At 38.0% G+C, this 144,179-nt stretch overlaps 8 protein-coding genes and 3 pseudogenes across 13 annotated transcripts in view; 10 read left to right on the forward strand and 1 right to left on the reverse strand.

Moving 5' to 3' along the window:
* Nucleotides 1–2,414: 2,414 nt before the first annotated feature.
* LOC113066674 (high mobility group protein 20A-like) lies at nt 2,415–7,286 on the forward strand. Of its 3 annotated transcripts, none has more exons than XM_026238622.1 (9): nt 2,415–2,702; nt 3,457–3,532; nt 3,620–3,829; nt 4,060–4,192; nt 4,446–4,483; nt 5,545–5,620; nt 5,697–5,912; nt 6,451–6,583; nt 6,668–7,286. In XM_026238622.1, the coding sequence occupies exons 2-9, from the start codon at nt 3,467–3,469 to the stop codon at nt 6,669–6,671; spliced, it is 876 nt and encodes a 291-aa protein (XP_026094407.1). In that variant the 5' UTR covers nt 2,415–2,702; nt 3,457–3,466; the 3' UTR covers nt 6,672–7,286. The 3 variants fall into 3 exon arrangements, with proteins under 3 accessions (XP_026094407.1, XP_026094410.1, XP_026094408.1); XM_026238625.1 differs by having other exon boundaries at nt 5,548–5,620; XM_026238623.1 differs by lacking the exon at nt 6,668–7,286 and having other exon boundaries at nt 6,451–6,587.
* A 2,787-nt stretch (nt 7,287–10,073) lies between these two features.
* Nucleotides 10,074–42,707, forward strand: LOC113066675 (inactive tyrosine-protein kinase PEAK1-like). Its single transcript, XM_026238626.1, has 5 exons — nt 10,074–10,236; nt 31,005–34,248; nt 36,296–36,513; nt 37,941–38,674; nt 39,172–42,707. Exons 2-5 carry the CDS (start codon nt 31,115–31,117, stop codon nt 40,333–40,335), a joined length of 5,250 nt encoding a protein of 1,749 aa, XP_026094411.1. The 5' UTR covers nt 10,074–10,236; nt 31,005–31,114; the 3' UTR covers nt 40,336–42,707.
* A 1,108-nt stretch (nt 42,708–43,815) lies between these two features.
* LOC113066381 (ubiquitin-associated protein 1-like) lies at nt 43,816–45,956 on the forward strand (annotated as a pseudogene).
* Nucleotides 45,957–46,932: 976 nt separating this feature from the next.
* On the forward strand, nt 46,933–55,044 carry LOC113066676 (protein regulator of cytokinesis 1-like). 3 transcript variants are annotated; one of them, XM_026238627.1, is made up of 15 exons: nt 46,933–47,040; nt 47,589–47,721; nt 47,801–47,923; nt 48,030–48,263; nt 49,273–49,443; nt 49,938–50,093; nt 50,174–50,321; nt 51,378–51,514; nt 51,806–51,901; nt 51,981–52,127; nt 52,219–52,332; nt 52,712–52,810; nt 52,891–53,049; nt 53,134–53,162; nt 54,578–55,044. In XM_026238627.1, the coding sequence occupies exons 1-15, from the start codon at nt 47,030–47,032 to the stop codon at nt 54,624–54,626; spliced, it is 1,806 nt and encodes a 601-aa protein (XP_026094412.1). In that variant the 5' UTR covers nt 46,933–47,029; the 3' UTR covers nt 54,627–55,044. The 3 variants fall into 3 exon arrangements, with proteins under 3 accessions (XP_026094412.1, XP_026094413.1, XP_026094414.1); XM_026238628.1 differs by lacking the exon at nt 53,134–53,162; XM_026238629.1 differs by lacking the exons at nt 52,891–53,049; nt 53,134–53,162 and having other exon boundaries at nt 46,934–47,040.
* A 967-nt stretch (nt 55,045–56,011) lies between these two features.
* Nucleotides 56,012–61,201, forward strand: LOC113066382 (synaptotagmin-12-like; annotated as a pseudogene).
* A 6,361-nt stretch (nt 61,202–67,562) lies between these two features.
* LOC113066677 (catalase-like) lies at nt 67,563–84,011 on the forward strand. Of its 2 annotated transcripts, XM_026238631.1 has the most exons (14): nt 67,563–67,741; nt 68,945–69,116; nt 69,636–69,746; nt 70,287–70,417; nt 70,505–70,609; nt 70,686–70,811; nt 71,369–71,560; nt 71,667–71,819; nt 72,077–72,215; nt 72,433–72,563; nt 72,644–72,751; nt 72,940–73,023; nt 73,651–73,755; nt 83,994–84,011. In XM_026238631.1, exons 1-13 carry the CDS (start codon nt 67,679–67,681, stop codon nt 73,711–73,713), a joined length of 1,578 nt encoding a protein of 525 aa, XP_026094416.1. In that variant the 5' UTR covers nt 67,563–67,678; the 3' UTR covers nt 73,714–73,755; nt 83,994–84,011. The 2 variants fall into 2 exon arrangements, with proteins under 2 accessions (XP_026094416.1, XP_026094415.1); XM_026238630.1 differs by lacking the exon at nt 83,994–84,011 and having other exon boundaries at nt 73,651–74,251.
* On the forward strand, nt 74,922–76,303 carry LOC113066678 (interferon-induced transmembrane protein 5-like). The gene is made up of 2 exons (XM_026238632.1): nt 74,922–75,468; nt 76,012–76,303. Exons 1-2 carry the CDS (start codon nt 75,262–75,264, stop codon nt 76,231–76,233), a joined length of 429 nt encoding a protein of 142 aa, XP_026094417.1. The 5' UTR covers nt 74,922–75,261; the 3' UTR covers nt 76,234–76,303.
* A 3,077-nt stretch (nt 84,012–87,088) lies between the features above and the next one.
* LOC113066430 (cyclin-dependent kinase inhibitor 1C-like) lies at nt 87,089–88,490 on the reverse strand. Its single transcript, XM_026238324.1, has 2 exons — nt 87,715–88,490; nt 87,089–87,592 (listed from the first exon to the last, which is right to left on the reverse strand). The coding sequence occupies exons 1-2, from the start codon at nt 88,202–88,204 to the stop codon at nt 87,531–87,533; spliced, it is 552 nt and encodes a 183-aa protein (XP_026094109.1). The 5' UTR covers nt 88,205–88,490; the 3' UTR covers nt 87,089–87,530.
* Nucleotides 88,491–90,944: 2,454 nt separating this feature from the next.
* On the forward strand, nt 90,945–102,386 carry LOC113066680 (phosphatidylserine synthase 2-like). Its single transcript, XM_026238633.1, has 12 exons — nt 90,945–91,990; nt 93,505–93,606; nt 95,263–95,345; nt 97,125–97,192; nt 97,274–97,408; nt 97,965–98,015; nt 98,188–98,301; nt 98,393–98,511; nt 98,597–98,711; nt 98,795–98,940; nt 100,218–100,403; nt 101,040–102,386. The coding sequence occupies exons 1-12, from the start codon at nt 91,890–91,892 to the stop codon at nt 101,197–101,199; spliced, it is 1,380 nt and encodes a 459-aa protein (XP_026094418.1). The 5' UTR covers nt 90,945–91,889; the 3' UTR covers nt 101,200–102,386.
* Nucleotides 102,387–103,056: 670 nt separating this feature from the next.
* On the forward strand, nt 103,057–112,733 carry LOC113066681 (L-fucose kinase-like; annotated as a pseudogene).
* Nucleotides 112,734–123,999: 11,266 nt separating this feature from the next.
* LOC113066682 (uncharacterized) overlaps nt 124,000–144,179 on the forward strand; it is a 672,150-nt gene continuing 651,970 nt past the window's right edge. Inside the window, exons 1-2 of the mRNA XM_026238634.1 lie at nt 124,000–124,213; nt 128,621–129,325. Coding sequence (XP_026094419.1) covers nt 124,123–124,213; nt 128,621–129,325 — 796 coding nt within the window. The 5' untranslated portion in view covers nt 124,000–124,122. The remainder of the gene's footprint in view (nt 124,214–128,620; nt 129,326–144,179) is intronic.

Raw genomic sequence — 144,179 nt, forward strand, 5'->3', positions numbered from 1 at the left:
GTATTTAATGCACTTCTTTTATAAGGTGAAATAGTGAACAGACATTAAACAGAGGCAGACAGAGGTTTTTTGGCTCAGCGTGAGCCAACAGACTCAAACTACTGTCAAAGAGCTGTCAGGAAGACGGGTAAAGAGAGATACACACATCACAAAGAGACATGCAGAGAGAGATTCTGCCCCAGATCTGCTTACCTAAACCTCATCTGACTAACAGACAGACACTCACCTGCACAACTAGACTTCTTAAGAGTCTATAGGAATAGTTCACCCTGATAAAGTCACAATGGTTCAGAATGACATGAACTATGAAGCATTGGGGGTGAATCTGTTTTTCTGGAGTTTAACACTGGAGAGGCTGGAGGTTGATTATCAGCAATTTTCACAATCCATCAGGGGTCTATCTGGTGCAGGGTGACTCCAGAGACACCCACAATCTCTGGCATTGATCTGCTGTAACTGGCAAAATAACAATAATCAATTCATATAAAATGTATATTGTGTGAAACTTCTGTAGCAACTTCTTATCGGCAGAGTTCAGATTAATGATATTGCAAGCTGATAGCTCGTGAAATTGCTGTAACTGATCAATAAACTGACTTAATTTTCACATTGTGAAAAAACAAATCACGTGATTATTTGTCAAGCAGCTCACCACTGTCCCCTACAGATCATTAGGGTTCTGCACTAGGGGCTCATGAGACATATATGTGTGTGTGTGTGTGTTTGTGTGTGTGTGTGTGTGTGTGTGTGTGTGTGTATATATATATATATATATATATATATATATATATATATATATATATATATATATATATATATATATATATATATATATATATATATATTATTTCATTTTATTTTATTATTATTATTATTGTATGTATGATTTTGTAATGTAATGTAATGTTATATAGTGTATTCTTAAAAATATGAAATATTAATATGCATCTTTTTAAGTCTTAATGTTTTTTTATTTTATACACAAAATGTTTAATTGATAAACATATTTTATAACATATTTTAATAATATTAATTTAATACGTTTTCATATAAGTTGTTAATATAATTTAATATTTCAATTTGATAAAGTTAATTTGATTGAAAATTCATTTCAGTTAATATTACATTTATTATTTATTACTACATGTATTTTTACATTGTTTTATTATTTTTAATTTCATTTAAATATTGTTGTTGTTATAATTTAACAGTTTAAGTTTTTATTTATTTTATTTTACTTTACTTTTTATTTTTTATTTAAGGATACATTTGAATTTTTTTTTTTTTTTTTTATTCTTTCAGTTTATTTTTATTTTATTTATTTTTTATTATTATTATTATTTACAATTCCGGTGCTCTGTTCCTTTTACAGGATGAAGTAAAATCTTCATCCGGATGCCAAACTACTCCAGAATCTTGGCTGTAAACGCAGCTACCTTATTCTTCCAAGACGATAATAAACAACAAAAACATGCCTCCATGTCAGGCAAAGGGTCACCTCATTAACTTCATGAAATGATGTTCACATTTCCCAAGCCCTCAGGCCTGAGCAGCAGCAGAAAGACTATATGTCACTGTGATATCATTTATATGGACATGAAACTGATCCCTCAGACCACATGGATTAATTACAGCCTTCAGCACATTTTCAGACTGTCTGTAATTCTTTCAGACATAATGGAAAGTGTTTATGGAAACATGAATTGTCTTTACCCTCAGCACATACACAGTCAACTGTAATTCACACCTTCCTTCAACACTTTAGCTTCCTTTAGACCTGCTGTGAAGAGAGAGTCGGAGTGTGAAAGTGATCTGACAGTCTTCAAATAACAGCTTAGATGAACATGTGTGAAAAAAGAAGGGCTGCCTCTAGCAAATAGATATATTTATATCAAATATATTTATTTATACTTAAATAGAACATTAAATTAATAAATAACTAAATATATAAGTACATGAAAATATATATACTTAATCCAATATAAACCCCAAAAAAGTATGATTACAGAACAGGAACCAATTGAAAATAATAATCGATGAACATGATCAACATATGGCCAGTAGATGGCAGTGCGACAAAGAAATTAAATCGGTAGAGCAGCAACAACAAAACAGAAGAGTTACAAAGTGGGCGGGGCGTAATGGTTATAAAATTGTTTTGGATTGGTCAGATGTAGAAAAGTAGAGCTTATCCCTTTTTTGCATTACTAAATAATTTTTTGACAATATTAAAATATTAAATTATTACAATATATATAATGTTGTTGTGTATTAGTACTCATTCCAATTTTTTATAAATAAAAAAAAAGTTGAAAGAAAATTAAGTCGTTGTGTCGGTTGCACTTGCAGCTGGTGGCCATCGGGGGGTAGCAACACTCCATTAATCTATCCAAACCATAGCATGATCCAAATCCGTCTAACCTCCAGAAGCGCTCCATCGCCCGCGATAAAGCTCATTCATTGAGGCGGAGCAGGCGATGATGAAGGTTAGGATGAAGATCGTGATGATGAGGAGAGAGAGATCGGGGAGCTGCGAGTACTGAGAGCGCATGAGGGAGAGCTTCCTGTCGCCGCGTGATGATGACGTCAGCCGGCTCCCTGTATTGTTTTGGCTCGGAATATTTTTCCTCTCTAAAATTCCTGAAATAAACACATTAAAGACGCGATTTTATACCCGATTACAGCCTGAGATCAAACCACAGGTGAGATGATTGATGTCGGGCAGGTTTTGAACGACTGTAATGCTTCGGTAGATAATGAGTTTTTACAATCTTCTTTGCCAAAGAAAGCGACGTGGTTGTGCTATAGTGTAATGATTGTATGGGAATACTACGGTGCCAAAATTATTATTATTATATGAATTTACAATAGTATTTCAAATAATTATTAACGTTAACATATCGATAACCAGTAATAAGAAGGCCATGGTAAGTTACATATCCAAAAATAAGGTATTAATGGTACTGTATTCATAAAACCATGTTAATACCAATTATTAAATGAAAGTACATTACACAACAAAACAAACTTACTGACAGAAGTAAGAATATATATATATATATATATATATATATATATGTGTGTGTGTGTGTGTGTGTGTGCGTTCTATTATATACTTAGTTTGTATTTTATATATGTTTATTTTTTTATGTATTAGTGAATTTTGTTGATTTATATATTTATGTAGAGGTTTTATTTATATTAATACATTTTATTTATGTGTGTGTGTGTGTATTAAAGCATGAAAATATAAGATAAAAAAAGTATTTTATATATATATATATATATATATATATACATGTTCTTAAAGTTAATAAACATAACTGAAATGTAATCAAATATGATAATCAAATACAATCAAATGTTGCACATGTAAATTTGAGCTTTGATTTATTTTTTACATGCTGAATCCAATCATCTTCTATTTTTACATCACTTCTATATGTGAATCTAAAGGTCAGAGGTCATGGAGGAGCAGAGTGGGTCACCGGGGGCCAACACAGACAACAGCAGCCAGCGCAATGGAGATGAGGTGAGTAGATCATGTGATCGTTGAGCCCGCTCTGTGTTTGCACAGGTCGAGCGGTGTTAATGAATCAGTGAATGCTGTTTCTGGCAGAAACCTCGCAGGAGCAGCTGGACCAAAGGCAGGAGGAGGAAGAAGCCACTTAAGGACAGTAACGCTCCCAAAGCCCCCTTGACAGGATACGTGCGCTTCATGAACGAGCGCCGCGAGCAGCTGAGGGCGGAAAGACCAGACGTGCCTTTCCCAGAGATCACCAGGATGCTCGGGAATGAGTGGAGCAAACTGCCTCCGGAAGAGAAACAGGTCCGGAGACACATACACATATACTATTCAAATAGAAAGCAGTTCTTTTAAATTGTAATAATATTCCACAACATTACTATTTTTACATATATATTTTTGCTTTGGTCAGTATAAGAGAGTTCTTTCACAAACATGGAAATATCTTAATAATTCCACACTTTTGGTGTTTAAAAATAAAGTTGAATACCTCTGTAGAGACTGACATCGCTCTCTGTCTCATTCTGTCTCAGCGGTATCTGGATGAAGCGGACAAAGATAAGGAGCGCTACATGAGAGAACTGGAGCAGTATCAGAAGACTGAAGCCTATAAACACTTCAGCAGGAAGGTGCAAGAGAAACAAAAAGGAAAGAGGCACAGAGGAGGTGCGAACACAGACGATCTAAGACACAGTGCAAAATAACTGTTGGCAGGTGAATTTAGACGAAGCTGCAGAAAAGAGGGACAGCTCCAGGCAATCTGAGCACATGTGATTTAGACTATAAAGTAGTGCCGAGCAGGATTTTGGACCAATGAGGTTTCACAGAGGGTGGTGCTACACAGTAACTCAAAATAGAAATGAAGAGCATCACAAATCACTTGTTTAATCTAAAATTCCTCTCTCACTCTCTTTATCAGATGCTGGAAGGCAGGCGCCTGGTGAATCACTTCATGAGGTAAAATATCGACCCTGAGGCCCACACAGAATCTGCACCTTTTTTTTTCTCGGGTCATAGAAAATCTGGAATTAACATAATTTTGTCTGGAAATGTTATGGAAAAAATATGATAAAGTCCTAAACGCTTTAGTCAACATCTGTTTATACTATGTATGTTTTGTATTATTCTAAAATATTTAATTTGGCATTTTTGCAAAGACTGGAAAAGTAATGGAAAATAGAATCTTAAACAGTCGTGGAAAACTCATGACTAACTATATTCATTATCTTGTCAAATTTTGTAGTTTTATATATTTGAATAAATATAATAATGTAAAATAAAATATAATAACGTAATAAAATAAGGCTAAAGTATTTAATTAGCTAAAAATTTTTAAAAAATCAAGTAATCATAAGCTGCTAGAAAATGACTACAAAATCCACAGAAATGAATAAAATCTTAATAAAGCAATTAAAAACAATTGGAATATAACTACTTTTTTATTTTCTGAAATATTTAGTTAGCTATCTTATTAATTATTCCATTTCAAACTACTGGAAAAGTCATGAAAATTAAGTAGTGAAAAACTCAAAAGAAAACATAAATATGTGTGTGTGTGTGTGTGTGTATGTATATATATATATATATATATATATATATATATATATATATATATATATATATATATATATATATATATATATATAATTAAAGTATTTAAATGTCTATATCTGTTAACCACAAACTACTGGAAAGTCATATAAAGTAATAACAAAATTCAGAAATAAAATCTTACACAGTCATGAAAAACTCTTGACTTATTTTATTAATGTTCCTAGATTTTTTAATTTATATTTTAATGTAAATTTTCTTTTTTTTTTAAATATGATCAAATTTGTGTTAAATGATTGTTATTGATAGCTGGAATATGATCAATTTAGCCAGAATATTTAATAAACAGACTTGCAAGCAGCAGAGGACGGCCGTTGTAATTCTGTGGTGCAGAAGAGGTCTATCTGACCATCTATGGCAGTTTGAGCAGTGATTTCAGACTGAACAACCTTCTGTCTGTCTCTCAGAAGGATCTGGAGATAAAGGATCGCTCTGTGTTTGACATTCCCATCTTCACTGAAGAGTTTCTGAATCACAGTAAAGGTGAGAGCAGAGTGCTGCTGAATGTGAGTCTGTCTGGAACGGTGTGATACACGTTCATTGATTGTGTGTGTTCCAGCACGTGAGGCTGAACTGCGGCAGCTGAGGAAGACCAATATGGAGTATGAAGAGCGCAACGCAGCGCTGCAGAAGCATGTGGAGAGCATGCATTCTGCCGTGGAGCGTCTGGAAGGAGACGTGCAGCAGGAACGCACACGAAACGGCCTCCTGCAGCAGCACCTGGACACCCTGCGCTCGGCCCTCACACACAGCTTCTCTGCCGTCCCCCTGCCCGGTAACACACACACACACACTCCCAGAGTTCACTGCAAAAACCTCTAGCCAGCTGGGTTCATTTAAACAGTGCTGCATATTTTTATAGAAACCAAGATGCATTTATTTTTTCAGGATTCTCTGATCAGTGGAAAGTTCAAAAGAACAGCATTTATTTGAAATGGAAATCTTTTGTAACATTAAAGCCTCCTTTCTGAAAAAAAAAAAAAATCTGAGGTATTATAAATAAAATACATTTTCAACATAATCTTTTCAACTAAAAATAAACCTGTCAATGTTTGCTTTGTTCATGGTTCCAACATATACCTTTGTTTTATTTTCAAACACGCTTCTTCATTATATTTGTGTGATTTATACAAGCTTTGTGATCCTAAATTCTAAAAACAACTCACTAGAAAGATGTTTGATCTGTTGTTCAGATGTAATGGTAAAATCCTTAGAAACAGAAATAGGAATTCAAATAGAATAGTGCTATGCAATGACAATAAAAGTGCAAATGTGGTGTACTTTCCCTGACTGTCCTTCCCATGTGCCTTCAGGCAGCGGCGAGACGCCCACACTCGATTCCATCGGCTCCTACATGAAGAAGCTTCACGACATCATTCTGTCCAACCCACAGGAGCACCAGCACCTGATCAGCACCGTCAGGGATGTGGTCAACCGCCTCGACAGGTAAGCTGCACACCACACTTTTCCTGCTTTTTTATGTGAATATTAACCAGAGTGTTACAATGCACTGCTCTGATTCACCCACAGGTAATTGAGAGGCCCCGCCCCTCGTGCAGTAGCCCCTCCTACACTGCTATGACCACTTCTTGTGTCGAGCAGTAATTGTGTCCTATTATTTATTTTTTTACAATGCTGTTTTTATCTGCTTATTTTAATCTTTTATTTAGCAGTTCACGTTTGTCATGCATTCAACAACAAAAAATGCAACATTATTTTAGCAATTTCCTCTGCATGGGTACATGTTATTTTGATTTTAAGCTCAATTTTATACTTGTCGTTTCTTTCATGTTACGTAAGAAAGTGAAAATGTTGTATTTGTGTGAAGAGAGGCAGGTTCATCTGTAGCTTGTGTCTTTGTGCCGGAGTTCTGGATTCCCTGTATGTTCTTGACATTTGAAGAATTCAATAAAGCAGATGTATGAAGACATTGATGAGTGTCTGATTCCCTCTCTGCTTCGGCTCGTTTGCTGGATGGTTGCTATTAATTAATTAGATTTTGTTCCTTCCGGGACAGCGGTGTTCTAGTTCTCAGCACAGACAGTCTGCTGAACTGCACACACTCTGCAAGGCCGGTACTGAACAGCTGTAAGCCAGGTGTGAATTAATTAAGGCTTTTTTACATGAATAAAACGGATGTCTGGGGTGAGATACGGTGACTGTTGTTTTTATTTAATGCAAGATTGCTGTATAAAATAGTCAAGCTACCTTAATGCAATACAGACTGCTTTCGAAGCAGATTCAAAGTAATGAACAGGATAATAATGTTATCAATGATTATGAACTTCAAAAATGAAACCATTTGCAATTCTGCTGTTAAAACAACTGGAAAAAAGGCTGTGTAGTGACATGATTCAGTTTGGAACTGCAACTCTTATTTAACAATTCCAACTTTTTTTTCTTTTTTTTTTCTTGCAGTTGTGAGGGAAAAGGTCATACTTGCTAGATACAAACTCTCAATTGACTTCTTTGCCATTATATATTAATTCTGAGTTTGTATCTCAGAATTTGCAGTTTACATCTGCACTGGCAATTCTGGGACATGTGTAATTTCCTGTGTTGCCATGTCTATTTCCTGTCAGACAGCAGGACTTCCTATCATCTGTCAGGAATAAAGTTTGTGTCATCCACTGCACAGAAAGTTCAGATGACCTAACTTCCTTTTAAACCTTGTGTCCTTCACTGTCTAAAATAAAGCGAAATGAAAGTAATAATACATAAATCAATTAAAAAAAGGAACAAAAGTTACATTTTGTGAACAGCTCATTATTTTGAAATGGATCCTGTCAGTGAGTCAAATAATCACAAAACCAGTTCAAATGATTCACTTGTGAAATAGTTCCTAAAGTACTAAACTTACTGACTTAGTGATTACCACTGAAAAAAATGACATTTTCATCAGTGCTATTGTATGTTTTCAGGACACTTTGAATATAGTTGTATAGACAACTTTTTATAATATTTTTTGCATCTCTTTTTTTAAGATGAATGCTTTTAATTCATTGAGATTGGAAGGGAAAAAACTGAACATGCTTTTAAAAAATAGAAGAACTCATAATCAAATCATAAAATGAGACTCCCTTTTGTCCCTAGAGATGTTTTTCATTTCCTCAAATGAGAGAAACAACATATCAGAGAGGAGAGGAGAAAGGAGGAGAGGAGAGGGGGTCCGTCAGGATTAGGATGTGGCGTGTGTGAGTCATGAGATGTGGAGCTCATTTCCTGTCTCTTATACTGAACATCCACCCTGGACCCGCAGACAATGGAGTCACACAAACCAATAACCCACACACACTGAGCTCAGCAACACTCTCTCTGAATCAGCTTGGTCCTGTCATGGGGGAATAGGATTTTCCTGCGTTTCCGCACTGATGAAGGTCTACTTCTGTCATTGTCATTCTTCAATATTCTGCTATAAATTGTGGTTTCTGGAATAAAATATTTCTCAGATTGCATTGCGATGTATCATGAAGAGCTACGGTCAGATATGTGTTAGATTAATATTGTAGTGATGGTTTATGCATGAGTTTCAGCTGACGCAAAAGAGAAATAGCTATTGGCTTTTCAGGAATAATTTATGCCTTTCTTTCCTTTTGTGCGATACTAAAGAAGAACGTAATGTTCACGCTCCTCTCTTTTATAACGATGAAAAGCATATAGCAGCCAGACGCATGGAATGGTTTGAATATAGAAGCATTCGTTCAACAGATCTCTACCGAAATGCAGCAAGATTACACTGAGGTTTCTAAAATCAAGATATGTTGCATGCTTTCATCAGAAGTTTCCCATTACTGTAAATGTGTTTTCTGATGTTATCTATAGACATTAGGTTGGAAACAACCCATGATGCACCTCTCAGAAAGATCTGTTTTCTAACTGTTTAGAATTTACAAACTCATAATGAGTCTGTAGGGGGATTTGAGCCCTTATGTGGAAGTTTCTGTCATTCACTTCATAATCATGCACATGGTATGTGGTTTTACAGTCATGTTGTACTGTTCTCGGTCTACAAGTATTTACTTATTGCGCTTTACCTTGAGGACTTCAGAGATTATGAATTGTTCCAGGCCAAAACCCAAACAAGTTAGTATTTTAGCATTTCAAGTTCCGTCATCCTAAAGTCACTGAGTTTTATTAACAGGAGTTTGCCAGAAATAAGGTCTGTGTTGAACACAAGCTCAAGATATTCTCATGTTTTATACTACAACGTTTTTAAATCAAGACAGAAAGAGTCGATGTGAGCTTAATGGTGGTGACACTGAAATTAATGTTGTGTAGTTCATTTATAGCCTATGTTTGGCTTTATACTTTTGGCTTCAAAACTCATTACAGTTGTGTTCATTTGTAAAGAATGCACAGTTATGTACAGTTAATATGTCGTCTGTAATGATAAAAACATGCAAGGATCATAAACTTTTTGTTGGTTGCATTGACGATAGAAAATTGTAATGTAAAAAGAATTTAAATTGAAAAAAATTATATATGTAGGCGCCTACTGTACAAATTAAGAGGTTGGTCCTGCATTTTGGCCCCTGAAATGAAAATGTAACTTGTGGGCGGGGTTAAGATCGTGACGTCTCATCGCGACTTTCTCTACGGGGACAACACAAATATGAACCACAGTTTATGCAAAACTGGGTCTGTATTGACACATTAAATGCTTTATTTTTTAATTAGCACGTACTTTGTATTAAATGTTATTTAAAAATATTCTAAATAAAATACTGCAAATCTCTCCTTAATAATAAGATGCATTTCCCATTTCTAAAAATATTGTACGGTTTTGATTTTAATCATGATTATCAATGTTCTTCAAATTTCAACGAGGAAAAACAGCAAATCTGGCTTGGAGCAAAGCGCGTTTCCGACATTCCAACACGAAGTGCGCGTCCACAGCGCCCTGCCCTCTGCGCGCCCCCGTGCAGTTAAGCTCGAGCCTGTTAGTGTTAACGGAGCGGTGTACCGTGGACGTGTGATCACATATTTCTCCCGATCAAACTATCCATCAGAGCCAGCGTTCAGTTTAACGACACTTCAGCGATATCTGGATTACGATGGCGCACACGGGTTAATGAGGAGAGCGTTGTCGTCCGCTGAAGGTAAGAGCAGAAAGTTCGTACGGAGTTTCACAGAAAGATCCACGCGGCGCTCCGCGAGACGCATCAACGCGTGCGTATGGCGTTTATAAACAAGGAGAGACGCGTGACGGTGACGCTCAGCTTTGGTTGTTTAAAACCAGGTTTATTTTCAGTTTAAGGTGTTAAACATTTGTGAAGGGCCATAAAACGTCTGTCCTGTGGTGGTTAAACGGTTAAACTGAATCAGAACGCGTCTCGGAGCGTCAGTAACGTTACGCGGTGTAACGTATTTCTGATTGTGGCGCGTAACAGCTTCAGGAGTGATTACTGCGTGGAAAGGATAAACTGTCATTAACGCCAAATCATTCAGCTAGAAGATAAAGTGTTGTTTTCTCTGGAAAGTCCGTGAAGGAAAACCTGAGAAGACTTGACGTCGGTTCTGGAGAATTCCTCAGTGTTTCTGTCAGGATTCTGTTATGTCTGTGTGTGTGTGTGTGTGTGTGTGAGAGAGAGATCAACTTTCACTTCAGAAACTGTAAAGAAAATATATTTCAGAAATGGGACACCATGTCTTCTCAGTTGTCATCAATATGGATCGGATGATTTGTCATTTTCATATTCACTGCCAAATAGTTTATAGATAAGAATGTCAATTTGAGCTCACACATTATGGCTGTGTAATTTATGTGTTGTTATTAATAACCATACATGCATAATTTCATTTTCCAGTGCTTATGACTTGATGAACATGAATTGCAGTATTGGTATCTGAAGGGCACTGGCAGTGAAAAGGCGGTGAGCCTGGATATGCTTGAATCATAGGGGTGTTATTTTTTAGTTAATGTTATGTGCATATTTTTATTTTTGAGTGAATCTTGAATAAATGTTGTGTAAAATAAATTTATTTTAATCTGATATTTTTTTTTGTATTTAATTACTGTTGTATGTGTGTTCCTCCTTGGTTATCAGATATTTTTGCTTATAGCTAGTTACCGAAGTTTTAAAGGAATTGTTCACCCAAAAATGAAAATTTGCTGAGGTTTTGCTCATCCTCGGGCCATCCAGGATGTAGATGATTTAGTTTTTTCATCTGAACAGATTTGGAGAATTACTTGCTCACCAGTAGATCCTCTGCAGTGAATGGGTGCCATCAGAATGAGAGTCCACCCATTCACTGCAGAGGATCCACTGATGAGCAAGTGATGTAATCCTTTCTCCAAATCTGATGGAGTAACAAACTCCTCTACATCTTGAATGGCCTGAAGCCAGGTGAACACATTTTAAGCAAATTTAAATTTTTTGGTGAACTAGTCTTCTCCTTTAAAAATCTCTTTAGTAGTTTAATGGAAACTGTGGTTACCATGGGGATTTTTTTTTGTGAGGCCGTGGCAGAGGTTATAGAAAAATCTAATTAAGAAGCTTGTTTTCTTTTCGTGAGATTTTCTGGAGTCGATCCACAGGCTTTAAGTGTAGTTTTGTGTTTCAGTGAATAGGTTAGTTGTCAGTGGGTTGTGATTTGGTTAGGGAAGGATTTGAGCTCTAGGAAACAGGTGTGATGGGCACCCTGGGGAGGAGCGTGTGTGTGTGTGTGTATGAGATTATGTTCACAGAGTGAGGACACTGAATCAGATCAGGACCTGACTGAGAACAGGGTGTTGAGCAAAGATCAGATTGGATTAACAAGACACAGTCATCCCTTCATCTCAACTCTGGCTAATTTAACCCAACCCGTTAGTGGCATTCACATTGACAACGAAAAAGCACTGATGTCAAATGGAAGTGGATTTGATGGTCAAGAACAAACTCCTACTAGAAACCAACAGTTTGATGTGTGAGAGTCATTACAGACATGCAAAGCCAACATATCAGTGCTATTATACAATTCAAACACATGCAATTCCTGTACACAAACAAAATGCTTACACCCAAATACCTGTTGCAGTTGCGTGTGAAAATGCCATTAGTGCATTTGTAAAATAACAGGTGGTGTGTGTGACACACTTGATGACAAAAAAGGTGTTTGTTGTGTGATGAGTCTGCAGCTGGCGTGAGTCGGACAGATAGACAGGGAACTGTGGGATCTTTTTGCCTCAGGTGTTTGGTATGAGACACACACAATCTCTAGTTTCAGCCAGACAGGTTTAAATATACACCTCTACTAGCCCTGTGCCCAAACACTCCCAGAGTGGGATGACTCTCTTGCAAGTTCAAGTTTAATGACGCTTTATTGTGCAGAGCAGGATTTCATTTGTATGCATCTCTTTCGCTTTCCAGAAGTCAGTAGCTGTTAGCTGGTGTGATGCTGTTAGTAATAATATTTACTTCCTTGTCATAAATCAGAGGATAATAGGGATGAGCAAGACTTTGTGTTTTCAGAATGAAAAGTTACTGGCATGCCTGAACATCTGGTCAACAAGTCAGTATTAAAAAGGTAGTTCACTCAAAAATGAAAAATCTCTCTTTATTTCTTTATTTGAGTCTTTATTTACAAACCCATAAGACTCCCAGAACACAAATGAAGATAGTCATTGATATTCAAATCTCCCGGCTATCATTAAAAAAAACTCTTAATTTTGTTTTTTGAAAATGGTCTTCCATGTTTGGAGTAGCATGAGGGTGAATAAATGATGAAAGAATTATAATTTTTTCAAGACCAGAGTGATTAGGGGGTTTACCTGACTGTGGCTCAATTTCTTAGAGTGTGTTCTTGCTTTCAAAAACATTTATTTACACACACACCTGGGATGGAAATTCGCACCCGCCACCAGCCAAATGCGGGTGATTTTGTGTTGTGGCGGGTAAACTCGCTTTACCTACCAGCTACCGTTGTGGGTAAATAAAAATAGCATACTGTTTCACCCGGCCGGTGGACAAAAGAGTTAATTTCCATCCCTGGTGTGTGTACAACACGCAATAAAGTGTGAATATCATCCGAAGCAGCTCTGTGGAGAAAGGCAGTGTAAACCGGGCTTGAAACGGCGGTGTTGTTCCCAGTACAGTGTTTGCAGCTGAAGTTAGTGCCGCTGGCGGAGTGATATATTTGTTGGTTATTTACAGTAAGTTTCCGCATACTGTCACGTCTCTGTCAAACCCCTGTAAGTTCATTCTTCTCCAGCATTCTGCAACAATTTAGATTATATGGACAGTTTGTGTTTATCTTATTGTTTTTAACGGCATTTTCATGGCCGATTCCGATAACGATTTTTTTACAAGCAAACTGTCCGATTCCGATTTTTTTTTTTTTTCTTTTGAGCAACAAACAATAAAGAAGGAAAGTGTGCATAAACAAGATATTTGGTAATTACCCATGAAAAATACCCATGACTGTTAAGAAAAGTACATGCATTGGGCTTGTAACAAGTATTTATTTCATCCTGTGGATACAGGACTCCCAATAAAAAAAAAAAATGAAATACTGAAAATACAGAAATACTGCCACTTGGAAGATCATTGCATTTCCTCTGTACCACAATTGGGTGCCATTCAACATATTCATTTGGAAGAGCAAGGTCTAGGGAGGGATTAATTAGGAAAGTACATTTTATTGTTGCCTGCAGCAGGCAGATGTGCCGAGTAAAATCCATTTTTGCAGTTCTAATGGTGTTTTAATAGTCGATTACTCTTCTCATCCATAGTATGTTGAAGCATGTGAATTGGGATTCAGGTGTGTGATCAGTTCCACAGTGGTGATAGGATATATGTCATAGAACTTTGAGATTTAGACTAAATGACATCATGACAATAGCATCAGCAGTTCCCATAGCAACAAGGTGCCAGTTCATTCAAGGATACACTGAATGAAGTGTGCAGCTAATCCTGGCAGGGTCTGTGAAAACCATCTCCAAAAAACCTTTCTGAACTCTGATGATGCCTTTTCATTTGGTGTTGACTTGAAACTCGGTGAGTCAAGCGGGTGTCTTTTATACACTGATACAGGATCTGTTTACGTGTGTGTGTGTGTCTTTGGTGGATAACTTGCACCATCTGCCTGTCATATCACCTCAGGACCTAATTGTGATTTACTGGCGTGTTTTATGATATGTTAATCCACAGTGAGAATATTAGGCTTAATAATAGAGGGTGATATCATACATGATGTCATCACCAAGACATCTTTGCCATCGTGATCACAGTGTGCTTCTCTTTAAATGGTCCCATTGGAAATCCTAATGTCAGAAACATGCTTCCTCCAGACGGGCTGCCCTGATTTGCCCTAATTGTCACGGAGATGGTTCGTTCTTGTTGTCATTGAATAGGAATTTGCTGGAATTGGCTCGATTCTCATGTGGGTTCTTCCCGTGCTGAGTTCTTGGCCACTCTGCCCACATTCTAGGCCCCACCCACTGTGCTTTAGCCCCACCCCCTGCTCCATTCCATATCAGCTCCCAAAATCTTGTCTGCCGTTTCAGGCTGCACTTAGAGACTTTTATAAGTTTCCAGACTCTGGCCACCCTGAACTGCACTTGGCTTGGCATGAGGGTCAGGAAGTGAAGTTGTATGAACTAGATTTCAAACAAACTATCTACTGGAATAAAAAAATATCTTTAGATCTTTGCAAAACCACCTTAGGATAAAAGTAAGATAAGATGTTATCAAACAAACATGAGTGAGTGAGATACAGCCCACGGGCGTTCAGAATAACAGAGGGAATGGGAGACACCAAAGGAAAGAGAGACAGACAATGAGAAAGAGAGTGGAGGTGGTTGGAAGTTGGCATTGAGAGCTGTGTAGGCTGAAATTGTGTTAATGCTGATATTTTAGAACAGTAGTGCTGCCACTCGTTCACTGTAAAGTTTCCCATCAAGGTTTCATAATTGCCTGCCCATTAACACTCACACACTCATACATAACCGACCAAAGGGTTTTCAGGCCAAAACACTCTCAGGGCCGGCTTTTTTCATTTCATTCTAATTTTTCTGTATCTCCATTGTATTTTTATATTTTTCTATTCCCCATTTGACCTAGACTGTTAGTTTAATACAAAGCTGTTATTAAACAGGCAGGGACAACTGATTTACTGTTCAGGTAAGTATTGGTAAATGCTGTTTCCTAATTTGTGAATTTGTTTAGATTAAGTTTACTGACATTGGTTTGAGCATTCAGTGTTTTCATGCCTCTGTCGATGGCTTTTCGTGAGTGTTTTGAAATGTCACTAGCATTTTTGGTACTTTATGTTGGATGTGACATAGTTATTGAAAGTTTAGTGCCATAAATCAAAATAAAGACCCAACGTCAAACGTCAAAAAAAAAAACGTCATAAACCGGAAAACCAGCTTAATTTTGAAAAAAAAAAAGTGATATAAATTTTTGGTCAAACCGCCCAGCACTAGTGAGCATTCACATAAATGTTTGTCTTTTATGGGCAGTTTATTTTTCTATCTGAATAATTTAAAAAGAATCACATTTATAGCATGTTACTGAGGTTTATTACAACTACATTTGCGTAAGGCATGTTTATGTCATAGTTCCCCAAAAAATGCACATTGTTCCAAACCTGTATGAAGAATGTTGGAAACAACAATTGCACGCCTCCAGGAGTTTGACTGTTTTCGGGGGGAAGTGGTACAGTTGTATCTGTCTTATAAATCTGATAAAACTAAAGACTATTCAGTAGTGTTGGGTGATGTGCTCATTTTTCAAATCATCATATCGGCTGCCTGTGAGATCTCTTCCGCGATCGCTGTTCTGACTCCGTTCGCTGCTCATATTACGTGTTCATAAGTCACTCTGTTTTTGTTTTTTTCTTTGTTTTTTTGTCTTGATATTGTAGCTTGCCGAATGAAGTTTGGGAAACACTGGAATTTTCATTTTTGGGTGTACTACACCTTAAAGTATTTACAGAAGGCTTTCGCTTTTGCAATCCGATGGATAAGTTGCATACATGTATTACAATCTAAGTTATTTTTTTTGGCATTTTTTGTTGGGAATAGCAAACTACCATTTTATTGTTTCTTTTTTGCATATGTGTACTATGTATACAAATTTTCTATATGCATAATTTCTGATTATACAATAGAGCACACTACATGAGATACAGTATCCTGAGATATAAGTACAGTACATATGACACTTTCACAGAAAATTAGAAAAACAAGATGATCATTTGAGGCAACATGTTAAATGAAACGTTGAGGTACTATGAAAATAACATGGCATGCCAATGCATTTTAAAAAAGCTCTGCTCTAAGCAGCTAGTATTCTGAAGATTGTTAATTATACAGGCTCATTTAACCCTCTGGGACTTCCTGTCGCTCACCTCAACAGGAAGTGATGTCAAAACCCCCACCATATCTAATTATTAAACCCATAGGAAGTGATTATTCTAATGGGTGTGTGTGTGAGTGCTCATATAAACAGTTGCAGCACAAACACATTCTCTGACCTCCCTGTACTGTAAATATTAGTCTTGCTCTCTTATAAAGCACCAGCGCTGACTCACAGCCCACAGGAAGACACCTTATATAGAATTGTGCACGTGTTGTTTAGGTGTCTAGCAGAGAAACTTCCCTACATGTGAAAATATGGACTTGCTTGTCTTTGTCTTGCTTTTTTTTTTGTTTATCTCCAGGGAGATTTTGAGGTCATAATGCCATAATTGGTTCTGGATGCTGATTGGCCGATAGTGAGGCCATTATGGTGACCGAGGAATGCGGGAATGAGATCTGTTTTCCCAAAGCCACATCCTGTGAGCGCACAAACAAACACTGAACCTAAAAAACAGCTAATATCTGTATCAGTTCAAGACCGGCTCGCAAACGAATGGTTGAGAAATGGTTAAAAGCGTTTCGTGAAACAGCCAAATGTCACTGAAAAACCAATTATGGCAAATAAAATGATGCCCTTGCAATGACCCCTGTCAAACACACACGCACACGCACACACACACTGGAGTAGGTGACAGCACTGAATTCCTCTGGTTTCTATCGCTGTAGCTGCTGTTTAGTCTTTGACATGGTTGGAATGTGCTATGGCATGAGAAAATGCTATCAACACTCACACAGAGGTTAGCGAAACATACCAAAACATCTGTGTGTGCGTGTGAATCACGTTTCAGTTGTTCATTAAACAGAACAGCATGTCACACATTTTTTTGTGTATATTTGTGAGGCAGAGTCTTTTGTATTATAGTTCTGTTGCTCCTGCGTGCATCTCTGAACGTCTGACTTTGATAGGAGGAGGAGGAGGGTGGGAGGGGGGTTTACAGGTTTGGATTAGGGCAGTCTGTCTCACTTTGAGGGGCTTGACATATGGTTGTCCAAAGAAAGCATAAAGATATTCAGACAGCTAGGCCTACAACATTAAATGGGATACTTCTGCACAATTATTTATCTGCACATCCTAGTTTGATCAATTTTAGATTAATCTGTTGATAAATGAAAAAGGTTAGTTATTAAAAATAGCTAAAATAGTAAAAATATATATATATATATATATATATATATATATATTAGTTATTGTAGTTTGATGTATTTTTATTTGATTAAACATTGCAAATTTGTTTTTTTGTTTTTTAAATTTGTCCTCTAACACTCAAAGCTAATCTAAAAAAACTAATAATTTCATGAAATTGTTAAATATAGCCTTTAGCAAATTGTAATAGTTATTGTAATTCACCTTTTCACTAATTCACAAAAATCACATTTTATTTTTTTATGTAGACATTATAATTCTGTCACTGGTGAAAATGTAATGTGAAAAAGGATATTTGATATTTATGATCATTTATTATTTTCACATTTGTCATCATCTAGACTAACACTCTAACACTAATTTATCTTTAAAAACACTAATCATTTAATAAAATTGTTAAATGCAGTCTTTCGCAAATATCAATATCAAAATCAATATCATTTTTTTGTGATTATTAAATTCACTTTTTATATATATTTTTTATTTAGACATTTTTTATGATGTTATAATTAAATCACCCGTATATTGGTTATCACTTAATACTTAATAATACTTGTTGTATTGGCATATGTTGTGATTTCAAGTTGATCTTTGGTGTGTTACAAGCTGATTGTGCATAGATAAGATCCCTTATGATCTTGTTCACGCAAAGAAAGAAGGCATGGTTTCAGTTACTGCAGTTGGTGTTGAAGCAGTCATGTCATGGAGATGCTGTGTATCTAGGTGAAAACAAAAGCACTTTATTTGGCCTTCTGAAAGTAGATGGATTTAGGAATCTTTAAGATTACTTACAACAGAACTGCAACACATTTTATGGATGACCGTTTCGTGAAGCTAGGAGAGGAGGTCATTCTGACTTTGCTACGACAATCTAGCGCTTCTGAATCAGCTACTGGAAGTATGTTTTGTTATAAGTATTTGCTGTTGAGTATTGACTGTTCAAATGCAGAGTTTTGTGCTTCATGAGGTGTGTGTAAGAGAGAGAGAGAGAGACAACATCACATCACAGTGGAGTCAGCTGTCTTAACTGTTCGTCGCTTGAACTGATGGTAAAACTAAGGACAATATTAACTACATTTATTTTGAAAGATGAAGCTTGCGATTATGGAAAGGGGTGTTACATTTCCGACAAGTGCTTGCGGTGTTCAGCCAGTAACAAACTATACTGGGTCAGCTGGCCAATCAGAGCAGACTGCGCTTGTCGGAAGAAGGGACTTTGTAGAAAACTATGCCTTTGAGAGAGGTGGGGCATAGAGGAATTACAATAATGTACAGTATTTGAAAAATAATGTGTTTTTTCAACATTAATTCGTTAACATTGTTATACCAAATACACCAAATAAAGATCTCTAAAAAAAGCATCATTTGACCCATTTAATACCACTGTATCCCAAGATTTGGTAGTTTTAATTCTTGTTTACATCAAGGACAATAACTATAGTTTTCATAATCCTGAAAGAGAAAGGATCTCTTTGGAATTAGGCCTACTTTCAGAATGATTTATTTTTTACAGCTGATGCATGACAGAAATATTGGCAGCCAGTCAAAATCCAACCGACTTTAAAGACCATTTAAAGTGACAGATGACAAATCTGCAGCTGTCATTTAATAAACAATGTTATTGTCCATTGGCCTTGACATCATTATAGTAACAGATATCTTTGTTTAAACAGCCATTTAGCTACCATCTATCTAAGAGGACGTATGTTGACTGGAATTTTTCATTTCAGACCTGACTACATGAGCCTTAGGGTCTCTTCTGGTTCAGGTATTGATTACTTGATTAAACAGACAGGCTGAGTTTCAAAGCCTCTGTGTGTATGTTTGAATTCTCACAGTATTTCCTTAGGACAGCTGGTTTGACTGGCTTAATGTGTCCAGGAAGATCACAGGCCATGGTGGCCCCCAGGGGCCCGGTGTAATCCTAAAGGCTTTTTGTGTCATCCGACTTCACCCTGTCCTGCTCCGTTCTGCCCAGCTCAGGGTGGCCTGTTATGGCAGCTGTGCAAGAGGATGCTGAAAATTATGGTGATATCACACTCTTCCTTTCCTACTGGAAAATAACGTTCATCTCATTCTTAATATTTAATTAATAAACTCAATAAACTCCGCAACCATTATGAGACATATATATGAGTAAAACTGACCAGTGGGAAATAATGTAGGGTGGGACTCGATTGTGTCCAGTATGAAAAGCAATTTGATTTTAATTGAATTTGTTTGTACAGCACTTTTAATTTGAATGGAAATAGATACAAAGCAGCTTTACGGAGAATAGTGACATGAAGTTGTCAGCGAGCAAACCAAGGTCACAGTTCCAAGGGAAAGGTAGATGATCTGAAAAATGAACCTTGGTACTAGAAAGCAAGACAAAGAAGGCTGGGAAATGACATTTTTCTCTGCCTGTGCAGGCTTGGTTTACATCAGCAGAAAGAAAAGGTGAAGCAAAGAAAGTTATTACATTTAGATTTATCCTCAGGCATTAAAGAATCATGGTTTGTGCAAGATGAGTAAAAAACCTTCATCATTTGCTCACTGTCATATCTTTGCAAAATGATACAAGTTCTTTTTTCTAGTCAATTAGGGCATTTTATATTTTTTCTTGTATGTATGGATTTTTTTATAGCTTATTTTAATTTGTGTCCTCTGATTTAGCTGTTACTGTGCGTTCACACCGCCGGCGTCGAGAGCGTCAAAGCGGCCAGAAGTCATTCATTTTCAATGTAAGCTGGCGCCGAGGAGCGGCGCGGCGCGACTTGGCCGTGTGAACACACAGTTATACAGTTTGCATGGTAAAACTTGTTGGAAACATTGCATCTTTAAATTTGTTTCTTTTGAAACACAACCGCTAAAGCTATAGCTCCACATTTAGATTGAGAACTTTGTCTGTTGGGTCATGCCATCTGTTTTATTAGTATTCCACCATAATGCCAAAAACATGGACGGAATTGCGGAATCCAGTCATAAAAACGGAACACAAAATAACATTGAATGTCACCGAAATTTTCTTAGTTTGGATTAATTAATCAAATGTAAGTCATTACACAAACCAAATCATGACATGGACTAGTATCTGGCTATTTTTAGAGCATCACATTGATTGTGCCCTGCTTTGTGCATGACAGCTTAGCATCATGCTAATCCCAAACTCTTACTAGAAACAATCCTGTGTAGAGCAATGTTTCCTAACCACTGTGCCGCAGCACACTAGTGTGTGCTATTGGTCATCCTTATTGACTGTTTGTGGGTTTTACAAATTTAACCAATGAAAAGCATTCAGGAGCTTGTGACTAAACCTTGTAACTCTATTGGATCCTCAACTGTCAATGAAACCTCATAACTCCACCCCCGCCTCCATTTAGATTGATGTGCTGAGTTTAGATGCAAATAAAATAAGTGATTTTCAGGTTTTTTTTTAGGTAGGTCTAACATTAGTTTTTAGTTAGAGAAATTGAATAAAGTAATGACATGTAAAACAGAATTGCATATTTGCCTGTATAAATTACAGATGAATCTTTGTTAAAGGGGGGGTGAAATGCTATTTCATGCATACTGAGGTTTTTACACTGTTAAAGAGTTGGATTCCCATGCTAAACATGGACAAAGTTTCAAAAATTAAGTTGTACATTTGAAGGAGTATTTCTGTTCCAAAAATACTCCTTCCGGTTTATCACAAGTTTCGGAAAGTTTTTTCGAGTATGGCTCTGTGTGACGTTAGATGGAGCGGAATTTCCTTATATGGGTCCTAAGGGCACGTCTGCCGGAAGAGCGCGCGCTCCCGTATAGCAGAGCACTGAGAGCACAACGGACGTTCACTGATCAGAGCAAGAGCTTCGCGAAATGTCACAAAAGGAGTGTGTTTTTGGTTGCCAGGGCAAGACAACCCTGCACAGATTACCAAAAGAGAAACAGCATTAAGGGACCAGTGGACAGAGTTTATTTTTACAGAGCATCGACGGAGTTGTGCAAGTGTTTTTGTTTGTTCCCTGCATTTCGAAGATGCTTGTTTTACAAACAAGGCCCAGTTTGACGCCGGATTTGCGTATCGTTTATTTCTTAAGGATGATGCAATCCCAACGAAAAAGGGTCACAATCGTGTGTTGGAACCGCAGGCGGTGAGTAAAACTGCTTAAAATATCTCTGCCTCCTTGTTAGTGCGTCCGCCTCCCATGCCGGAGACCCGGGCTCGAGCCCCGCTCGGAGCAAGTCGTTGCTGCTGCTGCTCTCGTTCAGTTTCAGCCTCGGGATCTGATTCTGGATCATAAATATACGGCTAAATCTGACTGTTAGCCATGGTTTGTTTTGGATGTTTTTTTCCTCACGATAATGTCACAGCTTCCAAACGCTCTCAACGCAAAAGCTTACTGGCGCTCGTGATTCTTTAGCTCCGCCCACACGTCACACCTCCAGCCGGTCGTGTTTTTCCGGGAAAAATCGGTACAGACTATCTTTCTCTTATGAATATAATAAAACTAAATGCAGTACTACTCTATAGGTACTCAAGATTAACAGGATATTGAGTGAAAACGAGCATTTCACCCCCCCCTTTAAAGTTACAAAAGCTATTCAATCAAGACTAGTGAGTGATTTCTCTGTTGTTGCTGTTTGATTATATTATTAAAGGGTTTGTTCGCCCAATTTGCAAAATTATGTCATTGATAACTTACCCTCATGTTGTTCCAAACCAGTGAGACCTCAGTTTATTTTTGGAACACAGTTTAAGATATTTTAGATTTAGTCCGAGAGCTCTCAGTCCCTCCATTGAAGCGGTGTGTACGGTATACTGTCCATGTACAGAAAGGTAATAAAAACATCTTCAAAGTAGTCCATGTGACATCAGAGGGTCAGTTAGAATTTTTTGATGCATTGAAAATACATTTTGGTCCAAAAATAGCAAAAACTACGACTTAATTCAGCATTACCTTCTCTTAGGTTTCTGTTGTGAGACAGTTCAAAACAAAGCAGTTTGTCATATCCATTTCGCACACGAATTATTCGATGTAACCGGATCTTTTTGAACCAGTTCATCAAATCGAACTGAATCGTTTGAAACTGTTCGCATCTCCAATACGCATTAATCCACAAATTACTTAAGCTGTTAACCTTTTTAATGTGGCTGACACTCCCTCTGAGTTCAAACAAACCAATATCCCGGAGTAATTCATTTACTCAAACAGTACACTGACTGAACTGCTGTGAAGAGAGAACTGAAGATGAACACCGAGCCGAGCCAGATAATGACCCGTTCACTCGTTCACAAATTGTTCACGACAATTTGATGTTGTATTAGAGGGCAACTCACTTGTTTTTGAAACAGACCCGTAATGTTGCTCTTCTCAGTGATTTGGAGCAGCTGTTTGTGTGCGTGTTCGCATTATTTATGTGAAGTATTCATGAATTTCCTCTCCTAGTTACATTGAATGTTTAGCTCTCCAGTGAACCTCGACTGAATTATTTCAGTCATGGGCTTGTCGAACATATGCATAATCAATCACCTGCTGAGAGAGGGAGAGACTGGTGTGACGGCCGGAATAAAAGAATAAGATGAAGCTATTGTGTAGTGAAGATGACTCCGTTATGTAACGCTCCCATATGGAAGCTGCATGCACACCGCCGGAGGATGCCAGCGTGTACGCATGTGTGCGCGCTGCAGATCAGTTTCTCATTATTATTCACTGTGTGATTAGAGTAAAGCTTTGATCCTGTATTCAGCTCACTGAGGGAATCTGTCATCCTTTTAATGAACACACACACTCACAACAATGGTTAATCTGCATGAGTCGGACTGAGCATGTTCCTCTAACACCACTCTGTTAAAAATGAGCAACATGCTTTTGTTTCCCTTGGGATTCAAGCTGATCAGCCCTCTAATTTGTCTTCAGAAAAATGGTGAGGTTTGCGTTCAAGCACTGTTAGGTCAGATTACGAGAAAATTGACTTGGCAGTTATTACACCAGCTTAGAGGACAAAGGTGATCAATAAATTGTTCAAGGATGCAGGATATAATCCGGAATTTTCGTACTCTTGAATCAAGAGTTCAGTCTATAAAGTGCATAAATATATATGTGTATAAAAGTGCATATAATGTGTATAAAAAAACCTTTTAACTAGTAAGTTGGAGGAGGTTTTGGGAGAAGGGACATAACTCATTTTAGGGAGAATTTGATGGGATGATTTGTGAAATCCAGGATGAGTCATCAATATCGTTTTCCTAGAAAAGAGACAACTATAAGGAATGTTTATTGAAGGTTGTTTACTTGAAAGAAACATTAACTGAAAAGGGGATGATGAGGATTTTTAAAAAAAATTTTAAATAACTAAAAATCTAATAAAAATAATTAAGAAAAACTATATACAGACATTAAAAAAGGCGGATTGTTGATAAGTTTAATGAGACAGACATTATTTTTCAGCAACATTTTTTGTTTCCGTCATTTTGAACAAGCTTACACACAATAAGCTTGAACATTACACATCATGTTTTGTAGCTGAAAACCTTTAACAATGCGTGCAAACAAACAAAAGTACTGATTAGAAGCAAAAAAAAAGTGAACAAAGAAAAAAAAAGTAAAAACGTAAAGCAGCCTGCAGCAATTAGGATATTGTAGAATGTAGCCTACACTTAACTTTGAAACTGTCAGCAAATCTTTTTTTCAATTGTTTTACATGCTCGGCTCGGCATGTAAACACAGGCATGTAAACATGATCGGAGGAAAGTTGGCTCCTTAGTCTGTTAACAGTAAGCCCGGCCGCGGAGAAAACGCGCTCTGACAGCACAGACGTTGGCGGGACTCACAAATAACGGTGTGCTAACTGAATAAGTTTTGTGAAGCGCTTCATGTTTTCGTTTCACCACTGAATGGGATCCTCATCTGGCAAGAACTGTTCCCATTCGTCTCGGCTGGACTCTCTGTAATCATCGCTGAAGAACTGGCTCAGCCTTTTCCGACGAGTGGGCATTGCATCCTCTTCATCATTGGTGACAGCAGCTGCATCTGCACCACTCGCATCAAGGAAAATGTTCTAATAATGTTCAAAAAAGTTTTTTTCTTACTTCTCTCATGTTTTCATCGAGAAACCTGAGATGTTTGTGCCAAGGGTCTAGGGCAGACGCGAGAAGAGGAGTTTCCACTGCATTCTCTAAGTTAGCAGTGTTTATTCGTTGCTTGAGAGATGCCGCAACAATGTTCTTGAATTTGGTCACTTTCTGTGATTCTCCACGGCATATTTGAAGTAGCTACTGTAGAAGACCGCAGTTCTTAGGGGCCGTTCACATATCGCGTCTTTTGCGCGCTCAAGTTCGTTATTTCCAATGTAGGCGCGCGGTATGCACGCTCATAATGGAAGCGACGCGGTCACGATGCGCACGGGATGCGCACACGGTGCGACGTGCCCGTTTTTTCCAGGCGCGATATATGTATATATATACACATATATAAACATATGTATTTCCAGGCATGAGATATATGTGTGTATATATATATATATACACACACACACAATATATATTTTGAAACCTTTACATCCCATGATGCGTTTTTTTTAAAGGGGGCAATATATGCACTTTCCGCTGCACGGATTAAATCAGACAACAGGGAGCCAACCACCAGCAGCCATCAGTTCAGATTGAAGGAACGTAAAGGCTCGTCATGGCACTTTACATGACACCGATAGATAATGGTTTTTGCTGACCAAGAACATCACCCTGAAGATCCAACTGGTCACTGAGTAACATCCCAGACCAGAGGATTAATTTAAATGCAGGCAGAGAGACTCCCAAGTCGAATAAAAGCTTCTAATGTCATAATGGATCTTATCGTAATGTCTTTTCCTCTTAGCTTTCCCACGAATTGGGTTTCCCAAGCTAATTTGTTTAGGAGCATGGGGGAGATCATGTTGTAAGTACTCTCTCCCTGAATGTGTCTCTGTTGCTTGTTTATGGATTTGATGTTTAAAAGCCCACGAGCGCTCTTCTGCTTCAAAGCAGACAGTGATGGAGATTAATCGTGTATTATCAGGTGCTGATTATTCTAGAAAGGTAGCAGCTGTGTTCAGGAAGCTGAAAAATCCACTTGATTCATCAGGTCAGGCTGGATCTGGGGTTTGGAGCATCTCTAGGTCAAATATTTGTTGAAATGTGGAATGATCCTGATTAATGATCCTGTGGTAATCGCTCAGAGCATTGAGACATTTTCTGCTCCAAGTTGTGAAGAAGAGTAATTTTGGAACCTGCATTTCAGGTCTTTGTGCATGATCTTTTAGGTTGTCATGGTAACCCAGCAAGACCTGCCAGTGGTGTTGAGTCGTTTCCAATCTGTCTTTTGCTAGCACAGTAAACGTGCTTCCTGTTGTTATCAAGCAACACTGCTGCATTGGTTGTGGATCAAAAATAATTGGTTGTTTGGTTCTCTTTCTACATCTGTTGATGTAATTGGCTGTGTATAGTGCCTATGAATATGCTTTTTTGTCAAAGTCACAAGGTTTCCTTCCTTGTGTAATTGTAAAAAAAAAAAATACTCTCCAAAACTTTCTACCTCCTTTTCACCTTTCCAACTCTATATAACTTCTATAACTTCTCTATCTACATTAACTCTACACATTCTCTTGCCACTGTAACTCTATACCTGTTCTAGCTGCTGTGAATCACAAAATCTGATGTAATACTAACTGTCTTCTGTAACTGTTCATTTTCGTGAGCTTCTTTTACTCTATAGCCGCTCTAGTTACTGCTGTAATTCTATAACCGCTCTAGCTGCTGTAAATCTGTATATGCTCCATCTGCTGTATCACCTATATCTACTCTAGCTATTGTAACACTGTATCAGTTGTAGTTGCTCTAGCTTCTGTTACTCTGTACCTGCTCAGTCTTCTGTAACCCTCTACCTGCTCTGCTGTAACTCTACAAATATTCTAGCTGCTATAAATCTGTACTTGCTCAATCTACTGTAACATATCTACTCTAGCTACTACAACTATATCAGCTCTATTTACCGTAATTTTATACATACTAAATCTACTGTAACACTACAATTGCTCTAGCTTGTTTTACTCCATAACTGCGCAAACTTCTGTAGCTTTATACCTGTTCTTATTACTGCTGTAACGTTATAACCACTCTAGCGGTTATAAATCTCCATTTACTCAACTCTGCTGAATCTTTATCTGCTCTATATCTGCTCTTTTTGTGAAGCTTTACCTGCTTTTTCTGCTTTCTCTATTGCTCTAGCTTCTGTTACTATTTAACTGCTCAGTCTTCTGTAGCCCTAAACTTTCTTTAGTTACTGCTGTAATTCTATATCTGTCCTGTCTGTGGTAATTTTATATCTAATCTAGGTGCTATAACTCCACATCTGTAACACTATACCTATTCTGCCGTAACTCTATCCGTTCTAGCTCTTCTAGATAAATATTGGCTGTGACACCATACCTACTCACTGATCACCCAACACATCTCATTAACATTGTAAGTAAATCACTCGCATATGCGAATAAATCTTACTCTGGGCAACTAAATGATGTCTAACCTTAGCCATTGGCTAATAAATTCTTAGATTTTACTCGCCAGTGTGTGTGTTGGAGGCTAATAAGTTTAGCACAGATATATTTTCACTAGCCAAACACTGACTGAGTGTTTCCGAGTTTCACTCTTTATCAAGCAATCTGTACTATCTCATTTCATCAGATGAAGCGGTATTTACTACACAGAGCTGTACTTCACTGACAGTTAGGCAATACCGTGTTATCGCAGATCGAATTGCCTGTGATAATTAATGTAATATTGTGTAGCTTGTCCGTTATCTACTGCTCTGTGTATTAAATGCCGCTCCATCTGAAGCAGGTGATAGAGATTTACTACTAATCGCGGAACCGGTTTTACTGACGAGATGCACATGACCATCGCATGCGATTAATTGCACAGTCCTACTAGACAATGGCGATTTATATTGCCAAGGTGTGTCAGTCACTGAGTGCTCTTGAAAGAGTGTGAGAGTTGAGTTTAAATCTGAGTGGTTGGAGTGATGTCATCACTCAGGCATGTGAAACATAAGAGAAACTCAGTGAAGGAGCCAGAGAACAACAAACTTCTGAATGAACTGAGATTTAGTCCCATTATGGTTTTGTCATATATTTGTCAAAATGTGTCATATTTTATTCAAAGTGACTCGCACATCTAGTCTCCTGTAGTACTTTGGCGTTGTGTGCCTTGTTCGAAGAATCAATAGCTTATTTAAACCGACAATGTCTCACCTTTCAGATCTTTAACACCACAGACTGCTTGTCTAATTTTCAAGATATCTCAAGATCTGGCCTATAGAAGCAGTAGCCTTCAGGTTCTTTTCAAAATTGTGCCTGGTTCCTGCCTCTGTCTGCTGTCAGGGGAGCATTATATGAATAAACCACACTGATTTTGTAATTTTTCTATGGCGACTGTGGCAGCATGTTCCCCAGCTAGACAGCTGTGCCACACATTTCCTGGCACTGTCCTGAAACACATCTCTGAAAAAAATCACATCTGCCTGTTCGCTGCCTGTTTGAGTTTGTGCTGAGGACATCTGGTGTTATTATGCACACATTGTCCAGCCCTATTCAGACAGGACTGCCTTTTCTAGCTTAGACCTTTTCTACTAACTTTTGGGTACAGTATCAGTTGGTGGTTTAAGTACTGCTGACACGTAAAACAAAAACCGGAAAGAATTAAGGAGCGTCAGGACCAGAAAACTGATCAGAATGATCAAAGATCCAATGTGTTCATTGTACAGCAAGAAAGTACAGACTTGAGTCATCAAATTCAGAAAAAAAGAACCGTGAAGGAAGACAGGAGAAGTGACATGAACTCTGAGGAGGGAAATGAAGGGTGGAGAGATGTTTCTCTATCTGTCTGAAAGCCTTAAAGAGCTTCCTTAATGCACTAGCTGCTGCATCCTCCTGAGAGCACTCTCTCTCTCTCTCTTTTGCTTCCTGTCTCTCGTTGTGTCGGTCTGTCTCTCTCTCTCTCATTAAAGGGATAGTTCACCCAAAAATCTAAATGATGTAATTAATAACTCACCCTCATGTCGTTCCAAACCCTTGAGACCTCTGTTTATCTTGGGAACACAGTTTAAGATATTTTAGATTTAGTCCGAGAGCTCTCAGTCCCTCCATTGAAGCTGTGTGTACGGTCTACTGTCCATGTCCAGAAAGGGAAGAAAAACATCATCAAAGTAGTCCATGTGACATCAGAGGGTCAGTTAGAATATTTTGAAGCATCGAAAATACATTTTGGTCCAAAAATAGCAAAAACTATTACTTTATTTAGCATTGTCTTCTCTTCCATGTCTGTTGTGAGAGAGAGTTCAAATCAAAGCAGTTTGTGATATCCGGTTCGCGAACGAATCATTCGATGTAACCGGATCTTTTTGAACCAGTTCACCAAATCGGAATCGGTTTAAATGGTTCGCTTCTCCAATACGCATTAATCCACAAATGACTTAAGATGTTAACTTTTTTAACTTGGCTGAGACTCCCTCTGAGTTCAAACAATGCAAAATCCCGGAGTAATGCATGCACTCAAACAGTACATTGACTGAACTGCTGTGAAGAGAGAACTGAAGATGAACACAGAAAAAGAGAAGACAATGCTGAATAAAGTCGTAGTTTTTGCCATTTTTGGACCAAAATGTTTTTTCGATGCTTCAAAATATTCGAACTGACCCTCTGATGTCACATGGACTACCTTGATGTTTTTCTTACCTTTCTGGTCATGGACAGTATACCGTACACACAGTTTCAATGGAGGGACTGAAAGCTCTCGGACTGATTTTTGGGTGAAAAATCCCTTTAATCTCATGTTGTGCAATGGAATGTTGTTCTCAGTCTACAGATGGATTTAGAAGAGAGCTCAAAAATATATCTGCCCCTAGACACACACTCACTCATACAGGCATGACAATGGGATGGAGCTCTGTTAACCCTCAGTATTGCAGCGGTCAAAGAAAAAAGAAAAACAGAGCTGGGTTAGTAAATGTGTGCATGTTTGTGCGTGAGATGAGAGTGGGTTTTATGTGTTCCTAAATCCTTATTTAGCTCTTTAAATCCATTTCAAATTAATAAGTGTTTCTTTAAAGTTAATTTTCTATAGATTTTGTAGCATTTTAGTTACAGTTAGTCCAGATCCACATTTCTAGACAGTAAATCTATATTCAGCTTAGTTTTAGTATGATTTATCGATGCTGATTTTCTGTTTTTAATCTAGAAGGCTGGTACAGACACTCGATTACCTGTGAAGTGATTGACTGGGACTGTTTTTAATTAAACTCTTAACTTTTTAAGTGAATTATAAAGTCATAATTGTGAAAGTCCTTTTCAGTATTGTGCAGCTAGTGGTCCTGTCCATGATTTATATCAGGATCTTGAGCAGGTGAAACAGTAGACCATCTGTTATATATTGTGTGTGTTGTGTTCTTCTAAGGTTTTTAGATATGTGGTGCGCTACATACTGACCTGATGACACCGATGATCTGACCCCTGTGACCCTCATTTGACAGTTTTGCATTGAACAAGTGTTGAGCAACAGGTCCCAAATTAAGAGTGTGTAAAATCCTGTGAGCACTCATATTTTTTGTTCATGTTCCTGTATCAGATATAAGTGAGTGTATGAGTGATTAGGTCATTCTGCTGTATAAGAAAAACAGAGCCCCAGTACCTTCCCTCTAGTCCCTAAAAGTTAACTCTCTGTAAGTTTTTTTTTTTTTCAAGCTGATTATGATAAGGAAAGATATTTGTGTATGGGAGTTTGGGAAATTTTTGAAGTGTTTCAAATGTTGGACATAGGAGACGATACAACAGGTGTAATTGTTTCACTACTTGTGAGGACCAGGTGTCTGAGAATGGCCTCATAAAAAGAGTAAAACCTCTTTAAACTGACTTGTTAGGAAGGCCCTCACTTGTAAAAAATTTTCACAAATAGAACCGGTTATGTCTTCAAGTCTAAACACGCAAAAATGTCTATAAATGGTAGGGAAGGATTTGTTCTGGATTACAATTAAAGGTTTGGATGTAGTAAGTATAATTTATCACCTGTATAAATCTGTGGGGCCCCCAGTATAAGTATAGGTGTACATGTTTGACTCTGTCTGTGTATGTGGTGTCAGTATGTCACAAGGCATGATGTTTACCTGCAACTGCTCAGTGCTGCGTTGTGATCCAAAAATAGATCTGTGAGAGTCTGGCAGCCTGTGTTCATGTGTAAAAGAGAGAAACTAGACATTCATGACCCCTGCTGGCAAAGAGTAACGAGTGACTCATTCAGCAGCTTATAGTGATTGTTTATGTGAGATGAAAACAGTGATTACATTTAGTTTCAAAAGAACACTGGATAACTCTGTAATTCTTTTTTGCAGGTACTGAAGGAACAGTTTGTAAACTGTGTGTGGGAGCAACATTCAGCCTTTAGTTTTTGTGTGATGGAGGGATTCCCTGTTCACTGACGCTGCAGCACTGCCCTGCAGTCATGTCTGCATGCAACACCTTCACTGAACATGTGTGGAAACCAGGGGAGTGCAAAAACTGCTTTAAGCCCAAGAGCCTGCACCGGCCTCCAGAGCAAGCCAATGCTGCCAATGAGAGCAAGACAAACATCAGTGCCAAACTCACAAACAGTCAGAGGAGCATTTCCTCATCCCGTGCAGGGCAGGTCCGCCCACCTGTTGCAAAGAAGCCTACTATTGCAGTAAAGCCTACTATGATGCTGCCATGCTCCCCAGCAGGGTTGGATTCAGAGGGAAATGTGCCAAGGCCAACAGAGGGAGTACAGGTCACTAAAAGCTCACCATTCACTGTGTGGAACCACAACAGCCTGAATAGCTCGAGAACCACAGGGACAAACAACCAAGGAGAGGATTTGGTTGGGCAAACAGAGGCATATGGTGCAATTTCCCCACAGCCAACTAGAAGCAACAACAACAACGGACTGACGGATGTGCTAAAAGAGATTGCTGGCCTGGGACCTTCTCCAAGCTCAAGTAGAGATGACTTCTTTGGCCGGATCTGCAGTTCATACCAGCGCTCGTTAGAGAGGGGCCTTCCAGCATCAAGCTGTCTCCATGCTGGGAGTAGTGGTAGAGGAGCAATGAAACGTGTTTCCCTCAGTGACAGTGCAGAGGTCATCAGCTCTGAGGGAGGACGTTTCTGCTATCCGGAATTCTCCAGTGATGGCGACGATGAGGAGGATGAGAGTGATGATGAGGATGATGGAGAGCATGACAGTTGGGATGAAAGCGATGAGGAGTTGCTAGCAATGGGGATACGGATGCGGGGTCAACCTCGGTTTGCCAATTTCCGTGCAGCCACCCTGTCCCCAGTTCCCTTCGCTGTAAGCAAGAAGTGGAATACAGTGCCTATACGCAACCGTTCACTGCAACGGTTCTGTGCAGTGGATTACGATGACAGTTACGATGAGATTCTGAATGGATACCCATCTGTTGACTCAAATGGAGCTCCTGCTCTTCTGTCATACACCTCGGACCACCAGGGTTGTGGCTCTCTGTCCATTTCTGATTCCACCACCTCGCCCGAGTCCTTGATTTCTCTGCCTGAAGAATCCTGCTCTGGCAGCAGTAGGGGCACTGGTGACCAGATAAATAATCTTCCTTTCCCACCTAGCAAAGAGCCTTCCGTCAAAGGGCTGAGTTCACCAAAACCCAATGAAACGCACAAAGCTGTTCTAGCCATCCGTCTGGAAGAACAGGATGACAGTAAGAGACGGGGTGGTGCTCTCCCACAAGCTCTTCCAGGCCAGCCAATCACAATCAGCTTCAGCCCAACCGAGGAGCAGGCCAAGCCTTATCGCGTAGTGAATCTCGAGAAGGCTCCTATCTGTAAGCCTTATACAGTGGTGGATGTGTCTGCCTCAATGGCCACTAAAGATGAGCACACTCACTTGAGTGAAAGCACTCCAAAGTCAAGTGGGCCTAATGTTGTGCTTTGCCCTTCTGCTGATCCCTGTCCTGTCTCACCCACTACGCCTCAGTCTCTCAGATCTCCTGTTGCACATGTGGCATCTCCATCCATTTCATTGTCTCTGATGATGCCTCAGTCTCCTACGAGTCCTGCCTCTGGAAGGCCCAGTGGTTTCCGCACAAAACCTGGCAGCATCCGTTACCAAGAAGTGTGGACGTCTTGCACCAGCCCTCGACAGAAGATCCCGAAAGTTGATTTAACAAATGGCAGTGCCGCCCCAAGACTAATCAATCACAAATCAGCTCCCACATCTCCAACTGCAGGCTTTGGCTCAGTCCCAAGTAAATCTTCTAACTTGTCTGAGATCAAATTTAACAGCTACAACAATGCCGGCATGCCCCCGTTTCCCATCATCATCCGTGATGAGCCTGCATATGCACTCAGCTCCAAAAAGCCAGTGAAAGTTCCCATAGTGATTAATCCCTGTGCATACGATAACCTAGCTGTTTACAAGAGTTTCCTGGGGCTCAATGGTGAGGTGCCACATTCCAAGCCTGGGGCCGGAGAGCGAGTGGCCAGCAACACATATGAGGAGATTGGATCTTCTGGAAGTTCCCAGCCCTCGCCGTCTGAGCAGACATCATCTCAGATGAAGCACACAACAGATGTAACTGCTCCTTGGGATCTGAGGACCACCACAGTATCCGGACAGGTTGTAAACAATGGCAAATCCAGGACTACGACAATTGTCTCCATCCTTCCTGCAGGCAACATGAGCCCTGGCCCTGCTGTTTTGGCACACAGCAGTCTGGATCGTATTTGTAACCCCAGCAGTGAGCAACCAGAAGAGGGCTTCAAAGATTACCAGGTCACATCGAATGGACGTTCAGGTCAGAGGGAAAAAGCAAGTGCTGTTCTGTCTCAAATTGTGGCCTCCATTCAGCCGCCACCTTCTCCTCCAGACTCCCCCACTGGCCAGAATAAGACATGCGGTGTTGAGGAACTTTACTCACTGCCACCAGATGCTTCCAGAGATGCTCTTAACAGACCTAAATCACTCCACTGTTCTGCAGAACCTCAAAAAGACACACCACCTAAAGTCCTTCCCAAATCTCAGAGTGCCTCTGCTGCTGTACCACCCACAAGCCCCAAATCTGAACCTAGTGCCCCATTTCCCCCAGCCCGGTCTAGCTCCTCTCCTTACCACACAAGTAACCTGCTCCAGAGGCATTTCAGCAACTGGACCAAACCAGCTGGGGCCAAATCTACTGACGGAGAGAGCAGTCCTGGTGCGGAGGGAAGGCGTTCAACTGATGGTAACAAGCCTAAGCGCTGGATATCCTTCAAGAGTTTCTTCCGCCGGCGGAAGGATGAGGATGAACAGAAAGAGAAAATGGAACGAGAGAAGGAAAAAGGGAAGCTGCTTGGATTGGATGGGACTGTCATCACTGTACTGCCTCCTCCGCCTGTACAGAGACAGCACTGGTTTTCAGAGTCCAAGACGGATGACCCTCACCAGAAACCCACGATCATATTCACCTACAAATCAGAGAGTGTCACAGGTGGAGAGGAGGCAGAGCTTCGGGTTGAAGAACACAAAGAAGGTGTCACATCAGAAGTTGGAGCTTCCAGCCTGTCAACTCCACCCAAGAGCAGAGCCAGTCTCCTCATCAGCAAAGTCATGAAGTAAGCTGTTTTTCTGTCAATCTACACTCTCTCTGTCTCAGTGTGTATTTTTTATGCATGGCCTTTATATTAATCCCAGAAGAACTTTTTGAGAAAACCCTAGTGATAAATTTGTACCCCTAAGGGGAGCTTTTTGTAATGCCTTATCAAAAAGCTTCACATTATCCTGTTGTATCTAATAGCATTTTATTCAGTCATAGTGAATTGAAATTACAGAACAGCATAATTTTATAGTTTGTTTGGGTTCTATACAACCTATACCTTTTATAGTAATTATAAAATGGAAATGTTTTTATAATGGTAAGATATTCGGATTAAGGTTTATAATATCAAATACAAAATAAATACAAAAGTTTAACTTATGTTTTTTGTTGTTGTTTTTATAGATTTATTTAATTATTGGAATAGCTTAATGGTAAAACTGTTTGATTAACAAGTAATGTTTGAAATGTTTTAATATATGCTGCATACAGATAATTTAATGATTAGTTTTAGTAGTAGTAGTAGTAGTAGCATTAGTATAAAAAGTAGAATCAGTATTAGTTATCTTTTTTTAGCTAGGTGATTTCCTAACTACAGTAAACCACTTCCTATGTAGTTAGTCATATGTGTGTGTGATTTTGGACCTTTGATCCTGATATGTCACAGTAGCTGATGAACAACCACAGGTAGATGTCTGTCAAGGGTTAATCAAGTGGAGGAAGAAACAGTCATACCAAATGTTACAACAGAGAGAGGAGGAGTAGGAAAAAGACAGAATCCAAGAGAGATTTGTCTAAGTCTTTGAAAGCAAGGAATTCCTATTTCTGATTGGAACATTTACTGTCTTTGACTTTATCGAATGGGTGACTGTGTGAGCCAGTATGGTGGGTAAGCATTACTTCCTCAAATTCCTTTAAACAGACCAACACTGAAACTGAAGCTCTCAGCTAGATATTCGTTCCAGTTTGTGTGTGTGTGTGTTTGCACCGTGTTATCTTTCAAGATAAGAGAAGGAGATACTTGAGATATCCAGATACTCTATCATTTAAAAAACACCTTTTTGTGGTGATATCTTCCCTTGTGTTTACAAAAAAAATATTGCACTGGATTTTCATTGGAGGCATTAGGAATCTTCTCTTTATTTAAGAGTACCTTCTGTGTTAAAGATTTTTGAGCGTGTCATAACTTAATGGAACAGAATGTTTTTATATGTCCAGACATGCTCTGCCTGCAGAAGATTCCTCCCATTTAGCGTTCCAGGATGGGTTGTTTAGGAGAGTAGTGTTGACGCTGGGATATAGGGATGGACTGGAATCTAATCAAAGAACAGTATTTTCTGTTTGATTAGTCGAGTTTGGTTGTGATGTAAGATTTCAGGCTTCAAAAAAGGCACCATGAAAGTATTATCTAAGTGGTCCGTTATATAGCTCTTGGTCAGAAAATTATTATTCACAGATTTCTAACCTAAGAAGCAACTAGCAAGAATTAAAAAACTGAGGGTACGGTTTATTTTACAAAGCTAAATTTACAGCGAACTCTCAAGTTTTTTTGACTGATATTTACTGATAATCTTGACTGCTGCAAACTAATTTTTGAGTCAAAGAGTTTTTGTGTACTAGATCAACTATTTTGTGTAAAGGATCTCCAGTTCAGAATAGCAACTAGGCTATCGTTTTGGTCTGTTTATCACATAAAGTTATTATATGGCTTCTTATAATATTGAGTCATAAGGATTTCTTTGGATACTTTATTATGCTTTTGCATCCATTTTTTTTGCGTTTTCTTTCATTGTAGTTGCATGTAAAAGAGTGGCCAGCACTATTTGAAAACATCTTCTGTTGTGTTCCACATAAAAAAGGAAAATAAAAAGTAAGTCGTAAGGATTTGGAGCAAAATAACATTTTCCTTTTTCAGTGAACTTTCCCTTTTAAAAAGAGAGAATTAAACTCTTAAATTTAACTTTGTAAAATAATCTGCATCCTCAGTTTCTAAATCCTTGCAATTCAGGTTAGAAAACGTTGGGTAGAAATAATTCTCAACCCTTGTTTGTCTCTCTTTGATGCAGTCAGCTTCCAGTTCAGGATACTGAGATCTCCACAGCTACCTCTCTTCCTGCTAAACTGGAGCTGTCGCCCCTGCGCGAGCCGCCTGCCTCCTGTCCGCCCCCAGCATCGCCCGCCTCAAACAGCAGCAAGCACGCAGAGCGAGAGGAAGAGGGAATCACTTACACCAACTCTCAATCTCCTACATCCAGCAGCTGCAGGGCCACATACACCAACCTTGGTAAGTACAACACACACGTTTGATGGGTCACTTTGTGCTTTTGTTTGGTCCATTTTTTTGGACATAACATATTTAGGTTGTCATGGCAGCAGTCTGTGCAAGAGCATTTCTAGACCCATAAATAAGATAACTTCTCTCAATCGCTCAATTTGAAGCCATTTAGCTGATTGAGTCTCTCTGATGTTTATGCAGTGAAAGGAGGTGTGGATATGTCTCTTTTTTTTTTGGCTTTTGTTTTCATTTGAATGAATTGAGGGGCAGAGTAGTTGAAGTAATTTTACTAGCAGGAAATGTAAATTGCAGCAGCACACATTATATTTATTATATATTATTATATACAGTGGGGTCAAAAATCTTAGATGACTAGTGACCACTAATGAGTTTTCTAACTTTTGGATGGCATGACAAATCATATTTATGTTATGGATGATAACTGATATGTCATCAGTTATGATTTTTTAATGTACACAATAAAGCTCCTAAAAGATCTTGAATTTAAAATGCTTCAGACATTAAAACTTTACAATGTACATAAAATATTAATGTTTGCAACCTGATATAAAGATATAATATACTGTTAAAACTGGAAAAGATACATCCAAAAATAATCTGCTTTCTAATATTGATTTTAAACTAATAATAATGGAAAGTACCCTTCGAATAACGTCAAATAAGATTTCAAACAGTGTTTGTTTTCCACATGTGAGGTTTATTGAAATAGACGACAAATTGCATTCAAATGTTCCCAAGCGGGCAGTAGTCTCTGTGTGGAAATCAGGGGTTCAGTTTGTTGGGGACTTTAATGGCCACAGTTCTGAGAGACTGACAGATTATCAGACTTGGTCCTTCTATATTGAGCTGTATGGCATCACACAGGATATGAGATAAAATACATTTTCACCTGTCCCGAGAGAGTGAGGTTCTGATGGTTACACCCTTCCCTCCTTATAATGAATGATGCAGAGTTGACCTCCGATATCTAACCATATAGTGTTGGAACAGTGATGACTATGGCTGATGAACCTCTGAACTGAGTAGCAGCATGGGTCTCCAAGGGGTTAAAGTACTGGCTCTAATTTTGTCCCGCTGACTCTTTGATCGTTTTATAGACGTGACCTACAAAAATCCCTGTCCTGGGGAAAGGGCCTCAGAAGAAGCCCCAGTCTGAGATTATTGGGAGATTAAAGCAGATTAGTCAGGATTGTTAGATGAGGTTTCACACTGTTAAATAATTCCTAACTTGTATCCCACGTCCCTGCGGATGGACCGTGTGTGAATTGCTTTAACACTGTTCATCCTGCACTGAAACAATATGTAATGGAATTCCAATAATGCATAAGTTATGTTCTGGTTAATATTTCATGTGTTCCCCTGAACTGTTCCAGAGCCCTAATCCTCTCTGAAATTCCTCATCTCTCACTCTACAGGTCAGTCCAGGGCCAACATGATCCCTGTAAAACATCCCAGACATCCTAAAGCATCTGATGACACTTTAACCTCTGATCCAGAGGCCATCGAACCCACGACTAAATCCACCCCTCCACCCCTGCCTAAAAAGTCAGTCCCACGTGCTCAAACAGAGCCATCAGTTTTAGGTAGAGAACTCTCTGCCCCTCGACCCAAAGGAGAGGTCAAACCAGGCGGGACTAGTCTGAGTGTTGCCAATCCACTCTACGATCTCGAATCCACATGGGATACTGCCAGTCAGAGCTCCTCGGTCAGCTCAGAGGCACGACATCCTGACGAATCTGGAGACTCCCTGGAGCGTCCCGTGGGTGGGCAGAGCCTGTCTTGCCTAACTAATAGCAGCTCCATGCTGGCATGCGACCGCCGAGGCTACCGAAGTACAGAGAGTCTGACAGCCCATGCACAAGGGACTGGGAGACCCGCTAAATCCCAGAAACAAGTGCCATACAAAGGCATGGAGAGCTGGGAGGAAGTGGTCGGGAGGATCCGAGGCCTGCACACGGATACCCTTCGCAAGTTGGCAGCCAAATGTGAAGATCGATTTATGGCCGGGCAAAAAGATCATCTACGCTTTGGTACAGACAGCTGGTCTCATTTCCGTCTGACTGCAGGAAAACCCTGCTGCGAGGCAGGAGATGCTGTGTACTACACTGCATCTTTCGCTAAAGAGCCTCTGATAAACTACGCCGTTAAGGTGAAAGTTCAGTCTTACACATATTTTACACACATTTAGCTGTCTCCATAATGTTTTTGAACTTGCAATTATTGCTTCTTTCAAGAACAGCAAGAGTGATTGGACTAACAGTTGATTCTGATGAAGTCTGTTGGCAGCATGTTGTTAAGCGAATGGCTTGTTACTTATCACAGACAGAGATTGTCTCATGCATTATGAAATTATCCACAAAGGCTACATTCGGTGCTTTCTTGCCAATACTGAGTTATCTATCTTTCCAAGCTCTATTTATTATGCTGCCTTCAAGGCTTTTATCGATAGTTCTTATTATCATTGCTCATATCAATTAGGATTAAACCCCTTATCAACCTTAAAGTAACTTTCTGACTATGAAGAGCAAGCATTACTCGTATTTTCCCGCCCTTTTCATTGGCCGCGTTCCTAAATGTTGCCTAGGTAGTCAGCTCAGACTTGCATGTATTTGCAGAGAATAACATTCTCTTTCTGTCTGATCTCAGATCTGTCGGGGTGTGGTGAAGGAGAATCAGCAGCAGTTTTTTCACAGCCTAGCAGTTCGGCAGAGTATCGCTGTTCACTTCAACATCCAGCAGGACTGTGGGCACTTCCTGGCAGATGTTCCGGCCCGCCTGCTGCCCTGGGAGCAAGAGGAGGATGGAGAAGACAAGCAAGGCGGTACGGAAGGAAGAGAAGAGGGAAAAGGAAAGGAGGATGAGAGAGATGCGGCTGGTCCGGGCTGGAAACTCTGTAGCCGTGTTGTGGTGATCACTCGAGAGGTGCCGTTCCAGACGGTGGCGGATTTCGTACGGGAGGGTGTGGAGAGGCATTCGCGAAACCCTGAGCTGTATGAACGCCAGGTGTGTCTGCTGCTGCTGCAGCTGTGTGCGGGACTAGAGCACATGAAACCCTACCACGTCACGCACTGTGACCTGCGGCTTGAGAACCTCCTCCTGGTGCACTGCAAGCCCGGGAACCCTTGGAACCTGGAGCTCACGGAACCAAACAACAACGCTGCATCTGGACCTTCCTCCGCCGCAGCTTCTGCTTGCCCTGCCCGCCTCATCATCAGCAACTTCTCTCAGGCCAAACTCAAGAATGTGGTGCGGGAACCCGCTTCGCTCCGAGACCAGTCCCGTCTGGCACCTGAGCTCCTCACTGCCACTCAATACCGCAAGTGCGATGAATTCCAGACAGGCATACTGATCTATGAGATGCTGCATCGACCGAACCCATTCGAGGAAAGTCCAGAGCTAAAGGAGAGGGAATACTGCAGCTCTGACTTGCCCCAGCTGCCCCTGCGGTCCCTGTACTCCAACGGCCTTCAACAGCTTGCCACGTTGCTACTCAATCCCAACCCTTCCGAGCGCATCCAGATGACAGACGCCCGTGCATGTTTGCAGTGTCTGCTGTGGGGCCCCCGAGAGGATCTGTTCAATTCACTGAACCCCCCCTCCGGGACAGTCCAACGCCACACTGTCCTCCAGAACTGGCTGGACCTGAAGCGAACGCTTATGATGATCAAGTTCGCAGAGCGTTCTTTGGACACTGGCTGCAGTGTGAGTCTGGAGGACTGGTTGTGCTGTCAGTATCTGGCCTTCGCCTCCAACGAATCTCTCAGCAGAGTGATCAAGATCCTGCAGCAGCCACAGGGTGTGCTTATCTGATCGCAGCCGATCACACCAATGAAGCTGGGACGTCTAGACATATGCGCTGTACAGACGTTTGACTTTGTTCGTGAATGTACCATGCAGTGAGTCCGAACGAACTGTTTACAGGATGAAAAGTGACGAAGTGAAGTCATATTTAACTCCACAAATAATGGCACATTTATAGAGCTGCTTTTATAAACAATTTAAACTGCATGACGTATGTGTATGTGTGAGCGTGTTGTAGGTTTTCTGCTGGTGTGTTTAGTTCTGATTTTTTTCTGCTTTATGGACTCGTGTATATCAAGCAGGATACCACTGATTCAACATCAGCTGCATCATGATTTATGATTCCAGTAACTCATGAAACAGTTTGATAACTTTTATATGTGACCCTGGAGCACAAAACCAGTCTCAAGTCGCTGGGGTAAATTTTTAGCAATTGCCAAAAAAGCATTGTATGGGTAAAAATTTTAGATTTTTCTTTTATGCCAAAAATCATTAGGATATTAAGTAAAGATCATGTTCCATGAAGATATTTTGTACATTTCCTACCGTAAATATAGCAAAACTTAATTTTTGATTAGTAATTTAAAGGTGACTTTCAGATGACATAAATCTCAATTTTGAGAAATTGACCCTTATGACTGGTTTTGTGGTCCAGGGTCACATATAATCTTCACATATTAGAGTTTGTGTAATGGGCATCAAATTAAGGCTTCTTGAGTGATTGTTAAGTCACTGAAAGAATGAATTTTAGTCTAACATGCCTTACTTTATAAGTGTGTGTGTATGTATATATATATATATAGAGAGAGAGAGAGAGAGATTTATGGAAAGAGGCAAAACATCATCTTTCATCAGTCATTTCACTCAAAGGTTTATCAGATCCTGATATATCGTACAGATTAGCTCGAGAGTACAGATTGGATATTTTTCTACCACCACAAGAGCACTGTAAAGTTTACCAAAGACTAAACACTCTGAACCACAAAGAACAAAACATATTTTTACATAGTCGAAGAGAAGATTTTATTACTCTCCCTCTTAAAGAAAGTGTCCTTATGTACCTAAAACAAATGCAGTTTGGTTCTTCAGCAGTACTTTGGTTCTTCAAAGTACACAGGCGCATTTCCAATCAGAGGAATTGGCACCAAACTCGGTCTAATCAAACTAGAGTCACTCCAGATTCTGATTATAGCGTTTACACTTGCAGTAAAGGCTCTGAACTGCTTTTGAGACATATCGGGATAAATATTACCCTGACCTGATGTATGTGCAATTATTAAAAACCATTTGTGACAGTATTTTAGACACATTTAATGCACTTGATATTCTAAGCATGCGATTATTCTTTATCTTCCTGTTCCTGTTTGGCACATAACTGATGAGAATGCAAGCTTTGGGATCAGACTCCCAGATATTTGATTGTTGTATGTGAAGCATTAGTTTGGACCAGGGACGGTACATTCTTCAGCGTTTTGTCCTTGTTGTAGTGTTATTTTGAGGCATGAGTGTGTGTTTCAGGCAATGGCAATATAGAGATGGACTTCAGAGTGAAGTGTGAGACCCACACAAGCTGCATCCCACCTTTAGATATAATATTTTTTGACATACTATGATTTGCATACTTTATAGTATGGATAGTATGCAAATTGGGATGCAGATATTGTCATCCTTCCATTTGTATTGTTACTTCATTTACACATTCAGGTAAAAGAAAGGGATTGCAGAAAGGGATTTACTGATTGTTAGTGCTGAGAAAGGGTTCGTGTGAGGTCAGAGAGTATCTGTCAATCACAAACTAGGGCGGGACCACTGGTTTGCTCACATCTTCCATTTCCGAAGCAGCAGCTACAGTTCTATCAATTCTATTAGAAAGAAACAGGAATATTGTGTGTGTGTGTGTGTGTGTGTGTGTGAGGAAAAATTGCGGTGCGTGTCACACTTAATGTTTGTGGGTCACATCATAGCAATATGTTGTATTGAATTGTGTTTGTATATAATAATTTGAGTGAGGTTTAAATTCATTTTAGCATTACAGGCACGATTCTGCGTTGCAGAAAGAACTTGAGAGAGAGAGTGAAAGTGTCAGCAGATGTCTGTAATCTGAAGATCATGTGTTTTTACTCATCCACCATCAATTGATCAGTTTCTTTCACATCATTTCAACTGATTGTCTGTTATTTACAAAATGTTTATTGCCAGTGATGATTTCACAAAACTGCTTTTACCTACAACTGCATATCCCAAGGTGTTTAGCTAACTGAGTTAACTGCTCATAATAAAATTATGAATATGTTTTTAAAACAAGACTTGTTTGAGTGTTTTAAAGCACTGGAGACAACAAATAATCCTGGTGTTGTAGTTTAGGGCCTCTATGGGGCGCCATAAACCACACAAATCATCACTGCTTATGCAAGATGGCCTGACACTGTGTTATGTCTGATAGCGCCTGCTGTGCCATTTCCTGATGTCTCAGCCTTTTTCAGATTCACAGCGAGTAAACAGACACTACACCTTCAAACTAATAGCAATAACGCACTGAGAAGGTTCATGCATCTGATTACGTAGTATTGCACGGGCAGCATCACGGTTCATGGTATCTCTAGGAGTTTAAAACCTTTTATTCTATTCAGCACCTTACACTCATGTGAGAAATGGAAAGGAACATTATTATGTGTGTGTTCGTTTCAACAGGATATGAAAGGATTATTGTGTGAGTCACTGTATAAGCCTGATAGTGCTTGTTTGTTTGTGTGTGTGTGTGTAAGCCTGTGTTGATTCACATGGGGACATTATCCTTCTTATTATGCACACGTGAAGCTGATTACTATACACTGTCACTGTGCATCCAAGGAACTGTACGCATATAGTTCAGATAAGCGCAGATACACCACCAAAAACTACAGGTAAGAAACCTTAATGACCTGTAATCTATACTTTTCTATAGAAAAATAGATTTAGTTATACTTAAATGCATGCAATATGCTTATGCACAGCAAAATGTTTAAATGTAATTGGAAATGGTCAAATTACATATGTAATTAATGTATAAATATCATGTAGTTATGTATTACGTATGTAATTTGATATATATTTATTATTATTATTATTTATTTATTTATTTTCTTCAATGAAGTGATTCATAGTATTGTGATTTAAATTGCACATTCCATAAAATCAAGGCCTTTGAGATGCATTCGTTTAATAGGTTTAAAGCTTGGTAAATTTTGATTCCATAATAGTTCATCAAACATATGTATTGTAAAAAAAACTAAAAGAAGAACACTTAGGATGTTTATGCCAGGGTTATTATTGTAAGCAAAACTATTAATAGGCTACACGTTTGTTAATTGAAATAATGCTGAAATTAAATTATAAATATCAAGTGAAAACTTCATCCAAATGAATATGAATTTAAGTAGAGAACGAAGTTTGAACAAAAAAAAAAAAAAAAGACAAAGGCACAAAACAAGATTAATAAAAATTTACGAAAACTCAAAATAAAAACTAATAATATATAAATAATACTAAAATAACGTCATGTGACACCGATGTGGATGGAATGTGCCATCTACAGAGATATAAACAACAGAAATACATTTACACAGATATTATTGTGTGTACAGATATTAACTACAGAGCTAATTTACAGAAATAGTACTAACTAACTTAAATTGTCTGTGCATGTCAGCAGAATGTGCAGCCTGGATGAGGTTCCATTTAATGTTGCTCTGTTGGGTCAGAAAGAGCTGGTCACAGCTCCTGAACTTAAGATCCCAGACTGTGTTCAAACTCTGTGGGATACAAAGGTCAGAATAGAACCATAAACTCATCTAATATATATTATTATGAGTTTGCTTATATTCATCATATACCTTTGAAATTTTCATGTATATGTATTTTTATATATAACAGTGTTCACATGTTGACCTGTTCTGCAGTATTCGTTCACTCTAGAGAAAAATATCATGGCTGCATGGGAAGAACAGCAGTGGAAGAACAGGAAAGCCAAAACAACGCTTCAGAGTGTGTGTCCCACTTGCCCGCCGTATTGGCTGATGTTCAGCAACCCACAGCAGAGCCGCAGGGTGCACCTCAGAAGTGCAGAACTATGGGAACTGGGCCCACGCCCCCGCAGTTTAAGCCTCAGTGCTGCTGACTCACGTAAGCTCCGCCCACTACGGGCAGTTCAGTTCCTCATCGCCGATATAGACTACGAGAGCTCATTTGAGGACGATGCTGTTTGTGGCAAAGAAAGACAGAAGAGTTCTGGTCCACAGTCCCTGCAGATTTCAACACATCACACCCAGCGAGGCTCCACCCCTCCCCCTGTCCCTTCCAGCACTCTCCACAAGGCCCGACCAAGCTCCGCCTCCTCTGTAAAAGACATATGTAAGCCTGTCCCCCCTGCCCTCAGCCAGACACCCCAGGGCAGCCCTCGCGGCTCCAGAGCCCCCCGCAGGAAGCCCAAAGTAACAAGAACCGGCGGGCAACGGAACTCACACACCCTTCTACAGCAGAGACCCTCGTCCGCAGGACCACTGCCCGCCGCCAGGACTCAGAAACACTCTTCAAAAATAACACATATACACTGTAGATCCATAGATCTTATTTATAGGTCTTATTTAGGATTATTGATAAGCTGTTCCTGTGTTTAAGGGTGTACGTCCGCGGACGTCCACAGGACTACAGGATGCTTCAGCAGATCTTCTGTGTGCTTTGAGTCAGGAAGAAAGGGATCTTCTTGAAGCTGTTACACAACATGGATACACACTGCACACTGCCATACTAGCACTGCAGAGGACAGGACCCAAGAGTCCAGATCAGGTTACACACACACTACATGCAAACACACATATAAATATACACAATCTCTCTCTCATTCTTTCTGGATCTTCTCCAGATTTTGAGTTACCTGGTGTCATGTGACCGTCTGTGTCAGCTGGGTTATGAGAGGACTCAGGTGGAAGAAGCTTTGGAGATGTTTCAGAACTGTGAGACCAAGGTGAGACGCCCTACCAATCATGAAACATTCCTCAATCAGCATTTAATGCTCCAAACACTCAACCAATCAGCATTCATTTCACAAAAAAACACACTAAATGATCATTATGGCTCCAAGCACTAAACCAATTGGTATCCAGTGCATTAAACCCCCCCTCAAATCAGCTTTTAGCACATCAAACACTCAACCAATCAGCATCCACACCTCTCAAATCAGCACCATTTAATGGACAAAACATTCCTCAAATCAGCATTTAGCAAGCCAGACACTTAATCGGTATTCAGTACACGAAACTCCCCCAAATCAGCATTTGATGCTTCAAACACTCAACCAGTGCCCAAAATGTCCCTCAAATCATAATTTAGCACTAAACGTCCCTCACAAAACAAACCATCTATTTAGAATTTAACACACATCCAATCAACATTCAGCTCAAGAAATAGACTTAACAGTTCTAATGTAAGTTTCTTGATGTTTTTGTGTTTCTCTCAGGCTTCAGAGTTTCTGTTTCTGCTGGCTCAGTTCTGTGAGATGGGTTTTCCAGCAGAGCACTATTAAAGAAGTTTTACTGGTGCATGAGAACCATAAAGAGAAAGCCCTGGAGGAGCTTATGACCCGCAGTGGCTAAGAACACACAAACACATCCTCAGCTGTGAACAAATGGATCCCAGCCTCCATGAGTGAAATGATCCTCAACTCCATGAATAAATGTATAAATGAATCCTCAGCTAAATGAGCATATGAATCAGTCTTCATCTCTATTAATGTATTAATGAATCTCTATCTTCAGCTCCATAAATGAATGTATAAATCTTTCAGAATGAAAGAATCGTTTGGAGCTTCAATACTTCAGTCTCTCATGGTTGTTGATTAATTTCATTGCATTCATTATTATATTGATTCCACATGATTAACGGTAGATCGGATTTTTTAATGACAGATGTTAATAGTTGATGACAGAATCGTAGATCAAAATTCATCATTATGCTGATTAATCATCTAGTAAACAAAAATAATAATACAAATATTGTTGATTGTCAAACATTAGCCTATCACCAATTATTAAACTCACCAACAGAAAAATAAATAAACCTCTGATCTGATTGCGATATTTCAGTCAGTCTGTTTCCCTGACCCTGATGCTGTCTTTGTTTATTTCTTCTTTATTTTATTTACAATACATTTTTATCTATTACATTTTTTTTTTAATTTAAATTAAAATATAAATATATATATATATATATTTAAATCTCAAATTATTAAACCAAAATAAACTCATCACATGCTACTGAAAAGTTTAAAAGGGTCTATTTGCCTTGATACATTTACATTTAAAAAAATAATCAATCAATCACGATGTGATTACATTCTTTTCTGCTGAATAATGGTTCCGAACTAAACGTGACGACACATTCCATTGATCAGCCCAGCCAGTTAAACTGGTCAATCAGCTGGCTTGAGTTGTCAGCCAATCAGTGCGCTTGAATAGTACCTTTTATGTCCGTCAGCCTATCAGCGAGCAGGATGAAGATGCCGAGCTTGGTCTCGGCCAATCAGAGACCAGAGGCGTTTTAATGCGGCGTTTGAATTTTAAACCAAAGGTTTCAAAGCTAGCGTCTAGTAACGATCGTAAAATAAAGTTCAAAAGTAGAATTTAAAGATTGTGTAAAACTCACCGGAGAAACGCGGCGGAAGGACAGGATGAGGAAGAGGTAAGAGAAAGTTTAGAAGTCTAAAGATTTGTTTATGTATAGATTAGTGTATGCATTGTGCTAGTGTGTTAGCTTCAGTTTTTCGATTCTAATGTTTTAGTAAAAATGGTTTTTATGTTAAAAATGGTCGCTATTTTCGTGATTTGTTTATTTTTAGGATGGATTTAGCATTAGTATGTAAGTTCTGAAAATACTGCGATTTATAAACCCTCATCTTTAACAAGCCGTTTTCCAGAAATATTAATGCTAATCAATAATTATGCTATTAGTGGTATTATTATTCAACAATCCAGACAGCAATCAGTAATGCTGCACATTTATTGATCATTTAGTTATGACTTATGTTATATTGATTCATTAAGAAGTATAATTGTCTATAATGCTGTTGATTTGATTATTAATACATAAGACAAATACTAAAAAAAGGCTAGCTCATTTTACTATACTGTTTAATATACAACACTGTCTGATATCTGAGTCTTTAAATGATATCTAAGATAACAAAACTTGAGCATGTATTCATTAAATCTGAATGTGTGTAATTTCAGTGAGATCCACGCTGCAGAGTCTGTATCATGTCTGAACCAGGCTCTGAACGAGCTGAAGGACATCTGGGAGGAGATTGGGATCCCGGAGGACCAGAGGCTGCAGCGCACCGATGCCGTTCACATGCACATCAAGGTCAGTTCAGGTCATCTGCCTTGCTCATTGACTGGAGAATAGAGACGCCGGTTCAATGTGGAAATCTTTGCAATTGCAGAACCTGCTGGACATGATGATCGCTGAGGAGGAGGGCTTGAAGAAGCGCTTGCTGAGCAGCATCGAAACATGCCGAAAAGAGCTGAGCAGCCTGTGTAATGAACTTCAGGTGGAGGACTGTCAGGTGAGTCACTAGATGGATAACGGGATAGTAACAGCCTTTTCCCTTTTAACTTCTGGATGTTTTGTAAAGCCAGCCAATCAGATTGGAGATATTGTGTGCTTGGCAGGAGGAAGAAGGTCTGACGATGCTGCAGTTAGAGAAGGATCTCCGTACACAGGTCAGGATGATGCTAAAAGAGAAAAGTGCTCGTCAAAGCGAGCTGAAATCTCTGATTCAGCACGATCAAGATCTGTGTGACATCCTGTGTGATGACCTCTTCCCCATCCATCCCGAACGAGTGCCGTCACAACAGCAGCTGCAGAACTACAGACAACACATCAACGCCCGCAACCAGGAGAAGGTCAAACACACACTAACACACTTGCACAGCTGTCTGGCTTTCTGTCTTTAGTGTTTTTTTTTTTTTAGTACCGGTATGTGAAATAGTATTGACATACCAAGTTGAATATATTTGAAATGTATGTGGTTTTTAAATTTCCGATTATTCAATAATCAATTCATATTAAAGTCACAGTTTATATATACATTACCGGTGAAAAAGTCTGGAATAATTGTTTATTTTAATATTTTTAAAAGAGGTCTCTAATGATTACCAAGACAGCATTTATTTGGACAAAATCACAGTAAAAACATGAAAATAGCTGTTTTTCTTCCACTCTATTAATTAAAGAAATCAGGATATATACCAGCTGTCAAAATTCGGGAACAATTAAGATTTATTAATGATTTTGAAAATACTCATGCCAAGCAAGGCTGCATTTATTTGATCAAAAATACAATAACACAGTAATACACTGAAATATTGTTATAATTTAAAATTAGTTTTATATAAGAAAGTAATTAATTTCTGTTTTGCAATACTCAATTTTCAGCATCATTCCTCCAGGCTTCAGTGTCACATGATCTTTCAGAAATCAGTCTAATATGCTGATGTTTTTTTTTTTTTTTTTTTCAATGTTGAAAACAGATGTGCTGCCTAATGTTTTTTTTTTAATGATAGACCACGATTCAGATGTTTGGGTAAATTAAGATGTATAAAAAGAAAGAAATACTTTTATTCAGCAAGGATGCATTTAATTGATCAAAAGTGACAGTAAAGACCTTTATGATGTTACAAAAGGTTTCAAATAAATGCTGTTTATTAAGCTTTCTATTCATTTAAAGAATTATGTGGAAAAACATTTCAGTTTAAGTAAAAACCACTTATTAAAATAAGAGCACCAATAATTGAGCAGCATATCAGTATATTAGAATAATTTCTGAAGGATGAATAGAGTGCTAGTTTGCTTCTCTGCATATGAAAGTATTTCCAGATTGGTTACAGGAAGCGTGCTTGTGCGTGTTCACAGGAGCGTCGTCATGCCGAGTTTGTGGAAATGAAGCGTCAAATCACAGTGTTGATGGAGGATTTGGAACAGCATCCAGACACCTCCTTTGAGAAAGACGCCGTGTGTGAAGATGAAGACGCTTTCTGCCTTTCTGTGGAAAACCTCAGCTCGCTGAAAGTTTTACTGCACCAGGTACACACACACTTCACACACTTCTTTTTAGTTGTTAGTTGTAACCCAAATCCTGTCAACTAAAATGAGAAACAAAGCTGGAGAATCTAGGTCCAACTTAAACCATCAAATTAAAAACGATGAACCCTCTCACAGTATTATTTATTTACTTGCATATTTATTAAGCAAGGATGCATTTAATTAAAAGTAGCAAAGCCATTTATATTGTTCTAAAAAAATTATAAAATAAATGCAGTTTTTTGGAACTCCGTTCAATCCTGAAATTATGCATCATGATTTCCAAAAAATAATTTATAAAATTTTATAAGAAGAATTTTTTCTTAATGTTAGATTGATTTCTGAAGGATCATGTGACACTGAAGACTTGAGTAATGATGCTGAAAAATCAGCTTTGCATCATGGTATCATTACATCAACGATCATTTTTGATGTCAGTGTTTTGTTTTTCAGCAGGTGAGATGTCACGGAGTAATGGTGTGTGTGTTGTATTTCAGCTGGAGAGCCGTAAAGCTGAAAGTGAAGCGCTGTGTGTGTCCATCCGTGGTCGTATTGCGGAGCTGTGGGAGATGTTGCAGGTTCCTGAGGAAGAAAGAGAGGGAGAGAGTCTCACGCAGAACACCCACACTAGCACAAAGAGCAGACTGAACGCAGTAAGTACACGCACCCGTCACTAAACTAGGTCACGTTGTTTCTGCTGGAGTTCTAAACCATCCCAAACACTCTCTCACAGCTGCAGGCAGAGCTTCAGCGACTGGAGGAGCTCAAAAATAAAAACATTGAGCATGTTCTTCACACAATCCGATCGGAGATTGCCAAGTTTTGGGAGAAATGTTACTACAGCCCAGAGCAGAGACAAGCCTTCACTCCCTACCACAGTGGTATGCTAACAGCTAGTTTCTTGACTAAATCCCAATTTGCATACTTCAGAGTAGAGAACACTTGACTTTAGAATGTAGTTTTGAAGGTATCATTTAAGGAACATTTAACCAAAAAATGAACTCGCCCTACGACCATCCAAGATGTTGATAGTTTTGGAGAAATTTAGCATTACATCGCTTGCTCCTCAATGGATCCTCTACAGTTGAATGGGTGCCGTCAGAATGAGAGTCCAGACAGCTAGTAAAACATCACCGTAATCCACAGCACTCCAGTCCATCAGTTCACATCTTGTGAAGTGAAAAGCTGCGTGTTTGTAGGAAACAAATTCATCAAGGCATTTTAACTTGAAACTGGCACTTATGGCCAAAATATGAGTCCATAAAGCATAATACGCTTCCTCCAGTGTAAAAAGTCCATCCCTTGTTGTCATCTGACATCAAATACTCTGAAATATATATATATTTTGGAGGTATTTTGAACATGTTCACATGAATACTTAGCATGATTCTGCTTCAGACGAAATGACTTTTTCACTGGAGAAAGCAATATTATAAATAGAGGACTTGTATTTTTACCAGAAGCAACGGTTTGAAGTTAAAATGTCTTCATGGATTTGTTTGTTACAAAGAGATTTTAACTTCACAAGACAGTAATTGATGGACTGGAGTCTTGTGGATTATTGTGATGTTTTTATCAGCTGTTTGGACACTCATTCTGACGGCACCCATTCACTGCAGAGGATCCATTGGTGAGACCGTGATGAAATGCTTCATTTCTCCAAGAAACTGACTCCTCTACCTCTTGGATGAATTAAGCAATTTTTCATATTGCATTATATTTATGGTTTGTGGATAATATCAGCCCAAAAAACATGGATGCATACTTCAAAAAACTAGAAATACAATGCAGTTTATGTACCTAGACAATGAGAGCTAATCTTATTCTAGCATATCGATCAAATTAGTACTAGTTTTATGCAACTTGGAATTAAGCATTGAGTAATAGTGTTTAAAATGTCTTTGCTGGGATTTGATGTAGTTGTTTTGTGCTGTTAGATGATCTGGATGAGGAGGTGTTGCGTGAACACGAGCTGGAGTTGGAACGACTGAAGCAGGATTATGCCGAGCACAGAGAGCTGTATGACGCCGTTTTCACCTGGAGCAGCAACTGGACTCTCTATCAGGAGCTGGAGGTGATGAATCGATCATAAGAGACACTAAAAGTGGGACTTGAGGCACACTCGTACACTTAAACTTTAGTCCAAGTCAGCAAAACTACAAGTACATTACTTGCTTTAAACTCGATCTAAAATATCATTTTTAGAAATGTTAAAATAGCTGAGAATAGATGCGTGATGTTTTGCATGTTCTGAGAAATGGAGCCATGGTTTCAAAACCTGTGTGTAAGCATTTTTATTTATTTTTTTAAACTGCAAAGATGTTTGTGAAATTCAGTCTAATCATGGTTGGTCGTCTTTCTCCAGAAAAAAGCCACGGACCCATCTCGCTTCAACAACAGAGGAGGAAACCTGCTGAAGGAGGAGAAACAGAGAGTCGACCTGCAGAAGAGTTTGCCGAAGGTTGGAGCCGCTCTTTAAGTGAACTCTGACGTTTGTTTGACTGGAATGGCTTGTAAGCTCATGTTCTCTGATTGGACAGCTGGAGAAGAGTCTGAAGGCTCAGATTGACCAATGGGAAGCGATTCATTGTAAAGAGTTCCGTGTGAACGGGCAGCCGTTCCTGCAGTATGTAGAAGACCAGTGGAACCGACACCACATGGAGAAAGAGAGAGAAAAACAGGAACGGGTATGAACACCACCTTTTCTTGAAATTACTACTTCGGAATTAAATTTTATTTTAGAGAATTAGTTTCTGACATGAGGTTTGTGCTGTGCAGCAAATGAAGAAAATGAAGCAGACGGAGGAAGATCTGCTGTACGGCACCATCATCAGAACCCCAACCAAGAGAAGACACGCCGCCGGGACCCCCACACCTGGGAAAACACGGAAGGTACCCTCGACCAGTACGACTTTACCAATGCCCTGATGCCAGTGTCAATAGCATCAATATAAAATAATGTAACATATTGCAGTATAAGTTTATAATCATAGCAGATGTACACTACACTAAGGTCTGGTTTCACAGACAGGGTTTAGATTAAGCCAGAATTAGGTATCTTTTATAAGCATGCCTTGGAAAATAACATTACTCGTGTGCATCTTGAGACAAAACAACGGCCCTGACATATTTTAAGATCAGTCAGTGCAAGTTTCTTTTGGTTTAGTCTTTTCTGTTAAACCGGGAGTATATGTACCCAAAAAAAAAAGTTATTACACAAACCTATATTAAACAAAACTGTATATAATTAAATGTATTTATTTATTTTTAGCTGACCTCCTCCTCTAGCTTGTATAGCTCCACCCCAAACACAACTCTCCGTTCCATATGCTCCTCCCCTTCTTTTAGACCGCCCCTTTCCTCCAGCAAGGTGAGTTATGCTGTTTAAACCTGTTATTATATATTAATTTATATTCTTATCATTGAAAATGTAAACGGCTTGGCCACTAGTTGAGTGCACGGACGCCTGCCCATGGCCGAACCCCTCGCTGTTTGGAGAGGAACAAGGAGAATATTCCCCATCTGAGCGGAGCTCTGCGCACGATGGCCAACAGCCCTCAGAGAAATTACTCCATTACTTCTGTGGCCTCCTCCTACTCTGAGTTTGCGGTACGTTCATTATCCTGCAGTTAGCAGTCTAGACTCCCAGGCAGCCATAATGTAATCAAGTGATAATTCTGCCTTCTGTTATAGAAGGACTCTGAATCCACTGCAGCGTCCAGGTCTGTAAATCGAAAAGCTTCACACTAACACACACTCTTCTCGTCTAACTCGACTAACGGAGGAGGGTCTGTGTTTTTGTGCGCGCGCGCTTTCAGCTTCTAACAGTGAAATGAGCATTTGGAGATCAAAACACAACTAAAATACAATGTGCTGTTTTTAAAGGACCCTATGAAATCATAATTGTAGGTGTGACATTTAAAAAGTGGTTAAAAATGGCAAACTGACAATTATTTCATTGGGGCTTTAAGGATATGAAAGTTTTTCTGTCAGTATTGGTCGCTTGGATCCACAGATTTGAATTATTTATCTGCTGTAAACACACACTCACTGATATTCCTTTGACCATTTACAGTGGGGCTCGAAAGTTTGGGCACCCCTTGCAGAATCTGTGAAAATGTGAACGATTTTCAAAAAAATAACTCAATTATTAAAAAAGGTTCAAACATTCACAGACGCTCCAGATGGAAACAATTTTTGGAATTTGAAGATCAAGGTAAATTGTACTTAATTTGTGTTCCGGGAAACATACAAGTATCTTCTGTTGCTTACGAAGGGCAGAACTAAATGGGAAAAAATTATATTTCAGCAAAATAAGAAAGATTTGGCCATCTTTAGTGTTCAAAAGTTTTCACCCCCCAGCTCTTAATGCATCTTGTTTCCTTCTGAAGCATCAGTGAATCTTTTAACCTTTTTTAAATAGTTGTGTTTGAGTCCCTCAAATGTCCTCAGTGTGATAAGGTGCATCTCAAAATCATACAGTCACTGCTGGAAAGGGTTCAAATATGCAAAAGATGCTGGAAAACTGAAGAATCTGCAGGAACTGAAGGATTTTTCTAAAGAACAGTTCTCAGTTTAACTGTTCAGAACAAACAAGGGACTCATGCACAACCATCACAAAACAGAAAGACAGTCGTGTATCATCTAGATAACCGCACAGAGTATTAAGAACCGAGGGTTCCTAAACTTTTGAATGGGGTTATTTTAATTTCAGCAATTTATTCTTGTCTTGTGGACTAAATGTAAACATCTTTTATGTAACCTCTTACTCAGGACAGTACTAAATAAAATAAAAAATAACATGCATTTATTATGATCTCTTATTTTTTGAAAATTATTCACATTTTCACAGATTCTGCAAGGGGTGCTCAAACTTTCGAGCACCTCTGTAAGCTTTCTAGAAAAGATGAACCTTGCAGTGGGATTTATTTCATGCTAAAATGAAAACTCTCCCTCGAGGTGTTCCTAACTGAACACCTGCTGGTAGCCATTAAATTCCAAAACCACTGTTTGATTGTAAACATTGTTCATTTTAGGGTGAACTGTCCCTTTAAGATGGGTGAAAGATGCATAAACATGAAGGGGTGTGGTCTGTCTAATGGTAATCTGACTTCATATTTGTGTGTGTTGACTACAGCGGGAGCTCTCAAACGCTTCTAAATCCAACGTCAAGGCTGGAGTTCTGAACTCTACCATCACACGATGATCAACGATGGACTGATGGGCATCAATGAAGACAAAAAAAACTTTTATGGAGACAGTGAATGTAAATCGTTTTGACTTGAAGAATTGTAAATATTTTAGTTTTGCTTTTTACAATTTTTTTTTCTTATTTAATTTTCCTTTTAAGAGTTTTAAACAAGTGTTTCTGTCTTTGAGCTTGACTTCACTTGCAGTTTTTATGAAACTAACACTGATCTTAGGCCTCTGAGATGGGTTTTTATCTTTTATACTCTAAAATCACGATGGCATTTAGATTAATTTCAGTTTTTTTTCTCTCTCTAATTGCACAGCACACTAAGTTTATTTAGTTAGCATCTCTCCTCTGAAATTGCTGCTACTGTTGTGGTTGGCATCTTGTAAATAAATGTTTGTTTTCATGGGGACATTTTGTACTTTTGGAAGTTTTTTAATTTTATTTTTTAGTATGGATGAGAATTAATACTGGATGAATACTAAATGTATTTAATTTTATTTCTATTATTCAAAAGGTTTGCCTGAACAATTATCTTAAACAGCTGTTGAGCTGAAGATACACAACAAAAATTTAAATAGGAGTTTTTGACCCATAGTATCTGACCAATCCAAGACCTCTAGGAGTTGAGTTTCTATATAAAATAAACATCATTATTATTATAACTTATAAAATGCTTATGCTACCATTTTATTAAAAAAAAAAAAAAAAAGTGAAATGTTTTCAGTTATGTACACTTATGGGTTTGAGATGCTCAGGTACTATGATACTACATTGTTTTTTTTTTTTTTTTTTTTGGGACAAGTAGCATTATTTGAAGGCATCTATCTATCCATTATTCTATCTGTGGTTCTAACATTTTTGCCAACAAAATAATACCATATAAAATTAATGTTAAGTTAAGAGTACTAAAACAATGTTTTCAGGACTAATATTTCTTTGTTTATATAAATAAAGTTAATTTAAGATATTTAACTGCAATATTTGTTAGAACAGTGTGACAATTTACCCCATTTAGTGACGCCATTGGGGCAAGTTGTCACAAAAAGCACAAAGCTTTTATCAAACTTTTGTTCAAAACATTGTATTTCATGGGTAATACCTGTGGAAATGTTCAATAGCATGTTGTAGCCACGACTTCGTGTGCCTAAATCAGCCCTGAGAAATATTTAGTGTGACAACTAGCCTCTACTCCCTTATTCTCGTGTGTGTGTGTTGGTGCTGAAGTTGCAATGCAGGGGTGGGACTCCTGTACTCAGATCTTCATCAAACGAAGAGGAAAACACAGACTCACTTTAGATCGGAGCTAAACCCGCGCGCGCGTCAGAAGCGATCGGTTCCTGCGCGAGTATCTGACGCTGTAATGCGCGTTAGTTGATGGACGAAAGTGTGCGCGTGCAGGAGAGGGAGAAACCGACACTGCTGAAGAAGGTAAGAGCATACGCAAGTAAGCCCTCATATTTCACGTGCATGCTGCAAGTGTATGCACATGACTATATATATATATATATATATATATATATATATATATATATGCTGATTCTCTCATACAGTCATTTATTTCCTTTTTAGTATATTTCAGGCACATGCGCTGCAGAATTATTGTCATGCGTTTTCTGCCTGTTGGTTTTGGTTCGATGTGGAACTGAAAGTTCAGGCCCGTTCAGGTGCTGATGCAGTGCGCGTGCCCGCGGCTCGGGTGGTTGTCATAGTGATCGTGATGCTCTCTTTCTCCAGGCAGCTTCTGTCTTCGCTTGTGTTACAGTGAAAGTGTTATTCTGGAGATTAAAAGCACTCTTGATTTATTAGCGTTCGCTCTCTTCAGTCCTACCTGAGAGTAGCTGACAGTGCAGACTGGAGCCTCTCCATCCGCTTCTGATCACTGACACTATATCATCTGCTCTGAATGCAGCGCTGTCCGCTGAAAACAATCATGTCTGAATGATTAGCGCGTGTTTCGCGGTCACGCGCACGCACGCTCGCTCGGTTTGGAGTTCAAGGGACTGATTCCAGCGCTTGTTGGTGGAGAGTGGCTTTAGAAGAAAATCCATTTGTTTTCAATGTTTTTAGAATCAGATTAAATGCTTTTTCCAGTGTATTAACTTTGAGTTTAGCCTTTCATGGAAGATACAGATCTTTAAAGGGATATTTTACCAAAAATACAATTGCCATTATTTTATGTGAATTTATTTTCTTCCATAGTATACACAAAATGAGACTCAATGTAAAATGTTCTCTCTTTTTTTCATTAATAAGTGAATTGTTTAAACTGAAATGAAATGCTTATTTTAAACTGGTCTTTGGTTTTCACTAGTAATTATTATTTACCTATTCTGTTTATTATATACTTATTCAAAAAAAATTTTTTAATTAGGCTCAAAATCAGGCTATACATACACATATATATAATTAAATTATATTAAATAATAAAAAGCGTTAAAAATATAAATATAGTGTAAATAATATCAATAATATTAGTCATATTTAATAATAGTATTAAACGATAATATATAAATATATTGGTGCTTTTTAATAATTGAAGGCTGAAAATGAATGACAATGAAGACTGAAAAAAACTATAATAGTATATAAACATTAAAATAACTGCTCGAGGGTGAGTAAATAATGACAGAACTTGATATTTTTGGGAAAAAATACACTTAAAAATGACACTTAACAAATTAACTAAATTTTAAACAAAATTTTTAATGATAACTGAAAATATTAAAAATCTAATCAATTAAACTTACAATATTAAAATAAAGAGTACTAAAATAACTGCCCGAGGGTGAGTAAATAATGACAGAACTTTCATTTTTGGCTGAACAATACTGCTAGACCTAAATGTCTGCTGGATAAATATACAACCACTTCAATCTTATTTCACTAATGGCATCATAAATGGTAAGGGAATCCATCACTGCTTTTATACATGACTTTAAAGGAAACGAACCAAAACGAACTGAAGAAAGCAAGTTTGGATTTCTGCTCCGTGATTCATTGTTTATCAGTAAGATGGTTTACAGCTCACAAGTCATTGTGCCATTTGGGGCATTATTTTGGGATATTGGCGTCCAGACAGAATCACTGATCCAAGTGTGTGTGTCCATCTGTGATCCCGTAGTCATTACAGACGATACACAGAGCTGCTGCTGATATTCCTGACAGCGCCTTCAACACCTATTCATTTGACCGCAGACATGTGAAACCCATAATGCCCTGAACCCTGCGAGTGCATCTGTGAGTGCACCTCCGAAGCTTTAATTGCCCTGTTGTCATAATCTACAGAAATCTCTGCTCCCGCTGTTTCCGTCAGATGATTACCCACAAGTCTCGGCGTGACTCATAGCATAAACACCTCTCCCTCTCTTTGGACTTAACTACATTTTTTTCTGTCTCAAGTGTCTTTTCTCAGATTTGAAAAATCAGATTATGATTTATAACAGTTTACCATAGTAATCATAGATTCTACCAAAAATACCCACTGCAGTTCACTTCCTATAATAAAATTATTTAACATCACCACTCTCATCAAAAAAGAAATGAAAAAGAGAGAAAGATTATGAAATATAATAATTCCACTTGCAATAAGTACCAAAGTAATACTATAAAAATAATCAAACAAATTATTATACATTTATAAATACCATTAAAATGTTTTGGGCATTTATATACCATATATATATATATATATATATATATATATATATATATATATATATATATATATATTTATTTTTTTTTTCTTTCTTTTTTATTCTTAATTAGTTTTATTATTTTTAGTGTACTTTTATCGTTTTGATTAGTTTTTGTTTTGTTTAATATTTTTTTTTAATGTAGGCTCAGTAGTTTAAGTTAGTCTACAAGGCAGCATTTCTAATTTTAATGTAATGTTTTTAAATGTAAGTGTTTCATCTAATATTTAGATTTTATTTTATTTTTACTTCATTTAAATTAACAAAAAATATTTTTAATGGTTTCCGTTTTAGTTAACAATACCAATACTGTCTTATATGGATAGAGGTCAGCCAATCAGAGCAGAGCTCATATAAATAAAATTTACAAAAACATTAAGCTTAATTCTAAGGATCTTTAAAAGGGTGTAACATAAATTAAAATAAAATGAAAACATATCCTTTCTTCTTTGATCCCCAGCTGGCATTTAATATCTTCAGTAATAATAAAACATCTCTGTCTGTCATTTTCTTCTGCAGGTCCAGAGAAATGCCTTCACCGTGGTGTTTGACGAGCGCTTCTCTATTCCATTGGCTTCAGTCTGCGATTCTCCACCTTTGGTGTGGATTCAGATGAACGGAGCACCAGTGCTGGAGTGGCAGAACTCAAACTGTCGGATCTGGACCTGATGGTCCGGCCGTCTAACACCTGGCTCTACCTGCAGGACATCAACAAGGTACATCAAACCTGAACGCTCCATTCTGAGAAAAAAATGGAAACGTCAATAAAAAAAAGTGTGATCTATTCTACAGTGTCCTCACTATATGAAATCTGTCTTCTCTAATACTGCTAGGGTGTTGCTAGGGTACCCGGGGTGGTTGCTAAGGTGTTATATGGTTGCTAGGGTACCCGGGTTAGATATTTAATGCCAGATTTGTATTTTCTATATGTAGCAATAAGAAGTTAGCCTGACTACGTCAGACTTCCTACTTCCGCTCAATTTCATTTCACTTCTGTACTCAGTCTGATACAGCGTCAGAGCTTTCTGTTTGCCACCGGTCTGGAAACAGCCGGGCCAATCAACGAACAGAGGGCGGGCTGAGAGCCGTGACGTAGATGCTTAGCGCCGAGTTTTACATTGTAGGTTAGAGAAATCGAAAACCGAAATGACCGCGGAAATGGGAAACGAGACACGGGTTGCAATTCGCTCTGTTATGGAGAACATTCAACTCTTTTTCAAACTGCAAAAGTCGTTTACAGCCATGTTCACTCCGGTATTTCGCTCGCATCATCATGTGTTAACAACAGGTTTACAGTGGAAGTTCAATCATAGATTTGACTTCGATGCATGATGTCTGTGCTTCGATGCGGCTGTACAGGCGCATAACATACGTCATAACTAAACGTAATCTGATTGGCTACGGGTAACCAATGATTTTAAACTTCAGACAAGCGCCTCCTAGCGAGAGAGAAAACACTTCTCTATTATGCCATTCCAGACTCTGTCTACGAAGCAAAGTGAAGTAGCAGAGTCTGGTATTACCAGGCTAATAAGAAATCCAGTTCTTGCTGAATCATTTTGTTCAGTTCACAGAAACTGTTAAAAAAAATGGATTCACTTGATGAAGGTTTTCTGTTTCTCAGGCTGTGGATGCTGTCAGTGAGATCCTGTTGTCTCTCAGTTATTTGCCAACTGCAGAACGTCTCACTGTGGTCATTGCCAAAGCCAAGAGCCTGGTCTGGACTAACAGAAAGACAACAGCAGGTATAAAGCTGAGCTAGATGCTCCTGAAACAATATTTATATCCACTGATTATCGGTTACAGTTAGTATTAAGGATAAAATAATTGGAATTGGAATGGTGTTCCAGAAATTGAATCAAGGTACATCTCCTACTTTGGAAAACGCAATGTGCGAAAACCATATACTGAATTTTGTCTGTTTCCATGTGAACAGATCCCTTTGTAAAGGTGTACCTGCTCCAGGACGGCAGGAAGATCAGCAAAAGAAGACATCCGTAAAAAGAGATGATACTAATCCAATCTTCAATGAGGCTATGATCTTCTCAGTGCCAGCCATTGTCCTGCAGGTGACAACACTTGTCTGTCTTTGTCTCCGTCTGTCTGTCTGTCTGTCTGTGTCTGTGTCTGTGTCTGTCTGTGTCTGTCTCTGTCTTTCTGTGTCTGCCTCTGTCTCTCTTTCTGTCTCTGTCTGTCTGTCTGCCTGTCTGTCTGTCTCTGTGTATGTGTGTGTGTGTGTGTGTGTGTGTGTGTGTGTGTCTCTGTCTGTTTGCCTCTGTGTCTGTCTCTGTCTGTCAGTGTCTGTCTCTGTCTCTCTGTGTATGTCTCTGGCTGTCTGTATCTCTCTCTCTGTGTCTGTCTGTCTGTCTGTGTTTGTGTCTGCCTCTCCGTGTCTGTCTCTGTCTCTGTGTCTGTCTGTCTGTCTGTCTGTCTGTGTTTGTGTCTGTCTCTCTGTGTCTGTCTCTGTCTGTCTGTCTGTGTTTGTGTCTGTCTCTCTGTGTCTGTCTCTGTCTGTCTGTCTGTGTTTGTGTCTGTCTCTCTGTGTCTGTCTCTGTCTGTCTGTCTGTGTTTGTAAGGTTGATTGGTGTTTTTTCAGGATCTCTCTCTGAGAGTGACGGTTGCTGAGAGCACAGAAGACGGCCGTGGTGAAAACGTGGGTCATGTGATCATCGGACCTGAGGCCAGTGGAATGGGAATAACTCACTGGAACCAGATGCTGGTGACTCTGCGGAAACCAGTTTCAATGTGGCACCCGCTCCGGAGGACCTAAGTCCTTGAGTCCTGACCCCTGACCTCTGACTCCTGTCTGCATGGTGCCTGCTGTCTAACTATCCTAACAGTAAAGACACAGAATATGAAGAGAAAATCATTGTGTCTCCGCTACCCTGAGGATGGATGGAACTGTAATGAGAGAAAGGCAGCTCAGGATGTAAGGGTCTGTAAGGGTCTTTGAAATCCAGGTTTTCTTATCCAGGTTGTCTTAATTTCTACATCTGATTACAGGGTGCCTGGTTGTGTGCTGCAGCCTTTGCGTGGAATGTAAAATGTGTCAGAAATTGTAGCCACATTCTGTTTTACTAAAAAGGAAAGCATGTAAAAGAATATTTATTATTATTATTATTATTATTATTGGAAGTTTTAATAAACTTATTTTTCTTATTTTCCTCTGCTTAAATATTTAAATAAGAAATATAAGGCATAACAACAACCTTGGGACTTCCTGTCCTTTTTCTCAGGCAAGTGCAATGACGCTTATTAGCCTAATAGTGGCGCCTTTGAGCCACATCACGTATATGTTTTTTTATTTTTAGTCCTCCAGTTTATTTTAGGAAATATGTGTAAATTTAAAGTACCACATTTATTTATTTATTTTGACTAATGCATTTTACCAGTGGGGAGCGTGCAAGTATCTTATAATATAAGTCATGGGGAAGTTGCTAAAAACAGTAGTCTTTTAATAGTTACCTCTTATGTTTTGTATAGCAATGTGATTGCTAGATACTCTGAATAGTAATAACATTATGCATTAATTAAATAAATCATACATTTTTTACAACTAAACTTAAACGAATGAATTTTATGTGACCAGTTTCTCAAGTTTAGACTGCAGTTCAGAACATTATTGATTTATATATTATTTAGACAAGATATACATTTGAATTACTTTGTATTTATAACATGCATATTACAGCACAATGTATTTCTCATTTCACAAGAGAACCATTCTTCTCTGCCATTCAGTGTGTCAAAATGAAAGAAAGCACTTTTTGATCAAGAGTATATTTGTTGTTGGACTTCAAAAATAGTTGTTAAATTAACCTTAGTACATTAAAATCATATATGTATTTTATAAGTATCTACAAAACAGTAACCGTTACTGGATTTCTGAAAAATAGAGCATAACCTCTTACTTTATTTAATCACAGGAAGCTGCACTTTGTAGTTTTGTACTTTGTAATGCATTACCCCAACACTGTATAAAATACACACATTCATCAAACTGGAATATGTATAAATTAATGTATATTTCCTTTCACAGTTTTCTTTGGTACGAGAAAAAATCAAAAAATGTTTAAACTGCCGCAATAATTAAATATTTTGATGACATAATGTAAAAATTAATACCAAAATATATGAATCACATCCTCCTAAACACCTCAAATGTTTTATAGAATGAATATCAGATTTGAGCTTTTTGCAGTCAGTTGATTTGATGAAGTGCTGCAAATGCTGTGATTCGTTTTTACTACTAACAATATTTTAAGCTTGTCAACATTAAACTTCATTCTGTGCCAAATTCACCCGAATAGAAGCAATATTCTCATTTGCAGTGTACATCTAATGTTGGTGAACTTTAAAAGATTTAAAGAATGATTAAACATAACTTTACAATGCATGCACGTGTACTGTAGGACATATTGCAATCAAATAAATTATTTCAATAAAAATACTTTATGTGGTTTGTTTCATATGAAGTCAATTGTTATTTTTGTGTTTGAGATGTGGGAGAAAAGTAAATTAGTGGTTTCAAATATGAAATTTAATTGTAAGCTTGGTGAACAGTTTTGGAGGATTTGATGCTTCCCATCATCAATACAACAATGGCCAGCATCTCATCTATGGCTTTAATCAGGGGTGGATCTAGAAAAATATTGATGGGGTGGCGAGAAGGGGGCAGGAATTTTTGAGGGGTGGCAACATATGGCAGACGTATATATACTGAATTTAGTCACAGTTATCACAGTTTGATGATAAATATATGTGCACACTACAAAATGACACAGGCTGCCATTTACAAATTTAATCTCATGCAATCAATGTCTTGCATTTGAAACAGTTCATATAAGGAATAAGTGACCATACCCCATAAGCACCACCACACTCACTAATGCATACAGTATGGATCGACATGTAATCAAGAACATTATAAAAGGTTAATCGTTATCAATATGTCAATTTATTATAAGAAACACAAGACTTTAACAGCCAATGACATTTACAGATGGGGAGACTCAACTGAATTTCTACTGTTAGTGTAAATCACCATCTAACTCAACCAGTCAAGAGCTACATTTAGCCTTAGATGTTATATGAATTTGGTCCCTGAAGCATAGGTTTTATTAGCTTACAATAATAATAAATAAATAAACATTATAGTTACAAATACAAATGTACTTTTAGAAATTGTTTTTGAAAAATATGGTGTTATTGTTTTGGCAAGCTTAAATTAAAACTTCTAAGAAAACTTGGTTTATTTTTGTAAGGGTTGTGATATGCACGTTTTTTTGTTGAAGAAATTATAAAGGATGTGTCATCTATAGCAAAAAGGTGTCCAAAAATCAAAGATTAAGTGAATATTTAAATGAAATGTTTGGTCAGTAGCCTAAACAAGGATTTGATTGTCCTGTAAGTGTAACAGCAGCAATCACATGGCATTTGTAATAACATGTACATAAATTGTTTATTTTGTATTTGCATACATTATGTATTGTAACAGTGTTGTAATTAACCAATCATTATTGCCTCATTATTTTTTTATATAATGCATTTTAAAGTCATTTTAAAGGCTATTGATGGCTTAGGTCTGTTTTTATAGCAACAACAAAAAAAAATATTACAGTATATTAATACTGGGATCGCGAATCATTTGAGTCAGTTATGGGGATCGCGAATCATTTGAGTCAGTTCGGGAGTTCGGAGCGGGATCGCGAATCATTTGAGTCAGTTATGGGGATCGCGAATCATTTGAGTCAGTTCGGAGGAGGTTCGCGAATCATTTGAGTCAGTTTGGGGATCGTAAATCATTTGAATCAGTTCGGGAGTTCGCAGCGGCTTCGCTGATCATTTGAATCAATTCGAGAGTTCGAAGCGGGTTCGCGAATCATTTGAGTCAGTTCAGAAGTTCGGAGCGGGATCGCGAATCATTTGAGTCAGTTATGGGGATCGCGAATCATTTGAGTCAGTTCGGGAGTTCGAAGCGGGTTCGCGAATCGAATCATTTGAGTCAGTTCGGGAGTTCGGAGCGGGATCGATAATCATTTGAATCAGTTCGGGAGTTCGTAGCGGGTTCGCGAATCATTTGAGTCAGTTATGGGGATCGCGAATCATATGAGTCAGTTCGGGAGTTCGGAGCGGGTTCGCGAATCATTGGAGTCAGTTGGGGATCGCAAATCATTTGAATCAGTTCGGGAGTTCGGAGCAGCTTCGCGGATCATTTGAATCAATTCGAGAGTTCGAAGCGGGTTCGCGAATCGAATCATTTGAGTCAGTTCGGGAGTTCGGAGCGGGATCGATAATCATTTGAATCAGTTCGGGAGTTCGTAGCGGGTTCGCGAATTTTTTAATTCAGTTCGGGAGTTCAAAGCAGGTTCGCGAATCATTTGAATCAGTTCGGGAGTTCGTAGCGGGTTCGCGAATTTTTTGAGTCAGTTTGGGGATCGCAAATCATTTGAATCAGTTCGGGAGTTCGGAGCGGGATCACGAATCATGAAAGATTCGGGCTCGTAAATTTTAAAATTGGCCGAAACCTTTCATTCGTTGCAACCAAGATCTGGGTCCAAGTGCAGGGAAGAGACACTTCATTATAACAAGAACAAACGAGAACTAAAAGGCCAACAGGGCAAAAACAAAACCAAAACGAATCACAGGGACAAGCCGGAACACGAGCACGAGAAACACAGGTAATCAACATAGACATTACAATATAGACAGGCAGAGTGGTGGGTGAGACTAAACTTTATACTCGTGAACAAATAGGGAACAGCTGTGTGAGTGAGTATGTGCACAGGTGTACAGAGTGAATGTGAGTAGGTGAAGGTGATGAGTCCGGGAGAAAGGAAGTGGTGCCCTCTGGTGGTGAGAGGGAGGACCACCGGGTCCGGACTCATGACACATTATCCTTGTAACAAGTATATAAGTCCAGTTAACCATAAAGCCCCGTTCACACCAAGAACGATAACTATAAAGATAACGATATTAGCGTCCACACCAGCGAAAGATATCGTCTGTTTATTCTGAGCGCACGTGCGTCTGCCGCTTTAAATCCTCGAGCTCTTAGCAGGGTGGATTCTGATCGGATGTCAATGTTTGTATCGTTCATCAGCTGGAAATAAAATCGTTCTGAAAATGATTCCAAAGATACTGTTTCTCTATGCCTTTATCGTTATAGTTGTAGTGTGGACTCTGCTATTCTTTAAACGATTTTTAGAACTATATATTTATCGTTATCTTTATAGTTATCGTGCTTGGTGTGAACGGGCCTTAAGAATCTATTACACATGTATTCTATTTTGGTTACTATTCTAAACAATTATAGCTTCAAATATCAACTTCCCTTTTTTCTTGTGTTCCACCAGCTATATTTCCTTTTGTAAGGTTCTTTTTCATTCTGATATTTCTGACCATAAGGAGTTTGATGATGTCTTAAAGTTTATATGTATTATGGGTTAATAAAATACTATATCCACAAATTTAGATACCTAAGATTTAAACCTAGCTGCAAAATATTTGCTTCTGATCTACATTTATTATTATTATAATCACTTAAAAGATTATCATTTAAACAAAAAACTAAGACAGTGTGGTGCCCCTGGGTACTATACCTCAAAAGCCATACCTCCAACTACCATATTTTTCGGACTATAAGTCGCACCTAAGTATAAGTCGCATCAGTCCAAAAATACGTCATGACAAGGAAAAAAACAAGTCACACTGGACTATAACTGTGCGTTCACACTGCCGGGGTCAAGAGCGTCAAAGCGGCCGGAAGTCAATCATTTTCAATGTAAGCCGGCGTCGAGCAGCGGCGAGGAGCGGCACGGCGTGACTTGGCCGTTGAGAGCGTCGAGGAGAGTTGAAATCAAGGCAACTTTATGGTAATGAGCTATGACGCGGTTGGGCAGCAACCAATCGGAACGTAGAAGTCCACTGCTTGAGAGGATTCCAGAGAACGCAGCTCCGACCATTAGTTCCCAAGCACAATGGAGGACAGGTTGATTATTGCTGTTTCAAGTTTGTAATAATCTATGAGGTGTCCCTGTTTGCGTACAGGGACATAAAAAATAAATTAAAAGTGATATGTTGACCAAGGTGTCTGAGATTTGTTAATTTTAAGTAAAGGATCTTAATATTTCGTCCACAACAATATGTAATGAGGTTAACTTATAACGTTACCCTCCTTGTGGTTAGTCTGCACGAGATCAACAAGCTTGTTTGCTTTGCGGCCACTTTAAATACAAAATAAGCATTCGATCTACGTCAGAGCGTCTGAGCGCTCTCGAATCTTTCTGCAGCGTCGTGAGCAGAGCGGCAAGAGCGATTTTTGACGCTCTCGACGCCGGCGGTGTGAACGTACAGTAAGTCGCATTTATTTAGAACCAAGAACCAAGAGAAAACATCACCGTCTCCAGCCGCGAGAGGGCGCTCTATGTTTTCAATGGTAGACTACAGGAGCACTGAGCAGCATAGAGCGCCCTCTCGCGGCTGTAGAAGGTAATGTTTTAACTTTAACTTCAATGGTAAACAGGGAGAGTGCAGTCAATCGCTTCTGTGTCATTGTCGTCCTGAGCTCATTCTTCACTCGTTCAAATCCATTGAAATCCATTGAATTGTACCTAAACTTCTAGCGTCCTTGTCTTTTTTAACTTTCTTTTTGCTAAACCACTAAATTGACGTCTGTCCATTTTGATTCATTTTCTGTAACTTAGCCGTTAAAAAAACGACACATTTGAATAGCAATATTGAAATCTCACACCTTCTTCTTATCATTTTTACCAAAGAAATCTGTCAATGAGGTTACGATGACATCCCCAACAATTGTGACTGGTCCATCTAGTAAAGCGCTGAGAAATGTAACATGCATCACGTGAACAACAGCGATCTTAATATTAACAGAACATTTAGCAGTTGTACAATAAAAGACCATAGACAGTAATAAAAGACAAGGGTTCACATATGCCCGCACATTTAGCTTTCTTTTATTCTATTTCTATAACGTGTTGCCAAATCCGTTAACGTTAACACTGTTGCCGCGGATTGAAGCAAGTATAATAACTTGATATTTAGACCCTGGGATGTCTAATTATACCAGGGATCCCCACCAAAACCGTGTATTTTCTCCCCGGAGTGGGGACCCATTTAGTTAATGGATAATTATGAGTAGCAATTGGACGGGTTTTGTTGTGAAGACCTGGCAACCCTGACGTCAGTAGGTTGGTGAATACTGTTGGGTGGCGGTCATGTAAGGTTCACGTGCAAAGAACATACTGTTACCGAACTTAATAAATAAAAGCGTGGTTTGGGTCCACAGAAGTGTAGTATCGTGTTTAGGGTGTCATCGAAGAGCTGAATAATGGCAGACAGAGATAAAGCGACGGATCAGATGAAACTGTGGAAGGACGGCCGCGGCTCTCAGGTCTGCTGCAGAATTCAGAGATTTGATATCCTTAGTATGAGATTGTGTGCGTTAAATAGTTTTAAATCGTTTATTTTAATGGTTCATTGTGCAGTGAGAAATTGTGCAAAGGGTCGCAGGATTGTAACGCACTAACACGAAAGTATTTGTTGATATATTCGTGTTTTGATGTGCAAAACGTCTGTAAATTACACTAAAGTGTTGCGTTGTTTTTTTTTTAAAAAAACGTCTTTTTCCCTGAAATTCATATCTGAAAGTGATACTTATGAATGCAGTGACAAAAGACTGCATAATCGCGTAAATATTTATCATATATTTATGTTATTTGTTAACCTATGCCTACTTGTTACGAATAAATGCGGTATATAGTGTGCAATATATTTATATATAATTGTACAAAACAGTAACGTTAGTCAGATGCTGGATTGCGTAATGAAAACTGCATCCCCTCCACGGTCTTATTTATGTGCATGGTTGGTTGTTTTGAATCTGTAATGGTTCGCGAGTCAAAATGTACAGAATTAAGCACAAAACAGATAAGGTTTATTACATAATTTCAAGTGAAATGTATTCGTAGTTGAAGTGTGGGTCAACGGCATATTTGACGGAAGACGGAAGAGCCCCCGCCACGTCCCACTCTTCTCTAATGTGATTGGTCATTAACATGATTGACACCTCGCTCATCAAATCAAAATTTCGAATACAATTTTTATAATACCTGTTACCGTGTGAGAAGCCAGATAGGCCCTTCCTTCTTCTCTTTGTTTATTTAACGAAGTTACGACAGATAGTCTCAATTTCTTCTGCTACAGGTAAAATGTTATTTTAAATTTTTTTAATTTTATAAGTAGATAAAAAAAACATTATAGTTATTTAATCACTATTTTCAGGCCAGATGCCTATATAATATATATACATTTTTTGCCAGTATAGTTTTATAAAATTTGTCTAAGGTGTGACAGATGTCAAATTAGTTTTAAATCAATTCGAGTTCAATATTTTTTTATTATTATAATGGTTAATATAATACATTCATGCAATATAAGAAATGTATTAAATCTTTAAATTTAAGTATTACTAATATTATGACACGATTTCAAAGGATTTACTGAATAATCATTTAAAATACATATTATGCTGAGTTCAGTGAATAAAATTAGATTTAGTGTTGCTATTCTGTCTCATTTTGTTGTATTTTCCCAGCGGCCAGATGTCCTGACCACTGGAGCTGGAGTCCCGGTAGGGGACAAGTTAAACTCAATGACGGCGGGTCCTCGCGGGCCACTGCTGGTCCAGGATGTGGTTTTTACTGATGAAATGGCCCACTTTGACCGAGAGCGGATACCAGAGAGAGTCGTGCACGCAAAAGGAGCAGGTCTGATTTTTAAAAAATGTTTTTGAAAGTCTCTAATGCCCACCAAAGCTGCATTTATTTGATAAAAAAGCAGTAATATTTTGTAATATTATTATAAATTCAAATATATGTTTTCTTTTGTAATATATTTTAACATGCATTTTATTCCTGTGATGCAAAGTCTTCACTCTCTCTTTCAGAAATCATTCAGATATGCCGATGTTGTGCTCAAGAAACATTTATTATTATTATTAATATCAATGTTTAAAAACTGCTGTGCTGCTTCATGTTTTTTATGAAAACTGTTTTTTTTTCAAGATTCCTTGATGAATAGAAAATACAAAATAACAGCATTTATATAAAATAGAAATATTTTGTAATCATAAATGTTTTGCTGTCATTTTGATTTAATGTGACAGTATTAGTGCTGTGAGAGCTGTGTTCTGATTGGATAGACAGTAGTGGGGCACTTTACAGCTTGTATATGATTTGAAGGAGGGTATGACCTTCAAACTAAATCTTTTCTCTGTTTCTTCACAGGAGCTTTTGGCTACTTTGAAGTGACCCATGACATCACACGCTATAGCAAAGCCAAAGTGTTCGAACATGTGGGAAAGACAACACCCATCGCTGTTCGTTTTTCCACTGTGGGTACGTTTCTGTTTAGATATTACAACATTTGTTTCGCCATGGGATTTACATCCCGTGGCAACCAGGATTTACTCAAGTTTAATTCTGGATCCAGAACACCTGAGAAGAGATTATGTCACCCCCTCAGAGGACCTAGGATGATGCTAACCCTGAAACAACATACAGAACCAACAAATTTTGCTCTAAGTGTGATAACATCATATAATAATTGCTGTTAATAGTGATAGTGGTCAGGTTGACTATGTCTTTGATTTCTGTCATATGCACATAAACTGATAGTCACAACTGATAAGCTACTACCAAACATTGTAGAAAATTTGTTTTCTGTAAAGTTGCTTTGCAATGATTTTTATCGTAAAAAGCGCTAAATAAATAACCTTGAATTGAACTGAAATAGTGGAGTCTGTACTCTGTATGGATCGATTGTTTTGATGTTTTCGTAGAAACACTGTGACTGGAACATGCTCTTGCTTACATACCTACAAAAAGTATAAAATGCCACCTTTGCACCTTCATAAATGTGAATTTGTTGGTTTATAGCTGGTGAGTCTGGGTCAGCAGACACCGTCCGAGATCCTCGAGGATTTGCAGTGAAGTTCTACACCGATGAGGGCAACTGGGATCTTACAGGAAACAACACCCCCATCTTTTTTATCAGGGATGCACTACTGGTGAGAGACACAATCTATACGCACTCCCTGGTGTGACATCAAGAGCCCCGTCCCAGTATTAACAGTCGATGTGTGTTGTGTTTGTAGTTTCCGTCCTTCATCCACTCTCAGAAGCGGAATCCGCAGACTCACGTGAAGGATCCGGATATGGTTTGGGATTTCTGGAGTTTACGTCCCGAGTCGTTGCACCAGGTACAGCTGCAGAAGTTGCTCACTTTTGAGTTTCCCGTAGAATGTCTCGCTCATGGAGATGTATGCGTATGTGCAGGTGTCTTTTCTGTTCAGCGATCGGGGAATTCCGGATGGCTACCGTCATATGAACGGATATGGATCGCATACCTTCAAGCTGGTCAACGCTCAGGGTCAGTCGGTGTACTGCAAGTTTCACTACAAGGTACGTACTGTTCTTTGTGTACAAAGTCTACAGCACAAAGTGATAAAATCACAGACAAACAGAACACATTTGATGTTTAATTAGGGCCAAAAATATTACCACGATATTCATTTCATATCATTAATGGAGAAAGAAAGGCATTCCATATGTTAAACATAACTATTTGTTTCCAAGAAGACTTTCCCACATTAAATCCATTTCAGTTTATCCCAGATTCAGTTTTTTTTATTTTTATGAATTCTGTTTTATGATTTAATACATGCATTGCATTGAAATTAATTCACAATTAATTCAGTTGATACAAATGCATTGAAATTAATTCATAAAACAATTTGATCAACAATTTAAAATGTAATCAATTTAAAGTATTACAATTCATTTACAACAACAACAAACACTGCACAAAAGAAAATTTACACTGTATGAATTAAAGCATGGATGTAAAGTGTCTAGGTTGATCTGCATTATATTCTTTAGTAATAATAATAAAAGTTGTAATAATAAAAGTCAATGTCAAGTTTTAATTAATTGCATTATCACTCATTCTTGTGTTTCAGACTGATCAGGGCATTAAGAATTTGCCAGTTGAAGAGGCTGACCGTCTGGCTTCCTCCGACCCGGATTACTCCATCAGAGATCTCTACAATGCCATCTCCAACGGCAACTTCCCATCCTGGACTTTCTACATCCAAGTCATGACCTTTGAGCAGGCGGAGAACTGGCAGTGGAATCCTTTTGATTTGACTAAGGTATCCATTTGTGCTCTCTTATAGTTTTGATGAAATAACTAGTTCTTCATAATAAAGATTGAGATGTAGGTGTGTCTATCTGAATAACTGGCTTTGTATCTTTCAGGTGTGGCCCCATAAAGACTTCCCTCTGATTCCTGTGGGACGCTTTGTGTTGAACCGAAACCCTCTCAACTATTTCGCTGAGGTCGAGCAGCTGGCGTTTGATCCCAGTAACATGCCGCCTGGCATTGAGCCCAGCCCGGACAAGATGCTGCAGGTGTGTTTGTACTAATGTGTCACAAAACTTATTAAGCAACCCAGCCAGACACATTTCATAAGTTCGTTTGCACAAGTTTAAAATGCACAAAAGGATGCTTGTTCACTATTTTGTCCTTGAGCAAGACACTTAAGCTCTCCACATTTTTAGTAAGCATCCTGTAAATCACTTTGGATTAAACCATCAGTGACTAATAACTAATAGCAAGAATGGCTAGACTGACTAAATACTGCAATTACTCAATTTTGTCGCCACAGGGGCGTCTTTTCTCTTATCCAGACACACATAGGCATCGGCTCGGAGCGAATTACCTCCAGCTGCCCGTCAACTGCCCCTACCGCACCCGAGTGGCAAACTACCAGAGAGACGGACCCATGTGCATGTACGACAACCAGGGTGAGTAACACACACTCCAAACACGGGATGTCCAATGCTGTGTTTGGTTTTGAGTTACAGCTGGTATTAGTCTCTTAAAAGTGAGTCAAATGACATTCCAAACAGATGTTGCATTGTTCAAGACATGTGAACCAAACATGCATTTCATTGGGCATTACATTTTTTTATTAACCTCTTGTTGTGGCAAAACGACACTAGTTCCTCTCCTGTCCTGCAGGGGGGGCTCCTAACTACTTCCCAAACAGCTTCAGTGCTCCTGAGACCCAGCCGTGCTTCATGGAGTCCAAGTGTAAAGTGTCTCCTGATGTGGACCGATACAACAGCGCAGACGATGATAATGTGGCCCAGGTTTGTTGGTGAACGTGTGTGCGTCTGTGTATGAATAATCACAAGTATAGTGAGTTCTGATGCACTGATGCGTTCTGCAGGTGCGCACGTTCTTCACGGAGGTGTTGAACGAAGCCGAGCGAGAGCGTCTGTGTCAGAACATGGCCGGCCATCTGAAAGGAGCTCAACTGTTTATTCAGAAACGCACGGTATGATGTTTTGTTCTTGGTACAGTGAGATGTTTTGTTCTTGGTACAGTGAGATGTTTTGCTATCATAAATCTCATGAAAACTAGTCAAACTTATCATTAGCAGTTTTTCAGGAATATATGAACATGTCTAGAAAAAAAAAACATTTGGTTCCGAATGATTCAGATGGATTTATGTGATTTTTGCAGGTGGAAAACCTGATGGCCGTTCACCCCGATTACGGCACTCGCGTTCAAAGTCTCCTGGATAAATACAACGCTGAAGGGAAAAAGGTAGAAAACATTCAGTCAGCCTCACACACATTCATGTTACTAGTCAATTTTACAATTAAGTACAAAAAAATTGATTAAAGACTACAATAGAATTTTCTTGGTAAATGTACTTCAATAATCTATTATTTACAGTTTTGAAGATATTTTTACAGCATTTTATCATAATAGTTATAGTTAATTAGTAAGTTTCATTATTATAACTATGAGTAAAACCATAAAAAAAGTTGCTTGAAATAGTTAACTCAATGAAAATATAAAAAGCTGAAATAAAACATTATAATACTATACGTTTAAAAAAAATACTGTATATGCTTCAAAATTAACCTAAATGTACAAATTCAAAATATGACAAAAATTATAATAGCATTTTAATGGTACTAAAATATAGAAAGCTTATTTGGGGCAAAAGGATTTTTTTTCTCACGTTGTTATCTCTCTCTGAATTATTAGTTTATCTTGCAATTCTATTTTTTCCTGTGCATTTTTAGACACGTGACCTGTAGACATGCAGAGTTATGAGGAAATAAAGTCAGAATTGCAAGATGAACAGTCAGAACTAATTAATTTTATTCTGTGGTGGCAATACGCTTTATTTGATCATTATTTTCTCTGTCTTTATCTCTCCAGAACACTATTCATGTTTATTCTCGTGGTGGACCGTCCGCTGTGGCTGCAGCTTCTAAGATGTGATTTCAGAGTGCTCTTTGCATACACACACACACACACACACACAAACACACAAACACATTCATTCTCTTATAGAGTGTGATATAGAGTCATGATGTTTAATTCATTCCTTGCGTACTGGAAAAATACAGAAATCATATCTAATATGGCCAGTTCACAACATAAGTGATATTAGCAAATGCAGCACTGATTCCTTAATCATGATTAATGCCGTCAAACCAAATTGAGGCCTTTGAATATGCAAGTTTGAGCTAATCCTAAACTATCAGCCTATTTCTGCATTTTGATTGTATGCAAAATGTAGCAAATAATAATTTGAGAACGAACAACATAGGTGTTTAACATTAACAATATGTGAGCCTTTTGATAGTTTGATTTTTTTTCTTTATATCTTGGATACTAATGCCGTTTAATTTTAAATAAGAGAAATGAACTCTTTCCGTCCCTTTTGCCTTAACAGAATATAATTCAGTTCTGATATTGCGAATGTAACATCTTTTGACATTTTTAATTAATAAAACTGGATATTTGTTCTCTATGACTGAGTTTTGGGTTCATTTTAGAAATCCTGGTTGCTTTTTCATTCTTAAAAAAAAATTGTCCTTGTTGTTTTACTCACTTTTTAAAAGCCAGAATTTTCAGGAAATTCACTAAATTCACATTGCCATGACTTTTAAATTTGACTTCTTGCAGGCATGAGGTTTGAAAGCTACAATGGAGGTCAAAAGTTTTAATATAATTTAGTTTATTCAAGATTATTATTTGTTCCTCCCTCAAGATGGACAAACTGCATGGCTCTGGAAGACTATAAATATTGCATTTTTTTAATATTATTATTTATTTATTTGGGATTTTGGAACAGTCTGTTTAAAGAAAGAAAAGGTTAGATAACTTCTGTAATTTTGGTTTTTGTAAGTGCTTCCACTGTAGGTGGCGCCATTTTCTATCACAGGAACCCCAGAGCCTAATATTTTCTAACAGGACACAGTGGTGACCAAAATGAATGTAATAAGTTTTTTTTTTTTTATGTACAGCTGTAGCGCACGTTTCCTAAACATTTGAGCTTTGGTGCTCCAATTAAAATGCAGGTTCTTGTACAGCTTGCATCCCATCCACATTTCTATCCTTTTAAAACTCTTCTCTGTAGTTTACCATCTAAAGAAAAAGGTGAAACACTCTTACTTGCCCCTAAAAAAACAATGCATCAGACATCTAGTAACGTAACATTTGTAACCCACTAAGAAGTTTAAAGTTTTATTAATGAATTTTTAGGCATTTATATTTATTTCAAATTCTTTAATAACACAGTCTGCTAAAATGATAACCATGCGTTTTTGACAAACCTAGCGGTTTTGTTGAAAGTGGTCCATGTATAGAAGCAGCACCCTGCCCTGATCTCTGCAGCAGCAACCACATAATGACTGTCCTCTCTCTCCATCGCTCTGTCTCTGACTCCACCTATCTGCAGTGTGTATAAGAAGTGTCCTGATCTTTCTCCTCAGTAGTTCCTCTTCAGGTTCTCCCAGGAGTTTCAACCCCTGACCTCCAAGGATGGATAACGCCACATACAACTACATGAATGACTGCACGCCGCTCACTAACTGTAAGTCCGGCCGTAAGGCTGGCGGCTCCACGGTGGTCAACATGAGCCATGCGGGCAAGAAGCCACCAAACGACTACCTGATCTGGTCGCTCTGTAACACTCTTTACGTCAACTTCTGCTGCCTGGGATTCATGGCCCTGATCTACTCCATCAAGGTGAGCTCAAACACCAATGTCTTTGTGGCTTTCAAACCTGTTCAGAAATATTCCTGGATGACACGATGGAGCATCAAGATTCTAAACAGAAATTTAAAAAGTCCTGTAGAAGATCGTCAAGGTGTTCTCTATTTGATGCTTTAAAGAGAAACCAAAAACGCCATCTAAGGAACTAACAAGAACTTTTTGATCTCCAATGAACCATAAAGCAGCTCAAGAACCCTACAGAGATGAGATGCACAGCTTAAAAACATAAAGGTTCCAGAGAACCATCTGAGGTTTACCAAAGCACCTTTCAGTGAACAGTTCTTAAAGGAACCATATTTTTGACCGTGTGAAGAACATTTTAGTAATCTAAAGATACTTTCCCATCTATTGGTTCTTCACGAAACCATTGCTGTGAATACAGAATCTGCATTTCTAAAAGAGCTGTTTAGTAAATAAGGCTAGAAAGATTTTTGCTGGACCTAATGCAAGGAACCATTGAAGAACCTTGATTGTAAAAGCATGACTCATTTCCATTTTGCGTCTGTGTGTTTTCAGGCTCGAGATCAGAAGACTTTGGGCGACCTGCGTGCAGCACAGGAATGCTCAGACAAGGCCAAGTGGTACAACATTCTGGCATCGGGCTGGAATCTGCTGATTCCTCTGCTGGTGTTGGGTCTGCTGGTCCTGCTCGTGGTTCATCTGGGCAGCTCAGAGGGAACGTTTGATTTCTTTGGTGAAGACGGATTCCAGAGCTTCATGAAGCTCTTCAGCAGGTAGACAGAGCGACTCGAACAATCCCACCAACACAAGCTCCTGCAAACCTTCTGGACTGTTCCCCCTCTCTCCACATCACCAGTTTCTGTGTGATGAAATGATTATTATTTAGATTTGTTTTTTTCTTTTTCATAATTAATGTTAGTGTACTCATATCTACCCAGTTCTATTGTGTGAAGTTAATTGGCTCAACTGTATTTAATAAAATATTTAATGTCCTCAATATTTTTCCACATGAGTCTCTTTGAACAGATTTATGTCACCAGTGGGATAAAATAATTAAAGGCGGTCACGTTGGTGAATTTTGCAGGCACAAAAGTCCTTTATTAATAGTGTAGGGATGTATAAAATTCCCAGCTGAGAAATCCTTTTACTGCTCTCCTGGTCTTGTCAGGCTAATCTTTTTTGGCCGCTTTTCAGCTGGAACACAATCTTAAATTAGCTTGTCCTGGGTAGAAGACCAGCATAAATCATGTAAACTTGTTTTTTTTGTTTTGTTTTTTCAGTAGGGACGTTTGTTGGTTATGAGGAGCAGGTTAACATGACTTGATGTTGCTGTGAGGTTTTCTGAGAGCTTGTTTCTCCTGTTAGAGAGACTGAAGTGATGCTGTGGTTTAGTTCTCATGTGTCTCTGTAATGTTCGGCTGTGCTTACAGCGGTTGACCCTCCCAGCTCTACTGCTATTTTCGTCATTTAAATGACAGAGCTGTTTGCCAGCCTTCACTCCCCTTCTATTTCAGTCAGGATACAGAGTGGACACAGATGTGGAGGGACTCAATTAAAGAGCAGTTAACATACACACACACACACACACACACATGTAGGCCTGTCTCTGCCTGTCAGTCGGATGACTATTTCTCGTGTGTGTGTGGACTTTTGCTGATTCTTCATTTGATCTATCAATTAAATCTCAGAGGTCTTTGATGTTCACATGTAGATTTAATATTACATCTGTAAAGATATGGCTTTGTCATGCTATTATTCTTTTTATTAATAAACAGGCAATTTGGGGTGAATCTCATGAAACGTCAAGAACATGTCTGGGTAATTTATATCAAATTTAAAAGAAAATAAAAATATTAAATTTATGAAAATTAAGCAAATTTGTCCTCCCAATTCTCATTGCAGTAATGCAAAAGAAATAAACATTTGAATTATATAATGAATGATATCATAATATCATTATATCATTATAATCATAAGTATATGTGTAATTAATGAATATAATGTACAAATTTCACTTTTTGAATGGAATTTGTGAAATAAATCTTTTTGATGATATTCTAATTATGTGACCATCACCTGTACATGTGTGTGTGTGTGTGTGTGTGTGTGTGTGTGTGTGTGTGTGTGTGTGTATATATATATATATATATATATATGTGTATATATATATATATATATATATATATATATATATGCTTAAAAAAAACTTTATATACAAAGTAAAAAATTATATAGAAATTTTACCCCCAATATTCATAATGTTTTTTTCATCCTTTATAGGCAAATACACTGACTAATCACAATATGGCATATGTAAAATATGATTTGACTTTACTTGTTGGCAGTCTTTCCAGGGAAAGAAAGTGAGGAGAACATGTGCAATAAGATCATTGGTTAAAAAACTGTACAAAAGTGTAAATTAAGAGTCAGATCTTCTGCAAGGTTATCGACTTTGTTGTTTCCAGCTAAAGTCTAATTCTCTGGCATCTAAAACTCTGCAACTTCAGGGTTTCTAGCAGTTTTGTAACGCAACATGCATGCTAACATGTCCAAAAATTAGACACTTTTATCTGAGGCTATTTACAGTGCACTTATTACAGGCACTGTCCCCATGCAGCAGCCCCGGGTTAGTTACTGTGCTCAAGGACAGCAGTGATAAGCTCTTGTGGAAAACTCTGTATTGTTCTGAAATAGATTTTTTGTATCACAGCTTCTGTTTTCTTCTGCTGTTCCTTCATTAGAGTTTCAGTAAGATTCTTCTCCTTTTAGCAGGAGGGTTTTAGCTCCCGTGGTTTGAGCACAACCACATTAGGGAGGATCACACACATAAACACCCACAAACTGAAATTACCCTCTGCAGCAGCAGACGTCTATATGCAGCCGATCTGAGAGAACTGAGGGACAATCTTGTCCTTCCGCATGGTTTGAGGCTCTGTAATGATGCTCGGTAGTTTCTGGGTGGCTTTCAGCTCCCGCCCAGTTTTAATAACAGGTAAGACATCAGACTTGGTATATTTGTTATCAGTTAGTACAGATCAATGACTTAATTCACACTAAACAGCAGCTCTCTGCTACTTAAAGTTGTAGTCTACTGGATAGGTAAAGTTATCCTTCATTAGAAAAGTTCTTATCAGGTAATATTAATGCTACTGGAATATTTTATGTTCATGCACAAAATATTCATATCACATCCAAGTCGTTTTGATAAAAGGAAACACCTGCCAAATTAATATGTGAATATAATATCAACTACATGTGCAAATAAATGCATGTTTAGTCTCCTCTTATATAAAAAAGTAATTAGAAAATATGTTTTTCCCTTAGAAAATGGACAAATGGTAGCCCATTCTAAATTGTAACACAATGTATTTTGTAAGCATCAGCAGATGGCGCTATAGGATAATTTCCAGCAGGTCTCCTCAGATAATATAAATAATAATAATATTGTTATTATTTTATTTACTTTTTATGAAATGTGTGTAAAAATAACAGACCTTCTTAAAACCTCAAGTATAATAGATATACTCTATTTAATCCTGAATAAATTAGTGACTCTTTATGACTTTTTACAGTTTGTAAACACGGTAGGCCTTACTGGGCTACTACACAGAAAACATTAAACTTAATTTAATTCTTCTGTTCAATTGTATTTAACCATGCAAGTGAACCAGGGTTATAACGGTTAATTGAGCAAAACCATTTTTTAAATAAAGTAAATGTTAACTTAAACATAAGTTGCCTACTAAAATAACTAAAAAATAATAAACAAAAATAAATTATAGACATAAAAAACAAAGATTAATCAAATGACAAAAACAAAAAAATAAAAAAATAAAAATAAAAAAAAACGAAATAAAAAACACTATATTGGTATATCAGTGATACTAAAGTAATTATCATTAATTACACATATGAGAGTTTTCCCAGGAAGAGACATGTGGTCAGATGGTGAGTTACTAGTTCATAACTAATGCTTGATCACGTGTGTCAACATTCTGACGTCACTGATCTGCTGGATTTGATGTGCTTGAGTGAGTGTGTCAGCTGGTGATCTACACTCTCTCTGGCCCCTCCCCCTGCTGGATGTGGTTGGCCAGCTGGTGTCCATGGAGACGCAGCTGTGGAGTGGCTGAGAAAGACTGGAGACCCCAGCACTCATGAGGGACGACATCTGCCCTGTCATTTCACTCTGTCCTCACATCTAGGTATGGTTCATATAAGCACTTTTCATGAGTATATAATGTTTCGTGTTTTAATGCAGAATTTTCATGCTTTTGTTTGTGAGACTGATTAGAGTAACCAAGAAAAAACTGCCTGTATCCCTTTGTAAGATGTAAATTTTGTCCAGTCCCACAACAGAAATCCTTCTCGGCATTATCTAATGCTGTGTTCACACCAAACGCGAATAGAGCGTCAAATTCGCGTCTACCGCGTCTAGTTTGCCGCTTGACCATTTTGAGATCATTCGCTTCATTCGCGCGAGTAATTCGCTTCATTCGCGCGTGGAATTAACTTCACAACAGACGCGAATTCGCGTCATGGGGGGGCTTCTGCCAGCTGAGTTCACGCAGCATTTTCAACCGCCATTTTTATTCGGATAATTTTCAAAATATTACTGTTACTGTGTCATGAAATGTAGTTTTAAAAGTATTTCAGGCGAGAATGTAGTTGTTTTAAACTCAGATATGTGGTTTATTTATAATGACAGCGTCTATTTAAAAAAATGTGTTTCGCCGATCTCGGAGATGAGCTCCATGCGACCAGCGGGAGCTCCGTCATCATGTATCCGCCGAGAGCAGCCTCGGCTCGGCTAGACCTTCTGACATTTGCCGCTGGCTCTGATGTCTCTTTAGTGGTTCAAGATAAAATATAATTCGTTTGGGGTAAAATGAAACGTTTCTTATCAATTGGCCTTTATTCAATTTATTTATTAATATGTTTTTTATATACATATATGTCCTTTTTATTCCTGTCTCTATAGAAATATGTAATTTTGTCATATAGCTCCGGTTGACTGCTCACTGACAACATCTGTCGTTCCTCCTTGTTGAATGAGTGGAGAAGGGTATTCCTGCACAACCGGAGGCTGCAGGAACATACTGTTGAATGAGTGACTCCTAGCAGGCTCCTGATTGGTTAACGCGGCGCGAATTGACGCCAAAGTTGAAATTTTTCAACTCGGGCGGCAGACGCGAATTCGCGTCAAACGCTAAATGCACAAAAAGCACCTTCGCGCTTAACGCGCGTTTCGCGCGAAACGCCCTATTCGCGCGTCAATTCGCGTCATTCGCGCGAACTAGACGCGCGAATGAGGCGAATTCGCGTCTTCCGCGCCGCGCTTAACGCCCCATTCGCGCCGCGAGACCTCCAGACGCGCGTAAACGCGCCTTTGCATTGACTTAACATTGAAATCATTCGCGCCAGACGCTCTATTCGCGTTTGGTGTGAACACAGCATAACAATCTAAAGGGATAGTTCACCCAAATATGAAAACTTGCTGAATATTTATTACTCACCCTCAGGCCATTCATATTACTCATGAATATATTACTCACCCTCAGGCCATCCAAGATGTAGAGGAGTTTGTGTCTTCTTCAGATTTGGAGAAATGTAGCATTACATCACTTGCTCACCAATGGATCCTCTGCAGTGAATGGGTGCCGTCAGAATGAGAGCCAAACAGCTGATAAAAGCATCACAATAATCCAAGTAATCCACACAATCAGTTAATGTTATGTGAAGCCAAAAGATTCATGTTTATAAGAAACAAATCCATCAAGACATTTTTTTACTCCTAATTGCTTTCGTCTTCTATACATAATATTGCTTTCTTTAGTGAAAAAGTTGTCTTGTTTGACTCAGGAGAGAAATAAGCACAGATTCAACACTATTTACAAGCGAAAACAGTCTGAAGCATTTCAAAACAAATATGTTGGTGCATTTCAGGGGCGGATCTGCATAGGGCAAATGCCACCCTAAAAGAAAGCCTTGCCACCCCTGCTGCCACCCCAGTTGGCAGCAACGAATTAAAGGTTATGGCCAATTTGAAAATTTACCAGCACGAATCTTTCGTGATTCGTGATGCCTCTCCGAACTCCCGAACTGATTCAAATGATTTGCGTTCCCCAAACTGACTCAAATGATTCGCGAACCCGCTTTGAACTCCCGAACTGACTCAAATGATTCGCGAACCCGCTACAAACTCCCGAACTGATTCAAATGATTCGGGAACCCGCTCCGAACTCTCGAATTGATTCAAATGATCCGCGAAGCCGCTCCGAACTCCCGAACTGATTCAAATGATTTGCGATCCCCAAACTGACTCAAATGATTCGCGAACCCGCTCCGAACTCCCGAACTGACTCAAATGTTTCGCTATCCCGCTCCGAACTCCCAAACTGACTCAAATGATTCGCGATCCCCATAACTGACTCAAATAATTCGCGATCCCGCTACGAACTCCCGAACTGATTCAAATGATTCGCGATCCCCAAACTGACTCAAATGATTCGCGAACCCGCTCCGAACTCCCGAACTGACTAATGATTCGCGATCCCGCTCCGAACTCCCAAACTGACTCAAATGATTTGCGATCCCCATAACTGACTCAAATGATTCGCGATCTCGCTACGAACTCCCGAACTGATTCAAATGATTCGCGATACCCAAACTGACTCAAATGATTCGCGAATCCGCTCCAAACTCCCGAACTGACTCAAATGATTCGCGATCCCGCTCTGAACTCCCGAACTGACTCAAATGATTCGCGAACCCGCTTTGAACTCTGACATATAGTATTCAGATATAAATGTAATTTAAAAAATAAATTAATAATTTTCTATTTTCAAATATTGCACCTGTCAAACATAGTTACCCACTTTTAAAAAGCTTGATGATACGTAACAACTTCGTTTTGTGTCAGAACGTTCACACTTTCATTCATAAATTCACCCGTTTGTGTTTGAAAAGCGACAGGGATTGAATCGCGGAAATGGAACTTGCTAAGCAGAACGTAACGGAATTCGGCCATTTTTTTATGAATAAATCAAAAGTAGAGCATTTAATCAAATCTCGATATGGACTAGTGTCTGCAATATTAAAGGTGTTCAGTACCGTCGCTCCATACACGCAGAGTAGGGCACCAACTCCCAGAGGGGGCACCATCCCAGTTGCTCAAAAAAAAAAAAACTTAATTCTCCCATCCGTGCTCGCCACCGCTCGCACCTCATGTTTGCCGTTGAATGTTCATTCATGATGGATGAACATCTATGCCCGGGTAGAGTAGCTACATCAGCAATCCAGCGAAGCGAAAAGAAAAATAAAAGTAAAAAAAAAAAAACTGACATAAAGTTGCCTTGACATTGGACGTTGGACGAGTCTCAATTTAAAGTTACATGCGATATTGGTATACACTTTTCTAACGTCAGTAGCATTTGAAGAGAATGACTTATAGTCATAAAAACAACTGTAATTGTTCATGTAGGTGTCAGCTATAATGTACAATTGTATTAAATGTTTGATATTTATTAAAATTATCTGTAAATCATATGTAAATTATGCTACTCTTTCACATGGTCTCAAACGCAAATTTGAAGCTCAATAGCATTTGAGGAGAAAGACTTGCAGTCATAAAACAATTGTAATGTGATCATTTAGGTGTCAGTTACAATGCACACCTTATAAAGTATAAATCATAAATCATTTAGGTAAAAACGAGGCCCGTTTATCACTTTCAGGCAAATTCCTGTGAAAGGTTTTTTTTTTTTTCAGGTTCCCTTACGAAAATTAACCATGGTTTTGTTACTTCAAATAATAATTTACAAATTATTAATATACTGTAATTTTTGTTGTTGTTGTTGCTATAAAAACAGACCTAAGCCATCAATAGCCTTTAAAATGACTTAAAATGCATTATATAAAAAAATAATGAGGCAATAATGATTGGTTAATAATAACACTGTTTAAATACATAATGTAGGCAAATACAAAATAAACAATTTATGTACATGTTATTACAAATGCCATGTGATTGCTGCTGTTACACTTACAGGACAATCAAATCCTTGTTTAGGCTACTGACCAAACATTTAATTGAAATATTCACTTACTCTTTAATTTTTGGCCACCTTTTTGCTATAGATGACACAGGCTTAATAATTTCTTCTACAAAAAAAAACGTGCATATCACAACCCTTACAAAAATAAACCATGGTTTGTTTTATCATAGTAAAACTGCTTAATTTCCTTTTGAATGATTTCTGAATGCTTGAGACTATAAAATAAATTAGAGTCATAATAAAGGTATAGCCACAGGTAAATGTCGAGAGCTACAATTGTGATTTGTAAATAATACAATTTATTCATTAAGTTTTTTATTTGATTAAAGTTCTTTTTTCACCCCTATAGTAGGTGTTTTTTTCCATCATATTTGAGGAAGGGGGGCACAACAATACAATCCTGCTTAGGGCACACATTTGGCCAGCAGCGGCCCTGAAAGTGTTGTTATACACGTCTCTGGGAATGTGTGCTCTTCTACTACACACACACACACACACACACACACACTGAAGCACGCGTGGTGTTTTCAGCTCTTCACTATATTGACGCATGATGTATGCTACACATGTGCACGTCAGCGCGCTGAGAGGATTTCACAATTTCATTTGATAAAACTATCGTCATTCATTCGTATCGTATACACAGACTGACAAAAACGGCAATGTCTTTACGACAACCTGTCAAAATTAAATTTCGGTATAACTTGAAGAAATTCAAACAGAAATATAGTACTATTGCACAGAAGAGTATGCTATACTTCAAGTAGGCCTAATAGCTAATAATAATAGTTAATTAAAAAACATAGAAACTCTGTCTACAACCCACCAAAATAAAAGTTTGGTCTAACTCAAAGAAATTATGTTAGGGATTGCTTAGTAAAATATACTTAAAAAAAAGATATACTAAAACATTATTTTAAAGGAATATCACACAAGGTTTCATAGAAGTTTTAATTTAAGCTTGCCAAAACAATAACACCATATTTTTCAAAAACAATTTCTAAAAGTAAATTTGTATTTGTGCCTATAATGTTTATTTATTTATTATTATTGTAAGCTAATAAAACCTATGCTTCAGGGACTATATTCATATAACATCTAAGGCTACATGTAGCTCTTGACTGGTTGAGTTAGATGGTGATTAACACTAAACAATAGAAAATCAGTTGAGTCTCCCCAGCTGGAAATGTCATTGGCTGTTAAAGTCTTGTGTTTCTTATAATAAATTGACATATTGATAACGATGAACCTTTTATAATGTTCTTGATTACATGTCGATCCATACTGTATGCATTAGTGAGTGTGGTGGTGCTTATGGGGTATGGTCACTTATTCCTTATATGAATTGTTTCAAATGCAAGACATTGATTGCATGAGATTAAGTTTGTAAATGATAGCCTGTGTCCATAGTGTGCACATTTATCATCAAACTGTGAAAACTGTGACTAAATTCAGTACGTCTGCCATATGTTGCCACCCCTCAAAAATTCCTGCCCCCTTCTCGCCACCCCATCAATATTTTTCTAGATCCGCCCCTGGTGCATTTTAATGTATGAGGACAACAGGAGATACATTTTTCACTGGAAGAAGCTTTATTATGGAGTCATATTTTGGCCAGAAGTGATGGTTTACGGTTAAAATAACGTGATGGATTTGTTTCTCTTCACACCATGGACTGGAGTCTTGGATTTCTTGTGAATTATTGTGTGATGTAATTATTTAAATCGTTATACCCTGGAAATAATATTATCTGTACAGTGTAGTGTAAAAATAATTAGATCATTTCATTTAATTTTCACAGTTTTACAAATATTGTAGTACTGAATGCAACTACTCACTGCAACTGAAATTATGTTTGATGTGCATTTCCCTGACATTTACAAAACTGCATGTTTTTGATGTGGACTTTAAGTTTCAGACCCTTATGGTCCCCAAATCGTGACTTCTATCCCTGTATGTGCCTAAACCACATCAGTTGTTCTTGAGGTCAGATGTCATTCCTGTTCCATTCAACTGCTTCTTTCATCTGGTGTTTCTTTTATCTTGTTTGTACAGGTAAGCTTTTGTAGTTTAAGTAGCCTACTTTGTCCATTTTAGGAGAGCTTTGAAATTTTAAGTTTGAAGAAACTGGTATGAACTCTGAGGAAAAAAACTATATTCGTTCAAATAATAGTAACATTGTAAATCTACGACGGGCGCAACTTGTACGCAGCTGTTTCGCAGCTGAGGGTGAAAATGGGCTTTCTGTCATACAGATGTTAAACACGCATGACTATTCAGCGGATCAGCAGCGGGTCTGTGTTTTTGTATGCAGCACGCGCTCCAGAATGTGTTTCGCGGGGGGCCGCGCGCGCTGAGTGGAGAGATGTAGGAGGAGCGCGCGCCTCACAGAGCTTTATTTCAGGCTCATTTGCAGGTCAAAGCGAGATGGCACGCTCTCATCCTTTCTTTTCATCTTTCCCGCTCATTTAAAAGTTGCTTTTGTTCTTTCTATGTGGTCTTGAAAACATTCAGTCCCCTTCCCCTCCCCGACTGCATTTTCTTTCTTTTAGTTGTGCTTGCAAAGGCATTTTGAACCAACCTCTAATCCTGGTGTTAGGCTGATGATGAAGAGGTTCGGGCTTCTGACAGACAGTAATGATACATTGTGCTATTGCCTTGGATAATTAACTTGGTTTTAAATGATGTTGCCATTAAATTCAAACGTGAAAAATTGTCAATATATTAACAGTAATTTCAAATTTCTGTATTTTTTTCATAATCGAAACGTTTGCAAACATGTTTATTTATTGTAAACATCCTTACAATCGACAGTCGGTGTGCTCAGTTTCTCTTTCCATTATTTTAGTCCTTTAACACACAAACACACACACACACACATCCAGTTCCTCAGTGGCACTGTCCTTTGAGAAGTGACATAATTTCGGTTATGAAAATGTTACAAATATATATCATCTTATTATCAGGGTTATTATATAACTAGGTCATGTAAAAGTTAAATTAAAACTAGTGAGAAAAAAATATCGAAATAAAAATATACATTAACTGAAAAATGTAGTTGCCAAGACAACATTTGTCATTGTAAGTTTAACTTGATGTACTAAATTAACTAAAAATAAAACTAAAAATTACTAAACTTCTAAAATTAAAATAAAAATATAATTATAATCCAAAATATTAAGCTATAATTGTACCGCAATACTAAATTAATATTTATAATAGAATAATTAAATTATTTATAAACATATTTATTCCTATTACATAATATTAGTTATTATTCATACTATAGTGTTATCAAAATTAAAGTTTCTGTTACTGATGTTAACCAGAAAATATTCATTTTTAATTAGAAAGCTCAAATATTACTTCTTAAGTATGACCCAACTAAAACTGTTATCCTGAGTGTGTGCTCTTACTGTAAAGTTACAAGGTGTTTGGTAATAGTTCTAGTTTTCAGTTTCACAAAACCCGTCAGCACAGCGTGTGCATGCTTATAAAAGTTTTGAGAACAGCCTGTTATTTTAACCATTCTATCTTTAGCTGGAGAAAAGAATACAGACTGGATGAGACACAACTTAAGTTTATATTTACACATTTATTGAAGTAACTTCTGTACAACAATGACAAATATGGCTCAGGATTGTGATTTTGCTCAAGAAAAAAAAGCTACATTTTAGACCACAAAGTACAGTTGACATGTAAAAGTGAAAAAACAATGAATAAATAACTTTTTTCATTACAAAATATACACATGCTGATAACAATAAATAGGCTTACTTGTCCTGACTTTAAATTAAAGTTACTTATCAGTTGTACACTGTAAAGAGCAACCAGGGCTGCTCCTATACGGTTAAATCCAAATCGCACAAACAGCAGAGAATAAATAACGTTACAATTCCAGAATCACATTATCACATAAGAACGTGAGTCAGACTCTGAGACATCATTACTTCCGGCGTTTTCCCGCCACCGCGCAGTGACTCACAGACACGGACTTTTTTCTTCAGAAGACGTGATTTACTCCATGTTTCTGCTTTCCTTATGGACGCGGTCAATTTTCTTTCTCTTTCCATAAAAATCTACAAGAAAAGAAATTCAGAACATTACAAACATGAACACTTTCTTATCTATTTAAAATATATTGTCATTGTTCTGTTAAATTAACGTTAAGTTACTAGTTTTATTGTTTAAGGTTAGTTACCTGTAATGCGCATGTCTGCGAGTCTCTTCGTCTGGGCTGTTTTGCGAGATAATTTCCCCCGGTCACACTCGTTTGGCTGGTTCTTTTGTTTCATAACTATCACTGAAGGACCCCCAGATTTTGGGGGAACTTGTGTGATATTTTCTGTCGTGGGAAAGTCCATCAGATTTCTCTTTGACAGGGCAGTGCTTTCTCTGTAAAACTCCGGACAGTCTTCCGCTCGATTTTCCTCCCATGTTAAATGCCCTTCCAGCGGCTGCCCTTCGCCGAAGTCGAAGTTCCACCTCAGCTGATCTCGTTCAGATATTTCGCGAAGTTTGGAAGACAATTCTCGCTTTAGCTCGTCGTGATCCACAGGTCCGAACAGATTTCGGCAAGTTTCCGTGCGCTTCAGTAACGTTAGCGGGAGAATCTCCGAGCTCCTCTGAGGAGCGGTTTTCCTTCGGGTCAGTCTTTCCCCGGCGATGGTGGAAAGCAGGACGGTAGACATCGTCGATAGTGCCCAAATCCAAAATAAAACGGGTGTGAAAATTCCTAAAGGCAAAAAAATCAGTGTGAATTACAACACACGTCGTCGTTATAAATTGTAAACCTCCAGCTCTGGACGTGATTTACTGTCGTCAGATTTAAAGTCCTGCGCCTCAGCGGTGTGTAAAACCACACGCTCTGCTCCTATTGGTCAACATCTCCAACTGCTTCGGTCTTGTTGATAGACCCGCCTCTACTCGCCTATGATTGGCTAGACCCGCATATAGTCAGCTGTGATTGGTTGTGCCTCGTTGCCATACGCGCTTCGTTTTTAGCGCTTTTTACCCCGCCGCTCAAGTGAAATACATTAAAATAACGACAACAGTCTAATTAAACAATATTTATAATCCAATACTTCAAATAGCCATCAAAAAATGTTAAATTAGATCATATTTCTAAAGAATATACATATAAAAGGCCATATAGGCTACAAAGTTAATTTGACAGTTTGATTGGAATAAAACAATAAAAACATCGATTTTTAAAACGTTAACAAATAACTATTTATATTAGTTTTAACACGTTCTTTACAGACACTGTTTTGTCTTTGTTAAACAAGTAACTTGATTATAAATTATTTTATGATGATATTCGTATAAATTATTAGCATTTTGAAACGTGTTTATTTCACGCTTTTAAAGACATTATCATTTATATTTTAGTAATTAAAAAACAAATACAAATAAATTGATTAAATGATTTAAAAGTGGAAAAACTAAATAAGTGCTTTTTCAGTATATACCTATATATTATTATAGAGTTGGAATATACATACATACATATATATATATATATATATAGGCTATATATAAACTTAAAATGATAAAAGTATAAACTTTCCAGTTCAGTGTTACTGTGACCTTTATTCATTTATATAATTATGAAATCAGAAACTTAAAATTATAAAAATATAAACTTTCCAGTTCGGTGTTACTGTGAGCTTTATTCATTTATATAATCATGAAATCAGAAACCTAAAATAAAGCTATAAAAATATAAACTTCAGTTCAGTTTTACTGTGAGCTTTATTCATTTATATAATCATGAAATCAGAAACCTAAAATAAAAATATAAAAATATAAACTTCAGTTCAGTGTTAATGTGACCTTCACATAACAAAAAGAAAAGGGCTGAAAATCTTGAATAAAAATCAACTCCTGAATCTTGAGTCCGTAGTTAAAAGATAAATAATTCGTTTCTGTTCAGTAGTTGCACTCTGTGTTTGTGAATAGTGCAACAGCTCCCTCTTTTGATCACAGTGTAGTAGTACGTTAAATGAATCTAAATAAGATCAGATAGGAAGTTAACGACCTTGTTAACACCTACAATGATAAATAAGGGAACTGTGCTCCACTGAGAAACACTGACATGTTTACACTGTTTGCTCAGCACAAATACTAAGTGCTGTATTAGTGCTGACTGCTTTCTGTGAAGGCTTTTAGAGTTGTAAACACCATTAAGCAGGACATAATTTTTTGCATAAACAGACTGCTTACATAATGTATAGATATAATGATAGTCTTGTCTATTAGTTCCTGGTTTAATGTACTTTCCTCATAGGCACTGGTATCTCAGACTGTTTCCTGTGATCATGTGATGGAAATTTCTTATGATTATATAAACCTTTTCATCACACCACATCCGTCATCCTGTATACAAACCTGTTATGAAATGTCTTTATTTAAAATATTGTCTGTGCACTCAACTTGATTATACAATGTGTATAATCTATATTGTAGCCTACATATATAAAGTAAAACATAAGCTTGTATAATTGTGTGTTTGTGTGTAGTGGCAGGTTACTTTGGAAATGTAATAGGTAAGTTATTAAAATGTAATAAGTAGTGTAACTATTTCTATTACTTTATTAATGTAACTGATTAAAGTTGGTTACTTTTCTACATTTCTAACAAATGTTTTCAACTGTTAATAGAATAATATAATAATAATAATACAATAATATAACTGTTTAGGTCCTTTCTTTCAGAACATGCTTCACAACACTTTGTTCAGAACTTGTTCTGTCCAGGCTGAACTATTGCAATGCTCTCTTGGCAGGTCTTCCAGCCAGTTCTATCAAACCTTTACAATTGATCCAGAATGCAGCGACAAGATTAATTTTTAATGAACCGAAAAGAATACACGTCACACCTCTGTTTATCAATTTGCACTGGCTACCAATAGCTGCTCGCAGAAAATTCAAGGCATTAATGTTTGCCTACAAAACTACCACTGGCTCTGCACCCATTTACCTAAATTCAACTTGTGTGCCCTCTAGAAGCTCCTGCATTGCGTTATGCAAGTGAACGTCACTTGATTGTGCCATCCCAGCGAAGCACAAAGTCACTTTTACGGACTTTTAAATTAAAATTTCCCTCCTGGTGGAATGACCTGCCCAACTCGATCCAAGCAGTCCTTAGCCATCTTTCAAGAATTGACTTAAAACCCATGCATCTCTTTCATTTTTGACCCTCCAACTTTAGCACTCACTATTCTAATTATATTCTTAAAAATAAATAAATAAAATTCAAACTAACTTTCTAATCTTTTTGTATTCTATTTTCTTTTCATTTATTATACAATTATATAAAAAAGGACCTCTAACACTAGCTTGCTCTATTCTTTTTCTATTCTATCTGTTATTTTGTTTATTTATTATATTATTTTAAAGCCCTTGCTACCTCTTTTGCGTTTAAACTAACTGAGACTTGTAATAGCACTTATATATCAGCTTTTCCACACCTGCATTTATATCATATCACGTACATACATAATAAATAAATATATATAAGCATAAGCAATAAATATATATAATGATGTGTTCATAACTGATTGTGGATGCAGAACAGAGATGCTAACAGTGCACATGGTTTGATGACCAAAAACACAAATTTGTGACGCCGCCTGTGGAATAAACGGAAATGACGCCATGCCGCGCGACCTTAGGATGGTTATATGTTCTGAAGTGCATTAGAGGTGCGTGTGCGTCCGCCACAGTCTGTTAAACCGTTTTATTGGTCCTCTGAGGATGGTGCTATCGCGTTGCGTTCATACATGAAGCTCGGAGAGGTCATTTCCCTGCCGGTTTTTCAAACCTCTCGTCCATGAGAGACTGCTGACCCGGTTTTTGCGCTCGCGCTCCGTTATCGGCCAGTGGCGGGACGCGCACGAGCTCCGGTTGATTTTAGTTGTTTTAAGTTTTATTTACGGTTTAACTCTCCGCACAGATGCGCTGTTTTAGTTAGTTAAACTGAGTTTTTGCTGGGTTAGGTTAGTTAGTTATTCTGGTTTAGTTCGTTCAGGTTTAAATCTCAGCGCAAGTGAGTTGGGTTTGGGTTAGTTTTAATGTTGGTCAGGATTAGTTTGGTTGTAAACCACAGCATGGGTATGTTGGGTTAGGGGTCAGGTTGAGTCAGATCAGCACAGGGCTGTTGGGTTTAGTTCAGTTTGACTTGAAATGTGTGTTGAGTTAAAGAGAGTTCATCTGTCAGCTAGGTTTAGTTCAGTTTGAAATCACAAGTGTTTGGTCAAATTTAGGTTGTGTTGAGTTAAGGCAAGTTTGGTTTGTGTGTGTTGGGTTTAGATAGTTTTCAGTGAAATCACAGGTAGGTCAGGTTTAGTTCAGGTTTAGTTTAAGCTCTGCAGTGATGGCTAAAGGTGAGTGGAAGAGGTCTGGTGCTGATGATCTCCCGTTAACCGAACAGTCTGAGTGTGAAGTGTTCGATGATGGAACCAATACATTCTTCTGGTGAGTTCACATCTCTTATGTTATGTTAATAGATTATTATGTTTATTAGCCGATTGTGCTCCTTGATTTAATTGTCACTTTTTATAAATTTAACAGAAACTAAATAAAAGCACTACTTTCTTTCAAAAGAAGAAAAAAATAAACACTGACCCCAAACTTCTAAACAGTAGTGTATTTTGTTACAATATATTTATATTTGTAATAATACTGTTTTTTTTCTATTCATAATAATACTGTTCATTTTTATTCATCAAAGAAGATGAATTCATATTAGAAAGATTTCATCAGGAATAAATTATATTTAAAAATATATTCAAATAGAAAACAATTTTAATTTGCTAAAATATTTCACAATAATGCTGTTTTTTTCTTTTGTATTTCTAATCAAATAAATGCAGTCATAATGAGCAGAAGAGACGTCTTTAAAAAAATCTTACTGATCCCAAACTTTTGAACGGCTGTGTGTGTGATGTCTAGAGACTGTTCGGTAGAATTATAGCTTTGCTCGGCTTTTCTCTCTTCTGCAACCTCAGCAGAATGATACTCGATCAATTAAAGGCTTTAAGATGATGCTGTGGACGAGTCTCTTTCACTCCTAGGCTTTTATACACAGAACTATAGAGAAGAAACCATGACAGATCCATGTATAGTTTTATACTGTATCACATTAGTTTAAACCTAGACCCTTCTCTCTGTTAGTTATAATATACTCCGACTATATAGAGTCAAAAACTGGCCAAGGTTACTGGCCAAAGAATGACATTTGATAGATTTCTAATATACAAATGAATTCTAAATTACTTTAACAGAAACATTATTATATTAATATTATTATTAATCACAATTATAATAATATTAATTATAATCCAGTAACATTTATACTAATTGTTTGCATGTCTTGTTTTGGACCGTTTCAGCCAATATTCATAATTTATTTTTGTATTATATTTTAATTTAATGCAGTACCGTAATTAAATCAGATTACAACATGATATGCATGCAACAAATTATTGTTGTTGATGATATTAATAATAATAATAATAATAATAATAATAATAGAAATTCAATAGTTCTAATGCAAAATTGTTCTATAATTACAAATATTTAGAACCAATGTAATTTTTTTAACCAGATTTTTAATGCAAAAAGAAACTTATTTGCATTAATTTTTTCACTTTGTTTTGGGATTTTATAACTAATATTCAAAAACAATTTTGTTTTATTTTAATTTTTTAATGCAACAACTAAATCAGAGTACAAATATAAAAACAAATGAATTCTATTAATATGAATACTGCCTAAAGGGATAGATCACACAAAAAGGAAAAAATATGTGAGATTTAACACTTGACCTCTTAATTGTCCAAATGTGTGTGTGTGTGTGTTGAGGTGTGCTTTTGTTTATGATCAACCTGTATACCAGCTCAGCAGGTTTTGAATGTGAAAAAAACAGACTTCTGCCAGTAACGTTTGAATGCAAGCTTTGTACTCTTGTTTCATCTTTCTCTCTGCAGGAGGGCACATACTCTGACAGTGCTATTCATCCTGACATGTGCTTTAGTTTATGTGACACTGTTGGAGGAAACACCACATGACACAGCGTACAACACTAAAAGGTAGGGCTTGCAAGCAGTCAGTGTGTCCTTTACTTTTAGCATTGAGACCAGAATGCAGTTCAGTGCTAGACAATGAGGCACATTGCCACCTTCTGAAGAGAAGCTAAGGTGCTCTGATGTGGACAGAAATGACACATGGCTATAGCTGGGAGGGCCTTGGCAAGTGTCATGCTTTCTATTGGCTAACAGGGTTATGTGTGACATCTGCTGCTGATCACAAAGTACAGGTCACACAGACTGACCCACTGTGCTCAAAAGCATGTGAACTTTATCAGAAGTATTTCAGTATGAATGCAATGAGTCGTTTTATTAGTGGTGCTTGCAAGTTTTTAACCAACCCCTAAGTATTTAAACTAGACAACCACCTGAAACACCTAAATAGCAACTGAATAGCAACCTATAAAACAAGAACTCAGAAAAGAGGTGGCTTTTAAGCTTCATAAACTAATTTCCTGGTGGAAAAACTACATTACCCATGATTCAGCAGCGATTCCCCACCAATCAGAGAACTGTGACAAACAAATAGCCTCATAAGAACTCCATATCACCACTCCATATCAGAACTCCATTCTGTGTCTTTACACACCAGAATCATGCCTGACGCGGTGCTGGCACGCTGCTGCTACTGTAGCTGACATAGAGGGAGGCCGCCGACCGACCAGGATCTTGTCTTCACGACTTCATGTTGAGCATAAATATAAAGCCTACTGATAAAGGACACCTTCAACAGTATTGACGGCAAAATAGACTATGTTTGACAGGTGCAATATGCCACTGTGTCACCGGCCTAAGGTTTTCAAAAGGCATCACGCGAGTGTGAACATCACTACAACTAGGAAACAAACGATTGTAATTCAAACACAGCTCCCGTCGGCATTTAAACAAACCTTTGGTCTTAATTCAGATCGGTCCAACGCAATAACGAAATCTGAGCAGGTCTAAAAACTGAAACTGTTGATACTGCAACTTCACACTTTGGAAAAGTTATATATTTTTTTTAAATACGAGCAGGCCTACAAGCTGGGATTGGTAATGCTGCACTGTAATCATAGTTATTTATTTATAGGTTTCATTATATTTTATTATATGATATTGGTTTGAGACTGAGAGTATTTTATTTAGTGGAGAACTTTGCAGCAGTATTTTGTTTCTTATTCTTTTTTAATTTTATAAAATTTTTATTAAAAAGTATTTAAAAAAAAAGTGTAAACAAATTGTTAAAAGAATTTATAGCAACGAACAACCTGGAGTTTAATGTTTCCATTTCTATCCCTTACTGTACCGAAAATGAACCGAACCGTGACTTTAAAAACTATAACTTTATAAAATTATATATATATATATATATAATTAAAGGGATAGTTCACCCAAAAATTAAAATGCTGTCATTTACTTATCCTCAAGTTGTTTCAAACCTGTATGAGTTTTTTTGTTCTGTTGAGCAATAAAGAAGATATTTTAAAGAATGTGGTTAACCAGAGAGTGGCCGGTAGCCAGTGACATCAATAATATATACATATATATTTACCCATGGAAGAACTTGAGGGTGAGAAACATCCTAGAACCACCTTGGCATCTTGAGAATTTTGCATATAAAGAACCACTCGCATTTTCTCCAGTGTTTGTTTTATTTTGTGTATATTTTGTCTTTTTCAGAGGAATTGTGGCTAGTATTCTGGTGTTCCTTTGTTTCGGAGTAACACAAGCTAAAGATGGTCCCTTCACACGTCCTCACCCAGGTCTGTAACCTTTACATGATCTAACCCTGAAGTCAGAACAGTAGCCTTTATTCAGAGATGACCTTAATTCAGGTTTCACATGACCTTCATGTCGACTTTGAGATGCTAGAATTGTAGGTCTCTTAGTACTGTTCATGTGGAGTAGCTAAAAGTAGTGACTTAACCACAGGTTTCAGTAGTGTGACAGTCACTAAGCTGTTTTAAGAACAGTGTAGCTTTTCCAGTAACACGCTTTGCAACAAATAGCAGTGTAATGTAACTAACATGAAGATTGCTTTAGATGCTTATGTGGCAATAAAAGTCAGTAATCAAATCAAAATACTGGTATATAATCACACTTTTTGGACAAGTTGTGCTGTCTTTTTTCCTGCGTTTTTTTTTTTTTTTTGTGCAGCCCAAACTCATGTTTTAAATTGGAGTCACAGTTGGCAGTGTGCATTTTGCAGCCCTACTGTAAATTTGTGTTCAAGTTTGATGCTTTCACTGCAAATCTTAATTGTTTGTGTGCCTGAGAAATATAGCTTTTTTTTGTAGGTAGCTGCTACTTATAAATTTGTAATGAAACTAACTATTCAAAGGTGTAACTTGGCTGTAGTTTGTTTTAATTATGAGTAGATTGAAGTAGCATTCTGAGAGACAGTTTAAAACAGTTTCAACATTGAGTAAGAATGAGTATACGGTTATACCAACAGTTACTCACATCTCCTACAAAACGCTCTCTGTTGTGTTCGCTGTTATGAGGGCCGACTTGCATTGGTAGACGAGCTAGTCCAGGCCTTTCAACACATCACTCACTGAATCCTGAAAGATGATTGAAGGATTCATTCAGGCCTCTCAAAGGCAGGAGATAACAAATGAATGTAGCACCAATTATAAGTTGGGCTATCTGTCAAAGTTAATGGTGTTAAATTTCCATTCCAGTTAAGCATACAAGGTTGTTTTTAAATAGAATAGTTTCTTGGGGCTCCAACATAGAAAGAAGTAGATGCAAAAAAAAAGGTTGCAGTCGAGCATCACAATCTTAATCTCACATCCTTAATTCAGGCATGTTAAGTTAAAAAGTTCCTTTTTTTGCATTTTGACTAAATGCTTCATGAATATAATGTCTGTGGTGGCTCCCTTATTACCCATGACTGAGGTGGCCTTGAGTAAAAATGTCTGCCCACTGCTCCGTGTGTGTGTTCACAGTGTGTGTGTGTGTTCACTGTGTGTGTGTGTGTGTGTGTGTGTGTGTATGTGTGTGTTCACTACTCGCTGCTGTGTATGTGCACTTGGATGGGATAAATGCAGAGCACATATTTTGAGTATGTGTTATCATACTTGGCTACAGGTCACATCACTTTAATTAATTAATGATGGCTTACAGAAACACTAAAATAGCTTGAATAATTGCTATATTTCTTATGTTATTGAAAGAAAAATATTTTCTGTAATTTTAAAATGGTTATAAAATGCATTGTCTGTAATTGTTTATATGTATTTATAAGTTTTATTTGTTTTAATATGTACTATATTTTGAGTTTGCAGCTAAAACTCAAGAAAATAATATTTCTGATGATATGTCAAAATAATCATGCAAACTTATATAATCAACACAACCCAATAACCCAAATGCAGATAAAGTGTAAGAGTTCAGGTGTGTTACAGACAACAAACATTCAATCATCCAACATAAACCACAAAAAACCTCCTGTATAAGACTTATAATTTGAGTTATTTGTATATTAGTCATATGTAATATATATAATCATGTTTATGGGTACATGTTTGTCTTTGCAGCATACTGGCGTTTCTGGCTGTGCGTTTCTGTTGTGTATGAACTCTTCCTCATCTTCATCCTGTTTCAGGTTTGTTATCGGCTACAATGACACAACTTTACATATGTTTTGCCCATATTGTGTCATACTAAATTCGAACTTTTTTTCCAGACAGTGCATGATGGCAGGCAGTTTATGAAGTACATCGACCCTAAACTGGGCGTCCCTCTTCCTGAAAGAGATTATGGTGGAAACTGTCTCATTTATGACCCTGGTCACCCTGCTGACCCCTACCACAATATCTGGGTATGCATTCAAATCAACATTAATAAACGGTATTGATACTGATAATACAGATGTATGTGTTACAGAAGGTTGCTAGTCAAATATTCATCGGATCTGTCATCACAGAATTATTATGCAAATAACAGTATGTTACAGATAATGTACAGTCATTTGTATTTCACTGAATAAACTCTGTAATGATAATGTCCATCTGACTATACATCACCCTGCTCTTATATGATTACTTGATGAATAAATAAATAGACATGAAATATTGATTTAAATTGAAATATTATAATGTGAGAAAAGGATGTGGTGTGATATGAGACATAAAACAGCTGTGTAGGAACAACATGAAAACGCATTTACCTTTTTAATCTGGTGTATTTCCAAAAATCTATATTTTTAATTTTTTATTAGGAAAACTGTTCTTATTTAAAATGACATGCACTGATTCATTGATAAGACCATGGAAACTTATTAAAATAAATAGGATACTTTTGAATTTTAATACCTGAGTTTGAATTTGCAGTAGGAAATAATAGTTTGTATTATTATATTATTATTTTCCCAACAGGACAAAATGGATGGATTTGTTCCTGCCCATTTTCTTGGCTGGTACATTAAGGTTAGTCAAATCTGATTTAACTCATTGAACATCTGAACTGATCAGCAAGCATTTGATTTGTTCTGCCTAAGGTTTGGATAATGAATGCACTTCCACACCTCTAAAAGCAACAGACAGCATCAGAAATTTATTTAGAAACTATTAGTCATGTGTTTGTGTCTGTGTGTGTCAGACGCTGGTGATCAGGGACTGGTGGATGTGTATGATCATCAGTGTGATGTTTGAGTTCCTGGAGTACAGCCTTGAACACCAGCTGCCCAACTTCTCAGAGTGCTGGTGGGACCATGTGAGTACAACACCCTGTGAATCATGCATCATCCTGTTTTAAAGAGATCAGACAGAACTTGTCCTCATGATATGACTCTCTCCTGCTGTAGTGGATCATGGATGTGTTGATCTGTAACGGTTTGGGCATTTACTGTGGCATGAAGACTCTCGGTTGGCTCTCCATGAAACCCTATCAGTGGCAGGGATTGTGGAACATTCCTACATACAAGTAAAAGCACAATAAACTTCTGAAATTATGTGTCTGCAGGTCAGAAACTAAAATGTCATGACATTAATGCCATTTTGTGTTTCAGAGGGAAAATTAAGCGTATTGCCTTCCAGTTTACTCCATACAATTGGGTGAAGTTTGAATGGCGTCCCGCATCTAATCTGCGAAGGTGGCTGGCGGTGCTGGGTATTATTTTCATGGTAAGTCACATGACCAGCTCATGTAATCACTGCACAATGATTTGGAATGAAAAATGAGGTCTTTTTATCACACTTTTTTGCAGTTTTTATTGGCAGAGCTGAATACCTTTTATCTGAAGTTTGTGTTGTGGATGCCTCCTGAACATTATCTGGTGCTTTTGCGGCTCATCTTCTTTGTGAACGTGGGTGGAGTGGCGATGAGAGAGATCTATGACTTCATGGATGATCCGTAAGTACAGTCTAGTGCTTTTTAAACCCTAATAAGCTGTCTCAGCTGTTGTCTGTGTAGGCTGCTACCTTCTAAGGCAGCACTTCTCAGTGGGGTGGTACAGGAATAAAACAGGGCATCCACGTATAACTTATGTTTGCTATTGGTGATTACCTGGATAATGGATAGAGGGGTGGAAAGGTTGAGAACCACTGTTTGAAGGCAGCTTCCTGGCTTAAAGGAAAAGTTCATCCAAAAATGAAAATGTATTCACCCTCAGGTGATCCAAGATGTAGATGAGTTTGTTTCTTCATCTGAACAGATTTGGAGAAATTTAGCTTTACATTACTCAAGATCTATTTGGATGGTTATTGTTTCTCATCTGGATGTCTGTAAAAATAGATTTACATGTCACCTTAGCGATTAATCTCATGGATTCAGATGGCAATTAATTTATTCACAGTGGAGCGAGTTCTGTGATTTTACAAACCTTGAAATGTGCTGCACACGTGGTCAGTCACATGGTTGTCTGCTGTAAATAAAATGTCATATGCTAATGAATTATGGGAAGAAATTCACATTTAATAATATTCCATTATTTAAATCTGTTTAAAAATAAGAAAATAGACACGCTACAATTGAAATGGGTTTTCTGTCTTGTAAACATAAAGCTGCTTGGTTTATATTTTTATGTATATAACTATAAAGTATAACGTATATTTTAAAATTATATTGCAGACTGATGCTTTCATAATAATCACCCATTTCAAATGTTAACATGCTTTTCTTCTCTACTCTTCGTTGTGGTGGAGCAGTTATCAACTGTTGTACTTGAATACTTTCCATCATTTGAGTAATAAATGTGCATGCAAATTACTGCATAGTGCAACAGTTACCGAGTTACTGAACGGTGTACAACAGTGGTCAAAAATGATTTAAACAGTGAATTTTGAATTGATTTCTTCTTGTAAACTCACATGTGAAATCAGACAGCAATTATATTACCTCACAACCTTGGTGTTTGTCACAAACAGTAGGTAATTCGACTAGGGATTTTTCTGCATTACCAACTAACCCTTGTAAATACTGAATATAGTTTACATCTCCATGAGAAACAATTACCATCCAAATCAAGCTTTACTAACCAATGGATCCTTTGCAGTGAATGGGTACCGTCAGAATGAGAGTACATATATGCTAGGATATGCTTATGAGGCCTAAAATATAACCTTGTTAAGCAATTCACTGCCTTCTTTTCTATTTTTGCAGTAAATCTAATGAATCATTTGAATTTTTAGGAAATTCTATAAAAAGTTGGGCCAGCAAGCATGGATTGTGGCGACCATTACTGTTACGGAGTTTTTGATCGTGGTCAAATATGATCCGAAAACCATTATGCTGCCAATCCCCTTCTTCGTCACACAGTGCTGGACCCTTGGAATCGTCCTCATCTTCTTTTGGACCTTGTGGCGGTTCTTCATCCGGTAACCTGCAAATCAGCTCTGTCAACATAATTACAGAAAGCAATATATAAAATGCAGATTAAGTAAATTATTATTATCAATAAGGGAATGTGTTATGCAAAATATTATTTGACCTTTTATAAGAACATAAATCATATACAAATAGTAAAAATGAATCATCAGAATGAAGGTTCTGTTCAGAATGGAACACTAACGTACTATTTATTTATTTGTAGACTTGCCCAATATATGCTATTCTGCTTTTACTATTTTTAAGTATAGTGTGTGTAACAGTGGGCAATATTGTTCTTGTCAATCAGCCTCATCACTTTGCATGAGTGGCATGCATCTAGTAATCAGTCTTTGGATAACTTTTTCACTTCCAAAAATGTTTCAACAATATAGTGTTAAAAAATGGACTACAGAACAGATACATTATATGCATAAAATTTGTCAGTAAGTATAAATATAGATTTTTATATTACATTTTGTTTAATTTTCTAATTTATTTATATATGTGCACAAATACCCTGTATAATTTGCAGCATATAATACTGGATTTACACTGTGCATATATATATATATATATATATATATATATATATATACAGATGTCTTGACTAACATGTTAATTGACCAAGTCTTCTGCATTGACAGTGACATCACGCTCCGATACAAAGAAACCCGCCAGCGCAGACAGGAAGGGTCTTCGGAGCAGGACAGGGTCCCTGGACACGCCGATGCCAGCAATTTGGCCACATCTGGCCGTAGTAAACTAAACGGCAGTACGGACACAGTCCGACACAGGAAGTCATGAATCCATCCTTCCACACACAAATAGCCATGCGCTGCACATCGCAAACGGACACACGTTTGTGTTTATAATCTTGTACAGATCATGCCAACGCTCATGGTGTCTGTCGAGCAGCATCCAGATAGATGATGCCATCATTGTCTTTACTCACAGAGAGCTTTGTTGTATATTTTAGGAAAAATGTATTTGTAGCTGTTACATAGGTGAGGCGTTTAGAGTTTGGGGGTCCACTTTTCCTCTGGTTTTGAGTTTAGTGATCAGGAAAAAAACGTTTCGATGCAGAACACTATGCAGTGAACTAACAGAGGAAGTGCACATACAGCCATTTATGAATAAAAAGTTATTTTTAAGTTACATTTAGCAGGTAGGAACACAGGAAGTAGTTCCAAAACATCCTGCATGAACTATAACACTATATTTAAAAAGCTATAAGAATGTAATTATTTAATCTGCTGTGTCCTTCTGCTGTTTAGGATGCTGAAGGAAGTTAGTGTGCCTGTTACACAAGCACCTCACACACGGATATTTCTTCGGACGTGTTTAACATGGGTCAGTGCCGTGACTGGACCAAAAACGAAGAACTTTACTTTCTGTTTGCATGCGTGAATGTGTGCGTGAGACCATAACGGCCAAATCATTCATCATGCTGATGCTGTTTTTATTTCTGCAGGGTAATCACATACTGAAACTTAGTGTTTTGGATTTGATAAATGATAATAATAATATTAATAATAATAAAAAAAATCAGGAAGTCATCCAAAGTGTATGCTGTAAGTATATCAGGCTGTTTGTGTATCTGGTCACAGTGAGTGGGTTGTTAGCTGTTGTGTTGTGGTAGTGCATCCAAACAAGGCCTGATCTGATTTATCAAAGGCCATTATAATCTTACTGTGAATGTAAAGATCTAGCACTAGTTTGACTTAAGCGCCAATGCCTGAGCTGTTACTGTTTAGTATCATGTTACTGAAGGTGTTTAGGGATTAGTTTTGATTTAACCGTAAGGGGAAAGTTTAAATCGCACTAAATGTTCTCATATAAATGATCAGGATTTTCTTTCTGAAGTCTTTGTTGGACCATTTGATGATATGTCTGCTTCTGCTTATAGCGGTTCATGTAAACGTTAGTAGAAATGAACAACTGAGTACATATTTTATAATGTTTTCAATAAATAAAAAGGAGTTCTTACTCTTTAACTGTCTTATTTTTTTCCATGAATGTTGATTTCATACAGCCTGTTCCTGAGAAAATTCATTTAGTTGAAGTATACGAAAAGTAATGAAATGTATTTGATTCCAAGCAGATTAGTAGTTTAGCTTTTGTTCGTTTCAAACTATATTTTCTAGTGTAGGATTCATTTAAGAAATTGAATGTACCCAAAGTAATAAAGTTAGTTTGCTTATTTTGGTTCTTTAGTCACTAAGGATTAAATGTATTATGATTATCATTTTATTTTTCGATTGTTTCATAGTTCGCAAGAAAGCTGCCTGATTCAGGTATTAAATCTCCAGTTCCCTTTCTTCTGAAATCACTTTTCCCCATCAGTTTTTAAATGTAGTTTTAGATAACCTAAGTCAACCAATGTTGACAGATTTTATTCGTTGCTGTTCATAACCATATTCATATACATATTAAAACTGTCTGACACGTTTTATGTAGCGTTAAACTACAATTCCCGGCGCACCGTGGCTGCAGTTAGATAGTGGTCCAGAGGTTAGTTTGTAGTCCGGAAGTGTTACATTCACGGTTTTGGGGTTCTATAACAAGAATGGGGTAATTGACGATTAGCTTGAGTTATAATCCATTGATAGATGGCGAATAAATCGGATCCGGGCGCTGTTCGCTTCTGCTCTTTGCACTCGTGTTTGTTGCTCTCATAATAAGAAATAAAGCACGCCAGGATGGCAGATGATGGATTGCTGAAGTGGACCGTTATCGTGCTCACATGCCAACATAAAGACAGTGTTTATGCCTTCCAGAGAGGTGAGTTCATGATTTATTTACATCCTGTGTCTGTGCGTTTATCTACGTTAACGTTCTTTAAATATTGTTTTCTTTGAGTTTTTATTGAATCCATTTGGGCTGCCTTGAAACGTCATGAAAATGATGTACTATAATATAATATACAGACTATTACATAAAAGTTCTAGTTCTAGCCTTTTGAAAGTATCTTTGTATTAAGTGTCAGGGGTACAAAAATTTATGCGCAATAAAGAACCATGGTATTTCCATCTGATGACATCAAAATACCATGGAACCAGCACAGTGCTGAACTGTAAGGGTCTACCTTACATTACTAGACCTCCATACCAGGTGCAGGTAAATCTCATGGAGGTTTGTGTGTGTTTCAGAGCTGGAGGTGCGTCAGAAGCGTGGTCTTCTCCCAGCGGATGCCCTGCTGCTGACCGTTCCTGACCCTCACACCCGTCTGGGCAGCGGCGGGGCCACACTGAACGCCCTGCTGGTGGCTGCAGAGCACCTGAGCGCCAGAGCTGGATACAGCGTGAGCTTCACCTTACAATAGAGGGCTCTGTGTGTGTACAGATGGTTAAGGATTGGAGAGCAATCGTAAAGGGATTTCTTGAGCGTAAAGGACCAAAATGAGATAAAATAAAGATCTTTAAAAATGTATACTTCTGATCCAAAGTTTGAAATGATTTAAAAATATATGTTTTTGAAAGAAGTCTCTTATGCTCACCAAGGCTGCATTTATTTGGTCAAATTATTTGGTCATTAATATTGTGAAATAGTATAACAGTTTAAAATAGCTTTTTTCTAAATTAATATTTTTTTAAATTGAATTTATTCCTGTGATGACAAATCTGAATTTCCAGCATCATTTCAGTTCTCAGTGTCACATGACCCTTCAGAAATCATTCTTATACATGTATGCTGATTCACTGCTCAGTTGAAAATATTGTACTATTTAGTGTTTTAATTAATGATATTATTTTTTTAACATTAGTAATTTGTGGAAAGGTGATACTTTTTAAGGATTTTTTGATGAGTAGTAAGTTCAATGAACAAAATTCGTAAAAAAAAAAAAGACATGTTTTTTAACATTATAGCCGTCTTTACGGTCACTTTCAATTAATTTAGATCATACTTGCTGAATAAAAGTATTATTCTTTTTTTTAAATGTTTTCTGAGGGATCAAGTGACACTAAATACTGAGATAATGGCTACTGAAAATTCAGCTGTATAAATGTATAATTCATATCCCTTATTCAGCACTAATATTTCTATGTTCATGATAAATGACCAGAATACAGTTTTCTCTTTACTTGATTACATAAGGATCTTAAAACATACGTGAACGCCCTTAAATGTGTGTGTTTGTGTTTAGGTGGTGAATGCAGATGTTCTGGTTGAAGCTCACATTCTCATCCTTCACACGGTCTGTAATACTAATAATATTAAAAAGAAGCATTTTAGATGAAAATGATTCTCAAACGTGCTAGTAGGTGTACTGTATGTGTGTTTTCAGGGCAGAGATTTCCCATGGGACGCCTGCAGCAGGGCTTTCTGCTGGATGCCCGTACAGAGATCAGATGATGTAGAAGGAGCTGTGTGCTGTTTAGACCTGCTGTTGGACTGTCTGTCCACAAAGGTGAGCGGAACACACAGTTATGCACACATAAATGTAAATTAATTCATACACCACTCTATATATATTAATATGTAATACAGTGAGGCGAGAGCATTATTATCCAAATGCACATTTAGTGAAACATCCCATTGTTTCAGATTTGTGCTGGTTCTCCGCCTGGAGTTTGGGTGTGTGGCACTGATATGATCCTGAATATTCCAACACGACAATGTGAGTTAATATTCACACATCTAATGCACAAACAAATGATCTCAAAAGCATTTGCATTTTTTTAATTGTATACATTTTTTCTCTACAGTAATTTCATGGGACGGGTTCTCTGGGGTTCGGGTTGTGGCGTTGCCAGGTGACATTAGTTTTGCTGTTAATCATGGCATCTATCTCACTGATGCAGAGGTGCGTTATTTGACATTATGGGGATTTCTTTTTAAATTATTCATTTGCATACCACTTTCTTAAAATGTTTAATTCTTGCTGTTACAGTCCAGAGTGTGTAACATTATCTATAAGGGCTCAAAGGAGAAAATCAGCTGTGCTGCACTGCCTGATGGGAAAGTACCTCTGGTATGTCCGTTGAGATATATGTATGTACTAACAAATTATATATTTACTTTATTTAAAGATGCATTGGATGTCTTGATTAAATGTTGAATTGTTTTTGTAATGCTTCCTAAAAGTGTCTCTGTGGTGTTCAGGTGTCCGGACCAGTGTTTTTTTCCAGGACTGTTGCAGAGAAACTCCTACAGACTCATGTTTCGTCACCGTTGGACGGCTGTACGTATCTTGGCATGGATTCGGGAGCTCCACCACTTGAGGTAAAATCACACACAACAGTTCTTTTTCTCCGACCGGTCTCTCCCTCTCATTTTTCTTGCTCTTTCTTGCAGATATCTCTCTTTCTGGATATTCTGATGTGCCTTTGCTCTGACCTGACAGAGCAGGAATTCATCAATGGAGAGAGAACAGGCTGCACTTCACCCTCCGGACCTCAGGGGGGAGTAGTGAGGAGCGGTCGTGCTGTACTGTGGAGGACCCTCAGGGGACACTCCATCTCTATGTGTACACTTACACTATTATTTACCTAGATTTCATATATATATATTTAAAAAAAACATTTGTATGAAAGTAAATATGTTTCTAAATGTGTGTGCATGTGAGAAACTAATGGTTTGTGCACACCAAAAGTGAAATATTCACATCAAGTTACTCGCGGGATGTTTTTCATGTCACGAATAAAAACATAGTGGTTTACTATTGCTGCTCTGTACCTGTTGTGGAAATGTGAAAGCAGACGTATCAATAAGCTCTTCACTAATTGGCATGAATGACAACGCATCATGCAAATATTCCGCTCAAGTAAAAAATTTTCAGCTTGTGTAGAAAATGCAATTGAGGTGAATATCACACGTTTGCAGCAATTGTATCACACAATTTGTGTAATTTCACTGCAGATTTGCATCTGTTTTAGTATTTGCATTGATTTCATATGTAATCTGTTCATGCAAATAATTAAATTCATATTTTGTGTGCACATACCGTAAGTCTGTTTGGGAATGGAATACTAGTCTACTGAATACTGTATGGCATATATTGGACATTGCATACTATTTAAAAAAAATTGTGAAACTATTAATACAGTTTATATGCAATGTACTCTTTTATACTTTTTAAATGATATGTGCACTTTTGTATTCTTTATATACTATATGCAGTATTTGGTTAAAAGTAGGTTTTCCATGCATACTGAAAATCTGTATACTTCCTGAAGTATGCATACTGTAATATTGCAATATAAAGTAGTAAGTATAGAGTAGTATGTTATCCTGAATATAACTTTTGTCTGTTCCTAGTGTATGTTCAGGATGGTCGCTATGATTATTTGACTCAGTCAGGTCGAGAGCATGTCATTCGTCTGACAGAAACCGGAACACAGACAATAATTCTCTCTCATATTCAGGTAGGAAATTCATATTCAGGTGGGATTTTTAGTTTTTATTAAAGTCTGTTATTTTAACTTTTCTTATGCAATATAATTTCTGTTTTAAAGGATGTGAAGTCTGTGGCAGAAGGCAGCAGAGTGATAAATAGCGTGCTGGAAGGAGAAGTTTGTGTATCAACAGGAGCTGTTGTGCAGCACTGCCACCTACAGGTCTGGAGAGCCTTAAATAATCTAAAGATATGAAATCAAAACAGACACTATTTATTTTACCACAATTCTTTTTCAATATGAAATGTCACATTAATGAAGTAAAATAGGTTGTGAATAGTTCATGTTTATTTTAAGTAAATCTTATAAGTAATAATCAAGAATGTGATCTTTTTGTATTTATACAGATTTCCATATTTTCCAACCTGAAAATTAATGTTTTTATTTTACAGTTCAGTAGAATTATTGCAAAAGTAATATATTTTTGTCAATTGCAGGGTCCAGTCCAGGTGCATTCTGGGTGCTTGTTGTCTGGGCTTGATTTGACCTCATCATCCTGCATGCAACGTCTACCCCTGTCTAGTGACATCATCATTCAGGGTCATCGAGTGATGCTGGGAGAGTTAATGTTAACCGTGTACACAGCTTTTGGAGCCCATGACAATTTAGAGGTAAGTTTAGAGCCCGTTCCTTACATTTGCATTTTTATTTATTCATTTAGCAGACACTTTTATCTAAAGCAACTTATGAAAGAGTAAGTTCCCTTATATTTTTATGAAGAACAATATAAATATGAATATGTATGCTAATCTTGTATATTGTATATGCTATTTCCACCCAGGCCTGCACTGATGATGTCAGTGCATCATTCCTTAATCAAAAATGGAATGATTTTTATAGTCGGACAGGAATACAGTAAGAAACTTCTACGTTCATACGTCACACTATCAGACTTTTGAATTAATATTTGCTCTTTTTTTTAAGATGAATGTATCCAAAAGCCACCTGCTTTTACAGGAAGAGGCTGGCTAAGTGACTTCACGGTTCATTTTTTGCATGTTTTGCTCAGATTGAGACTGTCATAGTTGGATGTAATGTGTCTAACATATATATGTGTGTGTGTTAAAGGCCTCAGTACCTTTGGGGAGCTGAGAGGACTGAGTCATGCTGTTTGCTGGACGCCCGATTGTTCCCAGTGTTCATGCCACGTTCAGGACCCGTTGGACTGGAGGGTGTCTGTTGGCTCCTGGGTGGTGCTGGTGGGCTGGACAGCTGGAGGGAAGCCTGGAGACTCTCGCTCAGAGATATTCTCGTCCTGACGGACCAGCAGACGGAGCTGCGCTGGAGAGAAGATCTGTTCTTCAATGTGGGCCGAAGAAGGGCAGTGGACGCTCTACAAGGCCACACAGATCTCAGTCTACTGCCATTCTTCAGAGCAGCGGCGCTGGCCGGCCAGCAGGAGGAGCTACTGCAGGTGCTGGACTCAGGTGAGGAGTGAAAGATGAGGAATGGTTTGGATATGTTGAGTTTGAAGATACTGATGGTTTGACTGTTGTCTCAGTGGCTGCAGGCAGCAGTGGGGATCTGGGAGTAGCTGCACGTTGTCTCGCTTGCATCGCTGATGTCCTCGGCTGTCTGGCTGGTGAGGGTAAAGGTGGTTTGCGCAGTGGACCAGCAGCGAATCCATCATGGGCCCCTGCTTTTAAGCTCCTAGAGGATGGAAACTTACCTGCAGGTGTCCAAGAACTGGCCAATCAAAGAAAGCACTGGCTCAGCAGGTCAGAACTTAAAAACTGCATGAATCTGAGAGCTGCAAAGTGAGAATATCTGATTTGTCATTGTTGTCTAAAGACCAGATTTGTTGGTGAGAGCTGCCAGGCATTATGAGGGGGCGGGACAGATACTGCTGCGGAAGGCAGTGATGTCAGCACGAGAGTGTGTTTATTGGTCAAGGAGAGATGCCGCCCTTGGGCGAGTGGCAGGAAGTGGAGTGTCCTGCTCGACTGGATCTGTCAGGTGAGAACAGCATTCTCCATTTCAGTTAATCAGAGAGTTCTGTTTTTATGTTTGACGATTCTGTATGGCATTCAGAGTTTAACTGAAATAAATTGCACTTCAGTTCTTGAATTCAAAAGTGACAACAATTCAGAGTTGATAAAAAGTGACAGTAAAGACGTTTATTATAAAATATTTCTATTTCAAATGAAAGCTGTTCTTTTAAGATTTCTATTAATCACAAAATTCTGAAAAAAAAAAACAGTTTTCACAAAAACAATAAGCAGCACAACGGTTTGTAGCATTAATAAACAGTAAATGTTTTTTGATCATCAAATCAGTTGATATATTAATTTCACATTAAAAACTGGAGTAATTATCCTGAAAATAATGCTTTGCGTCACATGAATAAATTATGTTTTAAAATATATTCAAATAGAAAAGTTATTTAAAATTTTAATTATATTTTACAATATTTCAGTTTTACTGTTTGCTGTATGTTTGATCAAATAAATGCAGTCTCTGTGACATAAATGACTTCTTTCAGAAACATTTTAAAAATCTTCCTGACCCCAAACCCCAGATGCATTTAGCTTATATATAAATGATCTTTTATGGACTAGAATTGACACATTCTTCATTTAATTCCCTGTCCACATCAAACCAAAGCTTTAACACAAAACTGTTTAGATTTTCTAGGGTCTTCCTCAGTGTATGGTGAAAGTGTGTATGAATCTGTCATCAGGAGGCTGGAGTGACACTCCTCCTATAGCGTTTGAACATGGTGGACTGGTAATCAATGTGGCCATCAGAGTGGATGGAAAACGGCCGATTGGAGCTCGGGTTCGACGTGTTCCAGAGCCTCATCTGCTGTTGGTCAGTACCAGCGGTGACCCGGCCTGCAGCATCTCCACAGAAACACTCTGTGAGGATCTTACTGACCTGGAAGACTACTGCCAGCCTCACGCTCCAGGTGAAGAACACACTGTGGGGCACACAACTGACATTCAGTGGGATGGAACACACTCTGTTTTAGCTAATGTTCCTATGTTGAACATACAGTACATGTACAAATATGTGTAAATATTTTAAGCATGTGTTTGTGTTGTAGGTGCCTTGCTAAAAGCCGTGTGTGTGTGCAGTGAGCTGGTGTGTGTATCGTCTCCTGTCTCTCTGAAAGAGCAGTTGTTAAAGCACTGGGGCGGTGGACTGGAGATCCACAGCTGGTCGTCTTTGCCTCATGGTTCTGGTCTTGGTAAGTAAATTACTTTTCATTGAATATGACTGAATCTGATACATGATTAAACCAGCACTGTGTTAAATGTGAAATAATAGTTATTTGGATTGACATAAAATACCTCCTGTATGAATAGTAAAAAAATGTGCGCAAGAAAGAACAGAAGAAGTAACAGTAATGTATAATGGCATCTAGCTTATTTATTATTAATTATATATTTACACGTAATTATATTAATACTAATAATAAAAAAAATGGTTTATTATAAAAGTCATAAAAGTATATATATATATATATATATGTATATATGTATATATATATATGTATATATGTATATATATATGTATATGTAATTTAAGTGTATATGTGTATGTATTTCAAGGCACCAGCAGTATTCTGGCAGGTGCAGCTCTTGCAGCAGTGTATAGATGCACGGGACGAAGCTTCAGCACAATCTCTCTCATTCATGATGTTCTTTACCTGGAGCAGATACTCACCACCGGTACGAGAGATGCTGTCATTCTCATAATGGGCTGAATTGCTTCCCTTCTAGAGGAATATAGAGTTTCACTGGCCTGCAAACTCTACCAAGCATATAATGTTTTTTAACAAACTGAATTTGAAGGGAGTTTCTATATTTGTTGCTGTGTTTCAGGTGGAGGATGGCAGGACCAGGTTGGTGGGCTGTTTGGAGGAGTGAAACTGGCTCGATCTGCAGCTCAGTTACCGCTGAGAGTGGAAGTAGAACAGCTCTCTCTGACTCCAGACTTCCTGTCTGTCCTTCAGCAGCATCTTCTTCTGGTTTACACTGGAAAGACATGTTTAGCACGGAACCTGTTGCAGGTATGAGCGGCTGATGGAGACGGTCAGACTTCATGAACACTGTGCTGTGTTTTCACTGGATCACTGTGTGTGTGCAGGACGTGGTGAGGAGCTGGTATGCACGTTTACCCTCCATCGTACAGAACACAGAGCAGCTGGTGACCAATGCAGAGGAGTGTGCTGAAGCCTGCAGACATGGTGAGACACACACACACACACACACACACACACATATATACCTGATTTTAATTGACTCTTTTATTTGGTTTTGTTTCTCTCAGGATCTCTCGTCAGATTCGGGGAGTGTATGAACACATACTGGCAGCAGAAGAAGCTGATGGCTCCAGGCTGTGAGCCAGCGGCAGTGAGATCCATGATGAACACACTTCAGCCGCTGAGTTTAGGACAGAGTCTGGCAGGAGCAGGAGGAGGAGGATTCCTGTTCTTACTCACACGTGAGCCGCAGCAGAAGGAAGCAGTGAGAGACATTCTCACAAACATACAGGTGAGTCACTCAAGAATGAGAACAGTTGAAGAAGAATGTGTTTAACCCTTTCTAAACTGACATTTTATATATATATATATATATATATATATATATATATATATATATATATATATATATATATATATATATGAAGAGCTGGGTTCCAAAATTCTATAAATCCATTTTTCCCAAGAAAGTGGTAAAGTTATTATTTTATGTTTCAAACTTTCACATAGCATCTTTAGGTAGTAATAACATTAAAAATTCAAATCCAGATTTAGATTTTCAAAGATTTATTAAAAAATGTTATTATTATTTTTTCCCCCAAAATGTAATAAATCCATTGAATCAATATAAAAGTTATTTTTCATATTGAAACTGTTGAAAACACACAGCATGGTTAAAGGGATTGTACACCCAAAAATCAAAATGATGTCATTAATAACTTACCCTCATGTAGTTCCATACCCCGTAAGACCTCTGTTCATCTTCAGGACACAGTTTAAGATATTTTAGATTTAGTCCGAGAGCTCTCAGTCCCTCCATTGAAACTGTGTGTACGGTATACTGTCCATGTCCAGAAAGGGAAGAAAAACATCATCAAAGTAGTCCATGTGACACTCCCTCCCTCTGAACTCAATAATCTTATATACAGGCACTGGACTAAAAATACATTCATCAGTCAGCGCTCCCAAAATGAATTCAACGGGTCATCTTGTAAATGCTATAAATTACAGCTATAAAATAAAATTTTATCATGAACAAGAACATGAAATACAATATCTCATTAGACCACAGAAATTCCTAAATTACATTTCCCTTACAGTCAAATTCAAAAACTGCATTCATCTTTGCCATGTTACATTCATTTAGTTGACTAGTGCTATGCACTGTACTAATAAAACCATTAATGGCATTAATAAAAACACTTACACTGACACAATATTACATTTGAATCATCTGCATGCATCATCTGCATGAATCATCTCATTATGAACGCAATATTGCATAGAAAACATGTGATTGAGGGGGGATTAAAGGGGTCATATGATGCTGCTAAAAAGAAAATTATTTTGTGCAATGCAATGTGTTAATGCGCTTTAAAGTTAAAAGACACATTATTCTCCACATACTGTAAATTATTGTTTCTCCTCTATGACCCTCCTTCTGAAACGATTTGTTGTTTACAAAGCTCATCAGTCTATGCTGATTGGCCATCTGTCCAATGCGTTGTGATTGGCTGAATATCTAAAGCTTTTTAGCTTTTAACTTTTAAATTAAACATTAAAAAACTGAAAAAAAAATGGTGAAAGTAAAATGTATTTTATGAATATTGTTGGTCTTGCTGATGTTTTGCAGGGCGTTGGTTTCTTCAGTGTTCATTCAGTGGAGCTGGATATGGATGGGATCTCAATCATTCAGAAGAGCTCTGAACATCCTGAACAACAGCAGAACACATAAATCTGAGGGACTTATAAATAACAATGAAACTGATATTATTTCTGTAAATATAACAATGCATTTAATCAATTTAAACATTTGTTAATCTTGAATTATAAATAGAAGATATTTTGTTTAAACTGAAATGTATAAAAAAACTTACATTTATACTTAAGTTAAAGTTTATTTGTATAGCCCTTTTTACGATACAAGCCATTGCAAAGCAACTTTACAGAAAATATTTAGTAGTAGCTTAACAGTGGTGACTGTCAGTTTGTGCACATATGACAGGAATTTTCTGAAAAATTAATACAAGACATAGTCAACCAGATGATGAACATTATTAACAGCAATTATTATATGTTGCAAACACACTTGTAGCAATATTTGTTAGTTCTGTAAGGGAAAAAGGTCAATTTAGCTCAAAGGGAATCATTTAAGATTTTAAAGGGAATTTGAACAGAATCACTGTTTCATGGCTGATCACTGAGACGCCCTGCGATTTACTGAACGAGCCGTTTAACATCAAATCTGCGCTGGATATTAATATCCAAACTATGGTGAAAACACTATGAATTAGCACAGTAACACGATCGGCAGTTTAAGACATTAACTTGTAATCACAAAACACAAGATACTTCTCTTTTCAATATGAATAAGGCTTTATTAGATAAATCTAAGATATATAAACTAATCTAACACATAAACACATGCACTCACAAATTCACACAAGTTGCAGGAAGATCGAAAGTTAGGGAAAGATGACTTTAAGGGAATGGAAATATGGAATCCCAAGTTTACAGCAATACGTGAAATTGCATAGACATGAAAAACCATCAATCATTTAATTAACCCTCGCATTGAGTTCCTCAATGAGGTTAAAATTATATTAGATACACCAGTATAGATCAGAGTCTGGAGATAAAGTTACTTGCGTCGCCTGTGTAAAGGGGTTCCCTTTGTTGTCGTTGTCGAAGCACGCTGGAAACGCGCTCAAAGAACGCTTAAAATGATGACTAAAAGCATGACTAAAAGCAAGAAGCTAAAAGCAGGCATGACTGATAGCAAAAGCTAAACGCAAGCTAAAAGCTAAAAGCAAACTAAAAAGCAAAATGTTATGGTGTCCTGAGTATTTAAACTGGCCTGTTGGCCACACCTCAAATGTTGTCTTGAACAATTAGATATCATCTTTGCTTGGGGGTATCATAAATCATATGTTATCTTGGGGTCCTCTGATGGTCAGCATCATCTCTTCTCAGGTGTTCTGGATCCAGACTGGAGCTTGTGTAAATCCTAGTTACCAAACAAATAGAGACATCATTAGTGTAGCTGCTGTTCCAAGAAAGTAAAATTAATTAATTTAACCCAAGATATCTTCAAACTACGCAGAATAATAATAAATAATAATTGTTTCGACATTTATTCGTACACTGAACGAGAATCGTTTCTGTCAGACGCGTCCGATTCGAGAACCGAGGAGCTGATGATACTGCGCATGTGTGATTCAGCTTGAAGCAGACTGACTCACAGCTCGTCTGAACCGAACTGATTCTTTTGATGATTGATTCTGAACTGATTCTGTGCTAGTGTTATGAGCGCGGGTAAATCGAAGGCTTGAAAGAAGGGCAGTCGTCGCGAATGACATTACATCGAGCGCAAAAGAACCGGTGAACCGTTTTTTTTCCCAACTAGTTTTATTTGATCGAACTGTCCGAAAGAACCGGTTCACTTGAGCACCTGCTCCTTTGCCCCTTAAGTGCCCTTTTGTCAAAGCAAAATTTCCTCATTTTTTTTGTAATAACATTCCCTTTTGTGAATGCCTGCCCACGCCCAATCTTAATATTAGTACAATTTATTAATAATAATTTAGACGTAAATAAAATGACCAACATGATGACCTTTCACCTTACGACGACCTCATCCGACGCGCATTTTTTAATTGCTAAAGGATATTTTCAACACTGCGGCAGCTGGTAAGTGGTGTTTCATTCTCAGCGAAGTGATTTTGATGTTTATTTACTTATTATTATTTGACAAGAACGATGTGATGTGAGAAAATGCAGATATGTTGCTGTGTGTAGAAGTAACGCTAGCGTGCTGTTTGAGGGAGAAAAGTTTCACAGGTCTGGTCTTTTTTATGTTATTTGACTACACTATTATTATATTACAGTACTTATTTATTTTTTAACACATAGAGTGCCTTAAAAATAATTATCACAACACTGGTAAGGCTTATTCAGATTTTCTCATTCTCTGAATTATCATTATAAAAATAAAAACTATTCAGAAATGAATTAAAATATAATTATATTTTAAATGTGACGCAAATATTTTTTTTTTTCTACAATAGCAACAGTGTTTACAACATCAAGACCACTTTAGCCTGTAAACTCAATAATATCTCTCTTGAAATAAATGTAAAAATATCAATGGCAATAAAAAAATGCATAATATACCTGACATCAAAGTGCAGTGTGAAGGATATGAATAACAAATGTAGCCTGTCATTTGTTTACATTGCAAAGGTGTTCGATTTTAGACAACAACTACAACAGTAATAAAAATATGAATCACTATATTCCAGTGTATCAGTTTTTTATGTTTTGTATCAATATTTAAGGTGGACTTATTGATTAGGTCCAACCCTTTAAAGTTTGAGCATATTGTTTGTTTTTAATTAATTAATCAATTGCATTTTGCAAAGTAGTTGATATGCTGTGTTGTTTTTGTTGTTTAGTAGCAGTAATATGCAGTTATTAGCCGTGTGCACTGTATTTTTTGTTGGTTTTCATGAAACCCCCCTTGAAATGACCAGGACCCCCCATTGCCCCCCCAATCAAAATTGTCTGGAGCCGCCACTGCTGGTAAGGACTCTAGCTGCTGCATTTTGGACTACCTGTAGCTTGTTTACTGAAGAAGCTGGACAATGTTTACCAAGAGAAAACATTACCGTCTACATCCGCCAGAGGGCGCTCTATGCTGCTCAGTGCTCCTGTAGCGTACACTGAGCAGCATAGAGCGCCCTCTCGCGGCTGTAGACGGTAATGTTTTCTCTTGGTAAACATATTTCTGTAAATATATCATTTATTAATATTGTTTTTTATATGTATTTCTTTCTTCAGTTTTAATAGTTTTAATCTAAAAATTATGTAATTTAAAATACAATTTTATCTGAAAATTGCAAAATACTAAAATGTAAGAAACTGTTATATTCAGGAAGTGGCCATGTTGTATGACCTTTGCATCTTAAACTTGTTATATTAAAATTATATTTACACATATACGTCCTTTTATATAGGCTTTTTATTTCTAAATGAGACCCTGCAGTCTTTGGTCCAAAGTGTATAAAGAGTCTATTTGATCAAGTTCAGTAAGTTAATTATTTACTAAGGAGGTACTGTAGTTTTAGGTCAATTGTATCTGAAGGTATTTTATGACTGAACTTTGACTTAAAGATATCAGATGGATTTCAGATTTTAGCTTGTTTCGCAGAGCTAACATAATCTTGAACATCAGCTTTAGAAACTAATGTATCCAGTCATTTTCATTTTACTTTAACTTCAAGTGATGGAGAGATTGGTTTCTATGTTAGAAGTAAACAAAGTAAAGATTACTTGACTGTTGGTGGAACTAAATGTACTGTGAAACTCAGAAAAATTGACTTTGGTGAGCATTTGTTTTTTTCTTAAATAATTGCATTTTCACTAATAGCTGACTGCTGACTAGTGATTTACTTACGGTTTATACTCAATGTATTGACTGGCGAGAAGTTTCCTAACTACTTTAATCTTTTAATGGAAGTTAAATAACAGTTGGCAGCAATTTTCAAATATAATCAACCACCAAATCCTCTCCTTCCAGAAATTTTGGAATCCAAGAATCAATTCCAAACTAATATTTCCCTATTCTCATTGCTTATTGAGTTGTGTGACAGAGATCATGTGTGATTACAAGAGACTGTTTTCAGCAATGTTGGCCAGTACAGTCACTACAAGTACTGGAACTTAAACTGGCAAAGAAAATTTACTTTTCGTTATGAAATTTACTCAACAAATTGTGAAAATTATCATTTATTGTGGAAACTCAGTGTTGACTCATAACAAGAAGGTCTTGTATGGATGGATATTTTATTACTCATGAAGTTAAGTTTTTATTCCATAGTGCTACATTTAGTGCAGAAATATGAACAAATTTCATTTGAACTGATTCTATAAATTATAATTAATATACAATAAATAACATGTTAGATAAAGAATGTAAATTTCAAATATAGAAACCTAACTAATAAAATAACAGTAACGTGACTACTGCTGTGTGAACAAGTGATGTCTGGATTAGCTCAATATTAACACTGCTATTAAACGATTTGTGTAGATTTTGAAAAGGTACCGCCCCCTTTTTTATCTGAGAGTGTGAAACCATATAAGAGCTGCAGGGTCAAAATCAATTAATCCATAATAAACACTGTAATCATATAATGATCTGTTTCTGTGTGAACCAAAGTGCCAAAGAACCAAACCAAAAATCTGAATGGATCACAAACCACACAAAATGTTCATTCACATTGTTTCTAGATTGTGGTGTAGCGTGATGAGATGCATTTTAAAGGTGAAAATAGCTAGATTTAGCAGGAAATACTTTTGCCAACTAGAATAAATTCCATTAGGTTTCTTGTATGATGTCTCCTCATTATGAGTATTAAGATGGAAGTTTAGAGTTGTCGCAAGAAATCATTTGAATCGTTAGCGAAAGCTACTGTCTGTCACTTTAAAGAATAACATCCTATCTCGTGTGCCTAAAGTAACACAACATTGAGCTCCACCTTGACCCGCCCCTCGCGCGTCTGAAACACCTGTACGCATTGAAAGCAAAGCGAAAGTTAAAAGTCTTCCTCAAACTGCGACTGAGATAATGGCAACAAAGATCGACTTCGGTAAGCATTTATTCTTTTGTATAAAATTAATCGATTTTTTTAAATAATAAAAACAATAAATATTTTTTTTTCTTATAGGGGCGTTAATTACGTAGTGCAAAATACACATTATTAAATCAGTTGTAGATATTTGTAAATGCTAACACACAAAAAAGATGTGTGTGTTACTTTTAGTATTTACAAAGTTGAATTACAAATGAGTTCGCTAATAGGCTTGATCTACATTACTCGTTCTAAAATGGAACACTTCATACGCACTTTCGGTTTTGCGGACTTACAATGGCCCTTGTCCTGACATTTTATCCTACCCGTCAGATTTTCCTATCCGGGTTTACTGCGCATGCGCACATCAATATCGCGTCCTTTTTCTAATGCTAAAAAACGATATTTAATGTATCTGCATTACTGTAACTGTAAGGGTAGGAGTAGACTTTATTAAAAACGCAATCTAATCGGTAGGGTCAAAAGGGTCAAAAGTAACACAACAATATAAGTTAGATTTTTTTTCTGTTACTTTTATCTTTTTAAGTATACTTGACTATGACTTTGTTAATATGTAACTGTAAAATATTGTGTCCTTTATGTTTGCAAAAAAATATTAAATTACATTTTCATATTTTCATTTTCATTTTAAGTTTCATCAAATGTTTCACTGCAAATTCATAGGTGGATATGTAAAAGCTAAGGTATGGCTAAAACCTAAATATAACAAACGTAAATGCGACGTATGCCTAGAGAGTGATGTTCCTCTATGTCCAGAAAAACCCTCTCATAAACATCTGGATAAAACCAGACCTCTGTCAGTCTTTCTGACCCTCACTCTTGACATAATATTTTGGTATAATATTGCATAAACATTTTAATAAATGATGCAAGGCACAGAAATTCACAGAATAGCATACACCGGAACAAAATAAATACTTCTTGTCACTGTAGCGGGACAGTAACAATTGTTACTTTCGTCTCGACAGAAATTCCTAACATTTAAACCCAATTTACTTTTACACTGAAAAACTCTGAAAATGCAAACTTTAGGATGTGTTAAAGCACTAAATGACCTGTAGATTGATAAGTATTGTGATACATGAAACAAGAAACACAACACAACCAATCGGAATAAATTAACGCTTCAATAATTTACTTTTTGTACTCGAAAACAGATTTACGGACCTAACTGCGGGAAACGATGACAAAATCACGTGATATTTCTCAGCTCCGTCAAGGGTTGCGTGTTGAACATGCCGTCATAGCTTGGAATGCAAATGCAGTAAGAAGCTCTGAGAAAATCGCTTTGCTACTTTCATCCCATGTTACTTTCAACCCCGCTCTCCAGCAGTTCAATAATATGTGCAATTAATTCTACCTGTAGACTACATAGATCATTTTAAACTCTGTTTTTGAGTGCACCTCAGTCGTGTAGAGTGCTGTTCATTCATACATTGATTTTATTGGTATGTGTCACTGCATCCTGATGAACCTGCACATAGAAGCTATCTCCATAAAAGTGGGTTTTGGAGTCTTTAAACCAATTTTCACCCAGTCATTAGATCTAATAAACAGGTTATGTTTTTGGCAGGTACAGTATATGAATTTAGGCTGCTGATTAATGAGGAATTATTATTTATATATTCATATTATTATTCATTAATTGTTTAATCAATTAACAATTTCTCCCCGTCTCTCGCTCTCTCTCACACACACACAGACACATACTCACAAAGGGAAAAAAGACACAATTATTATTGAACCCAAATGTAGGAGTTTAATTAAAAGTAGCAGTAACATAAAAACAAAGTTCAATACAAAGCAAATCGTATTGTACATAGGATCGTTTATACGAGTTCAAAGGCAGCGGTCAAGATTTTTGTATAAATAATAAATTATATGTTTAGCTAGAAGTCCACAATGATCTCCTTTGTCTTCTGGGTGTTCAGTCCCAGATTGTTGGTGGCACACCACACAGCCAGGTGCTGCACCTCATCCCTGTAGGCTGACTCATCGTCATCCTTGATCAGACCTACCACCGTGGTGTCATCTGCAAATTTGATTATGGTGTTGGAGCCAAAAAAAAGGAACGCAGTCATTGGTGAAGAGGGAGTACAGGAGAGGGCTCAGTACGCAGCCCTGTGGCACGCCGGTGTTCAGGGTGATGATGGAGGAGGAGAGGTTATCTAACTTAACAGACTGAGGTCTGTTAGTCAGAAAATCTAGAATCCAGTTACACATGGGTGTGCTGATTCCAAGCTGGCTGAGTTTGGAGATCAGCTTGGAGGGGATTACAGTGTTAAATGCAGAGCTTGAATCAATGAACAGCATTCTTACATGCGTGTTTTGACTGTCCAGGTGGTTGAGGGCAGAGTGAAGTGCCGTTAAGATGGCGTCCTCTGTTGACTTCTTGGGGCGATAGGCAAATTGGAATGGGTCTAGTTTCACACACTTTCACACATTGCGGCCACACAACTGTGTTCAAACACTTTATAAATGTGATTTTGCATTCTCTGGCACCTATAAATAGCATAGATTTATCAAAGCATTCTTTTTATTATTAAGTGAACAGGAAACAGTATGATTAGTGTGCTTTATTCTATATTTATTGCATGTGAAACTCAACATCTCTCAAAGCTGATGATTGTGTTAATGGGTAACAGGAAGGTTTGGAAGAGTTAAACAAAAAACAATATTCTGGGCAGAGAGGAGATTGACTTTAATAATTTTTTTCTGTAGCATTTTTACAATATTTTACAGTTAAAATTACAGTCATTTTAAGGAGAGTATTTGCATTCAGTGTAAAGAGCAAAAAAATAAAATTTCTTTGCATTGAATAAATAGTAGGGAAAGAGTGGCAGATAGAATTTGCACCTCAAAGTACAGTTTGTATTACAATATAAAAGTTTGTTTATTTAAATCATGAATGAATCCTGCCTCACTGGGATCTTATGTGTCAGTTTTCCTGAAGTCGACCCTTAACTTTAACCACATTAAACCTGATGATCAGCAAAGATGTCCTCGAAAGTTAAGGAAGGAAGCCTTGATTTTCAGCATGGTAGCAACATGTGCTGCACGCGTCTCAGTCGATGTGTGAGTCATCCAATCAACGTGGAGATACCACATCCAATTTCAGTGATATGTCTATTAAATACCTGTTAAACCATATTCTTACTGCCAGAGACTTGTTACTGATCGTCACTCATCTCTGTGCTGGAGTTGGTTATAGCTGTAACTGAGATCTCTAAGAGGATAGGTTTGTTTAATAAAGAATATAAATGAAATCATATAATTCATAAGCATTCTTGTTATCATTGTAACTATTTTAAATTATTTCCTATTTTGTTAGGAAAAATAGTTAGACTGAATTCAATGAAACTTTAAATGTATATAGAGCAGATATTTAGAGATACGCAGTACAATATCATGTTGATTAAATGTGTTTGTTCTTTATTTGTTGCAGGTGATGCTCAACATCTCTCAGAGCTGAGGATTGTGTTAATGGGGTCTAGAAGAGCTGGTAAGAGTTCAGCAGGAAACAGCATCCTGAGCAGAGAAGAGTTTGACTTGAAGACATCTGCTCAGTGTGTGAGGAGACATGGAGAAGTAGCAGACAGACACATCACTGTCATTGAAGCTCCAGGATGGTGGAGGAATTACACTGTAGAGGACAGTCCTGAGTTACTGAAACAGGAGATTGTGCTCAGTGTGTCCCTGTGTCCTCCAGGACCACACGCTGTACTACTGATCATACGTGTGGACACTAGATTTAAAGAGACTGAGAGAAAAGCAGTGCAGGGGCATCTGGATCTTCTCGGTGAGAGAGTCTGGAGTCACACTATAGTGTTGTTCACTCATGGAGACTCTCTGTCAGACACATCTATAGAGCAGCACATTGAGAGTGAAGGACAGGATCTCCAGCGGCTGCTGGACAAATGTGGAAACAGATATCATGTTCTCAACAATCAGAACAGGAGCGACGACACTCAGATCAAGGAGCTGCTGGAGAAGATTGAGGAGACAGTGGCACAAAACAACGGCTGCCATTTTGAAATAGACAGAAAGATTTTACAGGAGATGAAAGAAAGAAGAAGAGAAGCAGAAGAGAGAGCAAAAGAACGAATGAAGAGGATGAAAAAACAGAGAGATGACATCAGATTACAGATGAGTGAGTCTAAATTTTTATTTTTATGAAACTAGAGACACAACAACAGCACAGAAATCTAAGTGAGGTCATATGGACTGTATGTACAATAACTGCCTACATATTTATATAGAAATTATTTTAATAGAAATACATATTTCCTTTCTACATATCCAATACAAAACTGTAGTAGAAGCAAATATTTTTCTGTCATGTTTCTAATCACTGTCAATTATGATATAGTTTATTATGTACTGTATATACTGTTTTAAAGGAATAATTTTGTAAAAAAAAAAACAATCAAACAAACATAAAAACAAATTAATTTCCCTTTAAACCAGTAAGTTCAACAATGCACACTGCTAGTAAAATGTGTTTTCTGATTCAAACAATAATATAATATATTCATAATAATACAGGAGATGAAACAGAAAGGCACTTGAAGAATAATGAAGGTCATCATAAGAAGCTTTTCCACAAGCTGAAGTATATACTAGTATACAGACTGTGCAGAGAATCACTCATGCAAAACAAAACAGCATCATATTAGCTCACATGACAATTAAATAATGCAATAAACATTCAACAACAGAAGAACATAAAACCCAAACGTGCAGAACTGATAAAAAAAACTATTAAAAACATGATTATTTAAACAAAATATCTTAAAATGTGAAATGTAATGAAGGGAATTCTGGAAATGTCAGTTTACAGTTTTTGACTGTCAATTATACGTTCATTTGTTCTGTTTTTACTTTTAAAACCTGTACAATTGACAGCATTTTACTGTAAAATTACATGAGATGTCTGGTTAGACCTTTTACAGTTTTTCCTTGTATATAGTAAGGGAACTTACTGTTAACTTGAGTTTTTTCCCCCTCTGTAGAATGTTTGCAATATTTTACAGTTAAAATTACACTAATTTTAGGCAGAGTATTTACATTAAATTCAGGTTTGCCTGAACTCGCAGAATGGAGACCCCTGGTGTACATATTGTCTCCTTTCAAATAAATCTCAATAACTTAAAAACAAAAACAACAAATGATACAAAATAATAATAATAATAATAATAATAATAATAATAATGTTTCCCCTGTTTACTGACACCTAGTGAGATTGAAATAAACTTTCTTCAGGGAGATGGACCAAACAGATCTTAAATAACAGACTTTCAAATATTTTTATTTATTCATTTATTTATTTTATTTATTTATCATAAAATTATGAAAAATACAATAAAAAATATCAATTATTCCACACGTGTGTTAAAACTTAGGGTATTTTCTGTGAAATTAGACGATTTTTATCCATTTACTCCAATGTATGTGAGTTAGGGCACTGTTTTAAATTCAGTTATGCCAAAAATGGACATTTAAAAAGACATTTCTTTTCTAAATATTACACCCATCTAAACATTTCAGAACCCCCCCCCCCCACCACCACTGGCCCTGGTTCACTCTGTTTAACAAACTCCAACAAACAGCAGCCTCCTACACTTATGTGTAATGCTTAAAATATACTCTTACTTCATGTACATCATTTATAATAAAAACCTAAATACTCAGCATCATATCAGGGTCCAGATCACCCTGACGGGTTTGGGATAATTACTGTACATGATTACTTACTTCATTTATTACTTAAGGATTTTGTGAAAGCTATATAGAGCAGATATTTACACATACGCAGTACAATATCATGTTGATTAAATGTGTTTGTTCCTTATTTGTTGCAGGTGATGCTCAACATCTCTCAGAGCTGAGGATTGTGTTAATGGGGTATAGAAGAGCTGGTAAGAGTTCAGCAGGAAACAGCATCCTGAGCAGAGAGGAGTTTGACTTGAAGAGATCTGCTCAGTGTGTGAGGAGACATGGAGAAGTAGCAGACAGACACATCACTGTCATTGAAGCTCCAGGATGGTGGAGGAATTACACTGTAGAGGAGAGCTCTGAGTTACTGAAACAGGAGATTGTGTTCAGTGTGTCTCTGTGTCCTCCAGGACCACACGCTGTACTACTGATCATACGTGTGGACACTAGATTTAAAGAGACTGAGAGAGAAGCAGTGCAGGAGCATCTGGATCTTCTCGGTGAGAGAGTCTGGAGTCACACTATAGTGTTGTTCACTCATGGAGACTCTCTGTCAGACACATCTATAGAGCAGTACATTGAGAGTGAAGGACAGGATCTCCAGCGGCTGCTGGACAAATGTGGGAACAGATATCATGTTCTCAACAATAAGAACAGGAGCGACGACACTCAGATCAAGGAGCTGCTGGAGAAGATTGAGGAGACAGTGGCACTAAACAACGGCTGCCATTTTGAAATAGACAGAAAGATTTTACAGAAGATGAAAGAAAGAAGAAGAGAAGCAGAAGAGAGAGCAAAAGAACGAATGAAGAGGATGAAAAAACAGAGAGATGACATCAGATCACAGATGAGTGAGTCTAAAATTTATTTTTATGAAACTAGAGACACAACAACAGCACAGAAATCTAAGGAAGGTCATATGGACTGTATGTACAATAACTGCCTACATATTTATATAGAAATTATTTTAAAAGAAATACACATTTCCTTTCTACATATTCAATAATAAACTGTAGCAGAGATTTTCTGTCATGTTTCTAATCACTGTCAATTATGATATAGTTTATTATGTACTGTATATACTGTTTTAAAGGAATAATTTTGTAAAAACAAGCAAACAAACAAAAAACATAAATTAATTTCCCTTTAAACCAGTAAGTTCAACAATGCACACTGCTAGTAAAATGTGTTTTCTGATTCAAACAATAATATAATATATTCATAATAATACAGGAGATGAAACAGAAAGGCACTTGAAGAATAATGAAGGTCATCATAAGAAGCTTTTCCACAAGCTGAAGTATATACTAATATACAGACTGTGCAGAGAATCACTCATGCAAAACAAAACAGCATCATATTAGCTCACATGACAATTAAATAATGCAATAAACATTCAACAACAGAAGAACATAAAACCCAAACGTGCAGAACTGATAACAAAAACTATTAAAAACATGATTATTTAAACAAAATATCTTAAAATGTGAAATGTAATGAAGGGAATTCTGGAAATGTCAGTTTACAGTTTTTGACTGTCAATTATACGTTCATTTGTTCTGTTTTTACTTTTAAAACCTGTACAATCGACAGCATTTTACTGTAAAATTACATGAGATGTCTGGTTAGATCTTTTACAGTTTTTCCTTGTATATAGTAAGGGAACTTACTGTTAACTTAAGTTTTTTCCCCCTCTGTAGAATGTTTGCAATATTTTACAGTTAAAATTACACTAATTTTAGGCAGAGTATTTACATTAAATTCAGGTTTGCCTGAACTCGAAGAATGGAGACCCCTGGTGTACATATTGTATCCTTTTAAATAAATCTCAATAACTTAAAAACAAAAACAACAAATGATACAAAATAATAATAATAATAATAATAATAATAATGTTTCCCCTGTTTACTGACACCTAGCGAGATTGAAATAAACTTTCTTCAGGGAGATGGACCAAACAGATCTTAAATAACAGACTTTCAAATATTTTTATTTATTCATTTATTTATTTTATTTATTTATCATAAAATTATGAAAAATACAATAAAAAATATCAATTATTCCACACGTGTGTTAAAACTTAGGGTATTTTCTGTGAAATTAGACGATTTTTATCCATTTACTCCAATGTATGTGAGTTAGGGCACTGTTTTAAATTCAGTTATGCCAAAAATGGACATTTAAAAGACATTTATTTTCTAAATATTACACCCATCTAAACATTTCAGAACCCCCCCCCCCCCACCACCACTGGCCCTGGTTCACTCTGTTTAACAAACTCCAACAAACAGCAGCCTCCTACACTTATGTGTAATGCTTAAAATATACTCTTACTTCATGTACATCATTTATAATAAAAACCTAAATACTCAGCATCATATCAGGGTCCAGATCACCCTGACGGGTTTGTGATAATTACTGTACATGATTACTTGCTTCATTTATTACTTAAGGGATTTTGTGAAAGCTATATAGAGCAATATATAGCAATATCATGTTGATTAAATGTGTTTGTTCCTTATTTGTTGCAGGTGATGCTCAACATCTCTCAGAGCTGAGGATTGTGTTAATGGGGTATAGAGCTGCTGGTAAGAGTTCAGCAGGAAACAGCATCCTGGGCAGAGAGGAGTTTGACTTGAAGACATCTTCTCAGTGTGTGAGGAGACATGGAGAAGTAGCAGACAGACACATCACTGTCATTGAAGCTCCAGGATGGTTGATGGATTACACTGTAGAGGACAGTCCTGAGTTACTGAAACAGGAGATTGTGTTCAGTTTGTCTCTGTGTCCTCCAGGACCACACGCTGTACTACTGATCATACGTGTGGACTACATGTTTAAAGAGACTGAGAGAAAAGCAGTGCAGGAGCATCTGGATCTTCTCGGTGAGAGAGTCTGGAGTCACACTATAGTGCTGTTCACTCATGGAGACTCTCTGTCAGACACATCTATAGAGCAGTACATTGAGAGTGAAGGACAGGATCTCCAGCGGCTGCTGGACAAATGTGGGAACAGATATCATGTTCTCAACAATCAGAACAGGAGCGACGACACTCAGATCAAGGAGCTGCTGGAGAAGATTGAGGAGACAGTGGCACAAAACAACGGCTGCCATTTTGAAATAGACAGAAAGATTTTACAGAAGATGAAAGAAAGAAGAAGAGAAGCAGAAGAGAGAGCAAAAGAACGAATGAAGAGGATGAAAAAACAGAGAGATGTCATCAGATCACAGATCAGTGAGTCTAAAATGTATTTTTATGAAACTAGAGACACAACAACAGCACAGAAATCTAAAAAGGTCATATGGACTGTATGTACAATAACTGCCTACATATTTATATAGAAATTATTTTAAAAGAAATACACATTTCCTTTCTACATATTCAATAATAAACTGTAGCAGAGATTTTCTGTCATGTTTCTAATCACTGTCAATTATGATATAGTTTATTATGTACTGTATATACTGTTTTAAAGGAATAATTTTGTAAAAACAAGCAAACAAACATAAAAACAAATTAATTTCCCTTTAAACCAGTAAGTTCAACAATGCACACTGCTAGTAAAATGTGTTTTCTGATTCAAACAATAATATAATATATTCATAATAATACAGGAGATGAAACAGAAAGGCACTTGAAGAATAATGAAGGTCATCATAAGAAGCTTTTCCACAAGCTGAAGTATATACTAATATACAGACTGTGCAGAGAATCACTCATGCAAAACAAAACAGCATCATATTAGCTCACATGACAATTAAATAATGCAATAAACATTCAACAACAGAAGAACATAAAACCCAAACGTGCAGAACTGATAACAAAAACTATTAAAACATGATTATTTAAACAAAATATCTTAAAATGTGAAATGTAATGAAGGGAATTCTTGAAATGTCAGTTTACAGTTTTTGACTGTCAATTATACGTTCATTTGTTCTGTTTTTACTTTTAAAACCTGTACAATTGACAGCATTTTACTGTAAAATTACATGAGATGTCTGGTTAGATCTTTTACAGTTTTTCCTTGTATATAGTAAGGGAACTTACTGTTAACTTAAGTTTTTTTCCCCTCTGTAGAATGTTTGCAATATTTTAGTTAAAATTACACAAATTTTAGGCAGAGTATTTACATTAAATTCAGGTTTGCCTGAACTCGCAGAATGGAGACCCCTGGTGTACATATTGTATCCTTTTAAATAAATCTCAATAACTTAAAAACAAAAACAACAAATGATACAAAATAATAATAATAATAATAATAATAATGTTTCCCCTGTTTACTGACACCTAGCGAGATTGAAATAAACTTTCTTCAGGGAGATGGACCAAACAGATCTTAAATAACAGACTTTCAAATATTTTTATTTATTCATTTATTTATTTTATTTCTTTATCATAAAATTATGAAAAATGCAAAAAAAAATATCAATTATTCCACACGTGTGTTAAAACTTAGGGTATTTTCTGTGAAATTAGACGATTTTTATCCATTTACTCCAATGTATGTGAGTTAGGGCACTGTTTTAAATTCAGTTATGCCAAAAATGGATGTGACGAGTGGGGCGGGGCCGAGAGACGTGGGCACGAGGAGTGAGGCCAGGTGTAGTGATTGGAGATGAGCTGCACCTGCGCCCCACCACCTGTCTCGAGTCCCACGTAGGAGATGGAAGGATATAAAACTGGAGCGACGACCGTGTAGGACGAGAGAGGACCAGGCCTGGGATATTATTTTATGTTTTGCTTTTTATTTGCGCGCACCAGTCGGCCGTGAGGGGCTGGTGCGCTGTTGTGTATTTATTTTGAATAATTAAAATGTTTTGATTGTGCGCCGGTTCCCGCCTCCTTCTTCCGGATGAATATGGAGTTTTTATTATTACAATGGACATTTAAAAAGACATTTCTTTTCTAAATATAACACCCATCTAAACATTTCAGAAACCCCCCCCCCCCCCCCCTCCACTGGCCCTGGTTCACTCTGTTTAACAAACTCCAACAAACAGCAGCCTCCTACACTTATGCTTAATGCTTAAAATCTACACTTACTTCATGTTCATCATTTATAATAAAAACCTAAATACTCAGCATCATATCAGGGTCCAGATCACCCTGACGGGTTTGTGATGATTACTGTACATGATTAATTGCTTCATTTATTACTTAAGGGATTTTGTGAAAGCTATATAGAGCAGATATTTACACATACGCAGTACAATATCATGTTGAATAAATGTGTTTGTTCCTTATTTGTTGCAGGTGATGCTCAACATCTCTCAGAGCTGAGGATTGTGTTAATGGGGTCTAGAAGAGCTGGTAAGAGTTCAGCAGGAAACAGCATCCTGAGCAGAGAGGAGTTTGACTTGAAGAGATCTGCTCAGTGTGTGAGGAGACATGGAGAAGTAGCAGACAGACACATCACTGTCATTGAAGCTCCAGGATGGTGGAGGAATTACACTGTAGAGGACAGTCCTGAGTTACTGAAACAGGAGATTGTGTTCAGTGTGTCTCTGTGTCCTCCAGGACCACACGCTGTACTACTGATCATACGTGTGGACTACATGTTTAAAGAGACTGAGAGAGAAGTACTGCAGGGGCATCTGGATCTTCTCGGTGAGAGAGTCTGGAGTCACACTATAGTGTTGTTCACTCATGGAGACTCTCTGTCAGACACATCTATAGAGCAGTACATTGAGAGTGAAGGACAGGATCTCCAGCGGCTGCTGGACAAATGTGGGAACAGATATCATGTTCTCAACAATCAGAACAGGAGCGACGACACTCAGATCAAGGAGCTGCTGGAGAAGATTGAGGAGACAGTGGCACAAAACAACGGCTGCCATTTTGAAATAGACAGAAAGATTTTACAGAAGATGAAAGAAAGAAGAAGAGCAGAGGAAGAGAGAGCAAAAGAACGAATGAAGAGGATGAAAAAACAGAGAGATGTCATCAGATCACAGATGAGTGAGTCTAAAATGTATTTTTATGAAACTAGATTCACAACAACAGCACAGAAATATAAGTAAGGTCGTATGTACAATAACTGCCTACATATTTATATAGAAATTATTTTAATAGAAATACACATTTCCTTTCTACATATCCAATAGAAAACTGTAGCAGAGATTTTCTGTCATGTTTCTAATCACTGTCAATTATGATATAGTTTATTATGTACTGTATATACTGTTTTAAAGGAATAATTTTGTAAAAACAAGCAAACAAACAAAAAACATAAATTAATTTCCCTTTAAACCAGTAAGTTCAACAATGCACACTGCTAGTAAAATGTGTTTTCTGATTCAAACAATAATATAATATATTCATAATAATACAGGAGATGAAACAGAAAGGCACTTGGAGAATAATGAAGGTCATCATAAGAAGCTTTTACAAGCTGAAGTATATACTAATATACAGACTGTGCAGAGAATCACTCATGCAAAACAAAACAGCATCATATTAGCTCACATGACAATTAAATAATGCAATAAACATTCAACAACAGAAGAACATAAAACCCAAACGTGCAGAACTGATAACAAAAACGATTAAAAAGATGATTATTTAAACAAAATATCTTAAAATGTGAAATGTAATGAAGGGAATTCTGGAAATGTCAGTTTACAGTTTTTGACTGTCAATTATACGTTCATTTGTTCTGTTTTTACTTTTAAAACCTGTACAATTGACAGCATTTTACTGTAAAATTACATGAGATGTCTGGTGAGACCTTTTACAGTTTTTCCTTGTATATAGTAAGCGAACTTACTGTTAACTTGAGTTTTTTCCCCCTCTGTAGAATGTTTGCAATATTTTAGTTAAAATTATACAAATTTTAGGCAGAGTATTTACATTAAACTCAGGTTTGCCTGAACTCGAAGAATGGAGACACCTGGTGTACATATTGTCTCCTTTCAAATAAATCTCAATAATTAAAAAAAAGAAAACAAAGATACAAAAAAAAAAAAAATGTTTCCCCTGTTTACTGCCACCTAGTGAGATCGAAATAAACTTTCTTCAGGGATATGGACCAAACAGATCTAAACATTTCAGAGACCCCCCCCCCCACCACTGGCCCTGGTTCACTCTGTTTAACAAACTCCAACAAACAGCAGCATCCTACACTTATGCTTAATGTTTAAAATCTACACTTACTTCATGTTCATCATTTATAATAAAAACCTAAATGCTCAGCATCATATCAGGGTCCAGATCACCCTGACGGGTTTGTGATGATTACTGTACATGATTACTTACTTCATTTATTACTTAAGGATTTTGTGAAAGCTCTATAGAGCAGATATTTAGAGATACGCAGTACAAAATCATGTTGATTAAATGTGTTTGTTCCTTATTTGTTGCAGGTGATGCTCAACATCTCTCAGAGCTGAGGATTGTGTTAATGGGGTATAGAAGAGCTGGTAAGAGTTCAGCAGGAAACAGCATCCTGGGCAGAGAGGAGTTTGACTTGAAGACATCTGCTCAGTGTGTGAGGAGAAATGGAGAAGTAGCAGACAGACACATCACTGTCATTGAAGCTCCAGGATGGTGGAGGAATTACACTGTAGAGGAGAGTCCTGAGTTACTGAAACAGGAGATTGTGCTCAGTGTGTCTCTGTGTCCTCCAGGACCACACGCTGTACTACTGATCATACCTGTGGATATTAGATTCAAAGAGACTGAGAGAAAAGCAGTGCAGGGGCATCTGGATCTTCTCGGTGAGAGAGTCTGGAGTCACACTATAGTGCTGTTCACTCATGGAGACTCTCTGTCAGACACATCTATAGAGCAGTACATTGAGAGTGAAGGACAGGATCTCCAGCGGCTGCTGGACAAATGTGGGAACAGATATCATGTTCTCAACAATCAGAACAGGAGCGACGACACTCAGATCAAGGAGCTGCTGGAGAAGATTGAGGAGACAGTGACACAAAACAACGGCTGCCATTTTGAAATAGACAGAAAGATTTTACAGGACATTGAGGGTATAAAGATAACAAAAGAGCAAATGGACAAATGGAGTGAGGACATCAGATCACAAACTAGTGAGTGAAATCATAAACTTGTATGAATATTTTCCACACAGTCTCAGATGTGTTTCTACCTAATTATTTTAGAGCTTTTCAGGTGAAAGTGAAAGTGACATTCAGCCAAGTATGGTGACCCATACTCAGAATTTGTGCTCTGCATTTAACCGATCCGAAGTGCACACACACAGAGCAGTGAACACACACACTGTGAACACACACCCGGAGCAGTGGGCAGCCATTTATGCTGCGGTGCCCGGGGAGCAGTTGGGGGTTCGATGCCTTGCTCAAGGGCACCTAAGTCATGGTATTGAAAGTGGAGAGAGAACTGTACACTCCCCCCACCTACAATTCCTGCCGGCCCGAGACTCGAACTCACAACCTTTCAATGGCCAGTCCGACTCTCTAACCATTAGGCCACGACTTCCCGCTAGATGTAGTTTAAAATAGTTTAAAGTGTCCATCACACAGACCTCAGGTCAAGCTCTGACACTCACTCATGCCTCTTACAGTCTTAATGTTTCTCAGATGGTTTCCCATCCAGATACTGAGCAGGTTCAACACTTTATAACTTTATTAGGAAACCAAGCAAGAGCTGCAGGGTCAAAATAAACAATTTGTACTTTGTAATCATATAATGCATGAGAAGCACATACTTCTGTTTCTAATACATGCATGCATATCCTCATCTCTCCCTCAACTCCCCCTGGTGGCACTTCTTAATGAACAGGCTATATAAGTGAACACAACATCTCACAACACTCCCTGACCCATTTAGAGTTGACATAAGGTTGACCATCTGAATGAATTACAACCACATGAACTGATGTGACTGGATAAAAGTGTCTGTCAAATGCAATCATGTTAATGTTGTACTATTGATCTGCTCTCTGTTTTCATTATTACAGTGAGTGGAGATGATGGATCTGATTCATGGTCTCTGGGAAGTTCTGCTTATGGTTCATTCAGATCACGATCAGGAGCAGACACAGTTTTTGGATCATTACGTTCCAAAGATTCATCTCACACAAGTTATGAGTCAGGGGCCATAAAACGACATAACAGCATTGAATTTCCACCACCCAACAGTGAGTGTTTTTTTTATTTTTTATGTTTGTTTGTTTTATCATTTCAGTACATTCAGTACTTCTTTTTTTATAAAAAAATATTTTTTTCTAGGCTTGATTTTGTTTATGGGGTGCAGTCTAACATGTGTTAATGCTTTGTAAAAAAAACAAAAACACATTATTTTTCACATAATTTACCTTTATTTCACACCGCTCTGTCCCTTGTAATTTGAACTGTTTTTATGAAGCCCCCCCCCCACCGGAAATACATGATTGGTTAGCCAGTCCAGTGTGTTGTGATTGGCTAAACCGCCAGTGCTCGTCTGAACATCCCGGCCCTCACCTTAGCAGCATGTGCTCTGGTTGTAAATATTGGTATCCTCTATACTGCTCCAATAGCATGTTCCTGCACAACCGGAGGCTGCAGTTTCATCAAAAACTAGGGTCCTGGAACTGCAGCCTCCGGTTGTGCAGGAATACCCTTCTCATATTGCTTATCAATTTGAGCCCAATTGAGACATGGAGGATATTACTGAAGATAATCATGCAGAACCTCTGCAAGCACGACTTTAATGGTTTGTTTTTTGTTTGTTGTTGTTTAATACTTTTAGATATGCTGCTATTTGTAAATGTTACTGCTTCAGTTAGCTTTTAATATACTGTAATACAGCAAGGCATCCGCATGCACATCTATGTATACAGCATCTCATAACTATGTGAAAAGGAGTGTATTCACTGAACTGATGATCTGAATGAGAGAAGAGAGAGGTGCACAGCGTGTTCAAAGCAGGGCGACATGAGGAACATTAGAAATTTTTGAATCCATTAGAATCATTTGAAAACAGAATTGCGATTTATATATGAAAAGATTTTTACATGAACCGCTAGTTTTCACTTCCTCTTCTCTAAAGCAGCAGAACATGGCCTCACCCCCTTTGTTGCATGTTCCCAGGGGCATGGGTTTATCTGGGTTTGTGACATAACGTACCCAGGAAGTAACTCGTTTATTGTCCTATATGAACGTTTTTGTAGGCATTAAACTGTCAGAATTTTAAAAGATGATATCTCTGTTTGCATTGAACTTTCAGCGCTGCAACTTTGCTGATTTGTTCATGCTCAAACAGCAACATTACACAATAACTAATGTTAAAAAAGTGAAATCGAAATCAGCCACCCCTTTAAGAACTCATGTTTTCCATGAATACCATCTGTTTTGTTGTGAAATGGTGACATTTTTTAAATAATATATTGTGTATTGTGCAAGTGTTAAATGTCAGAATTTTGTTAAATAAAAATAGAAAATCTTTTTCTGATTTAATTTTATTTTCCCCAGTGAGTGGAGACGAGCGGTCGGACAGTTGGTCTGTGGGAAGTTCTGCTTACAGTTCATTCAGATCACGATCAGGAGCTGACAGCGGTTCAGTTTTTAGCTCATCACGCTCAAAAGTCTCATCTCACAGCTCAGGATTCGGGTCTTTGCGGTCCATCCCTGAATCCATGGAACATTCAGAAACCAAAAGAGCACTTGGAAAGCCCAAGATCTCAAAGCTTTTCCCAAGAATATTACAGAAGCGTGATAAGCATGCAGAAGACACTAAGAAAACTTGAATGATATCACTGAGAAATAATGAATGAGAAATTGTGCCTTTTATAATGTTGACATCATAATAGTTAATGATATCTATTACTAAGGTATATGAAACAGTTTTAACCTTAAGTGATGTCTAAGTTAATTGTAGATTTGTAGGTAGGTTTTTTTTATTCAGAAATGTGTTTATTTTGTAACTTTATAAATGTTTTAATTTTTAATCATAGATTTATGTACATACACACAGATGCATAGAATCACTGTTCCAATGCTTTGCTGTCTACTGTTGGCAAATTGATGCTGTTTATGATTTGTAGCTTCTAATGCAGCATCCTAAACATCAAGAAGTGCTCTGCTAGAGATCTGCATAAATGACTAAACCACTGCTTACAGTTATTTCCAAGTTACTGGGTCACTCTAATAAAGCACAAAGATTTATGGAACAAGTACAAAGTTTTAATTTATAATCATACAGATATATAGTTATATTTAAAATCAGAATTTCATTGTAATGCATTCTGGGATTGCATTTCTCATGAAGGATAGATGTTCACTGCCTCAGAATGAACGCTGTTGTCTATTCACTGGATCACTGTGTGTGTGCAGGACGTGGTGAGGAGCTGGTATGCACGTTTACCCCCCATCGTACAGAACACAGAGCAGCTTGTGAACAATGCAGAGGCGTGACACACACAGGGATGATATGGATCATTGTTGACTTTTTCTGAAAAATACATAAAATAAGGATATTTTTGGTAAAAAAATAAAATAAAATAAAAAAATAGACTAGAATTGTTCCATTATACTGCACAAAATCAAAGTAGCATAGATCAGTTCAGTGTTTCAGATATATCAGTCTGCGTGTCACAAAGCCATAAATTAACCACTAGAAAGAATAGGAAAACATAAGGATCTTTTATGAATATTGTTGGTCCTGCTGTTGTGTTTTGGCAATCATTCAGCTCTGAACATCATGAACAAAAGCAGATGACAAAGTTAAATAGTGTGGTTAAATAGATGAGTAGAAATGGAGGAAAAGAGGATAAACTGAGACAAATGGTTCCATATGAATTGGCACGCTTGTAAAGCTCAGGAAATGTGGATTTCGAATGCCGTTGCCTAGCATCCATCTGGGAAATCTCCGCTCTCTCCCCAACAAAATGGACTTCTTCTGCTCTCCTGGACAAATAAGAATTTCTCACACTCTGCTGCTCTGTGTTTCACGGAAATCTGGCTGAATAACGCCATTCTGGACAGCGCACTCCATCTGCCTGCATGACTTCCACCTGTTTAAAGCAGATCACAACAGGACATGCTTTTACATCACTGAAAGGTGGTGAACAGATGTAACTGTGTTAAAGAAGATGTGCTCTCTGATCACTGCCTGGTTCATCGTATACCAACCTACAGGCAAAAACTTAAATCTGCTAAACCTGTTGAAAAGACTGTAAAGAGATGGACCAATGAAACAGAGTGGGCTTTAAACGTTTGTTTTGACCTCACTGATTGGAGTGTTTTTGAAGTTGCTTCCACCGATCTGGACAAACTCACAGAGACTGTAACATCCTATAGTTTCTGTTAGGATATATGCATTCCTACCAGGACCTCTTTAAGATTCAACAGTGATAATCCATGATTTACAGCAAAACTCAGACATCTTCGTCAGGCCAAAGAGGATGCCTATGGGGACAGAGTCTTGTATAATCAGGCCAGGAACACACTGAATAAAGAGATTAGAGTGGCTAAAAGAACCTACGCTAAAAGGATGGAAGAACAGTTCACTTCCAATGAATCAACTTCAGCATGGAAAGGTCTGAAAGCCATCACAAACTACAAGACACCATCCATCTGCACTGAGGTGAATCAACAACTTGCTGACGACCTGAATGAGTTTTTGAATGTAGATTTGAAACTCTCCACATCCGTTCTGACCATCTCTCTACACAACAATTAACGCATCCTCAAATCCCCCTCTCCTGCACTTCAAATCAGTGAGGATGATGTGTGCCAGGTCTTCAGGAAGAACAAAAGAAGAAAAGCACCAGGCCCAGATGGTGTTACACCAGCCTGTCTGAAAACCTGTGCTGACCAGCTGGCCCCCATCTTTTCACAGATCTTCAACAGATCTCTGGAGCTGTCTGTAGTCTCTTCTTGGTCTCTGTTCCTTTGTTAACATACATTATATTTAGCATTATATATTGTAGTTGAATAATTTACACCTGGTATTAACATGGAATCAGATCACAGCCCTAAATAAGGTGGAAACAATCCTAAAACTGTTTGTGTTTGGGGTATGGTCATACTTTTTTTACTTAAATTGGAGTATAAAGTCCACACTAGAGGCTTAGTAACTACTCTGTAACCCACTCTGTACAAAATTTGGTTGCACCAATAGTTTTTAAGCCAGCATGTATCTAGTAATTCATAACTTCTCAGTAAGTAACACGTAGTCAGATATTCTAACATTTAACTTCATTGATCCAATAGCATGCTTCAGAAACTGTATGTGAGTATACTGTTTAAACATGATTGTTCTTAATCATGAATAACACAATAGGTATTTTTATATGTAAATAATATTCAAAGAAACAAAAAAGAAAGAAAGAAATATACAAAAACGGAGCGATGCACACAGATATTTAGATCTGATTAGAGATCATGCTGTTTAGATCAGTTTCATTTTGAATATCTGCTTACATTTATTCACATAATGCTCTCTCGCTTAAATCTAAGTCAACAGTCAACATTATCATTTATGTCTAAACAATTCAAGTCTGTAAAACATGAGCTTATGGATTTTTATTCAGAATTCAGGTGTTACATCTGGTCAGAGGTTTCTATAAATATTTAGTTTATACATAAAGTTATGTTTCAACCAAGTTTATTTATGCAATGGAAAAATATTAAGTAGTGCATAAGTTTAAACTTGGTGCCCTGTTATGTCGCAGCTAGGCTAAGTTGTAGCTTACACAAAGCAACCGGCCCTGGGTAACTGAAATGCATGAGACCACATCACATGTGTATCCACATTGCAAACTCATCTTTTCTGATGTGCAGTGTACAATTAAATACCACGACTGGATAGGACTGCCTACTAGAAAGCAGCAGCTTGGAGAATCTGCAATCTGCAGCAAATTAAAAGATGTATGTAACAGTATTGAGAACTCAAAAAGTGCAAACTCTATCCAGCTGTATGGCCTGCTGCACCACTTCCTCCTGGTTTCACTGAAATAAGCTGATGCTTTTTGCTGGGAGTTGGTGGCAGTGAGAATGAAAAACTTCGCCCACTGAGGTTTGTTTCTTTAATAGGTTTAACAATTTGTCAGATCTGAAAAATTATGTGAGAATTTTTTTTTAAATTGAAATGTATCAGAAACAATTAAAGATGCATTTAGGGTTAGTTTCTTACAAAGTGTGAAAAAAGTTATTTTCAGGAAGTGGCTTTATTGCACTTAGACCTTTGCATGTTTTTTTCTTTCTTTTTTGACTGTTTATCAGGAAGTGAAAATAAATTGCAAGAACTACTAGATGGAATTATTTACTCTGGAGCTGAGACAACAATATGTTAAGTAAAGTGGACTTCGGTAAGCTTTTGTCTCCTTATAGAAGACTATTTTATGAAAGGAAAAAGGTTACCAACATTTTTTCTGTTTCTATGAGATTTCACTTTCACATTGATTTATACAGATAAGACATTTTGGTCTGTTTATTGTATGCTGTGGACTTTTTTGTGCAATGACCAGTTGTGCATGTCAAAAACAATACATACATGTGTTAATATATTAATATATAACAACACATTGTTCTGCAGTGACTAGAAATAGTCTTGCTTATTCTGTGTTCTATCATCTGTTTAATGTGCAGATTAGTGATATTAAGTAAGTCTTCTTTCCTCAGGCTGTAAATAACTTTTAACTGTTGTTTAACTTTTATATGCGTGCATTAGGGATACACTTGTGTTAACATTTATGAGTGGTTTGAAAGTGCACCCAAACAAATTTCAGTTAACATTTAAAGAGCCAGTAAGATGAAAATTCTAAGCTTCCTATCACTGTTTATAAGTCCTGTACAACAGGTTTAAATCCATCCAAGGTTAAAAAACATTGTCATTTTGTCAAAATATCATTTTAAAATTACCTCAATTCTCAGAGATCCCCAAACGGTTCGCGCGAAGCTGTTCAAAAGATTCAGTTTCCTTAAACCCCACCTTTCGGTAGCATACTGTGTTCTGATTGGTCAACTAACATAAGCAGTTTGGATTGGTTGTTCCGTACACACCTCCACGGTAAACTATGCGTTAGCATCTGTTTGGGGTGAATTATGTCTTATTCCTCTCACTGCGAAGCAAACAGTAAAATAAAAAACTTGAACAGTCTCGCTGCTTTTTCTTCTGTGTGTGTGTATTCAAGCCGCGCGCTTCAGTTTGAATCTGAATACCGCGTTCAGCGCGAGGGCGTGGTCACATTAGAATGGAGACATGAAAAACAGACATCGCGTTGTTTTCATATGGATTACTTTATCACAGAATATCACAGAATATTTTCGGCAGCACTTGTTTAGTTTTAAAGTAGACATGTCAAGCTTTCTATAGATATCTCTCTCATGTCTCTTCGTTGAGTATTCACGGAGTTACACTTCATTTTAATGACGTGTTTGTACATGACGATCAGCACAAACAAAGGCTGCAGACAGCACACATACTGATAAGACGCTCAGGAGAAAACAAACACATAACTTCATAATCATACTTCGCGTTGTGATTCGGAGATGCTCGTTGTTCTAAATAAAGTTGGTAATGAACCATCTTTTATGGCCAAACGCTTTGAAAATCCCGCTGTACTCACCGAGATTAGAAAAGCAGTCATCAGTGAAATGTTGTGAACACAACAAAAGGGATTTGTTGTACTGCTCTGGTATTGTGGTGAAAATGAATTTTAGCCATTGGTTCTTCTGATCTTCATTCTTTGGCAGTGAAAATAAAACAAACTTGCCTTTACAATTAAAAACACAATAGCCGCATTTCCACTGTCGGGCCAGTGCGAGCCAGGGCTTAAAGCGGGCCGGGCGGGGCTCATAGCCCCGGGCCAGTAGCACCGAGGCCAGAATAGCGCAGGGTTTCCACAGTGGAGCTTGGAGCACCGCTGCACGTCACTAAAACACGCCCTTTACACGCCTCTCAGAAAAACGTCATGCAACCTCATTATTTCACCATCAAAGAGAAGTTATCAGAAAACGTCTCCGGTTACTATCGTAACCTCGGTTCCCTGAGAGGCGGGAACGAGACATTACGTCAGCTAAGACGTATATGGGAACTCTTCCCTTCTCCACTTTCACTGAAATCTTATTGGCTAACGCCAGCTGGGGACAGCTGGCCAATTGACGCGAAGCATGCAAATACTGGCGGGTAAGCGTGCAGTATAAAATGCATGGGCGCGAAAATTACGTCAGAATCACGACTGAACGCTAGCACAGCTGATCAAACAGCGACCACGGCGGCTAACGTAATGTCTCGTTCCCGCCTCTCAGGGAACCGAGGTTACGATAGTAACCGGAGACGTTCCCTCTCAAGGCGGTAACTCAACATTACGTCAGCTAAGACGTATATGGGAACTGTATAAAATCCCGCCGTGAGAGCAGTGAAGATAAGCCCAGAACGGAGTCAATCACCCTCACACAAGCAGTACAGTTCTAGCCAATGGCCGTGTCGCTAAGAGTGCTTGCATCTGTTAGGCGGAACTAGGCCAATGAGACATCTGCTCCGACCCTAACAAAATATGCATAACTTAAAGCAATATATCGAAATCTGCACTAACCAGGGCAGACACAAAGCAATAAGCACTCAAGCATGAGAGTTAAACAGAGTCGACGGCGTTTGCGGTGACTGCTGCATAAACCATAACACAGAGTTAGCAGCCATGGTAACTACTGTATAGCTGGTTATAACAGCTTTAATGAATAAAACTTAACTCACCGAAAAACATGTGACACTACAGAGGGTACATCCAGCTTGTAAAACCTGGCGATTGTGTTCTGGGAAGACCAGCCAGCAGCAAAACATAAATACTGGACAGACATACCTCTGGACCAGGCCCATCAGGAAGCATTTATAATGTCCTCGCAGAATGAGCTCTGATGTTGAGGGGGTAATCCTTCCCCTGGCATTTGATAGCGTCCACGCTCCAGTGAGAAAGTCTCTGTTTAGAAACAGCACGTCCCTTATTACATCCACCAAGCACACGAACAGCTGGTCCGACTGACGAAAGGCGGCCGAGCAATTCATATACATCCGTAAAACCCTAACAGGGTCATGGCGCTCTGAGCATCAGCGTCACGTGAGGCTGACGGGTCAACAGATAAGGCGGGCAGGGAAACAAAACGGTGTATTGAGTGACTTCGAAACGAAACCCGGTCTCGGCCGGAGAGTGACATTACAGTCGCCAGGCCCGAAACCAATGCAATATCGTTCACCAAACACTCACGAAATTCTCCAAGGCACTTCGCTGAGGCGAGAGCAAGAGGCAAGGCAGTCTTCAGGGAAGCTCCTTAACCACAATCGAGGTTAATGGCTCGAACGGTAATAAGAGATAGAGCCCTCAAAACTAGAGCGAAATCCCACGGCGGCACGGAGGGCGGCCATGAAGTACACAATCTACTTGCTCCCCTGAGAAAACTGAATACCAGAGCGTGCTTACCGATCGTTTACCCGTAACCGGGGAACGAAAGCGGCAATAGCGGTCACATACACCTTCAGCGTGGATGGTTTCAAACTCCCGCTATCCAACTGTGCTGTAGAAAGTGCAAAACATCCGACACGGAACAGGTCCCCGGGTCAATATAAATGTTCTCGCACCATTTTGTGAAAACTCACCACTTCTGCGCGTAGCAGCGAATGTTAGATGATGCTCGCGTCTCAGTAAGTGTGTTTAGCACTCGTCAGTGCAGTGTCCCGCTCATTAGGGTCCCCGCAGCGGCCACACATGAAGGTTCCACAGCTCGGGGCTGGGGTGCTATATTGTGCCATTCGCCTGAGACAGCAGGTCCTGCTTGAGGGGGATTCGCCATGGGGGAGCCATCAGTAACTCTCTCAGGTCCGCGAACCAGGGCTGATTCGGCCAGTTCGGGGCCACGAGTATAACTGACGCTTTCTCCTCCCTGATTTTGCACAACACAGGCAGAATCTTCACAGGAGGGATGTGTAAGCCTGGCTAACGGCCAACGCGATGTCAGAGCATCTCCCGGCAGGGGGGCATTGAGATAGCAAACGTGTTCTCGCTCGTGGCAAACAAATCCACTTCCTCCCTCCCAAATCATTAGATCTGATCTTGGGTGAAGCCAACATCTCCTTGAGGAATCCCGTTCCTCAAAAGCATGCTCACTCCACGGTTCAAAGTACCGGGGATGTGCGACGCTCCTATGGAGATTAAGTGTCGGTCCGCCCACAACAGGAAACTCGCTGCCTGTTTGAATAGAGCTCTGGAGCGCACGCCGTCCTGGCGATTTATGTACGAGACCACAGACGTGTTGTCGGTTTGAATCAGTACATGTTTCCGCTCCAATTTCGACCGAAAGGCTTGCAGGGATATTAGGACACGGCTTCCATTATTCCAAACGGTTTATGTGTCACCTTCTCTGTGACTCCGACCACAGGCCCAGACGCACTGTTCCCCGGCCTAGATCGCGTACACAGAAAAAAGAACTCCTGGGCTGAACATATCCGGGCTGTTCCACGGTCTCAGAGTGCTGCCGCAACTGTGAATGACCGTAAGTGCTTGTGGACCGAAGACCACGCCCTCGGCGGAACTCGAGTTACAGCCAAAACTGTAGCGGCCGCAATGTAGCAGACCCAGATGGCACACTGAAGAAGCCGCCGCCATCAGTCCCAGAAGCCTCTGAAATTTCCACGTGACTGATAGCACATCTCTTGAGTGGGCTAAAATCAGCCAATCGTCCAGATAATTCAACATGCGCATTCCGCTCGATCTGAGGGGAAATTTCGCTCTATCGCTCTCTCTCGAGCAGACTGAGAACTTCCTGTCGCAGAACAGGACGGTTTTGGGGCAAAGTCAGTGACGGGACCACACCATTGAAGCTGGGAGGTCTGCGTTTGAATTGGAGAGAATATCCGTCGTGAATTATTCACAGTATCCACGGTGAAACGCCCGGGATAGCCCTCTTACCGTCCATGAGATGACACGGCGGACGCGTTACCTTTACAGCCACTGATGGCTTCTTTTAATCAGGGCCCCGCCCCCGCGAGGCTGGAAGCACTGGCGGGAAAGCGGGCGCGTCGCGAAATGGTGTGACACTCTTGCACCAACCTGAGCCCATTATAATCATGGACTGTGGCTCTGCGCTGTTTGAGACAGGGCGAGTGACACAACGTTGGGTGCAAGAATTTGTATATATGCTTCTTTAGTACAATTTTTACTCACAAAAACATCATTTAAACACATATAGCAATCGTCACCCATAGTGGTGTGGGGGACATGATGCATGTGTCTTTGTGGTGTTGGCACTCTCGCTCCTTCGCGAGGCCAGTATAATCATGGTTTGTGGCGCTGCACTGTTCTGAGACAGGGCGAGTGACACAGAGATGAGTGTAAGAGGCAGTAAAGCTCTTTCGCTGATTGTATACCTGTTTTTATTGTGGAACTCACACAAACAGCATTCAAACAGACATAGCAATCGTCGCCCGAAGAAACATGGGGGACATGATGCATCTGAACATTGAGGGTGACACCGTGTTTATGTGGTGTTGGCACTCTCGCGAGGCCAGTATAATCATGGGTTGTGGCTCTGCACTGTTCTGAGACAGGGCGAGTGACACAGAGATGAGTGTAAGAGGAAGTAAAGCTCTTTAGTTGATTGTAACATGCTTTTATTGTGGAACTCACACAAACAGCATTCAAACAGACATAGCAATCGTCGCCCGAAGAAACATGGGGGACATGATGCAACTGAACATTGAGGGTGACACCGTGTTTATGAGGTGTTGGCACTCTCGCGAGGCCAGTATAATCATGGGTTGTGGCTCTGCACTGTTCTGAGACAGGGCGAGTGACACAGAGATGAGTGTAAGAGGAAGTAAAGGTCTTTAGTTGATTGTAACATGCTTTTATTGTGGAACTCACACAAACAGCATTCAAACAGACATAGCAATCGTCGCCCGAAGAAACATGGGGGACATGATGCATCTGAACATTGAGGGTGACACCGTGTTTATGTGGTGTTGGCACTCTCGCGAGGCCAGTATAATCATGGGTTGTGGCTCTGCACTGTTCTCAGACAGGGCGAGTGACACAGAGATGAGTGTAAGAGGCAGTAAAGCTCTTTCGCTGATTGTATACCTGCTTTTATTGTGGAACTCACACAAACAGCATTCAAACAGACCTAGAAATCGTCGCCCGAAGGAAATGGGGGACATGATGCATATGAACATGGCGCTTGGGGGCGGGGCATCCCGCTCACTCACTCTTTCACCGTCAGGGAGACGGCTCGTATGGCGCGCTGGGTCTCTCGCGGCGCGGGGTCCTCAACTGACCCTGGCGTTACCTTCCAGGCTCTTACCACTGCTGGTTTCGGCAGAAACGAGCGTCCGGTTCAGAGCGGGGTGCCACTGCGGGTTATTTTAGCTGGTTTTAGAGCCTGGCCAGGTGCATAAGAATCTCGCAGAAGAAGACTGGGGTGAGCGACGGGGTATCACATGGCTCATACTTTGGCGCGCTTTCTGCGTCTCTGAGAATAGCTCCATGACGTCACCAAAGAGGCCGGAGGGAGCAACTGGAACGTTTAGGAGCGGTCTACGGTCCGCGTCTTTCAGGACAGCTAGGGTAAGCCATAGGTGCCTGTAAAGATGACCATGAGCTCCATGAAACAGCTGAGCAGAGCGCTTAGTAGCAATCAGCGCGAGATCAGTTGCCGCGTGCAGATCCTGATGACGTCAGCGCTACTGTGCCGCCGTTTGCCTGAAACACCTTGAGTATTGCCCTGGCATGAAGAGCAGAAGCTGCACTCGCTCTTTCTAGACTGTGGTCCGAACCAAAAGCAGAGGGAGACGAGCACAGGTGTGTGGTAACAGTCTCCTAGACGGGGCGGGGGGGAGGGTTTCCGTCCCGTCCACGTGCGTGATATGG

This window comes from Carassius auratus, chromosome 50 (assembly GCF_003368295.1).
Source record: "Carassius auratus strain Wakin chromosome 50, ASM336829v1, whole genome shotgun sequence".
Classification (NCBI taxonomy): Eukaryota; Metazoa; Chordata; class Actinopteri; order Cypriniformes; family Cyprinidae; genus Carassius; species Carassius auratus.

Bases quoted from the DNA above. Each gene is read 5' to 3' on its own strand.
- LOC113066674 (XM_026238622.1), top strand. From the start codon at position 3,467: ATGGAGGAGCAGAGTGGGTCACCGGGGGCCAACACAGACAACAGCAGC. The intron at 4,193-4,445 runs GTGCGAACACAG...TCTCTTTATCAG, and splicing joins AGGAAAGAGGCACAGAGGAG to ATGCTGGAAGGCAGGCGCCT. The intron at 5,621-5,696 runs GTGAGAGCAGAG...TGTGTGTTCCAG, and splicing joins GTTTCTGAATCACAGTAAAG to CACGTGAGGCTGAACTGCGG.
- LOC113066675 (XM_026238626.1), top strand. From the start codon at position 31,115: ATGTCTGCATGCAACACCTTCACTGAACATGTGTGGAAACCAGGGGAG. The intron at 34,249-36,295 runs GTAAGCTGTTTT...TCTTTGATGCAG, and splicing joins CTCATCAGCAAAGTCATGAA to TCAGCTTCCAGTTCAGGATA. The intron at 36,514-37,940 runs GTAAGTACAACA...CTCACTCTACAG, and splicing joins GGCCACATACACCAACCTTG to GTCAGTCCAGGGCCAACATG.
- LOC113066676 (XM_026238627.1), top strand. The intron at 49,444-49,937 runs GTACACACACAC...GTTGTATTTCAG, and splicing joins TGAAAGTTTTACTGCACCAG to CTGGAGAGCCGTAAAGCTGA. The intron at 50,322-51,377 runs GTATGCTAACAG...TTGTGCTGTTAG, and splicing joins CTTCACTCCCTACCACAGTG to ATGATCTGGATGAGGAGGTG.
- LOC113066677 (XM_026238631.1), top strand. From the start codon at position 67,679: ATGGCAGACAGAGATAAAGCGACGGATCAGATGAAACTGTGGAAGGAC. The intron at 71,561-71,666 runs GTATCCATTTGT...TGTATCTTTCAG, and splicing joins ATCCTTTTGATTTGACTAAG to GTGTGGCCCCATAAAGACTT. The intron at 72,752-72,939 runs GTATGATGTTTT...TGATTTTTGCAG, and splicing joins TGTTTATTCAGAAACGCACG to GTGGAAAACCTGATGGCCGT.
- LOC113066678 (XM_026238632.1), top strand. From the start codon at position 75,262: ATGGATAACGCCACATACAACTACATGAATGACTGCACGCCGCTCACT. The intron at 75,469-76,011 runs GTGAGCTCAAAC...GTGTGTTTTCAG, and splicing joins CCCTGATCTACTCCATCAAG to GCTCGAGATCAGAAGACTTT.
- LOC113066430 (XM_026238324.1), bottom strand. From the start codon at position 88,204: ATGTCTACCGTCCTGCTTTCCACCATCGCCGGGGAAAGACTGACCCGA. The intron at 87,593-87,714 runs GTAACTAACCTT...CTTTTCTTGTAG, and splicing joins CGCAGACATGCGCATTACAG to ATTTTTATGGAAAGAGAAAG.
- LOC113066680 (XM_026238633.1), top strand. From the start codon at position 91,890: ATGGCTAAAGGTGAGTGGAAGAGGTCTGGTGCTGATGATCTCCCGTTA. The intron at 97,193-97,273 runs GTTTGTTATCGG...CTTTTTTTCCAG, and splicing joins TCATCTTCATCCTGTTTCAG to ACAGTGCATGATGGCAGGCA. The intron at 100,404-101,039 runs GTAACCTGCAAA...CTGCATTGACAG, and splicing joins TTGTGGCGGTTCTTCATCCG to TGACATCACGCTCCGATACA.